The sequence below is a fragment of the Triticum aestivum genome, chromosome 1D (assembly GCF_018294505.1).
Source record: "Triticum aestivum cultivar Chinese Spring chromosome 1D, IWGSC CS RefSeq v2.1, whole genome shotgun sequence".
NCBI lineage: Eukaryota > Viridiplantae > Streptophyta > Magnoliopsida > Poales > Poaceae > Triticum > Triticum aestivum.
Window position 1 is genome coordinate 360,561,063 of NC_057796.1, and position 144,179 is coordinate 360,705,241.

The following is a 144,179-nucleotide window of genomic DNA, read 5'->3' on the forward strand; positions in this document are numbered from 1 at the left end:
CGTCGAACCCCAATCTCATATCATGCATCTGTCGGAAAGATATCCTAAGGCTACTTGAATTCCCACTTATAAACTCCCGAAACTTTCTGGTTATGCAATCTGGTGTAGGGGATACAGGGGACACAAAATATATCACCCAAACTAGCAATCCCTAGATCCAGCTGTATCCATCCGTCAACACATAACCAAGAAACCTTCGGAAATCGTTTACCTCAACCTTCGAAAAACATCCGTTATACAAGTTATGGCAATACTCCCGAACTCCCGCCCCAGTACTGGGTGGCGTCGAGGTGATCTCACCAACAACTGCATAAAAGAGATTTCGATGTCGGCGAAACTCAGGTATTCCAGAACTGCAACGATAAAATTGTGACGACAACACCTCGGAGCTCAACTCCCCGGGACACTGCCACAACCCCTAAATGACAGGAGGCACCAAGAACAATGTTCTCGTCACAAATCCATCGGAACGATTCCAAGATACCCGCGTGATCCTAAAATTTTTTTAGTGAAATTTGAGGAGAGAGTAGTCAAAACTTCTACGTCAGGAGACCTCACCAGAGCGACGAAGGGACTGAGGAGTAAAAAGAATCCTACTCTCCGATATATATAATCCTAAGACTCAAAACATTTTATTCTAGACTCAACAACGCCAGCGATTCGATCAAGCAGGGGGCTCCTAAGTCGGGGATGGCTCTGATTACCAACTTGTAACGCCCACGATGCGGCTATATCTCCCACGTGTCGAGGCACGACTTAGAGGCATAACCGCATAGTGGTTTTGTCGCAAGAAGGGTCATCTTCACACAATCCCATGTAATGAACAAGAATGGGATAAAGAGTTGGCTTACAATCGCCACTTCACACAATACATAAATATCATTCATACATCATCCAAAATACAATCATATAGACCGACTACGGTCAAAATCCAGATGAAAATAAGACAACCCCAAATGCTAGATCCCCGATCGTCCCAACTGGGCTCCACTACTGATCATCAGGAAAAGACACATAGTAACGACCACGTTCCTCGTCGAACTCCCACTTGAGATCGACGCCATCATCTGCACTGGCATCGTCGGCACCTGCAACTGTTTTGGTAGAATCTGTGAGTCACGGGGACTCAGCAATCTCACACCCGCGAGATCAAGACTATTTAAGCTTATAGGACAAGGAGGTGCAAAGAGGTGGAGCTGCAGCGGCAAAAGCATATATGGTGGCTAACTTGCGCAAATGAGAGCGAGAAGAGAAGCAATGGAACGGACGTCATCTAGCAATGACCAAGAAGAGGTCCTGAACACCTACTTACGTCATACATAACACAGACCGTGTTCACTTCCCGGACTCCGCCGAGAAGAGACCATCACGGCTACACACGCAGTTGATGTATTTTAATTGGGTCAAGTGACAAGTTATCTACAACCGGACATTAACAAATTCCCATCTGCCTCATAACCGCGGGCACGGCTTTCGAAAGATAATACCCTGCAGGGGTGTCCCAACTTAGCCCATCATAAGCTCTCACGGTCAACGAAGGATAAACCTTCTACCGGAAAGACCCGATCAGTCTCGGAATCCCGGTTTACAAGACATCTCGACAATGGTAAAACAAGACCAGCAAAGCCGCCCGAATGTGCCGACAAATCCCGATAGGAGCTGCACATATCTCGTTCTCAGGGCACACCGAATGAACACTACGTACAGCTAAAACCAATCCTCGAGTTTCCCCAAGGTGGCGCTGCAAGTGGCTCTAGTTTGGACCAGCACTCAGAGGAACACTGGCCCGGGGGTTTAAATAAAGATGACCCGCGGGCTCGCGAAAACCCGGGGGGAAAAGGCTTAGGCTGCAAATGGTAAAACCAAAGTTGGGCCTTGCTGGAGGAGTTTTATTCAAGGCGAACTGTCAAGGGGGTCCCATAAATCACCCGACCGCGTAAGGAACGCAAACTCAAGGAACATAATCCCGGTAAAACAGTAACTAGGGCGGCAAGAGTGGAACAAAACACCAGGCATAAGGCCGAGCCTTCCACCCTTTACCAAATATATATAGATGCATTAATTAAATAAGAGATATTGTGATATCCCAACATATCCATGTTCCAACATGGAACAAACTTCAACTTCACCTGCAACTAGCAACGCTATAAGAGGGGCTGAGCAAAAGCGGTAACATAGCCAAACAACGGTTTGCTAGGAAAGGATGGTTAGGGCTGACATGGCTAAAATGGGAGACATGATATAGCAAAAGATAGGTAGCGAGCATGGCAATAGAGCGAACAACTAGCATAGCAAAGATAGAAGTGATTTCGAGGGGTGGTCATCTTGCCTGCAAGATTCTCAGAGTTGTCGAAAGCTTGATCCTCGTAAGCGTACTCGACAGGTTCCTCGTTCACGAACTCGTCTCCCGGCTCTACCCAAGACAAGAACACAAACAAACGGAACCACAATCAACAACGAGAAATGCGCAAGCAACATGATGCAAAACATGTATGATATGCAAGATATGATATGCGATGCATATGCGTGCTCCGGAAGGAAAATGATGAACATGGCAGTAACTTGGCAAACCAAGCATGCCACTGGAAAGATGAGATAATTTCGGTCGAAATCGATATAGAGATCACCGGAATCGGATGCACGGTTTGCAAATGGCAAGCAAAACAAGAATGACACTAATATGCGATTAACAGCAAGATAGCACTTAAAATGCAACAAGTAACAATGCTACAGCACCCCAATATAGCAATAAAGCACATTACAGTAAACTACAGGAGATGCTTGACAAAAGATGAACACTGAGCTACGGCTAGTTCACAACATATCAAGCTCAAACAAGCATGGCAAAAGTGCAAAAGATTACAGGTTCACAGACTTGGTGAAAAACTGGACATGGCAGACCGAGCCGGCGAGGCCTTCCAGGCTTCGAAGCAGCCGACTGCCACCTCCAGCCAGTCGGCGGTCCGAGTGGGGGCGCGAGGAACCACTTGGCCGGGCCAGAGGGCGGCCAATACTTGCGCCCCGGCGCGCTGAAGACGACGGAGCAGTCGGTGAGCCGGCTGGAGACGGGCCTGGATCGCCAAGAGCTGCTCCTCCAGCGAACGGCCGGCGGTTGGCGAAATCTCGAAACCAGCCTGCCTTCGCGCTTGGCGGCGGGCCTCGATGATCTGGTTGGCGGCGGTAGAATAGCCAGGGAAGTACTTTGCGCAAGAAAGAAAAAGAAAGAAGAGAAAACACCAAGTCAGAAAACGAGCCAAAAGCGGCAAATGGCTAGAAAGGACGATGAAGTAGGTGGCTTACCATCAACCAGATCCTTGATCTGACCATAGCCAGTGATCAGAGTTTGCCTTGCTTCAGCCCAGCCAGCCGCCTCCGTCTCGTACTCGGCCTGGAGGGCGGCTTCGCGGTCCTGCACCGCCTTCAGAGCCGCCTTGTGGCCCTCCTCCTGGTCGGCCAACTTCTTGGCCAGGCGGTCGCGTTCCTGCACCAAGGCGGCGAGCTCGGCATCCTTGGCATGAAGGGCAGTCTGAGACTCTCCCAGCTGTGCCCTCAGACTGGCGTTGGCCGCTGCAGAGACGGCAGAAAAAGAAAGAACAGTAAGAGGAAGTCATCAAGGAAGATCCGACCCGACTGCTCAGCAGTCGGCCCGAATCTCGGGGACTACACCCAGTGGGTGCGCTGACGCGCCCCCACGTGAGATAAAGAACAAAGCACGTACCCTGGCTCTCAATAAGGTCGGCGGTCTTCTGGGTCAGCTCCCGAGCCTGGGAGTTGAAGGCGGCTGCACGAAGATTGTGGTAGTCCTGCAAGATAGACAGAAGATCAAAGTAAGAACAAGAATAGCAAAGCCAAATCCACTAAGAAGTTCCAAGCCGCCTGCTCAGCAGCCGACTCGGAACTCGAGGACTACACCCAGTGGGTGCGCTGACGCGCCCCCACGGAAGAAATCAAGATCAAGAAGAAGCAAGATAAGAAGACTAACCCGGATGGCCGCCCGCGTCGCAAGGAACTCGTCGGTATACTGCCTCAGCGCCGTAGCCTGGGCCTGGAGCCGGGTCCGGACGTCCTGCGCGGCCACGTTCATCACGACCGTCCCTCCGCCCGGCGTCCACCCCGAGGTAGCGCTGGCCACCTCCACATCCTGGGCCGACGAGCTAGAGCCCGCGGCCGGCTGCGGCTCCGACGCGGCCTTCTGTGGCTCTGACACAGCCTTCCCCGCGCGCCGGCTCGGCGGCATCCGGACCGACAGCTCAGTCCTCGCAGCCGGCTCGCCCCCCGCCGACTGCGCAGGCGGCAGATCAGGCCGGCCGCCTTGAGCCGCCCCAGTCGGCGGGGTCGGCACCGGCGCCATCTTCAGGATGACGACGTCGTCGTCCCTCTCCAGCCCTGGCTGGTCGCTGCCGGCTCCTTCTGGCGAGGGCTCCGGGGCCCCAGGCGCTGCGACGCGCAGTGGGGTGACCAACAAGGCCCCCTCCGCCATCGCCGCAGCTGCAGCCTCGGCTTGGGCCTTGGCTGCGGCGTCGGCGCGCGCCTTCGCCGCCTCCTCCTCCTGCGCCGCCTGGGCGGCGGCCGCCTTCCGTGCCTCCGCCTCCCGCGCCTCCCGCTCCTCCCGCGCCTCCCTCATGTTCCGTTCTGTCGCCTCCTGAAGGTCGGCACGGGGGTCCACACGGCGAGTGGTGCTCCCAGACCCCCTTGGCGACTCGACGACGGAGGCGGCAGCCGCCCGCTCAAGCGACAACGGAGCTCTGGTTGTTTGGAGAAAAAGACAAGGATTCAGGAACCACCAGAGAAAAGAAAGAAACAAGAGTACACAAAAGAGTTTGAACTTACGCCGACACCGTCTGTGGTTGCTTCACCATCTTGCGGAAGCGAGCCGCCTCCTCCCGCCTGGTCGCCGCCGCCCCGCCCCTGGGCTTCTTCGTCCGACTGCCGAACAAACCCTGGGCGGCGCGACGCTTTTGCCCGCCGCCCCGAGCAGGCGGTGCAGTGGAGGAACCCGCGCCGCGTCCAGATGCCGGCCGGCGGCGCGGGATGACTTCGGCCTCATCGTCGTCCGGCCAGTCGTCGAAGGTGACTCCAGGCCCGGAGTCGCCTGCTTCGCCGCCGGCTTGGCCACCACCCGGCTCGGTGTTGTCGTCCATAGCGGCCGCCCCCAAGTCGGGGTCCTCCAGGTCGTGCTGCGTCCGGTCGGGGACGAATCGGCGCTCCGCATCCGACCCGCTGGCAGGCCGAAGAAGAGGACTCTGTCGAAGACAAGCCGACTAGTCAGAGTCGGCCAAAGGAACTCGGCGACAAAGCTAAGAGAAAAAGAAGAGACAAGGAGAACATACCGTGGGCGGTGGATTGGTTCGGCTAGATGGCTCCTTGCTGAACTGCCACTCTTCGGAGAGTTTGCAGTTCGCGAGGTAGTTCACCATATAGGCAACCTCCTCGTGCGGCATGTCCTTGGTGCACATCCGGCTCGGATCAAGCTGGCTGCTCATCTGACAGATCAGATGAGGGCGGCTCTGGAGCGGAAGTACCCGGCGCGTGACGAAGGCGGCCAGCAGGTCGGGCCCCGTCAAGCCCTCCGACTGGGTCATCGCTCGCACTCGGGCGACGTCTGCGGATCCAGCCGGTGTCAGAGTCACGGCCCGGTAGGACCACTGGGGCCGCCTGCCCTCCGGTGGGCTGGCTACGTAAGCCGGCAGGTTGACGTAGTCGCCCTGCGGGGCGATGCTCCTGACGTAGAAATACGACTTTTGCCATAGCTTCACCGACTGGATCAACGTGATGATGGGGAAGGGGTTGTTGGCAACCACCCTCCGCCCCGCGATGAAGGCGCCAGTCTGAGCCGGCACGCCCCGCGAGCGCGTGCCCAGCTTGGACTGGAAGAACTCCCCCCAGAGCTCGAGGGTGGGGAGGACGCCGAGGTAGCCTTCGCACAGGGTGACGAAGGCAGACAGCAGCACGACCACGTTCGGGGTGAGGTGGTGCGGCTGGAGCTGGTAGAACTCGAGCCAAGAGCGGAAGAAGGCGCTCACGGGCAGGCCGATTCCGCGCAAGAAATGCGAGCGGAAGACCACCCGCTCGCCCTCCCGCGGCTCCGGCGTAAGCTCCTTCGCCGGCGCGAGACGGACCTCCTCCTTGTCCGCGCTGGGCAGCCGCCGCGTCTTGCGGAGGAATTCGACGTGATCCTAGTGGACGTTGGAGCCGACCCAATCCCCGCCATATTGCTCCGTGGCGGGAGGCATGGTGAAAACGAGCGCGGTGGCGGAGGAACGAGCAGTGGAAGAGCGCGGCGGCGAGGCGCTGTTGCAAGAAACGGCAAGAGGAAGAAGATGGTGGAAGGGGGAGGAGCGTGCGAGAGCCTGCCGCTCTCCCTCTCCCCCTACTTATAGCTTCGCGAGGTGAAGCCGGGGAGGCCGGACGTGGGGTGAGACGTGGGATTAACTGCACCCACTCCCCCACACCTCGCGATTATTACGCCCTAAAGGCATGCCGAAACTGCCGCAAGGAGACGTGCGGGCGGTTTCGGGCTGTAGAGAATCCGCGCCTGGGCCCGGGCGTGGACGTGGCGGGCCCCCGCCCTGCGGCGACGTCCCGTCGCGCGCGTGGGCTGGCAGGCTTCTTGGCCGAGAGAGGCCACGTGGTTCGCAGACGGCAAGTGGCCGGCCCGCGGCCCGGAGCACGCACTGGCGAGCTCCCGCCCTCCGACTCCGGAATTTTTGACCAAGGCGGCGCGTCTAACCAAAGCCGGCTCCCAGCTGCCGACTTGTCAAGATAGGAAGCTGATCGAGCTTCTCAACTCCTACCCAACCTCGAAGCCCAATCAGCTTCGGGGACTACCGTCGGAGTAAATGGCCACGGGTAGCCTGACCGACTGCCCCTGGCTCTTCCAAAAATTATCAGGCCTTTGGGCCTTCAAGCACTCCAAGCATTGGACACCTTCCCTGGCCGGCTACCTCTGAAGCCGACTCACGGAAGGCGACCCAGCCTCAGCAACCTCCCCCCAGGATAACCACGGGGTGGCCGACTCCAGGAAGCCGGCCGTAAAGGATGCCGACTTCCCAGAAGCCGGCCTCGAAGAGCGCCGACTCCAAGAAGCCGGCCAAGACCGCAACCACCAAAGCTACGCCACATAACGGTGACAAGACGGGGTGTGGCCACAGTGCGGCCCACTACCCCCGAAGCCCGAGGCAGGCATGGCCACAGGACGCCGTACGGGACGGCCATCTCCCGTCCGGCTCGGCACTGTAGCCATGCTAGCCTCGACGTCACCCACGGCAGACGCCAGTACGGCCCACGGGCGGCGGGCCCCTTCAGCCAGAGAGAGGCGCGAAGGCGGCCCGGCCTCCCCCAGTCGGCCAAGGGCGCAGCCGGCCCCCAGAAGCCGGCTACCCCCTCCCTCGAAGCATGTGCCACATTAAGGAGACAAGACGAGGTAAGGCTACAGTGAGAGCCCTCGAGGCGGCCCACTGTAGCCACGCTTACCTCAACGAAGCCCTCGTCATCAGGGGCGAGGCTACAGTAAGCAGCCGCCGACAAGACCCTAGGCGGTGGGGCCGGCCTGTCGACCAAGAGGCCGGCAGCCGGCGGGACCCACCAGTCGGCGGGCCCCAACAGCCGGCGGAGAAGCCGGCGAGCATAGACACTGACGGCTGGGACCAGTGCCCAGCCGGATTACAATTGTACCCCCGGGGGTAGGCCTATATAAACCCCCCGGGGTACCCATGCAAAGGGTTGGCTTCTGAGCACAGCACACACACCATAGAGAGAGAGAAGCAAGAGCTAGCCTTGTTCTTCTTCTCCCTTGAACCCAACAGCTCTAGGAGCGATTGTAGCTACTTTTCCTGATCTAGTGATCATGCGGAGACCCCGCAGAGCAGGACTAGGGGTGTTATCTCCTCGGAGAGCCCCGAACCTGGGTAAGATCCGCCGGCGTGCATGTCTTCGCCTCATCCCGTTTCCAGGCACCGGCGACGTCTTATTGGCACCCACAATGATAAGCCACCCGTTGGCATATGTCGCACCTACCACCCGACATGGTTGCTGCAGCAAGACCTCGTGGGCCGTGGTGGAGGTCTCCGCCACGGGCAACGTCACCCTGGCCCACGGCTGGCAGACGTTCACCCGCGCGCGCGGCCTGAGCAGTAGGTGCACCATCCACTTCAAGTATGATGGCGTCGCGACCCTCTACGTGAGGGTGTTCAGGGAGGATGGTCGTTGCGCAGGGTGCTGTCCCGAAGACAGCGGTGGCGATGACGAGCTTGGCCTTGACGACGGCCGTGACGATGCTGAAGGCGAGCTTGCCCTTGGCGACGGCCGCGACTCGTCCAACAGCGGTGGCTCCTCCTCCAGCGAGAGCACCAGCAGCGGCGGCTACGACCAGCCGCCACGTCGTCGGGCTCGCTTCGAGGACGACGGCGGGTCGTCCCGTCGCCACGCTCCGATGAAGCGCGAAGAAGGCTCGGGCTGAGTCCGGGAGGCCCTTGGAGCCAGGCCTCGTGAGCTGCCGTGGTCGCCCGAGCCACTTTTGTTTAACCTTTCCTTTCTTCCTGCATTTGGAAAAAGTAGTGGGGCCCTGCAGGGGCGTGTAATGAACCATGGTATTTATGCTACTATGCTATGTTTATTGTTCCAATGCTATGCTGCAGTGTTCATGCTCCAAATGGGTTCGGTAGGATAACTTAGCTTGATGCACCCGCGGTAGTTGCCGTCCTCGCGAGAGCGCACGCTTCATTACCTGGTGAGGCCCTCCTTGCTGGTGGCTCAGGGGTCATCGACCTCAGGAGGCATCATGAAGCTGCGGGGTTGTTAGAAAACTTTGTCGGGTGTCTTATTCTTCCTTGCGCGAGCCCTCAGGCACGAGCTAGCCGTGGCTTGGTGCACCGCGTCACCGTACCCGGGGGGCATGGACTTCAAGAGGGTGCATAGATCACGAGTTTCCTCGAGGGCGTCTCGCGAGGATAGAACAAGCCGAAGCTCTGCAGGAGTAGGGCTATGGCGAAGTGTGTTTGCGGCGCGGGGCGAGCCCGTCGCACGCACACACCTGCCCAGCCCCTGCGCGCAAGACGCGCGAGAAAGAGCGACGGGCAACTGCCGCTCCTCCTGAACTAAGACCAGAGTGCAAGAGAGAAGACGAAGGGGAAAGCCGGCTTGGTAACTGAAAACATGAGAACTCCAAATTTCATTAAAAGGTTGCAAATCAGCTACAGAAAGCAAACGAATAGCCGCGTCCGGCACCTAGTCTAGTCTTCTCACCAGCGCGGAGCTAAGTGCTGCCACTAGGACGTGGGAGGGAGCCCCCACTACTAGGGAAAACCTTATACATAGAATATTATTAGCAGCAGCGCGGTACAAAAAGAGGCGCTACTGCTAATTTTCAGTAGCGGGTGTTCAAAACAAGTGCTACGGCTACTCTGTTAGCAGTAGCGCGGCCTAGTGGAACCGCGCTGCTACTAAAATCGACCGACAGTGCCCACCAACCTAGGTTTAGCAGCAGCGCGCTGCTGCGAGCCGCGCTACTGCTAAAGTAATACTAGTAGCACGCTTTTTTTCTGGTCGCTACTGCTAATTTTGAAACTGGCCATATGGCGGGCCCCGCTTAGCAGTAGCGCATATCCAGGAAGCGCGCTGCTGCTATGTTCTTAGCAGTAGCGCGCTTTACCACCCGCTCTACTGCTAAGATGCAACATAATACCACCTTTTCCCTCCCCCTCCCCTCCCCCATGTAACGCCCCGGATCCGATGCGCCAGGTGTCTTCCAGTTATTCGTTATTGTTGCCATGTCATTTGCTTGCGTGTTGCATTTTGCCATGTCATCATTTGCATTTCATCTGCATGTTTTTTGAAACTTGCATCCGGCCCTTTTCCCTGTTGTCCGTTTCGCGATCTGACACTCCCACACACGCCGTCACCCCTCTCAGACCTTGTTTCATGAGCGTGAGAAAAACGTTCTCGGAATGGCCCGAGATTTGCCGAGTGGCCTTGGTATATCACCGGCAGACCGCCCGTCAAATTTCGTTTCGTTTGGAGGTCGTTTGATGCCCCAACGGTTAACCGCGTAGCCCGAAACCCCCTTCTCTTTGCAGCCCAGCACCTCTTCACACAGCCCACCTAGCCCATCTAAACTCCCTCCATGCTCTCGGTCGTTCGATCACGATCGTGTGGGCGAAAACCGCACCTCATTTGGACACTCCTAACTCCCTCTACCTATAAATTGATGCCTCCCCCCGAAATCCCGCAGCCCAAAACCCTAAAATTCCTCCCACGCCGCCACCGGACACGTCCGGCCTCACCGGACAGATCCGCCGCCGCCCGCGGCCAATCGGGGCACGCCACGTGGCCCTGCGCCCACATCCCCGCCGGGCCCGCCCGCCGGCCCGCCGTCGGGCCATGCCGGGCCGCGCCCACGCGCCGGCGCCCGAGATCTGCGCCGCTCCCTCCGCCGCCCGGGAGCTCGCCGGAGCACCTCGGCCCCGCCGTCCGCCCGCCGGCGCCTCCTCCGCCCGAAGCCGCCACCTCCGCGACGCGCCCGCACCTCCGCACCGCGCCGCCCCCGCACGCCTCCACTCCTCCCGCGAGGCTGCTTCACCGGGCAGCGCCCGCCGCTGCCGCCACCGCGCATCGCCGGCGCCGCCGCACCGCCCACTCACAGCCACCACGCCGCCCTCGTCGCTCCGCTTCGCCCCATCGCCGGATCCACTCCGTCCTCGACCTCCTTCGCCGGATCCCGCGTCCCCGCGCCTTCCCATCGTCGTCGGAGCTTGCCGGAGTTCCTATCCGGTCGGATCTGCGGAAGGTGGATGAGATCCACCCGCTCCACCAACCAAACGCGCGCCCTCATCCCCGGATAGTTCCGTCGCGGATCCCCTCGTCCCGTTTCCCCGAGGTCCAATTTTTCACTTAAGTCCCCGTAATCTTACATTCTGGTGCCCACTTTGACATGCCATAATTTGTTGCATACTGCTCCGTTTTGCGCATATGATATATAGAAATGTTCACTGTGAGATGCTCTTCATTTTGTTCCACTGTGCCATGCTTGTTTGAGTCCATATTGATGCCCGTAATCTTTGTTGAAAGAGTGCTATATGATGTTAACTACCGTCTGTTTACAGAACTTGCTGATTTGTTATTTTCGTTGCATTTTGTGTGTGCATCCTATGAGCATAAGATCTACATGTATTTTGAACTACATCATGCCATCTTTACAGGGGTGCTTGTATTGTATTTTTGCGATATGTGTGGTGACTGCAACAGGCATGCAAAGTAGCCTCCATGATTTTGCTGATTTCTGTGACTTGGTCATTTCTGCTAAGTCTGTAGCTGTAACATTGTGATGCTATGTAAACCTGCTGCTACCATGAGTTCTATGCATAATCTGGAGATATTCACTAAGGATGTTTTATTTTACATGTTATGCTCTATCCATCCATGCCCTTTTTTTCATTTATAGCCTACTGTAGCTTGTTGTTATCTTGCTCGCAACGTGCTAAATAATGTTGCTGTCAGCTTGTTAACAAGAAGTTCAGTTTTGCCATATGTTTTGCTAGTGATCCATGTACCCTATGAACTTTCTCTTGCCATGCTTAGCTTCATATTTATGTCATATTACTGTTGGATGCCTTCACATTCCATGAAATGCTTTGTGACGAGTGATTTGAGATCGCAAAGATGCCTTCATAATTCTGTTTATGCCATGCTCAGTTTTTCTGCTAAGTCTGAATCTGTTTATGAAACTTGCTATGTTTACATGGGTGCCATAATATCTTCTGTGCCTTTTTGGCTCGTGATCATTAAGGGACTTTTGTTCTATGCAATTAGTAGATTCATGCCATGCCTTTTTTTGCTATGATCTGTTCCTGTAGCCTGTTGTTTGCTAGCTCTAAACTTAGCAACCTGATGTTATTTCTGCCATGCCCAGTGATTTCTGCTAAGTCTGTGAAACTGTTATTATTTGCAATCTTGCCATGTCCTTTTGAGCATGTTCTAATGATTTATGGGGATAGCTCAGTGTTCATGTTTTGTCATGCTTTACCTGTACATCATGTCCATGCCTTTTTGTATCATGTTGAGGTGCTGTAGCATGTTGTTTTGATACTTGCAAGATTCCTAGGTGCTGTTTTGGACAGATCGTTGTTATATCTTGTTTGGAGTGTATGTGTTGCACCGTTGCTCCGTTTTGAGCATGCTCTATATGAAACTTGCTTAGTTTTGCATGTAGTTTCATATTACCTTGTTGCTCATATCTTCTAGGCCGTAGCTCCGAACTAAATGAACTTTATATGTAACTTGACTAGAATTTCGTGTAGATCATCTTGGTGCATTTTAACTTGCTGTTTAACAACTTGAACGTAAGGCCTTATTCAGATCTGGACCAATTTCGAAATTTGCATATGAGGACTTACCGGAATTGTTATATGTTGTTTCCGGCCTCATTTAAACTTGCTTTGATGTGTTGCTCTTGTATACATCATCTCTTGCCATGAGTAGCTTCATGTAGCCTTGTCATGCATCATACTTGGTGAGCATCATGCCTTGTTCATGTGTGGTGTGTTTACCATGTTGTGTGCTTCTTCTCGATAGTTCCCGTTTCGTTGCGATCGTGAGGATTCGTTCGTCTACGCTTGGTTCGTCTTCGTGTCTTCATCTTCTTCATGGATTCGTTCTTCTTCCTAGCGGGATTTCAGGCAAGATGACCATTACCCTGGATCTCACTACTATCATTGCTATGCTAGTTGCTTCGTTCTATCGCTATGCTGCGCTGCCTATCACTTGCTCTTCAAGCCTCCCAAATTGCCATGTCAGCCTCTAACCTTTTCACCCTTCCTAGCAAACCGTTGTTTGGCTATGTTACCGCTTGTGCTCAGCCCCTCTTATAGCGTTGCTAGTTGCAGGTGAAGATGAAGATTGCTCCATGTTGGATTATGTTTATGTTGGGATATCACAATATCTCTTATTTAATTAATGCATCTATATACTTGGTAAAGGGTGGAAGGCTCGGCCTTATGCCTGGTGTTTTGTTCCACTCTTGCCGCCCTAGTTTCCGTCATACCGGTGTTATGTTCCTTGATTTTGCATTCCTAACGCGGTTGGGTGTTATGGGGACCCCTTGATAGTTCGCTTTGAATAAAACTCCTCCAGCAAGGCCCAACCTTGGTTTTACCATTTGCCTATCACTTATTTCTTTTCCCTTGGGAGTCGCGCTCCCGAGGGTCATCTTTATTTTAACCCCCCCGGGCCAATGCTTCTCTAAGTGTTGGTCCGAACTAGAGCCACTTGCAGCGCCCCCTCGGGGAAACTTGAGGTCTGGTTTTAGTTGTACGTAGTGCTCATCCGATGTTGCCCTAAGAACGAGATATGTGCAGCTCCTATCGGGATTGTCGGCACATCGGGCGGCTTTGCTGGTCTTGTTTTACCATTGTCGAAATGTCTTGTAAACCGGGATTCCGAGACTGATCGGGTCCTCCCGGGAGAAGGAATATCCTTCGTTGACCATGAGAGCTTATAATGGGCTAAGTTGGGACACCCCTGCAGGGTATAAACTTTTGAAAGCCGTGCCCGCGGTTATGTGGCAGATGGGAGTTTGTTAATGTACGGTTGTAGAGAACTTGATACTTGACTTATTTGAAACGCATCACCGCGTGTGTAACCGTGATGGTCTCTTTTCGGCGGAGTCCGGGAAGTGAACACGGTTTTTGGGTTATGTTTGACGTAAGTAGGAGTTCAGGATCACTTCTTGATCATTCCTAGTTTCACGACCGTTCCGTTGCTTCTCTTCTCGCTCTTATTTGCGTATGTTAGCCACCATACTTGCTTAGTCGCTGCTGCAACCTCACCACTTTACCCCTTCCTTACCCCCATTAAGCTTTGCTAGTCTTGATACCCATGGTAATGGGATTGCTGAGTCCTCGTGGCTCACAGATTACTACAACACCAGTTGCAGGTACAGGTTTTGCGATGATCATGACGTGAGAGCGATGTTACTTGTTTTGGAGTTCTTCCTCTGCTTCTTCTTCGATCAGGGGATAGGTTCCAGGTCGGCCGCCTGGGCTAGCAGGGTGGATGTCGTTTGAGTTTCTGTTTGTGTTCCATCCGTAGTCGGATGTTGATCTTATGTATGATGTATCGGTGTATTCTTGGGGCGTTTGTGCATTTTGTATGTTCCCCCCTCTATATGTAATGTTGATGTAATGATATCGACCTTGCAAAAGCGTTTCAATATGCGGGTCTATCCTTGGTGGGACCTTCGAGTTCCTCTCGGATAGGGCCGCATATTGGGCGTGACACCCCATCTCCTCTCTTCCTCACTTTCCCCTACCCCCACCTCCTCTCTCCCTCACTTTGCTTCTTCCTCAATACTTCTCCCCCCATTAATCTCCCTCTTCTACCTACCTTTATCTCTCTTCATTACTCCTAGCTAACTACACCACCTCCATTAATGCATCTCCTTTCTCTTTTTCCTCCCCCCTCCACTAGTTGAAGTTGTCTCCTCCCAAATTAGCTAGATAGGTAGATGTAGCATTTAGTGAAGTGACCTATGTGCCCCCTAACTAGATCTAGCTTTGTCAAGAAGAGCTTTGTCCACTTTTGATCTCCCTACTACATCATCATCTCCACCGTGTGCTCGATCTCGAGATAGGTGTGATTAAAAATTCATGCTTTCGCAAGAATGGAAATATGTGTATGTGTGTGCGATATGCAAATTGGGCGGTATGATGGAAATTGTGTGTGTTGCATGAATTGATGCCGAATTGTGCTTGTGAGTTGCCTATGTTTTGCCAAAATGTCAATTTATTTTCGTTTCGGCGAATTCCGGACAAACTCTAGATCTATATGTCCTATTTTTAGGGAAGGTCATGTCGAATTTTTGTATGAATTTGATGCATGTGTGCATTTTTATAATCAATTTGTTTATTATTACCGTGCATGCGTTGATGATGGTCAGTGGACGATGGTGGACAGGTGGTTGCGGTCGGCAGTGCAGGACATGAAAGAAAATAACCTGACAGAGGTTTTATGTCCGTGTCGAAGATGCAAAGGAATAGTTTGGCTCGACCCCTATGATGAAGGTCGTGTCGAAGCGCACCTGCTCATGACTGGTTTCATGGATGGCTATACCCGGTGGATAATTGAAGATGAGGATGATGATGTTGAGGATGCCGACGGGGCAGGCAATGACGACACGGGGCAAGAAGAAGAGATGATCGATAATGGCGGCGGGGAAGAGGCCGGACATGGCGGCGGTGAAGGGGCCGAACATGGCGGCAGAGAGAACATGGACTCCACGCCACAGAGTTCGTCGGTACTAAGTTCAATCGTGTGGGGCCTCATGTTCAAGCACTGCTTCACAAGGAGACGAGTACTGAGAGAGCTGCTTCTAGAGAGGAGGCTAAGCTGCAGCAACTGGTGGTAGACATGAACACTCCATTGTATGATGGTTGCAATCCTGAGGTGACCCACTTGAGTTTCACGCTCCAACTCCTGAAGACGAAGGCTAAAAACAAATGGACTGACACTAGCCTCGATGAGCATCTCAAGTACATAAAGGATGTTCTTCCCGTGGGGAATCTATGTCCTACTAGTGTGGATGAGGCCAAGAAGATCATGTGCCCTCTTGATCTGCCGCACGTTAGATACCATGCATGCATCAACGATTGCATAATTTATCGGAAGGAGCACGCGGAAAAAACAAGCTGTTCGGTGTGCAATGCTTCTCGATACAAGAAGGCCGGGAAGAAATGTCCACGGAAAGTTGTATGGTACTTACTGATCACTCCCCGTCTCCAGCGGTATTTCGTAGATCCCAAGGAAGCAAAGCTCATGCGCTGGCACGCGGAGAGGAAGAAGCCCGACGATGGAGATGATCCGAAGCTGAGACACGCCAAGGATGGAAACCAGTGGAGAGCGTTGAACGGCTTCTATCGGTATTTCAAATGTGATGCAAGGAACATCATGCTCGGCGCGTGTACCGATGGCATGAATCCGTTTGGCAACTAGAGCACCAACCATAGCACATGGCCCGTGTTTGTATGGATGTACAACCTCCCCTCCTGGTTGTGCATGAAGTCGAAGTACATTCACATGAGCATGCTGATTCAAGGGCCGAAACAACCAGGAAATAATATTAATCTGTATCTGGGGCTACTTCAAGAGGAGTTAGACATGTTATGGAAAACACCGACCAAGACATGGGACACCAGCAAAGGCGAGTATTTCTACATGAGACCCGCGCTGATCATGACGGTGCACGACTATATTGGTTACGGATATTTCGCAGGCCAGGTGTGCCATAGATATTGCGGATGCACGCGGTGCATGGATGATACGACGTCTCAGCAGCTAACGTCAAGGAAAGATGGCGGGTCTGGGAAAATCGTGTACATGGGGCATCGAAGATGGCTCGATCCGGACGACCCGTGGAGAAACCATGGAGATCTATTCAATGGTCACGCTGAGCATCGAGGACCTCCACGTAAGCGGAGCGGCACCAAAATCGATGAGCTGTTGAAAAACTGGGAATAGTGCCCCGCGCCGGGAAAGACGATGAAAAAGGCGCCGGAGCTGCTGCTGAAGGTATGGAAGACGAGGTCTGTGTTCTGGGACTTGGAGTACTTGCACAAACTCGACACACCTCATTGCCTTGATCGAATGCATATCTGTAAGAATGTCCTTGAGAGCTTGCTCGCGACACTGATGAACATGCCGGATAAGACCAAGGATGGGCCAAAGGCAAGAAAAGACTTGCAAGATTTGAATATCAGGGAAGATCTGCACATGCCGCCCCGTAAAAAGTTAGACGAGACAGAGACGGAGACAGAGGCACGGGAGAAGAAGGGCAAGAAAGTAAAGGAAGAGGATTATTGCCCCCCTTCTTGCTTCACCTTAAGTCAGGCTGAGATCGATCAATTCTTTAAGTGCCTTACCGGAGTCAAAGTTAGTTCCAGTTACTGTGGCAAGATAAGTAGATATCTAGACACGGACAAGAAAAGGTTCAGCGGGATGAAGTCCCATGACTGTCATGTGATGATGATGCAGATACTACCTGTTGCCCTTAGAGGGATAATGGACAAGCACGTCTGTGACACGCTTATTGGTCTTTGCAACTTTTTCGACGTCATCTCTCGAAAGGTGATCAGTGTGAAGCAACTTCGAAGGCTACAGGAAGAGATCATTGTGATACTGAATGAGCTTGAGATGTACTTCCCGCCCGCGTTCTTTGACGTCATGGTGCATCTGTGTGTCTATATTATGGACGACATAATAGACCTGGGGCCGTCATTCCTGCACAACATGATGCCATTTGAGAGGATGAATGGGATCATCAAAGGATTCGTTCGTAACATGTCCCGTCCGAATGGAAGCATCGTCCAGGGCTATCTGACACAAGAGTGCATCTCTTTCTGCGATAATTTTCTATATGGCGCAGACCAACCGCCTGGTGATGGTGTTGGTTTGCCCTTTAACAAGCGCGATGGGAGGCTCGAAGGAGAAGGTCACTCCAACGGTCGCAGGGAACTGCACGTGGCATACTCAGATCAACGCAACGACTTTGACAGAGCAAACTTGGTAGTGCTAAAACACCTAGACCAGGTAGATCCTTTCGTGGCACCGCACAAAGAAATTATCGCAAAGAAGTATCGTGACCGGGGGGTATGCAGGACGGACGCCGAAGTTACTAGAGAGCACAACTCCACTTTCCTGCATTGGTTCAAAGAGCATATTATTGCTAATCCCCCGGAGGAGGTCTCTAAGGATGGATTGCTCATATACGCCTTAGCACATGGCCCCTCGCCCAAACTCATCACCTATCAGGCATATGATATCAATGGATACACGTTCTACACGGAGGCCAAAGATATGGACAGTGATGATTAGAACTCAGGGGTGACGATGGCATGCACGACCGGCAGTGACAACGACGCGACTGAGATATTTTACAGAAGGGTCGAGGAGATCTGGGAGCTTGACTACTCTGGACTGCACAACACGACGATGTTCTGTGTCAGATGGGCTAAGAATGTCGAAATAGAAAACCGGTATTTCACTACCATGACTATACCCGATGCCAAGAGCGCTACCGTGAATGCTATCGCAAAAAACGAGCCATGGGTACACGCTAAGCACATCACACAATGCTTCTTCATAACCGACCCGCGCAATCCCAGCCATGTTGTTGTGAGGAGAGGCAAAAGGAACATCATTGGAATGGATGGAGTCGCCAACGAGGAAGACTACGACCAGTACGGCAACCCAATGAGGGAAGATGACGATGATGATGAAGTATACGTCAAAAGAAGAATCAATACTACATTACCTAAGAAAAATCGTACTCCATGGAAAAGGAAAAGTCACAATGAGGGGCTCAATTATTCTTCAATGAACAAGAAGGGAAAGAAGCTCACTCAAAAACGAAAACGTCAACTCTGAGGAACTGTATGTTATCGGTCAAATGATGTAATATATATGTTCCTATTTTGTATACACACTTAGCCGTTATGCATGGGTCCAACGATGTAATATATATGTTCCTATTTTGTATACATACTTAACCGTCAAATGATGCAATATATATCTCCTTCCCTTCGTTCACTGCTCTCGGAAAAAAAGAAAAGAAAAGTGAGAGAAAATAAAGGAAAAGAAAATAGAAGAAAACAAACAGGAAAACTGCTATAGGTACTGGTTATAGCAGTAGCGCTTTTGTGAAAAAGAGCTACAACTAGTCAAGGTAGCAGCAGCGGTTTCCTTATAAAACTGCTATAGCTACCTGTAATAGCAGTAGCGTTGTCTGCATAAAACCTCTATAACTAACTTAGCTATAGTGCATTTGGTTTAAACGCTCTACTGCTATGTCCACTTAACCCCAAAATCCTTCTCTCTCTCTGCTTCATCCCGCCTCTTTTCCCGCCAAATCCCCACTCTCTCTTCCCCATCGCGCCGCCGGAGCCCTGCCCTTGCCGCGCCCCTGCGCTCGCCCCCGGTCCCGACCCAGACCGCGGCGCTCGAACCTGACTCCGACCCCGGCCCCGACCCCTCCCAACCTCGGCCGTCGTCGGACCTGCACCCTCTGTAAGCCCCCACCGCTCCTCCTCTCTCTGCTAGCTAGGGTTCTTTCGTTAATTTACTTAGGTTTTAGTGAGGGCAGTAGGTTAATTAGGTTATCTATTTAGTTATGAATTTAGCTAGGTTTTTTAGTTTAAGTAATTGTTGTTATTTAAATTTTATAGTGCTAGTTAGTTAATTAGAATTAGTATTTAAAAAAATAGAATTAGTTTAAGCAATTGTTCAAATCAACATCCCTTGTTAAAGCAAATTTAGGTAGGCTGAATTTTACTTTCAAATATTGTTATGCCTTCTTGCATTTTTCTTCAAGTTCTATATTTTTCTTCCTTTTATATGCAAATTTGAAGTGGACATGTGATATGTGGACATGTGATGTTTTGGACATGTCATATTTGGAATTTAGACATGTCATTTGGACATGTCATATCTGGAAAATGATGATTATGTGTAGGGTAAATGATCCGAGTGGCCTATGTTACGCCGGAATGTTGATTCATTTCCGTTCTGGTAAATTTCAGGCACTCGATATGTCCATTTTTTTAGCAAAGATCATGCCGAATTTTTCTGTGAATATTGGCATGACTTGTGCTAGATAGCAGGCATATCGAGTGCCGGGAGTTGCCGGGAGACGACATTCCGGCAAACATAGATCTTTTTTATGTCATTTCTCATTTTTCATAGTTTTAGAATTAAACGAGGAGACTTAATCATAGGAAGCATGTCGAACAACGATGAAACCAGGCCTTCTGACCAAGATGCAGACGAGATATATTATGAGGGTGAACAAGAGTACCGTGAATTTTTGTCTGCTAAGCAACACCAGGGTTTGCAGGTCGGCCTCGAAGATGGTACTGACACCGACATCGACACCAATGGCGCCGGCACCGATGGCGGTGCCGAGACCGGCGGGGAAGGTACCGGCGGGGAAGATACCGGTGGGGAAGGTCCCGGCGCCGATGCTGCTACCGAAAAGAAGCAGAAGAAGCAGAGGATACGAAAACCTAACAAACTAGGCATTGGACGACTGGTGATCACAAAGATGGCACCTAGCAAGTTTGAGCCATTAGAGCCGGAAGAACCTTGCAAGTGCTATGGGAACCAAGTAGGATGCATCCTACGGGAATGCGCGAGCAAGGAGTAAAGAACATTTGAGGCAGTTGCTCCTGACAAAGTTGCACAAGAGATTCAAGTTCCCCGACCGGGATGATAACATAGAACAACCGTGGGATGATCCGAAGATGAAAAAGATTAAAAATCACGCCATGGGCATGTTCAACAATAATTCGGCCTCCTGGAAAGGGAGGGTGAAACGAGCTATTGAGGCTGAGGAAACCCTGTCCAAGATTCTGGAGGAAAATCTGACACTTACGGAAGAGGAGTTCGAAAAGTTCAAGGACACTTGCGCTACCGAGGCAGCCAAGGCTAAGGCTGTGAAATTCAAGAGCCTTCAGCAAAGGAACATGGGGAAGCATCGCCTCGGAAGCCGTGGCTACCTCGGTAAAAGGCCCACATGGGATAAGGAGGATGCGAAACGTGAAGCCGCAGGTCTCCCAGACCCCTTCGCGAAGTTCACCAACCCTTAGGAGCGTGACTTCATCAGGGCCCGCTACAAGTGGGACAAGGAAAAGAAGGTTTTTTTCATGGACCAGATCACGAGGAGATTGATTAGACTACTGGTAATTATTCTTTTACCACCTTACATTTAGCTCCAGATCTAGTCGACTACACATTCCTAAACAGTTCACGTTCCTTCTGTAGGAGAAGCAACACCACCTTGCAGCCGAAAGCCCAACTTCTCTGATGAGGCCCAAGTGGGACACCCCTCTCAACCGGGCCTTGAACCAACTTAAGGGAGTCCCTTTGGGCCAGCGGCCGCAATATGGTCGTGTCTCCGGTGCCACGTGGAAGGTGTTTTACAAAGAGGGCCCAGAGGCCAAGAAGCAGAAAAATAAGTTTAGTCAGGCGGACATCAATGAGAAGGTGAAGCTTGCGTTCGAGAAAAAAGCAGCTGAGGACGCGAAAAAAACAGCCGAGGAGAAAAATGAGTTGCTACCGCAGGCAGTCAATGCAGCTGTAACTGCGTGCAGAAATGATTTTGCTACTAACTTGGTCCCGGCTATCATCAACTGGACGAAGGAAAATCCAGACAAGACGGTACATGATTTCCCGTTGCCGAGTTTCATCGCGAGCAACTCCGTGAACAACAACACCACCGCACCATCACTTGCTCATGCAATCGGGCCTCCTCTCGCACTCGCACCCGCTCATAGCATCCCGTCCTCAGTCTCTAGCGCGCTAGGCGGGCCTTCGTCTTTGCCTAAGCTCGACGCCCTCACGGTAATTACATGTCGCACAAACATATATATCTAGAATATTCCATTTCCGTTGCCTTTCGGATGTTTTACGCCGTAGACATGTGTTTGCAGGCCGACGAAACCCCATGCACCGTACTCTACTTGATCAAAGGCCAGAAGGTGGACGTGGGAAAGGGGGTGATAACGAAGCCTTTGGATCTCACGTTCCACAACCAGCCGATGCCCGCTGGGCACTTCAGGGTTACCTTGTCGAGTGTGACATCGGGGCACGAGGATTTGCCTCCTCCATTATGCCTAGGGGGAGAGGAGGACGAGACCCCGCCGCGGATTGGAAGCTGCAAGGGTTGGGTGCTGCTATGGTCGAAGAATCTTCTTCGTCTGGAGCCGGCCGAGAGCACACCAATAACCACACATCAACAAGCATGTTTGGAGACCACCACCCTGCCTATGCAATTACCAGCTCCTGTAGTGTCGGGTGAGAGCAGCGGACGACGTGATGAAGGGGGTGCAATAGTACTAGCTGATGTAATCAGTCCCGTAGAACAGAGAATGGATGATGAGACGGAGGAGATGGAGGACCCAATGGGTTTCCTCAATACAAACGCGTATGAGGGTGACTTAGATATGATGAGTCAACCATATGACGAATCGGGCTATCAGCATGCTAATGAGGATATGGATGATCTGACCGGGCAGGAACGTCGTAGCCGGGATTGCAAGAAGTCTCTCTTCATGAAATCCTCACAGCACACGCTTGAAGATGCCGCCTCAACACTGGCTCAACTAGCCGGGGATCATACAGTGCTTAGCCCGGCAACATTGGGGCAGGGGTTAAGGAAGGGTCTGGAAGGTGTGCCCAAGAAAAAGGAGAGCAAGAGACCGGGAAAGATAGCTGCCTCCAAACAAGCCAGAGCACATAGCAGCCAGAAGGTGGATTCTGAAGAGCGTGTACCCGTGAAAGGTGCGTCCATGTTGCATCTCACGGGCGAGCCGATGCTACCGCCAAAACCGCTGGAGGCACTATCAGGGGATCTCAGGAGACTGCACGACCATGTGTTGTCGACTGAGAAAAGCCTACTAGCCTCGAAGGATCCAGGAAATCCGACATATGCGACTCGTGTGCCTGAGGGGAAGTTCTACGTCGACACATGACCCATGGAGGTGTTCTTCCTGCGGTTTGACCATATCTTTGAGATGTTTCTGACAAGGCGGCTCGATTTTACAATCGTACGCCTTTTGCGCTACATATGAGCTCCGTCATGAAGAGAGAAGAAGTCTCGCAAATCTGTGTGTTGGATCCATACTACATGCACGCGTGTTTCTTGAGTCTCGGCGACTTTGAGCGTGAAACTGCTAGGGAGTACCTCCAAAACTTCATGGTACGGAATAAGGACCAAGAAATTGTCCTCGTGCCTTATCATCCAAAGTAAGTCAGTTCCGGACAACCCTCTCGTACACTTCAATCATTCCTTCTCGCTCATATGGAGAATAATTGGGGTGTCTTTTCCCTGCAGCAACGGGTGCGCCGTCCTTATCGTTCTTTACCCGCGAGTCTCCCACGCCGTGTATTTCGAACCTACCAGAGAGTACGAGAAGAAGGACTACACCCACATAATGAATATTCTAGATGATGCTCTCCAAGGCTTCAGCATTAGGGGTGGCCACTTGCAGATTAGGAAACAAAGGAACAAGAAGTTGGGTTTCTCGCACAAAACTAACTTCTGCTGCATCCATGTCCCAAAACGAAGCAAGAAAGATGGATTCTACCTCCTCCATCTCATGATTGAGTTCAACACGGATCACCAAAAGCTTCGTATGACAACCAGAAACGATGATCATATCCGCAAGTGGGTAGAATCTCATGGAGAAGCGGATTATAAACTTAGAGATGACTTCTTTCGCATCCAAAGAGACATTGCGACAATCATCATGAAAGAAGTCGTCGATGAGAAGGGGATGTTCCACCACGGCCCTATATCGCGAGCTGACGTCCGAACTCGCATAGGCATGCAACGCCATGACCTCACGCCGTTCAAGAAGCTAGGGTCCATCCTTGATGATATGGAAGGATGGAACATCTAGTGATTTACGATGCCGATGATGATGATATGTGTCGGTTGAACTTGTATACTTTCTATAGCGATTAAACTTTGTGATGTCCACAGTCCTTGTCGAACTTGCGTAATGCTACTTTGTTAGTTTGGGTACGATGACATGCGTACCTCAAGTTAATTATTTTGCATACTATATGTTGCATCTAGTTGCTAACCCTTTCTTTTCATTGTTGCTCTAGTATATTTTGTTGCATATGATCGTACATTCTCTTGATGAAGATGCATCTCTAACAGGTACCTAGATTCTTGATGGCGAAGGAGTGCTATGTCGTGTACGAAGGGAAGGTTCCGGGAGTGTACGATGAGTGGTATGAGTGTCAGGCGCAAGTGGAGGGGGTCTCGGGCGCCAGCCATAAATGCTTCAAAAGCAGACAAGAAGCACAAGCTAGTTACTTGAGGTTCACGCTAGCGCGAGAGAGGCCTCATAACCGCCGCCTCATGTAATGCATAGTTCCGCTATCACTCATAGTGATAGCACTTCTCGCGTATATCATTGTTTAGATGGATGACGTTGTAGTTGCAAGTTTTCGATACTTGCATGTATAATTATTTTCGAGATGATGACGAGAGACCACTTTGTGTTGGATGATGATTATGATGAGACTATTTGTATGTATATGCTATGATTACATTTGTGGTCTCGCAGCCGTTTGTATGTGTATCATGATGACATTTGTATGTGCTAAAGATTCTTGTATAAAGCCTGTTCAAATACAAAACAAGTATGTAGACAAAAAACAAAAACTAATAAAATTAGTATAGGATCGAAAGTATGTCTAGAGGGGGGTGATTAGACTACTTGACCAATAAAAATCTAGCCTTTTCCCAATTTTAGTTCTTGGCAGATTTTAGCAACTTAGCACAAGTCAAGCAATCAACCTATACATGCAATTCTAAGAGTATAGCAGCGGAATGTAAAACAATTGCACATGAAGGTAAAGGGATGAGATTGAGGGAGCAAACGCAATGTTGACACGGAGATTTTTCATCCGTGGTTCTGATAGGTGGTGCTATCGTACATCCATGTTGATGGAGACTTCAACCCACGAAGGGTAACGGCTGCGCGAGTCCACGGAGGGCTCCACCCACGAAGGGTCCACGAAGAAGCAACCTTGTCTATCCCACCATGGTCGTCGCCCACGAAGGACTTGCCTCACTAGGGTAGATCTTCACGAAGTAGGCGATCTCCTTGCCCTTACAAACTCATTGGTTCAACTCCACAATCTTGTCGGAGGCTCCCAAGTGACACCTAGCCAATCTAGGAGACACCACTCTCCAAGAAGTAACAAATGGTGTGTTGATGATGAACTCCTTGCTCTTGTGCTTCAAATGATAGTCTCCCCAACACTCAACTCTCTCTCGCAGGATTGGATTTGGTAGAAGGAAGATTTGAGTGGAAAGCAACTTGGGGAAGGCTAGAGATCAAGATTTATGTGGTTGGAATGGAATATCTTGACCTCAACACAAGTGTAGGTGGTTCTCTCTCAGAAAATATGTATTGGAAGTGTAGGCATGTTCTGATGGCTCTCTCCACGAATGAAGAGTGGGTGGAGGGGTATATATAGCCTCCACACAAAATCTAACTGTTACACACAAATCACTAAACTCTGTGGGACCGATTCAGAGAACTCGGTCGGACCGATTTAGTTCAAAATGTGAACGTTAGGATTCTCGGTGGGACCGACATGTCAACTCGGTGGGACCGATGTCATTAGGGTTAGGGCATAACGTAATCTCGGTGAGACCGATTACACAAACTCGGTGAGACCGATTTTGGCAATAGCCAAACAGAGAGTTGGTCAGGCAAACTCGGTGGGACCGATTCGCTCATCTCGGTTGGACCGAAACGTTACAAAAAGGAAACAGAGAGTTTGCATTGCAATCTCGGTGGGACCGATCGCTCATCTCGGTTTGACCGAAATGTTACGAAGGGAAACAGAGAGTTTGCAATCCCATCTCGGTGAGACCGAGATCCCTATCGGTGAGACCGAATTGATTAGGGTTTCTGGCAGTGGCTATGTCAACAGAACTTGGTGGCTGCCGATGGAAAGATTCGGTGGGGTCGAGTTGGACTTTTTGGTTTAGGACATATGTGGATATGAGAAAGTAGTGGAGGGTTTTGGAGCATATCACTAAGCATTTTGAGCAAGATCCTCATTAAGCAACACCTCATCCCTTCTTAATAGTATTGGCTTTTCCTATAGACTCAATGTGATCTTGGATCACTAAAATAGAAAATGTAGAGTCTTGTGCTTTGAGCTTGAGCCAATCCTTTGTCATTAGCATTTTGAAGGGTCCACTTTCTAATCCATGCCATGCCAAACATTGAGCTTTCCTGAAATAATTATCTTGGAATAGCATTAGCTCAATGAGCTATATGTTGTTAGGAATTACCAAAACCACCACCCAGGGATAGTTGCACTTTCAATCTCCCCTTTTTGGTAATTGATGACAACATATAGATCAAAGCTTCGACAAATGATAAATAAGATTGAAAAACATCGTCGCTTTGAGAAGTATGTGATAAGCAAGAGCTCCCCCTAAATTTGTGCATTATTTAAGATTTGCTTTTGAATGCAAATGCACAATCGATTAGGATCATGGGTTACTCTTCCATGTCACATATCATTTTGGTGGAGCACTCAAAATGATAGAGATTAAAAGCATGCAGTCATCACCAAGCAAAATGAATGATCATAATATGATATGAAAGATACCATTATCCAACAAGCATTAAGGGTAGCATATGATCAAACACTTGACCAAATAAGTATCTCACAAGGACATAAAGTAGTATCACACAAGCACGCAATAAAGTTTCAAACCAACCAAAAAGAGTGCAAACAGAGATAAAAACCAACACACTCTCTCTCGAAGCCTATGATCTATACATTTTTCTCCCCCTTTGGCAACAAGTTACCAAAAAGTTTGAAAATGCATAGTGCTAAACGACTCTCAGGCTTGATCTTCAGGAGGTGGTGTTGAGAGAACGCCAAGGAAGAAAGCTTCTGATGAAGTGGCTGGAGCTGGTGGAGTAGCTGCTGGAGTTGGAACTGGAGCTGTAGCTGCTGGTGCTGATGCTGTAGCTCTAGTGTCTGTCACTAGCACTGCAGCAGATCTCTGTCCTCTGGGCACTCTAGCAAATGCATCTGTGGTAGACTTGCCCTTCTTCTCCTCTGCTTCCTCCTGAAGTTGCTCAACTGCAGTTTGGATCTCTGTGATCTTGACATCAAGGTCATAGAATTTTGTCTCAACAATCCTTTCCAAGCTCTCCTGGTTCTTGGTCAGGGAGGCCAGGCCCTGTTCAATCCTCAGAGTGGATTGGATCAGATATCCAAGATGGTCTTGCTTGCTCTTCAACAAGACCTGAGATGCCTCTTCCACAGTTGGCATCTTTGCAGCCTTCTCAGCTTTAGCTTTGGCTTTCTTCTCTTGTGCTTGCACAGATGATGGTTCATTCTCAGTCATGACAACTGTGTTGTCCTCAAATTCAGGATAGATGGGAAGATGCTTTTTGTCCAAGATGTACTTGCCCTTGCCCATCTTTGAGTTGATGAGCTCCCAGTGTGGGGCATATCCACAACTTCTCATCTGATCAGCTGCAGTCCTCTTGATTGTTTCCACAATCATGCTCATAACCTTGAACTTCTATGGGACATCAAATATGTGCAGCAAGTTGATAGCATGTCCTCTGATCATCTTGTGATCACCTGACTTGGGTAGAAGTGTGTGCCTCATAATCCAATTGATTGTTGGCAGTCCAGACAACAAATAGTGTACAGATCCAAACTTATGTGTGTCCAAAGCATCATCAGGGATCTCTTTGTACATATTGGCCATAGAGTTGTGGTCTTTCTTCTTCTTGGCATAGACATCCAAGTCACCCTCATGTTCCTCAGGAGCATTTATGAGTTTTTCCCATTCTTCAACTGTGGACTGGTACCTAGTACCCTCAGACATCCACACAATCCTTCCATCTGGATAGAAGTGTGCAGTGGAGTAAAATTGCATAATGAGCTCATCATTCCACTTGGTGAACTTCTGAGCCACAAACTCATCAACTCCACATGCCTTGAAGCTGTCATATACACCAGGGAAGTGATCCTCATCCTCCTTGATGAATTTCCAATCAACCCATCTCATGTCACACACTATGGGCATCTTGTCAAGTAAAACAGTCTCATAGAAGTCCTGCTGTTCTTTAGTGTGGAATCTGTAGTCCACAGCAGTCCTTCTCCTGGTGGCATATGGATCAGACTCTCTCCATAGCCTCAATCCTGAATCCTTCCTGATTTTCATGTTCTCTGCAACTGGGTGTGCATCATTGTGATCAGGGATCTTGGGCTTCAGCTTCCTCAAAATAACAGAATCATCTTCCTCTTCTTCTTCAGCAGCCTGAGGCACTGGGGCCTTGTTCTTCTCTTCAGCAGGGATGTTCCTGGTGCTCCTCTTGGGTTTTGGCTTTGGAGCTGGAGCAGCAGTCTTAGGAGTAGTTTTGGGCTTAGATGGAGCAGCCCCTGATCTGATTGCATCTCCCATGAGCTTTTGAGCTTTGGGTGCTAGTGCTGCATCCTCTTCCTCTTCCTCTTCTTTAGAATCTTTCCTCATTGAGGGCTTGCCAAGAACTCTGGCAGTAGTGGTTGTGGCCCTCTTCTTCTTCTTATCTTCTCCAGCTGCCTCTTCTTCAGACTCAATAGTGAACTTCATAGTTTCACCTGTGGCAACTTTTCTTGGCTTAGACATGGGCTGTCTTCTTGCTGGCATCTTAGTTTTCAGACCAGGCTTTGTTGCAGCAGCTGTGCCACATTCTTTCTTCAGCACTTTCTTCTTAGAAGTGGCTTCATCTTCAACAGCCACATAGTCTTCATCCTCTGAATCAGAAGTTCTCTTCTTCCTTGTTCTGGTAGCAGCCTTTGGCAAGTTGCTTGGTGTGCTCCTGCTGCCATCATCATAGCTGCTAGAGGGACTAGTTGTAGCGACCAGACCTCAAATGGCCTGTGCTGCTGTGCACCAGTGTCATCCCTGGATCAGTAATGCTGACACGCACAGTACAAATGGAGGATTTATAACAGAGTAGCAATCACACACTTATTACATCGAATATCTCCGAAGAGATTAAGTATGATAAACATGGCTTAAGGCCATCTAATAACGATAACAGCGGAAGACTTGGAAGAATAGTGAGTCCATCAACTCTAGTGGCATCACTGAGTATAAGACCACGACCTAAGGCACCTTACTCGTCGTCTGAAAAGTCTGCAACATGAAACGTTGCAGCCCGAAAATGGGTCAGCACATAGAATATGCTGGCAAAGTAACACATAGAGAACAATGAACAATGATAAGGCTATACTATATGCATATATGGCTGGTGGAAAGGCTCTATGGTTACAGTTTTTGCGAAAAGCCAATTTTATCCTACTCCAAAGGAATAAATTTTATTTAACTATCATGGTGGTTGAAACATTGAGAAGGTACCTCCAACTCAATCCCAATTAAGTAACATCATTAACCCAACAAAATTAATTATAAGTATCACGATGATGAGATTCAAATGATAATCCAGGTACTAGATACTCAAGTTGTCCATAACCGGGGACACGGCTAATCATGATCAGTTTGTACACTCTGCAGAGGTTTGTGCACTTTTCCCCACAAGACTCGATCGCCTCCGCTTGATTCTCGCACTGCCTGATGTTTGAGAAACGGATGACCGAGACACAGTCTTTCAGAAACAGTCACTCTCTACTCTGGATGGACCGGTACACCTACTTTCCCCTACATCTGCTAGTCCACCTCTTCAAGAGATCCTGTAACCTACTCAGCTATGCTAGAGCCCATAATAGCTTGCGGCTGCACACGGAAGTTTCTAGCATGAATAATCTTATGATCCCTTTGAGCCTGGGTGGCGGACCTTATACATACAAACAACACTGGGTTCTCCAGGTGCCTCAATCCACCCAGATGTGAGTTTTAGTTGCCACCTTAAGTTGAACCATTATTAAACAATCTCACATCTGTCATGGATATCTCTCAAACCCAATCCACGTCTACGAGCATAGCATGGCATTGATAAAAGCAACGTAGAAGTAACTCCCAAGGGTTTGATAAAGAACAGGTAATAGGTACTACCTCAACTACTTCCCAATACCCACAGTTTAATTAGATCCTAATCATGCAATGTTTGAGGAAAACAGATCTAATGCAATAAAACTGGGTATGAAGTGGGTATGATCAAAGTGTTACTTGCCTTGCTGATGATCCGCAAAACCTAGCGAGTCGAAGTAACAAGCGGCACACTCCGGGTACTCTATCACAAACAAACAAGCATACAATCAGTACTCATCTAATGCACAGGTAAAAACTCGAAAGAAAGATCCAACCAGAAAGTTCAACTTAAGAACTCCGGTTTGCAAAAAGAATCAACTCGAAAGAAGCAACGAAAGTCAAACGGCGAAAGAAAGAAACTTTGTTTGCTAATCTGGATCTAGGTCAAATTTTACTGTAGCAAAAACTTGTTTGAGTAGGTTAAACGGAAAGAGAATTTCGAGACGAAACTCTAGGCGCTTGAATCACCTGATTCCGATAAACGAGCGAAAAGTTAAACAGATTCAAAAATTCGATCAGAAATCGAATCTGAGAAAATAACGAGAAAAATCCGACGAAAAAGAAAACGGATGAACGGTTAAATAACGGACGTTCGTTACCAGAGAAAAACTGATGAACGCGTTCGTTAAAACGAACAGTTCGGTGAACGCTCGTGAAATAAGAAAACCGAAAAAAACCGATCTAGAGTTTTTTTTTAAACAAAAGATTTTTTTTTCAGAAAACCGGTCAACGTTGAAGACGGCCGGCGGCAGTACCTCGTGGCGGGGCTCGCTCCGGCGAGGGGTTCCGGTGGCGGGGCTCGGGGCGGGGGTGCGGGGCTCGGGGGCGGCGGCTCCGGCGGCGAGGGGGCGGGGCTCCGGCGACGGGCGGCGAGGCAACGGCGGGCGGCGGCGGCTAGAGGTGGCGGCGGCGGCGGCGTGCTCCTCCGGCGGCGGTGGTGGCGAAAACGGAGGGGGGGGGGTATATATGGAGGGGGGGGGCTAGGGAAGCTCGGGGAAGGGGGCACCGAGGCGGCGGCGGCTCCTGTGGCGAGCTCGGACTCCAGCGGCGGCGTGCTCCCGTGCGGGGAGAGGAGAGCATGGGTGGGCCGTCGGCTGGGCTCGGCCCAGTCGGCGCGGGCGGTTTTATTTTTTATTTTATTTTTTTAAATAAGTTCCGCGGAAAATATTACGTAGAAAAATAAATACAAATCAGAAAAATATGAAATAAATTTTCCCCGTCTAGTTAGAAAATCTAGAATAGGGTGAACATTTTTAAAATCAAAAATAAATAATTTGAAAACATGCATATTTTTAAATGCAATAAAAATTGCAAATAAATTCCGATAAATTCCAAATAATGATTTTTAACATTTTTCCTCCAGTATTTCAATATTTTAGAGAAGTCATATTTTCTCCTCTCGTTTATTTAAAATGAAATATTTTTCCGGAGAGAAAAATAACTAAAAATCCCAATCCTCGTTTGAAAAATCAAATAAGAACATTCAAGAAACTCCCCAACTCTCTCCGAGGGTCCTTGAGTTGCTTAGGATTTATCGAGGATTTGTCAAAATGCAACAAAACATGATATGCAAATGATGATCTATGTATAACATTCCAAATTGAAAATTTGGGATGTTACACTAGTGCCCTCACTTAATTGAACATGTTCCTCTGACTTGTTCTAGCTGTCACTTTGGTCAGACATCTTGCAAGCAAACTGTCAGCAGACCCTGTGAATAGGTCATAGATGAGGTAGAGTAGATGAGCATCACAAAGTACATGAGTTTTTGCAAAACAGATGACTTAAAAACTTAGTTTTAGTTCTTCACAGAAAGCATTTCGGATCTACCGATTTGTAAACTCGGTGATACCGAAGCAGCTTTTGGAACCTGAACTAGTGAACTTCGTCACACCGAGTCACAGTTCGGTGGTACCGAGACTGCTAGGGTTTCACAGAGAATCGAACTCGGTCACTCCGATTTGCAATTTTCGGTCAGACTGAAAATGTGTGTGCTCTGGCCTAAGCCAAAATCGGTGAGACCGATTTCTACAACTCGGTCGGTCCGAGATGAATTCGGCAGAGACCTAACCCTAAAATTTCAAATCAAAACTAATCTACGGGACTTTTTCGCTGGACAGGATGATTTCAATTATGGCAAGAAACATGGCAGAGCAATGTGCTAGGAATCGGAGTTAAGATTAGCACAATGATCAAGTCCGTACCCTAGTGCAGCGACGAACTTGCTACGGCGGCAACGGTGGAGAAGATTTCCGTTGTCAGCGGCGGAGACAAGCGGCGGGAGGTCGCTGGCGACAAGAGGACAATCCAGAGAACAGAGGAGGCAGAGTAGGTTACGCGCGGGTGAAGGGGTTCGGAGAAATTTCCAAATTTTGACCCAGCGGTATATATAAGTGTGACCGAGTGGAATGACTCGGTGGCACCGAGATGCAAAACTGCAAGCAGTTACTGCAACTCGGTGTGACCGAAAAGTTCTAATCGGTTGCACCGAGATTGAAAACCCTAGATCAACTTGGTGACTCGGTAGAACTGAAGAGGATGAATCGGTCAGACCGAGATGCACAAAGAGGTTTTGGAGGTTTAAGTCTATGACGAATCGGGATCTCCGAGTGCTCCTCACACAGAGTGGTTTGAATCTGACTTGATCAAACTTTGTGATGTAGCATGAATAGAGTTTGAGACGAGACAAGTATAGATAGCTAGAGGGTGTTCTTAGGCATTCTTGTCCATCCATTTGGCAAAAGAGAAAGAGCCAAACAATCATAGCAACAAATGGATGTCCTCGAATGAGTAAAATATGCATCCAACATGCTCACACAATAAAATAGCAAATGAAATATGTGTCAAAGCATGCACAAACATTCTAGCATCTATCAAGCAATTGGCGATGACTAGGTCATCTATATATGAGTACATTGACTTAGGAGTCAAATGAGAACATTTGATCATAGGTCATACTCATCGTTTAAGCACAAGTGGGGTTACCACTTTTACATAAAGCATTGTTGTGTTCGCACCATTAGAGTTGCTTGAGCTCATTGATTTGAGTAAAGCTCCCCCTAGATGTGATATTCCCCCTAAAGGGAATGAACTAACCTTGGGTTTTGTCGATGATGACTTCATGTAGGTGTTGAAGATGTAGATGCTCAATGTTGATGTAGATCATTTGGAGCAATCCTTTGGCGTGAGTTGCACTTTCAATACCTACACGGGTTAGTCCCACAAGGAACAAACAAGGATATCCATAGACATAGAGTGATGCATACACAAAATGATGTCTATGAAGTCATTAGGTTACCTTGTCCCTTGTCTTACCAACAAGAGGGTTTGTGACTCCTTGAACTAGTGCAAGATATGGAAGTTGTTTGCACTTGTCCTTGGCAAAATGAAAGGAGTGAAGTATGTTGGCAGAGTCACCCTCAAGAACTCTCTAGTTCTTCTTCTTCTGGACCCACACCATCTTGATGGGAATCCTTGGAGTCGTAGTTGTACTTGATGAAGTGGAACTTGATGTAGTCTTGGGAACCCACTTGACCAAGGCCTTAGGTGCTTCTTCAAATGCATCAATTTCCTTACGAAGCTTATCCTTGCCTTTTTGCTTGTGGTCTTGTGGTGGAAGATCATCTTGAGCTTGTGTTCCTTTGAAGGAAGTAGGATCATACTTCTCTTGTTGAGGAACAAACTTTGTCTTGGGGTATTGATCTTCTTCCCACTCAACTCCATTGGCATTGCACTTTCGTTCAAAACCAACACCTTGATTCTTCCGGTGTCTTCCTTGCTTGCGCACAATTTCCTCAAATTGCTTACTTCCGGCAAGACTCTTGTAAACACCTTTCTCTATGATTCCCTTCAATAAGCTATTTTATTGCTCAAGTGTAACTTGGCTAAGAGAATCATTAGTGGAATCAAGAGAACTACTAGAAGCATCAACATTGGATTTAGCATGATTGTTGTTACTACTAGATGAAGAATCTTCTTGTTGCTAGATTTAACTTGCGGCATGTAAGTAGACAAGAGTAAATGCTTGGCAATGTAAGAAGAACTTTTCTTGCGAAGATCATCATTGATTGCCTTTAAAAACTCATGCTCTTGCTCAAGGTTGAGCTTTTCAAAGCGTAGCTTATCATGAGTCTTTAAAAGTTCTCGATGATTTTCCAAGGTAGTTTCATGAGCTAACTTAAGAGTGTTTAGTTCTTTGGTTAGACGCTCAATCTCCTTCTTATCATCATCATTCGTTTTATCTTGATTAGCATGATTAATTGACGTTTCATCATAGTTTTCATCACTAGAGTTGTCAACGAGTAAATCATCATCACCTAGCAAATCATCTTCATCACTATTGAAATCAACATGCTCGGGATGTGTTACCTTTGGACCTTTGGTCATGAAGCATCTTCCAATTCCTTCATTTGGTGAGTCAAATATGTCATAGGAGTTGGTTGACACAAGTGCTAGACCAGCAACACCTTCATCTTGAGTATATTCGGAGTCGGAGTGATAACTTCTTTCGGAGTGATTGTCGGAGTCGGAGCCGGATACCCACTCACCAACATGAGCTTGATGTCTTCTTTTTGTGTAGATCCTTGATGACTTTTCCTTTCTTTCCGAATCCTTGCTTCTCCGAGAGGGTCTTCATTCATAACGATCATCTCTACTCCTCCTTTCTCTTGGTGGTGATTCTTCTCTTCTACTTCTTCTTTTGGGAGAATCTTCTCGTCTTTTGTAGGGGGCCGTACACTCATTGGAGTAGTGCCCGGGTCTTCCACAATTGTAGCAATTATGCTCACGACTTGAAGATCTTTTGTCATTGTAGGACCTTGACTTGGAACTTCTTTCTTTGCTTCTACTCTTGTAGAACTTGTTGAAGTTCTTTACCATTAGGCTCAATTCTTCATTGAAGTTTTGTTTCTCACTTGAAGATGTGGGAGTATCACATGAGGCTTTGTAAGCACCACTTGACTTGTTGTGAAGCTCTTCCTTATCCTTGAGTGACATCTCATGAGCAACAATTCTTCCAATGACTTCCGTTGGCTTGAGATCTTTGTAATTGGGCATCATTTGGAACAATGTGCACACGGTATCATATTTTCCATCCAAGGCTCTTAGGATCTTCTTGATGATGAATTTGTCAGTCATCTCTTCACTTCCTAAGCCGGCAATCTCATTTCTGATGAGAGCAAGCCTAGAGTACATTTCAGCGACACCTTCACCATTCTTCGTTTTGAACTTGTCAAGTTGACTTTGAAGCACATCCAATTTGGATTCCTTGACGGAGTCGGTACCTTCGTGCATATCAATCAAAGTATCCCAAATTTCCTTTGCATTCTCAAGACGGCTGATTTTTTTAATTGTTCGGGGCACAATCCATTGAAGAGAATATCACAAGCTTGAGCATTGTATTGTAGCATCTTCAACTCTTCCGCGGTAGCATCACGGTTCGGTTCTCTCCCATCAAAGAATTTACCTTGCAAGCCAATACACACAATAGCCCAAACGGCGGGCTTATGTCCAAGAATATGCATTTTCATCTTATGCTTCCAACTAGCAAAATTAGTGCCATCAAAGTAAGGACCTCTACGGTGGTAATTTCCCTCGCTAGACGCCATACTCTCCTAGGTTGTGAAACCAAGGCTATGACCACCAAAAGCTATGGAAATCAAAGCAAATGGAGACCAAAACTCTGATACCACTTGTAGGATCGAAAGTATGTCTAGAGGGGGGTGATTAGACTACTTGACCAAATAAAAATCTAGCCTTTTCCCAATTTTAGTTCTTGGCAGATTTTAGCAACTTAGCACAAGTCAAGCAATCAACCTATACATGCAATTCTAAGAGTATAGCAGCGGAATGTAAAACAATTGCACATGAAGGTAAAGGGATGAGATTGAGGGAGCAAACGCAATGTTGACACAGAGATTTTTTATCCGTCGTTCCGATAGGTGGTGCTATCGTACATCCACGTTGATGGAGACTTCAACCCACGAAGGGCAACGGTTGCGCGAGTCCACGGAGGGCTCCACCCACGAAGGGTCCACGAAGAAGCAACCTTGTCTATCCCACCGTGGTCGTTGCCCACGAAGGACTTGCCTCACTAGGGTAGATCTTCACGAAGTAGGCGATCTCCTTGCCCTTACAAACTCATTGGTTCAACTCCACAATCTTGTCGGAGGCTCCCAAGTGACACCTAGCCAATCTAGGAGACACCACTCTCCAAGAAGTAACAAATGGTATGTTGATGATGAACTCCTTGCTCTTGTGCTTCAAATGATAGTCTCCCCAACACTCAACTCTCTCTCATAGGATTGGATTTGGTAGAAGGAAGATTTGAGTGGAAAGCAACTTGGGGAAGGCTAGAGATCAATATTTATGTGGTTGGAATGGAATATCTTGACCTCAACACAAGTGTAGGTGGTTCTCTCTCAGAAAATATGTATTGGAAGTGTAGGCATGTTCTGATGGCTCTCTCCACAAATGAAGAGTGGGTGGAGGGGTATATATAGCCTCCACACAAAATCTAACCGTTACACACAAATCACTAAACTCGGTGGACCGATTCAGAGAACTCGGTCAGACCGATTTAGTTCAAAATGTGAACGTTAGGATTCTCGGTGGGACCGACATGTCAACTCGGTGGGACCGATGTCATTAGGGTTAGGGCATAACGTAATCTCGGTGAGACCGATTACACAAACTCGGTGAGACCGATTTTGGTAATAGCCAAATAGAGAGTTGGTCAGACAAACTCGGTGTGACCGATTCGCTCATCTCGGTTGGACCGAAACATTACAAAAAGGAAACAGAGAGTTTGCATTGCAATCTCGGTGGGACCGATCGCTCATCTCGGTTTGACTGAGACATTACGAAGGGAAACAGAGAGTTTGCAATCCCATCTCGGTGAGGCCGAGATCTCTATCGGTGAGACCGAATTGATTAGGGTTTCTGGCAGTGGCTATGTCAACTGAACTCGGTGGCTCCGGATGGAAAGATTCGGTGCGGCCGAGTTGGACTTTTTGGTTTAGGACATATGTGGATATGAGAAAGTAGTGGAGGGTTTTGGAGCATATCACTAAGCATTTTGAGCAAGATCCTCATTAAGCAACACCTCATCCCTTCTTAATAGTATTGGCTTTTCCTATAGACTCAATGTGATCTTGGATTACTAAAATAGAAAATGTAGAGTCTTGTGCTTTGAGCTTGAGCCAATCCTTTGTCATTAGCATTTTGAAGGGTCCACTTTCTAATCCATGCCATGCCAAACATTGAGCTTTCCTGAAATATTTATCTTGGAATAGCATTAGCTGAATGAGCTATATGTTGTTAGGAATTACCAAAACCACCCAGGGATAGTTGCACTTTCAATTAGCAGTAGCGAGTAGAGAAAAGTTAGCAGCAGCCTGCCATTAGCAGTAGCGCGGCCCAATAAAGTGGGCTAGAGCTATGAGCAGTAGTGCGCTTTCATACTGCTCGCTGCTGCTACGCTTGTATAGCAGTAGCGCAGGCAGACACGCGTTGCTGCTACTGGTTAGCTGTAGCGCCGTATCAGTAGCGCGGGACCCCGCGCTACTGCTATAACTAAAACCCGCGCTGCTGCTAGGCTTTTCCCTGGTAGTGCCCCGAGGCCGGAGGGCGGCACTCTGGAGACTCCGGGGCATGTACAGCCCCACTCATTATTACGTGAGAGTGTCACGAGTGGAGACCTTCACAGGCACTGGGCCTTGCTTCATGGGTAGAACTTCCGGAGGTGCTGGATGTTCCAGGCGTTTTTGATGGGGACCCCGTCCTGCGTCCCCAGGCGCGCGGCGCCAAGCCTGGAGACGCGGGCGGCCCTAAATGGGCCCTCCCACATGGGTGAAAGCTTATGCAGCCCTTCCTCGGAGAGCACCCACCGTAGGACAAGATCACCCACCTCAAGCGTCCTGGAGCGTACGCTGCGGTAGTGATACCGCCGCAGTACCTGCTGGTACCTTGCAGCTCAGAGCGAGGATTGACGGTGGCGTTCCTCTCCCAGCACGAGATCCATCCCCCGCGTGGCATCCTGGCGTGCCTCGTCAAACGCCAAGACCCGCGCGGAGCGATGCCTGACCTCATGTGGGAGAACCGCTTCAGCTCCGTAAAAGAGGAAGAATGGAGTTTTGCCGGTCGGCTTGGTCGCGGTGGTGCGGATGGACCACAGCACAGACTAGAGCTCGTCCAGCCAGCCCCTGCCGCAGGCTTCGAGCTTCTTCTTGAAAGTCCTTGCTTTGAGGCCCCTCAGAACCTCTGCGTTTGCGTGCTCGGCTTGTCCATTGCTCCTGGGGTGTGCCACTGAGGCGTAGCATATCTGTGTTCCAAGATTAGCACAATATGTTTTGAAAAGGTTGCTGGTGAACTGTGAGCCGTTGTCGGTGATGATGCGATTAGGGACTCCAAACCGGCTCACGAGGCCCTTGATGAGCTTGACCGCCGAGCCAGCCGGGATGGTAAGGACTGGCTCCACCTCCGCCCACTTGGTGAATTTGTCGATGGCGACATAGAGGTAGCGGTAGCCCCTGGGTGCTCGAGGGGACAGTCCCAAGATGTCCAACCCCTAGACTGCAAACGTCCACGAGAGTGGGATAGTCTGGAGGCCCTGAGTAGGCTGGTGGATTTTCTTGGCATGGAACTAGCAGGCTTCACAAGATCTCACCAGCTCGGTTGCGTTGTTGAGTGTCGTGGGCCAGTAGAATCCGCTGCGGAATGCCTTGCCCACCAAGGTGCGCGATGACGAGTGATGTCCGCAGTCCCCACCCTGTATGTCGGTTAACAGCTCGCACCCCTGCTCCCTGGAGATGCATCGCAAGGAAACATCGTTTGGTCGTTTTCGGTATAGCTCATCATCCTGCATGCAGTAGGTTGTGGCCTGCCGAGTCCCGCGCTCCGCGTCTTCCTCCTTCTCCGGCAGGGTTCCTTGTAGCAGGTACACCTTGAATTCTTCGGTCCAGCACCCTTCCTGAGGCTCGAGCACGAGGAGCAGGCGTGCTCCTGAGGTCGGGCCGCAGGCGGGGGCTCCCGAGGTTGGTGGCGGGGGAAGCTCCTCCTGAGGCGGTGTTGGCACCCCAGCCGGAGGGGCTGCTGAAGGCTTGAAGAGTCGCTCCTCGAAGACGCCGAGCTCCTGCAGCTGGCGTTTGGACGCCCTCTTAGCGATATCGTCGGCTTCCTTGTTCGTGCCGCGAGGTACGTGCTGCAGCTCTAGGCCCAAGAATTGTTTCTCCATCTTGCGTACCTCTGCTAGGTATGCCTCCATGTGTTCATCCTTCGGCTCGTACACTTGGTTGGAGAAGTTGACGAGGAGCTGGGAGTCGCCCTTGATGGTAAGGCACTTCACTCCTAAGGCGGCCGCGGCCCTGAGGCCGGTGATCAAGCCTTCGTACTCCGCGATGTTGTTGGAGACCTTCTCGCAACGTTGGAAACAGAGCTGCATGGCATAGTAGAGCTTGTCTTGGGTGGCCGAGATGAGCACGGCTCTAGCCCCTGCTGAGGGAGTCCCGGATTAAGGGGTCCTCGGGCGTCCGGCCTAATATCCATGGGTCGGACTGATGGGCCGTGAAGATACGAAGACCGAAGACTATATCCGTGTCCGGATTGGGCTTTCCTTGGCGTGGAAGGCAAAATAGGCGACCAACTATGAAGATTCCTTCTTATGTAACTGACCCCATGTAACCCTAGATCTCTCCGGTGTCTATATAAACCGGAGAGCATAGTCCGGATAGGACACATTCATTACCATATATTCACATAGGCTAGACTTCTAGGGTTTAGCCATTACGATCTCGTGGTAGATCAACTCTTGTAATACTCATATTCATCAAGATCAATCAAGCAGGAAGTAGGGTATTACCTCCGTAGAGAGGGCTGGAACCTGGGTAAACATCGTGTCCCCCGCCTCGTGTTACCATCGATCCTAGACGCACAGTTCGGGACCCCCTACCTGAGATCCGCTGGTTTTGACACCGACATTGGTGCTTTCATTGAGAGTTCCACTGTGCCGTCGACGGAAGGCTCGATGGCTCACCTTGTCATTAAAGACAACATTACTGCCGAGGTAGTTCTGGCCCCGGGCCGAACCCTCCGGCTGGGCGACTTCACCATGATCGCCCGTTCGGCCGCGGAGCCGACGGTGACCTCTCGGGCCATCGAAAATCCCCTTCACATCAACTTCGAGCACTCCAAGAAGATGGATCCAGTTGAGTTCTCATCCTTAAATGAGCTCCTAGATCGCATCGCTGCTTTGGGAATCGCCACCGACTATGATCAGATCGGGCCTAAAACCGATCAGGGAGAAACCGAAACTCCGGCGGTGACCCACCAGATTGCGGTAGTCGTTGAGCAGGAGGGCGAGTCCTCTTCTATATTGAAGACGGACTATGTTCGGATCGCCATTCATGAAGAGCCGGATACTCACCCGTGAAAGGATGCAACCAGCCCTCCGAACATAGCATCAGACGGCGGTCCCAAACGATCAGAAGATATTCCGGAACCCGGACTGTCCAGTCCGAAAGATCGTCAGATTCCGGCCAATCAGTTAGGTCGAGGTTCAGATTTAATTCCACCCACCCACCCGGATATAGAGGCTCTCACGAGAATAAACAGCAGTCTCAGGAAAAGATCCACCACTTCTGGGCCAGATTCCTCCATGTCAAGGACAAGGTAAAAGATTGCCGTGATGAGGACGCAATATCGGTGTTCTGCAAAAATTGCGCGGACGAAGGAATCCTCAACGCCATCAATCGCCGCCGCATACCGAAATTTGCTGACTTAGCAACCATCGTACAAAAGTACTGTGCGATGGAAAGCGCCTGGGAAACTCGGGCAGCTCGCTGGGAACCACCAGCCCCAACCCAACTCCCCCTACAGGTGAAAAGGGCGTACCCTCGTGGCACGCCCAGTCCCACAGTCAAAAAACACAAAGCTGCCATACAGCACGGCACCGTTGTGGAGGGGTGGCTCGATGGCCCATGCAAAATACATGCAACAACAGATACTGTGGCAACCCACAGCCTTAGAGCATGTTGGATACTACGACAGGTAGCCAAGAGTGGCAAGGACATCCTTATAAAGGACGCCCCAGAACAGTACCCCCCAGAAGATGACGACCCAAGAGTATTGACAGTCTTTGAGACATTCACTTCAAATAACAAACGCAAACGGGCACTTCGCGAGCTCAACGAAGTCTGCCAAATTGCTGTAATAAACCCATGGAACGACACGGCTATAACATTCAACGCCGGTGACGAACCAAAGTACAGAACAGTACGAGCACCAGCCGCATTAGTCCTCAGCCCCATCGTGGATGGGTTTCGACTCACCATGGTCCTCATGGACGGTGGTAGCGGACTAAATCTCATTTATGAGGACACACTCCATAAAATGGAAATAGACAGGAGCCGCATCAAACAAAGTAACACAACCTTCCGGAGAATTATTCCTAGTCGGGAGGCGCGATGCGCGGGCAAAATCACACTTGACGTGGTATTCGGCACGCCGGAGAACTATCGGTACGAAGAAATAACCTTCCAAGTGTCCCCTTTCAGCAGCGCATATCACGCCTTATTGGGGCGGGATGCTTTCACACGCTTCCAAGCTATACCTCACTACGGATATATGAAGCTCAAAATGCCCGGACCAAACGGTATAATCACTCTCGTTAGTGATCAGGACATAGCACTCCGCGCTGAAAACAAAACCGCATCCCTGGCCCTGGAAGCGCTATCCGAAGCCCTCGCGGCCGAAGAATTAGCTGCACTACACTCCACAGTGGACAGGGACGATGTGATCCTCGACAAACGCCCCAAATCCACCTCATTCAAACTAGCAGAAGAAATAGTCAAATTCCAGGTCCACCCAACGGACCCCAAGAAGACAGCATCTATCTGAGCTCAACTGACACCAACAGTTGACGCCGCACTACGAGAGTTCCTGCGCGAAAACTGGGACATATTTGCCTGGCACCCTCCAGATATGCCAGGGATCCCACGCAAGTTGGCCGAACATAGCCTCACCATATTAAAAGGATTTAAACCAGTCAAGCAAACACTGCGACACTTTTCCGAACCCAAGCGACAAGCCATGGGGGAGGAGCTAGCCAAGCTCATTGAGGCCGGATTCATTAGAGAAATCAAGCATCCGGACTGGCTGGCAAACCTAGTGATGGTACCAAAGAAAGATAAATCCTGGCGCATGTGTGTCGATTTCAAGGATCTCAACAAGGCTTGCCCTAAGGATCCTTTTCCCCTTCCCCGCATTGATCAAATCATTGACGCCACCGCAGGACACGACTCACTGTGTTTCCTCGATGCATATTACGGATACCATCAAATGAAAATGAAGGAATCTGATCAAGCTGCAATAACATTTATTACCCCATACGGGCCATTCTACTACAATACTATGCCCTTCGGGCTCAAGAACGCCGGCGCGACATACGAACGCATGATTCAAACATGCATGGAGAAACAGATCGGCAAAACGGTAGAAGCTTATGTTGATGACGTCGTCATTAAGACTAGGCATGTCGAAACACTAATAGACGACTTACGCCTCACATTTGACAACCTCCGAGCATATGACATTAAGCTCAACCCGGAGAAGTGCGTCATCGGCGTCCCCGCTGGAAAACTGTTGGGCTTCATAGTTTCCAATAGAGGAATCGAAGCAAATCCGGCTAAAATCCGAGCTCTGTCACAGCTAGCTACACCAACAGACCTCAAACAGGTCCAAAAACTGGCAGGGTGCGTGGCAGCACTAAGCCGCTTTATCTCCAGATTAAGAGAAAAGGCACTCCCACTCTATCGCCTCTTGCGGCGCATGGATAACTTTGAATGGACAGACGCGACGACTGCCGGACTGGAGGAAATAAAGACCCTCCTAGCAAGCAATCCAATCCTGGCTGCACCAAACGCAGGCGAACCCATGTTGCTATACATACCGGCAACACATCAAGTGGTGAACGCCGTGCTCGTCGTCGAACGAGAACAGGACGGACACAAATTTCCGCTCCAAAAGCCGGTATACTACGTATCCACCATCCTCACACCATGCAAATCCCGGTACCCTCACTATGAAAAGATAGCATATGCAGTCTTCATGGCATCTTGAAAATTGCGACACTACTTTCAGGAGTGCTCGATCACGGTGGCTTCCGAAGTGCCCCTCAATGATATAATCAACAACCGGGATGCAATAGGCCAGATTGCCAAATGGGCCATTGAGCTCCTGCCATTCGACATCACGTACAAACCACGTCGAGACATCAAATCCCAGGTACTGGCTGACTTCGTCGCCGAATGGACAGAGGCCGAACTCCCTAAAGAGTACGGCGCATATTCCAACTGGGTGATGCATTTTGACGGCTCCAAAATGTTGGCAGGGCTGGGGGCGGGCGTCGTATTAACGTCCCCCACAGGAGATATCGTCCAGTACGTACTCCAAATATTATACACAGACTCCAACAACGCAGCCGAATACGAGGCCTTGCTACATGGCCTTCGGATGGCCGTATCAATGGGCATACAACGCCTGGAGGTGCACGGGGACTCAAACCTCGCAATATCCCAAATTAATGGATACTTTGATGCCAAAGATCCAAAGATGGCAGCTTATCGCAATGCCGTCTTGAAGATGTCGGCTCGATTCGAGGGACTCGAATTTCATCACGTCGCCCGCGAAAGTAATCAGGCGGCAGACGTCCTTGCTCACATCGGCGCTAAGCGCGACCCCATCCTACCTAACATCTTCCTCGAAAGGCTCTTTAAGCCATCCGTGGTGTGGCAAGGGGGAGACAGCAACGACAGTCCCATTCCGAACACAAACACAGATAGAGAACACGCCGACGTCATCGGAGGCTCAGCCACTGAAATAACACCATCGGCCCACCTCATCATGGCAGTAATTGCCCCATGGACCGAAGCATTCCTGGCCTACCTTAATAGGAAGGAGCTCCCAGAAGATCAGAACGAGGCTCGCCGCATCGTCTGGCCTTCGAAGGCCTATAAAGTTCACGAGGGAGAGCTCTACAAGAAAAGCACCACCGGAGTCCTTCAAAGGTGTATCTCTGAGGAGGAGGGGCGGAAACTCTTGGCAGAAATTCACACCGGTCTCGGTGGGCACCACGCCGCAGCCCGGGCACTTGTTAGCAAGGCCTTCCGGACAGGATTCTATTGGCCTACGGCCCGGGCTGACGCACAGGACCTCGTCAAGCGATGCGTTGGATGCCAACTCTTCGCCAACCAAAGCCATATGCCCCCAACTGCCCTACAAACAATCCCCATTACATGGCCCTTTGCGGTCTGGGGCTTGGACATGGTTGGACCCCTTAAAGGGGGAAGCCATAAGAAAAAATATCTGCTGGTCATGGTGGACAAATTCACCAAGTGGATAGAGGCTAGACCAGTTAAAACGGCCGAGTCCGGACCGGTGATCACATTTATATCTGATGTGGTGCACCGTTATGGTGTACGACACAACAACATCACTGATAACAGTTCCAATTTCATAGCTGATGAGGTGAAAACCTGGTGTGCTAATCTGGGCATTAAGCTCGATTACGCCTCTGTCTACCACCCGCAAACAAACGGTCAAGTCGAGCGAGCTAATGGTCTTATTATGAGCGGCATCAAACCCAGGCTAGTGCGTTCTTTGAAAGAATCAGACAAACACTGGGTCGAGGAGCTTGACTCCGTACTTTGGGGGCTGTGGACCATACCCAACCGTACTACCGGATACACACCTTTCTTCATGGTGTACGGTGCAGAGGCTGTATTGCCCTGCGATATTATACTTGACTCACCTCGAGTGCGTATGTACAAAGAGAAAGAGGCCAAGTTGGATCGGCAGGACAGCCTAGACGCCCTGGAGGAGGAGCGCGACCTTGCCAAAGCCCGTTCAGCATTTTATCAGCAGCAAGCTCGAAGATATCAAAGCAGAGAAGTACGGGCCAAGACTTACAATGTTGGCGAACTCATTCTATGCTTGCCGGAGAAGAAAAAGAACAAACTCAAGCCCAAATGGGAGGGTCCCTTCATAATTGACGAAGTTCTTACCGGAGGAGCGTATCGTCTTCGTAACGCATCAGACAATCGCCTAGAGCCGAACCACTGGAACGCGGCCAGGCTCCGAAGGTTCTATGCCTAGCGCCGAACTCTTTGTTAGTCTCCTTCTCCCCTATAGTTTCCATTACTTTTTCTCCCTTTTACACAATTCCTTTTTTTCGCTTTAAAGCTCTCATTCGGCTTGACCGAACACTGCTGACGTACGAATTTTTACATATGTACGCCCATCATACCTAGGGCCTTCTTTAACAGAAGCTTAGTAATACTATTTTCTGAGCATCAAGCTCATCATACATACGCGTTCTTCCCGTATGCCTTTTCTTCACCATTATATGCATCGATATGACTTAAGTTTTGGCCAAGCTGGGTTGCCTGGCTCCTGTGCTTACCCCTACGTTCCCGATTGTTCGGCTATGCAGTAAAGGGAGAACCTCTGTGATTGTTACTGCCGGGTTATCCAGATATGTACCTCAGACTGGGTGAAGCCGAAAGCTAGCGTTCTTAAGGGAATATTCGGTCGGTGGATGAAAAATACTCTTTGCACTCACTCTATTGTGAACCCCCAGAAGCTATACACACTGTGATTTTTACATCACAATTCGGACATGTCTACTAATGCATGCACACCCAGGGAAAGGAACCCTTAACGGAACTATTCTCCCTGGAAGATGTTTCTTACAATCTCAATGTAATATAACATAACTAGCCGGATACAACTTGTCTGTTCAAGCAACTATGACCCCTATGCCTAGTTTTCCAAGCATACCCCGGTCTATTCGGCCGCGAGGGTATTCGGAAACACTCCGCACCATAGAGTCTGGAGGTTGAAGCGAAAAGGTCTACCATGACAAATGATATACAATTCAGCAAGAATTACATAGGGTAAGGAAAGTACATAGTCATTGGGACTCAAACACTTCCTTCTCTATACCGTCCAACAGGCGGTCTAACTTACAATCCTTTTGGGAATATTTGGCGGCCACCTCTACTTGGTCATACACTAAACTAACGGGAATTTCTTCCCCATTCGACCCTAGCGGTCCGACCCGAGCCATGTGATTAGGATCAAGCTTGGTATACCGAGTTTTCACCATGGCCCAAGCTTCTCGCGCACCCTCTCGACAGGCCGATATCTTCCATAATCGGATACGCCGCCGCGCTCCTTTGAACAGCTCTACAAGCTCCTCCATACTTCCTGGAGGGGAGGCGGATGGCCATAAGGCCTTGGCAACGCTCCGCATGGCCAGCCGAGCATGCTCGTGCACCTGCGACAGTCTTTGCAGCAGATCATCAGCTGATCCAGACACCTCCTCTTCAGGACGGCCCGTCAATATACCTGCAATCATAATTATATCAGTTCTATCTATCTCCGAACTACTTTAACAATAGTTCGGACACATACTGAATATGCCGCCCCGCAGCTTCTTGTTCTCCTTCACGGAATCGGCTAGCTGGGCCCGCACATCCTTCAACTCTTCGCCTAGCTGGGTTTTGCAATCCTGGAGCTGGTTTTTCTCAACAATGGCCTGCTTCAGCACACATTCGCCCGCACCATGTAGCCTCTTGGCTTCTTGTTCATTCGCTTGCGCGACTTCCAGTGCCTCTTTGAGTTCCTCTAACAATCATGTCATTATATAGGCAGGACCGTTAGCATTAATGGCATATGATTATATTTTCTCGATGGAGGGGAAATTACCAGGCGACGCCTTTTTGGACTTTTCCAGTTCGGCGGTAGCAGCATTTAGCTGCGCCTGACATTGTTCCAGCTATTGGGTCAGCAGGTTGTTCTTCTCTATAAGAACCTGGTCATACAATGGTCCTTAAATCAGTTGTACCAACTGCTTTCACTCCTGGGGGCTACGGGTATATGGCTATCCTTTTTTGACAAAGAAAACTTACCTGCACATCTGTCAGATATTGCCTCGTGGCTTTTCTAAGCCCGTCTCGAGCAGCTCGGATGTATGCATCGCCCGAGCTAAAGGCATTAAATGCCTTGTCTGAGAACTTCGAGTCTCGTAAAACAGCTCTGCAGCGCCGATGATTCATGGCGCTCTCTACTTCCGAGTTGGTAACAGACATATTGTCCGAACCCTCGGCCGAAGGGCAGTCCGGCTTCGTTCTTACATTGGCTCCCATCTCCCCGACTGGATCTAAATCTTGGTTGTCGGGAGCGCGCCGGCCGGACCCCCGGACACAGTTCGGCGAACCTTTTTCCTGCAATCAAACAGGCGCATAGGTCACAGTTGGACACGGCCACTGAAAAATATATTTATCTGTACCTCCTCGGCGAGGGCGCGGTGGTGCCTTCGCTGGCCCTCCTCTTCGAAGGCCTGCCCGGCGCAGGAACCGATTTCCTCGGTATCGTCAAACGCCTCCCCTATAGAATGCGTGACAATGCAGTGGGTGAGGCAGTTTACGAGCACCCTTTCAAAGGAGGTGTCTCTTGATTACTTACCTGTGAAGCAGGAAGAAGACCGGGGTAGTCGGCGATGATGGCCACTTCTGTGCCATCATAGCTCGTCTGGTAAAACACCCCCTCCGCGAGCACCACAAATATATCCAGATCCTCTTCAAACCCGGGATCAAGCTCCCGGTTGTGGTCCTCCGGCTGTGGGGCGGGACTATAACATCCCTCGGTGACCTTTCGCCAGTGCTGTCATAAGCAAACAAACCAGAAATTTATCAAAGGCAATTCGGAGATGGAAGGAGTAAAAACAGAGGGGTCAAGCCTTACCCAACTGGGAGGGTTATACATAGAGTACCCGTGTCTGAGTTTGATGCGAAGAAATTCCTTTTCCTCCCCTTTGAACAGTTCGGCTAATATCTTAGCCAAAGCGGCAGGGGTATCCGGACCTTTCCAGCCACAGCGAGAGGCGTCATCCTCCCCATTGTAGTGCCACATGGGAAGCCCTCTGTATTGGAGCGGCTGAACCCCTCGCGCTATGGAGATCGCCATAACCTCGATTACTGTGAGCCCGGACTGAGCGAGCTCTTTTATCTTGCTCATCAGCTGACGAACCTCCGCGCCGTCGTCTTCTTCAAGACTCCGGGGACGCCAACTGTGGCGTTTCTTCAGCGGGACGCCCGCAAATTCGGGAAGACCCTTTCAAACTGGGTCGGGAAGCGGGACGTCCTCAATATAGAACCATTCGGAGGGCCATCCATCTGGTGCCTTCCTTGGTGTGCCGGATGGATATCTGGTATCAGCGACGCGCCACACTTCGGCTCCGCCCACCTCAAATATTGACCCTTCGTGATTGCGCGGGACGAGACAGAACAACTTCCTCCACAACTCGAAATGAGCCTCGACGCCCAGGAATAGTTCACACAAAGCAACGTAACCCGCGATGTGCAGAATAGAGGCCGGAGTGAAGTTGTGCAGCTGGAGGCCGTAGTACTCCAGAAGTCCTTGGAGGAACAGATGGATTGGAAATCCAACGCCTCTTAGCAGGTAGGGGACAAAACACACTCGCTCTGCCCCAGACGGATTGGGGAAATCCTCTGCCTGAGTCCCCTCATTGAAGGAAGCTAGCCCCGTCCGAACAGGGACTAGATCTGTAGAGGGAAGGAATCCCTGCGTTTGCAACTTCTTCAATTGGCTATGAGACACAGAACACCTCTCCCACTCGCCTTTCTCTGGGCCGGGACGAGCGGAGGAGCTGGGAACGCTGGCCATGCTGGAATGGTCTCTCCTAAGCAGTCTCTGGGGATTTCTTCTGCGTAGCGCTGAATGGATCTAGGATCCAATCTCTTTAAATAGGCGCTCTTCCTTGCGTAGACGGGGTGCTATTCACAAAAATACCCATACTTTCCACATTCGCTCGACAGGACAAAGATTATTTAAAATGCGCAGAAGCCAAGGAGACGACATTGGATCAACGGCCGAATACATTACTTGGAGATCATCGAAGGAGGAACCCGCCTTGCAATGCCGAAGATAATATGTGTGCCGAACACCTCACTATTGAAGACTGGTTCAGGGGCTACTGAGGGAGTCCCAGATTAAGGGGTCCTCGGGTGTCCGGCCTGATATCCATGGGACGGACTGATGGGCCGTGAAGATACGAAGACCAAAGACTATATCCGTGTCCGGATTGGGCTTTCCTTGGCGTGGAAGGCAAGCTAGGCGACCAACTATGAAGATTCCTTCTTATGTAACCGACCCCATGTAACCCTAGATCTCTCCGGTGTCTATATAAACCGGAGAGCACAGTCCAGATAGGACACATTCATTACCATATATTCACATAGGCTAGACTTCTAGGGTTTAGCCATTACGATCTCGTGGTAGATCAACTCTTGTAATACTCATATTCATCAAGATCAATCAAGCAGGAAGTAGGGTATTACCTCCGTAGAGAGGGCCCGAACCTGGGTAAACATCGTGTCCCCCGCCTCCTGTTACCATCGATCCTAGACGCACAGTTCGGGACCCCCTACCCGAGATCCGCCGGTTTTGACACCGACACCTGCGCCCTGACGTACGGAGGCGCCGTCCAAGTACATGACCCAACCATCTGGTGCTTCGCTCCCTGGCGAAAGGGAACAGTCCTCGCCTGCCTCGGGCCCTGGAGCGTTGGTCCACTCCGCCACGAAGTCGGCGAGCGCGGCACCCTTGATGACCCTGGTGGTGCTGAACTCTAGCTGGAATGCCTGTAGTTCTATGTTCCATTCGGCGACCCTTCCCGCAGCATTGGGGCTCCGGAGCACCCTCTCCAATGGGTAAGCTGAGACGACCTTAATGGGGTGGCCTTGGAAGTAGTGACGCAGCTTGCGCGAGGCAACGAGGAGCGCGAGCAATAGCTTCTGTGGCATGGGGTAGCGTGTCCGTGCGTCACATAGCACCGTGATGACGAAGTACACCGGGTGCTCGACGAGGGCGGAAGTGTTGGTGGAGTCCGAGACCTCCTGAGGCAGGGGCGCTTCCTGAGGCTGGAGGGGCCTCAGGAGCCCTGTCGCCTGTCGGGGCAACCGCAGCCTCAGGAGCACCGGCTTGTGGAGCCTGGTCATCTGCTTGCGCTGTCGTGGCTTCAGGGGCGTAGTTTTGGTGTTGCATCATCCCGACCGGATGCATGGCGTCGTGTGGCAGGCTCTTGGCCCGGTGCTCCTCCCGGACGGCCACCAACGCTGTGCTAGCAGAATGAGGCGTGGTGGCCAGGTAAATCACCAGGGGCTCGAGAGGACGCGGTGCCACCATCACTAGTGGACTAGTGAGGTATCTCTAGAGGTCTTGAAACGCCGCGTTAGCCTGCGGAGTCCACTCGAACGGGCCCTTCTTTTTCATCAGCTTGAAGAACAGGAGGGCTTGCTCCCCCAGCTTGGAGATAATGCGCCCTAATGAAGTCACGCAGCCCGCCAGCTTTTGCATTTCCGTGAGAGTCTGCGGTGGGCTCATCTCTTCTATTGCATTGACCTTCTCTGGGTTCGCCTCGATCCCCCTGTGTGACACAAGGAAACCCAACAACTTACCGGAAGGAACACCGAACATGCATTTCTCCGGGTTGAGCCTCGGGTCCACCCTGCGCAGGCTGGCGAATGTTTCCTCCAGATCCTGGATGAGGGTCTTTGCCTCCCGAGATTTCACCATGATTTCGTCGACGTAGGCCTCAGCGTTCCTCCCGAGCTACTGGCCTAGAGCGATGTGCATCAGCCGCTGGAAGGTTGCCCCAACGTTGCGCAGCCCGAACGGCATGCAGGTGTAGCAGTACACCCCACATGGGGTCAAGAAGGCCGTCTTCTTGACGTCCTGTACCGCCATCTTGATCTGATGGTAGCCCGAGAAGGCATCTAGGAAGCACAGCAGGTTGCACTCGGCGGTGGAGTCGATGATCTGATCAATGCGTGGAAACGGGAACGGGTCTTGAGGGCAAGCCTTGCTGAGGTTGGTGAAGTCGACACACATGCGTTCCTTCCCGCCTTTCTTGGGCACGACGACCAGGTTTGCCAACCACTCTGGGTAGCGCACCTCGCGGATGACACCAGCTTCTTGCAGTTTGCGGGTCTCCTGGACGATGAAGGACTGCTTCTCGGTGGACTGCCGCCGCGCCTTCTGCTTCACCGGGCATACATTAGGGCACACCCTCAGGTGGTGATCGATTATCCCCCTCGGAACCCCGACTAGCTGTTTGGGCTCCCAGGCGAACACCTCCTTGTTCGCGCACAGGAAGTTCACCAATGCCTCTTCTTGGTCTGGGGCGAGGTCAGCACCTATGGTGAAGGTGGCTCCCGAGGCCCTGTCCTCGTCGACCGGTACCTGCTTCGTCTTAGCCCAATCTTGAGAGAACAACTGCTTCTTTTTGGCCGGCGCAGCCCCCGAGACCTCAGGTGCCCCTGCCGCTTTTGGCCGTGCGGCAGTTGCGGCCCTGAAGGCGAGCTTGAGAGCCGCCAGCGCCTCCTTGGTGTCTCCAGCCACGGTGAGGACGCCGCTGCTTCCCACATTCTTCATGAGGTTGTAGGCAGGGTGAGTTGCCGCCATGAACTTGGCCAAGGTTGGGTACCCGAGGATGGCGTTGTACGAGAGACCGATGCGGGCGATGTCGAAGTGGATGAGCTCGGTGCGGTAGTTGTCGCGGGTGCCGAAGGTGAAGGGAAGGCGGATTTGCCCCAGGGGGCAGGTGGAGCCATCGACGACTCCGAAGAAAGGCTTGGTGGGGCGGAGCCGGCCGAGCGGTACGTGAAGCAGGCCAAAAGCTTCCACGGAGAGCACGTTGAGGCCGGCTCCGCTGTCGATGAGGGTATTGGTTACTGCCACGTTGCAGATGGTGGGGGTGCAAAGCATCGGGAGCGCGCCCGTGCCCGCGGTGGTCGCGGGGTGGTCCCTCGAGTCAAAGGTGAGGTCGGCTCTGGGTGCCGACCACCCTGGTGTAGCTCCCTGCTGTACGCGGGCGGCACCCACTTGGCGGAAGAACTGCTTGACGTGGTGGTCCGAGGGCTGTGCCTGTGAACCGCCGAGGAGGGCTGTGACAACGGGGGGCGCCGACACTGCGAAGTTTGTGCCAAAGAGACCACGCAGCTCCTCCAAGGAGGCCACAGATGACCCTGACAGGCTGAGAAGCCAGGCGCGCGGCACGCTAGTAGGGCCATGGGGAGCCAGTTGGCCATGACCTTGTCGTCGCTACCGGACGCCCAAACGGCCTTCTCGTAGGCCTGGAGAAAACCTGCGGGATCCGTCGCGCCGTCATAGCGAGGCGGCATCTCCGGCCTGAAAATGGGCGGCCATTGTACCCACCGCAAGGCGGGGGTGAAAGCCCGGAGGCCCGCAGCGCCACCGTGCACGCTCGTCAGTCCGGTCGAAGAAGCGGTGCTCGGCATGGGAGTAGGTTGGCAAGGCGAAGCGGAGGGAGAGGTGAGGCTTCGACGCACCCCTACCCGGCGTGCCAAATGTCGGATTTCATGTTCCGCAGACCCTTGAGAGGTTCAAACTCTGGGGTGCGTGCGAAGAACTCTCCCTTCCCAGTCTGCCTGCTCGATGATTCCACGGCCTAGCTCGACGAACCCAGGAAGTAAGAGACACAGCAGTTTATCCTGGTTCGGGCCACCTTGCGGTGTAATACCCTACCCCAGCTTTCTGGTGGATTGCCTCGAGGGAATGAGGATGAACTAGTACAGTGGGGGAACGGCCTCAGGAGGTGAGGTGTTCTTGAGCTCGATGAGCTGGTGAGGTGGTTTGGGTGGAATGGATCCCCCCTATGATGGTGGCTAAGTCCTATTTTTAGTGTCCTTGGTCCTCTTCCCAAATGTAGGCGGGAAGGGATCCCACAACGGCCAAATTGAAGGGAGACAACTAGTACAAGCTATCCTCACAAAAGTAGTCGTGGCCTGCAAAAGGCCCTAGTGGTGACGCCGCGGCGGGCTCCGCGATTACCTCCGTTCTGCCGTCCTGGCGGTCTTGGTCATGTTGCACCGATATGGAAACCTTTGATTGATTCCTCGGGGCCCTGCGCCTGCGCTTGCCTCCCTAGCACCAAAGAGGAAACTGCTACACTGCGCCCGCTGGCGCCCGCCTGGCCTTGGTCGTCATGGCTCATGTCATATGAACCTCGTGAGGTGCCCCTTGCATAGATATCTCCGCTCCTCGGGAGCTAGCCAAGTGAGGCCGCCCCCAGGGAGGTCTTGGTGTCGTCCCCCTCGTGAGGCTTGGCCCCTCACGAGGGTCTTGAGTTGTGGTTGCTGAAGCTGGGCCGTACCGGGCCGTTGACAGAGCCACGCTGTGGGCCGCAGGCAGGCAAGTCTGGGTACCCCTGTTCCCAGGATGCAGATAGCAAAGACTACTTTTGTCAGGATAGCATGTACTAGTTGCCCCCCTTCGAATTTGGCCATTGTGGGATCCCTTCCCGCCTTCATTTGGGAAGAGGTCCAAGGCCACTATAAATAGGACCTAGCCACCACCATAGAGGGGATCAGATCGTTTCCACCCTGACCAGCTCACCAGCTCACTCGAGCTCAAGAACACTCCTCCTGAGTTTGTTCTCTCACTGTACTAGTTCATCCTCAGCCCTTCGAGGCAAATCCACCACAAAGCAGGAGTAGGGTTTTACACCACAAGGTAGCCCGAACGAGGGTAAACTGCTGTGTCCCCTTTTTCTTTGAGTTCGTCGAGCTAGGCTGTGAGATTGGCGAGTAGGCAGACTGGGGAGGTTGAGTTCTTCGCACGCACCCTAGAGTTCGAACTTCTCAAGGGTCTGCGGAACCCGAAATCCGACATTTGGCGCGCCAGGTAGGGGTGTGCCGGAGCTTCTCTTCCTCTGGTCGATCCGCCTCCACCCCGCGGTGCTCATGGCTAACGCTCCGAGGGCTCACACTGAGCACTGGGTTGTTCAGCCCGCCTGAGCAGTCTCGTCCGCGCAAGAAGATCTCCACTCCACGCTTCTCGCAGCCCACAACGCCCAGTGCCGTTGGGCGCGGGCGGCGTGGGCCGCCGTGATACGTCTTGTCACGACCGGATTTTGGGATATAAATTCCCAGAAAAACGGCCTGTGTGCTCACCAGCCCCAGGATTACTGTTAGCTGATGAGGTACCAACTTGATACAAGAATTCCAAGCAAGGAACAAAAATATGTAGTACAAGACCATTTAGGCCTGGGAGTACAACACTTGGTTTCTAATAGTTGAGGGCGGAAGCGGTTGGAAACATCTGCGCCTATGGGACTCCATTTCCCACAAGAACAGCTGACCAGGATAACTCCTATCTTCGCGAGGCTGCAAATGTCAACACGTAGGCTCCGAGGTTGTCACCGCGATGCATACCTCCACGCAAGGCAATCTGGCCAAGACAATAGCCAGGGACAAGCCAGTGAGTACGTTTGAATGTACTCGCAAACATTAAGAACACGGGTATAATATATCCAACATACTCCAGATTTAATAGACGATCATACATCCGTCACGAAAATATACGAGAAACCATGATGCACACATATGGATAAAAATATACCAAAATAAAATACTGGGTGCCAAACGAGTGTCTGAATGACTCCTCGAGCGGAAAATGCAGAATAGTAATGCTGGTGCCAAACGAGTGTCTGAATGACTCCTCGAGCGGAAAATGCAGAATAGTAAACGAGTGTCTGAATGACTCCTCGAGCGGACAATGCAGAAATAATAATACTGGTGCCAAACGAGTGTCTGAATGACTCCTCGAGCGGAAAATGCAGAAATAATAATACTGGTGCCAAACGAGTGTCTGAATGACTCCTCGAGCGGAAAATGCAGAAATAATAATGCCGCAGTTGGGTGTCGGGGCGACACCACCTAAAGGGCTTATAAGAGAATAATCACAGTGAATATCCAGGAGGTCGAACCGTCCCAGGGATACTCAATAATATACATAAATAAATGGTTAGTCCATAATAATAAAGATCATAATCCAAAGGTGCCATAATCATAAACAATATTTAGTACAGTCGTTTCTCCATCCGAAAACCGATAATTCAGTCAAGTCGTATCTCCATCCGAATACCGTTACTGAGCTCTAGTTAAACCGTTCTCCATCCGAATACCGTTACAGAGTTCTAGTTAAATCGTTCTCCATCCGAATACCGTTATCAAGATTTAACCCAGACTGTGGTCCTATACTCAAGAACATGACTATCCAACAGGATGTATCCTCTGCAGAGGGAGTACCATTTTCCACGAGTAACGGGATTACTCAGTCCCTCGGGACTAATTCCGTCTACGGTCTTTTGATTGAAAACACGCCTGACCTGCACACACCAGCTTAACTCACCAGTGCCTGGAATCACCCACGACACCTGCCAAGCAAAACTCTAAGTGGGGAGGCTACAACCTCGACGTAGCATGGGATCACAAAATTTATACCGCGCGCAAACTGGGGAAGCTATCCCCTTCGGCTACAACCGAAAACACCCATGCCCCCGGACCGAATGACAGGCTTTAATCCGTGGCCACGGGACCTTCATCACGGCCTCTCTGTACGGTGTGTGCTTTGGAAAGGGGTTGACAACCTACTGAACCATACCCTGTCCCCTGCAGGGACAAGTGGTGGTACCGACAAAAGGAAGCTACTGAACAAGACTCGGTCTACAACCGACTCAGGTGATCCAAGTATCCACCAACAATATTACCACTAGTGAAATAAATCACCACTCCTCGAGCCTCACCATGCTATGCCGGGCATACTCGTCACAACGAGGGATTAGGGACAAGCTCGTGTCTACCCAAGACCACGACTTTCCCGCTTCCTACCGGTGTGCAAGAGAAGCTCACGAGGGCGATCCAAATCCTCAGGGTATCCATTGCTGGCCACAAACAACTCCAAAGTGCACTCATGCACGAGACTACATCGATACATAAACTGTCACTTATACTCCAAGACAAAAGGTGCTGTGATCGTATCCAAACACCACAACAAATATTATGCCAGAGTTCAGAAATGCTTGCCTTCAAGAGTATGCAAAGGATGCACTTATTGGAAGCTTTCCTTTTCCTCCAAAAATCCTATTTTGCAAAATACACAAATACAAATATTTCAAACACAGTACCAAAACCTGTCTCAAATATTTTTGAAATAAATCTTAAAATAAACTAGATGAAATTTGAGAGAGGTAGGAAAAAGAATCAACTCATTTGGAGTTTTATTTTAAAAGTTATAGCCAGTCAAAGTTTGGTCAAATCTGTTTTTAAATAAAACCAGAAAAAAGGAAAACGCTTCAGCAGAAATACGCTTACGCAGCAGGGAAAACGCACTCGGGGGTTTTGCGCCTCCACTTAAACAGAGAGAGGGCGCTGCGCGGGTCGCTGACAGTGGGTCCAGAGGGCCCACTGGTCAGGTTTGACCGTCTCCCTCCTCTCCTTTTCTGCCCGACGGGAGCGGGGCTCCGGCGATCGCCGGCGACGGACGGCGGCTCCTCGAGGGCATCTGCGGGCGGGGATGGAACGGCTAGACCGAGGCGGTCCTTTGGGTGGTTGAAGGGTCGTCGGAGGTGGAAGGAATCGCCGGCGGCGAGCTCCTCGGCGGGTGAAGGCTACGGTGGTGAAGTGACTATTGTGCTCCGGTGGTCTCCGATCGAGTTTGGGCAGCTGGGCAGCTCCGCAAGACTACGGGGAAGCTTCTGGTGGTGCTGGTTGGGCGAGAGGGTGGCCGGTTGCGACGAATCGCACCGGGGCTTGGCGGCGGCCGAGCTGGCCGGAGTTGAGGGAGACGGCCACCACAGGTCGATTCACTACGCGGGAAGCTCTACGAGGAGTGCCTGAAGTCGTGTGAGTGCTCGGAGGGGCTCGGGGACCCTTTATATAGCGCTCGAGGCAGGTTCCCGCGGTGGCAGAGGATAGGATCGCCGGCGACAGCCGTTGCTGTAGGTGCAGGGCATCTTGGCGGCGACGAACGCGTTCCGACAGGCAGGAGGATAGGCCCGAGCGATTCCTAGGGGCAGCTGGCGTGCTGGCGCGGTCTGGGCGGTGCCGAACATGGCAGAGGCTGCTGCCGACGCCGGCGTGCCGCCAAGGGCGCGGCCAGCGGCGCAGCCGGGCGCCAGAGGAATCGTGGAGCAGGGGGCGGCTAGTGCGCGGCTCGGCGATGCAGAGGGAGCCAGGGTTGGGTCGCGTCGCGTGCGGCAGTGCGGCGTGTCGGCGTAGTGCGCGCGCGTGCAAAACGTGCGCTCTGGGCGCGCCCAGAGCACGCACGGCAGGTGCTCGACGGAATGCCAGTGTGGTCTAGAGCGCGAGGGTGGAGCTGGCAAAGCACAGATCAAGGGTAGGGGTGGCTAGGAGCTCAGTGGACAAGGTTGTTGGGGCTGGGGTACAAGTCCACAATGCAAACCAGGGAGCTTGCCAAAAATGACTGTGCACACCAGGTGTTCGACAGAATGCCAGATGCACATAGGCAATTCTTGGAGTGGCCAAACTCTCCAGACCAGTGTCTCTTTAGACACAGGAGATGGTGGTGAGATTAGTTTGGCAAAAACAGAAAGTTGATAGTGCAAGTTTTGCAAAACTCCAGTTTTGGGCAGAAAGAAAAGGGGTTTAGAACATGCACTTCAAAACCTCCAATGAGCCCAATCTCCTGGACTTAAGAGTTTGGTAGGGAGGGCTACAAGTAGGAGAAAGCTCAGGGTTACTAGAGCAAAGAAAAATATGGTTGTAGTACAAATCACCAAATTGGACCAGAATGCAAAAGAGGTTGATCTACTCAAATTTTCCAAAGAACATCATTGGGTTTTTGCTTGAAGATGAATTTTATGCATCCACTGTCATCTCCAAACACTTGGAAGAATTTTTGAAGAAATATTTAAATGGGTTGCAGTGCAAAAGTGCCTACTGGACCAGATTGGAAAAATTGGTGTAGAGCTCAAAATCTCCAATGGCCAGAAGGTATCTTTGCATAAAAGTGATGTGGAAACATCACATGACATCCCCAAATTTTGGTGGAATTTTTAAAAGCATTTATCAAATGGTTGTAGTGCAAATAGGCCCCAAATGCAAAAGGAATCATTTTAAAGAAAGAAAGCTTTTTGAATAAATAAATCTTGCAACATTTAAATCCACTGATAAATAATGGTTTTATTATAGAGAGAAATCAAGTCCAACAATACCTTTGAAGGTTTCTCCCACTAGAGGCAAAAATCCAAAATCACAAAAGGTAAAACTTGACAATTGGAAAAGTTTTATTTCCTGGCAATATTTTAATAAACAAAACAAGGCCAAAATTTTGGGTGTCACAACACTACCCCCCTTAAGAAAAAATCTCGTCCTCGAGATTTGTTAAAAGTTGTTTTGGACAAGAATTGTTTTTGAAATAAAATTGCTTTTATCAATGAAATCCTCTAGTTGCACAAAAACCAAAAGGCTACAGTGAGAGGGCAATAAGTGGTGTAAAACCACAGTGTGCTACACTGGCGTAGCGTGGAAAAATCCACGGTTAGGAAAACGAGATATTTCTACTGGATACAGTAATTTAGAATAAATTCTATATTACTAAAATACGCTGGTCGCACCCGGGAGCACCGTGCTCTCTCTGGCTGACAGGTGGGCCCAGGGCCCACTGTCGGCCTCTTCTCCTTCCTCTGGCTCTCTCTTCTCCCTCGCGCGTTCTCCCGCGCTTCCTCCACCGGCGATGCCTAGCTCGTAGGGCATCAAGGCCGTACCGGGGTAGTGCGCGGCGTGCGTGCTGCCGGTGCAGCGTGCACTCACCTCGCGGGCCAGGGGCTGTCGGCACTGCTCGCGGGCTCGCCTCCGAACACCGGCGGTCGAGCGATGAGTGTCGCTGGTGGACCTCGCCCACCGTACACCGATCTCGGGCTATAAAACGATCGCGGTGCTCCTCTCTTCTTCCTCACACCCGGCCTCGCTCCTACTCCTCCTTCCTTCTTCTCCATAGCTGCTGTCAGGAGCTCGAGCCGAGGCTCCAATGGTGGAGGCAATGCCGGACTGGTATGTGGTCCTGGTGTGTGGAGGTTTGGCGGTTCTGCTGGGGTTCTCCGTGCTCCTGTGCGCGATGATCCTGGATGATCGTCGTGATGCTGCCGCACGAGTGTTAGCTCTTCGCGGTGGCGGCGATCATGTGGATTAGACGCGGCACCGGGGCTGACTGCTGTCGGAGTGCTGGGGCAGCTCGCGCTCGAATGAACACTCACAAGTCTTTCTCACTGAGACTGTGGTGTCCTCGAGTGTAGTTAGATAGGCGCAAAAATGTGCTCAGGGATTTGTAACAGTGCTCGAGGTCGAGTAGTGGCTGCTGAGAGTCTGCTGTAATGGTGCTGCGCGAATAATAAAAAAATTCTATGCCGGGAAAAATGCATATATCCGCAGTAATAACTCGGGGAAAAGAAATCTCCTCGAAGACACGTTGCGAGAGAAGAAATAATTAAAACAACACTAACAGCAGTAACACTGCTCACAAAACAGGAACTAAAGAAAGTCGGATCCGTTGCACAAAGATTTTACGAACATGCTGCAACACACAAATACAAGTACTGGGACAATAAATATATCGGAGACGTTTACATGGAAAACGGTAAAGCGACAGGGTCCTGAGAAAACGCCTCTGGCACTGGGGCACACTCCTCTTCTATCGGGGGAAGCGGGTTGACCAGACGATGAATGCGCCCTTCTTGGTCAGGCCTCAGTGGTCTGCCAATAGCGATCCGAGGATTTAAATCAGCGAGGCTCTGGAGATAACCCATTACCCGCTGAGTTAAACGCTCTTGGGCGATGACGTACTGGGCAAGGTTGGCCAGTACTGGATCTCTCTCAATGCGCCCACCGGGGAAAGATGCAACTTCTCCGGGTGCTGCACGGCTCGGAAAATAATAGTACCCTCGCTCACTGGCGTAGGGCACCGCGAATCGAAGGCGGGTGAGCGCCTCGTACGCAGCAGCTTCTATGGCCATCTGCGGAGTCGGCATGGATTTCCCCACGAAGGAGACTTCCGTGGGATCTTGGTTTGGGTAGGCGGGAGGGATGTGCACCACTGCCCAATATTTCGAGGTGGATGGAGTGATCCTCGATTTGAGCAACTCGTACTGGGGTGGACGGGTGGCACTCATAGTACTGCAGGTAAAGTCCCACAGTAATTTGACAAAGCTGCCGGGGGTTGCGTCTGGGGTTCTCAGATAAATGCTGGGGGTCGACATGGCAAGGAATGGCTGTGGGTGCTGCGCACAAAGGTGAGGGGTGCTCGGCAAGGTCACGGAGTGGCCTTTATATAGCACCGGGGCTGGGATATCTACCAGGGTAAAAGGCGACTGGCTGACGATCCTGTACTCGGGTCAAAGCCACAGATATACATATCACATAAAGGTGACGCATTACTGTGGGCGTTGACGGGGTTGGTCTAGGTGGCTGCGCCCGAGAAAATAAAAAAAATGCAATTGTACGCCAACGTACACATGCATAGCTACTACTCCAAAAATAAGAGCGCTCAAACAGACAGCATGCAACAAAAGCGATACAAGGCCACACATTACAAAGCGTAGGGAAACTAAGGCTCGATATAACTTTGAGCGACTTAGTCTACTTCGTTAATGTCCAAGTGGGCTGGCCTTGCGGACGCCGATGCTTCTCCACGGTTCTCACCGTCGGGATTTGCTGGTTGAGGCTGAGGTGCTGCAGGGTCGGGGAGATGGTGATGACCATCCCGGGGGTTGTTGGCCCAAATCCCGTTGGAATGAGTTTCCAAAAGGCGACGAAGCGCTTCTGGGGTCACCAAAGTGCTCTGGTGGATGGCTGGAGCAGACCTCAGGGGATCGATCGGGTGTCCGAACAGCACGACTGGGTTGTCGGTGTCGGGCTCCGCTTCTCTCCTCGCCGGGGCTCGGCGAACCAGCTCTCCACGAGCTGCGATCAGATCCAGAGTGACCTGGTCGAACAGTTGCTCTAGTGCGCTTACATAGCGCACCAGATGCAACAGCGCAGGATCCGTCTCGTGGTCTCCGTCGGCAACTTGGGGCGGCCTACCATACCCGTCACGACTGGGGTAGTAGTAGAACGAGCGACAGTTAACTCTGGGCGACAAGTGCCGGAGTTGAACTATAGCTTCTCGGGCTGCCAGTTGGATGGCTTGTGGCTCAAAGGAAGTTGTCCTTCCAGTGAACCTGTAGGGGCGTTCTGGCGACAGACCCCTACCGTAGATGTGCACAGTGGCCCAGTACTGACGGCTTTCACCGTACATGGGTCCTTGGTACACAACATACTCAGGAGGTTCTTCTAACGCGTAGGCACGGCGGGTGAGGTTTGCGAGCACGGTCACAAAACCTCCAAGGTTGGTCGCTGTGGTCTCATTGTGAACAATGGGGCCAGGCATCGTGGCTGGGTTTGGGGGAAAGAGGCTGTGCTGTGCCGTGGCTAGCGTGCCCTTTTTATAGGAAAAGGGGACGGAGTCTTCCTCCGCACGCTTGCGATAGAGACGGGTTGGACGTCGGTCACTGGCGCGTGATCGACGGGCTAGGTTGATAGGTTGGGCACCGTCCGCCGAAAAGGCGTCGGGTCACTGTGGAGCTACCTTACGCGGGAAGCTTGACCGGGGTCAGGCTAAGGTCTGATGGTTTGGGATAACCTGGGTTTATTGACCTGGCTAAGATAGGATTAGCCAATGGTCAGCCTGGCTCTGATACCAAGTCTGTCACGACCGGATTTTGGGATATAAATTCCCAGAAAAACGGCCTGTGTGCTCACCAGCCCCAGGATTACTGTTAGCTGATGAGGTACCAACTTGATACAAGAATTCCAAGCAAGGAACAAAAATATGTAGTACAAGACCATTTAGGCCTGGGAGTACAACACTTGGTTTCTAATAGTTGAGGGCGGAAGCGGTTGGAAACATCTGCGTCTATGGGACTCCATTTCCCACAAGAACAGCTGACCAGGATAACTCCTATCTTCGCGAGGCTGCAAACGTCAACAGCGTAGGTTCCGAGGTTGTCACCGCGATGCATACCTCCACGCAAGGCAATCTGGCCAAGACAATAGCCAGGGACAAGCCAGTGAGTACGTTTGAATGTACTCGCAAACATTAAGAACACGGGTATAATATATCCAACATACTCCAGATTTAATAGACGATCATACATCCGTCACGAAAATATACGAGAAACCATGATGCACACATATGGATAAAATATACCAAAATAAAATACTGGGTGCCAAACGAGTGTCTGAATGACTCCTCGAGCGGAAAATGCAGAATAGTAATGCTGGTGCCAAACGAGTGTCTGAATGACTCCTCGAGCGGAAAATGCAGAATAGTAAACGAGTGTCTGAATGACTCCTCGAGCGGACAATGCAGAAATAATAATACTGGTGCCAAACGAGTGTCTGAATGACTCCTCGAGCGGAAAATGCAGAAATAATAATACTGGTGCCAAACGAGTGTCTGAATGACTCCTCGAGCGGAAAATGCAGAAATAATAATGCCGCAGTCGGGCGTCGGGGCGACACCACATAAAGGGCTTATAAGAGAATAATCACAGTGAATATCCAGGAGGTAGAACCATCCCAGGGATACTCAATAATATACATAAAATAAATGGTTAGTCCAAAACAATAAAGATCATAATCCAAAGGTGCCATAATCATAAACAATATTTAGTACAGTCGTTTCTCCATCCGAAAACCGATAATTCAGTCAAGTCGTATCTCCATCCGAATACCGTTACTGAGCTCTAGTTAAACCGTTCTCCATCCGAATACCGTTACAGAGTTCTAGTTAAATCGTTCTCCATCCGAATACCGTTATCAAGATTTAACCCAGACTGTGGTCCTATACTCAAGAACATGACTATCCAACAGGATGTATCCTCTGCAGAGGGAGTACCATTTTCCACGAGTAACGGGATTACTCAGTCCCTCGGGACTAATTCCGTCTACGGTCTTTTGATTGAAAACACGCCTGACCTGCACACACCAGCTTAACTCACCAGTGCCTGGAATCACCCACGACACCTGCCAAGCAAAACTCTAAGTGGGGAGGCTACAACCTCGACGTAGCATGGGATCACAAAATTTATACCGCGCGCAAACTGGGGAAGCTATCCCCTTCGGCTACAACCGAAAACACCCATGCCCCCGGACCGAATGACAGGCTTTAATCCGTGGCCACGGGACCTTCATCACGGCCTCTCTGTACGGTGTGTGCTTTGGAAAGGGGTTGACAACCTACTGAACCATACCCTGTCCCCTGCAGGGACAAGTGGTGGTACCGACAAAAGGAAGCTACTGAACAAGACTCGGTCTACAACCGACTCAGGTGATCCAAGTATCCACCAACAATATTACCACTAGTGAAATAAATCACCACTCCTCGAGCCTCACCATGCTATGCCGGGCATACTCGTCACAACGAGGGATTAGGGACAAGCTCGTGTCTACCCAAGACCACGACTTTCCCGCTTCCTACCGGTGTGCAAGAGAAGCTCACGAGGGCGATCCAAATCCTCAGGGTATCCATTGCTGGCCACAAACAACTCCAAAGTGCACTCATGCACGAGACTACATCGATACATAAACTGTCACTTATACTCCAAGACAAAAGGTGCTGTGATCGTATCCAAACACCACAACAAATATTATGCCAGAGTTCAGAAATGCTTGCCTTCAAGAGTATGCAAAGGATGCACTTATTGGAAGCTTTCCTTTTCCTCCAAAAATCCTATTTTGCAAAATACACAAATACAAATATTTCAAACACAGTACCAAAACCTGTCTCAAATATTTTTGAAATAAATCTTAAAATAAACTAGATGAAATTTGAGAGAGGTAGGAAAAAGAATCAAATCATTTGGAGTTTTATTTTAAAAGTTATAGCCAGTCAAAGTTTGGTCAAATCTGTTTTTAAATAAAACCAGAAAAAAGGAAAACGCTTCAGCACTAATACGCTTACGCAGCAGGGAAAACGCACTCGGGGTTTTGCGCCTCCACTTAAACAGAGAGAGGGCGCTGCGCGGGTCGCTGACAGTGGGTCCAGAGGGCCCACTGGTCAGGTTTGACCGTTCCTTCCCTCCTCTTCTCTTCTGCCCGACGGGAGCGGGGCTCCGGCGATCGCCGGCGACGGACGATGGCTCCTCGAGGGCATCTGCGGGCGGGGATGTAACGGCTAGACCGAGGCGGTCCTTTGGGTGGTTGAAGGGTCGTCGGAGGTGGAAGGAATCGCCGACGGCGAGCTCCTCGGCGGGTGAAGGCTACGGTGGTGAAGTGACTATTGTGCTCCGGTGGTCTTCGATCGAGTTTGGGCAGCTGGGCAGCTCCGCAAGACTACGGGGAAGCTTCTGGTGGTGCTGGTTGGGCGAGAGGGTGGCCGGTTGCGACGAATCGCACCGGGGCTTGGCGGCGGCCGAGCTGGCCGGAGTTGAGGGAGACGGCCACCACAGGTCGATTCACTACGCGGGAAGCTCTACGAGGAGTGCCTGAAGTCGTGTGAGTGCTCGGAGGGGCTCGGGGACCCTTTATATAGCGCTCGAGGCAGGTTCCCGCGGTGGCAGAGGATAGGATCGCCGGCGACAGCCGTTGCTGTAGGTGCAGGGCATCTTGGCGGCGACGAACGCGTTCCGACAGGCAGGAGGATAGGCACGAGCGATTCCTAGGGGCAGCTGGCGTGCTGGCGCGGTCTGGGCGGTGCCGAACATGGCAGAGGCTGCTGCCGACGCCGGCGTGCCGCCAAGGGGGCGGCTAGTGCGCGGCTCGGCGATGCAGAGGGAGCCAGGGTTGGGTCGCGTCGCGTGCGGCAGTGCGGCGTGTCGGCGTAGTGCGCGCGCGTGCAAAACGTGCGCTCTGGGCGCGCCCAGAGCACGCACGGCAGGTGCTCGACGGAATGCCAGTGTGGTCTAGAGCGCGAGGGTGGAGCTGGCAAAGCACAGATCAAGGGTAGGGGTGGCTAGGAGCTCAGTGGACAAGGTTGTTGGGGCTGGGGTACAAGTCCACAATGCAAACCAGGGAGCTTGCCAAAACTGACTGTGCACACCAGGTGTTCGACAGAATGCCAAGTGCACTTAGGCAACTCTTGGAGTGGCCAAACTCTCCAGATCAGTGTCTCTTTAGATACAGGAGATGGTGGTGAGATTAGTTTGGCAAAAACAGAAAGTTGATAGTGCAAGTTTTGCAAAACTCCAGTTTTGGGCAGAAAGAAAAGGGGTTTAGAACATGCACTTCAAAACCTCCAATGAGCCCAATCTCCTGGACTTAAGAGTTTGGTAGGGAGGGCTACAAGTAGGAAAAAGCTCAGGGTCACTAGAGCAAGGAAAATATGGTTGCAGTACAAATCACCAAATTGGACCAGAATGCAAAAGAGGTTGATCCACTCAAATTTTCCAAAGAACATCATTGGGTTTTTGCTTGAAGATGAATTGTATGCATCCACTGTCATCTCCAAACACTTGGAAGAATTTTTGAAGAAATATTTAAATGGGTTGCAGTGCAAAAGTGCCTACTGGACCAGATTGGAAAAATTGGTGTAGAGCTCAAAGTCTCCAATGGCCAGAAGGTATCTTTGCATAAAAGTGATGTGGAAACATCACATGACATCCCCAAATTTTGGTGGAATTTTTAGAAGCATTTGTCAAGTGGTTGTAGTGCAAATAGGCCCCAAATGCAAAAGGAATCATTTTAAAGAAAGAAAGCTTTTTGAATAAATAAATCTTGCAACATTTAAATCCACTGATAAATAATGGTTTTATTATAGAGAGAAATCAAGTCCAACAATACCTTTGAAGGTTTCTCCCACTAGAGGCAAAAATCCAAATCACAAAAGGTAAAACTTGACAATTGGAAAAGTTTTATTTCCTCGCAATATTTTAATAAATAAAACAAGGCCAAAATTTTGGGGTGTCACACGTCTCCAATGTATCCATAATTTTTTATGTATTCATTCCATGTTTATAATATTTTTACATTATTTTGGTATGATTTGGTTAGAACTAACCCGGACTGACGCTGTTTTTAGCAGAACTACCGTGGTGTTGTTTTTGTGCAGAAATAAAAGTTCTCGGAATGCGCTGAAAATCAACGGAGATTTTTTCTGGAAAATATAAAAAATACTGGAACGAAGAGTTACCAGAGGGGAGTCCCGTGGGCCCCACGAGGGTGGAGGGCGCCCCCACCCTCCTGGGGCATGCCCCTGTGCCTTGTGGACTCTCCGTGGAGCCCCCTGACTTGTTCTCGACGCCAACCTCTCCTATGAATCCCCAAACCGCTAGAAAATAACCTAGATCGGTAGTTCCGCTGCCGCAAGCCTCTATAGCCACCAAAAACCAATCAGGACCCTGTTCCGGCACCCTGTCGGAGGGGGGAATCATCACCGGTGGCCATCTTCATCATCCCGGCGCTCTCCATGACAAGGAGGGAGTAGTTCACCCTCGGGGCTGAGGGTTTGTACCAGTAGCTATGTGTTTGATCTCTCTCGCTCTCTCGTGTTCTTGATATGGCACGATCTTGATGTATCGCGAGCTTTGCTATTATAGTTGGATCTTATGATGCTTCTCCCCCTCTATCTTCTTGTAATGGATTGAGTTTTCCCTTTGAAGTTATCTTATCGGATTGAGTCTTTAAGGATTTGAGAACACTTGATGTATGTCTTGCATGGGATACTCGTGGTGACAATGGGGTATTCTATTGATTCACTTGATGTATTTTTTGGTGATCAACTTGCGGGTTCCATGACCTTGGGAATCTATGGATTGGGGTTGGCACACGTTTTCGTCTTGACTCTCCGGTAGAAAACTTGGGGCACTCTTTGAAGTTCTTTGTGTTGGTTGAATAGATGAATTTGAGATTGTGTGATGCATATCGTATAATCATACCCACGGATACTTGAGGTGACATTGGAGTATCTAGGTGACATTAGGGTTTTGGTTGATTTGTGTCTTAAGGTGTTATTTTACTACGAACTCTAGGGCTGTTTGTGACACTTATAGGAATAGCCCAATGGATTGATCGGAAAGAATAACTTTGAGGTGGTTTCGTACCCTACAATAATCTCTTCGTTTGTTCTCCACTATTAGTGACTTTTGAGTGACTCTTTGTTGCACGTTGAGGGATTGTTATATGATCCAATTATGTTATTATTATTGAGAGAACTTGCACTAGTGAAAGTATGAACCCTAGGCCTTGTTTCGAAGCATTGCAATACCGTTTGTGCTCACTTTTATCATTAGTTACCTTGCTGTTTTATATTTTCAGATTACAAAAACCTATATCTACCATCCATATTGCACTTGTATCACCATCTCTTCGCCGAACTAGTGCACCTATACAATTTACCATTGTATTGGGTGTGTTGGGGACACAAGATACTCTTTGTTTTCTGGTTGCAGGGTTGTTTGAGAGAGACCATCTTCATCCTACGCCTCCCACGGATTGATAAACCTTAGGTCATCCACTTGAGGGAAATTTGCTACTGTCCTACAAACCTCTGCACTTGGAGGCCCAACAACGTCTACAAGAAGAAGGTTGTGTAGTAGACATCAAGCTCTTTTCTGGCGCCGTTGCCGGGGAGGTTAGTGCTTGAAGGTATATCTTTAGATCTTGCAATCGAATCTTTTTGTTTCTTGTTTTATCACTAGTTTAGTCTATAAAAGAAAACTACAAAAAAATGGAATTGATGTTACCTCATATGCTTCATCTTTTTAACGTCTTCCATGAAAATAAGGATTCCGATAATTGTGCCAAAGTGTTAGAAGAAGAATGCAATAAAATGTTTGGCATACAATCTTTGAATGATGAGCATGATTGCAATGTTGTTAGTATGAACTCTTTGAATATCCATAGTACTAATGATGATTGCACTTGTAATGATAAAAATGTCTCTTATAAGCATGTCAATTTTTGTGGAGTGCATATAGCTTTCAAGCACACACCAAATAGGGAAGATAGATTTTGCAAGAGGCATAAGTATTTAGAAACGAAATGGTTGCAAGAGATGCTAGATGCTTGTGCTGAAAATTTAAAATTTCTTTGCCATCCTTGTGAACTTTGTGTCGGATTACGGGTTCCGGCAAAACCCTTGAGGTTCGAACACTGGGGTGCGCACGAAGATCTCTCTCCCCCTTGCTCACACTCTCGCCACGATCTCAACACCTAGCTCGCCGAACCCAAGGAACAAGGCACACAAGAGTTTATACTGGTTCGGGCCACCGATGTTGTGAATACCCTACTCAAGTGTGGTGTGGTGGATTGCCTTGTAGGCTAGGGATGAACAAGTACAAGGGAAGAACAACCTCCTGAGGAGAGGCGCTCTCGAGCTCGATGAGCTTGTGTGGTTGGGACTGATCTCTCTCCCTCTCTTCTATGGTGGTGGCTAGTCCTATTTATAGAGGCCCTGGTCGTCTTCCCAAATGTTTAGGTGAGAAGGGATCCCACAACGGTCAATTTGAAGGGGGACAACTAGTACAAGCTATCCTGACAAAAGGTGGTCTTCGCCTGCCAAAAGTTCTGGTGGTGAAGACGTCCTGGGCTCCGCAATGACCTCCGTCCTGCCGTCCTGCTGGTCTTGGTCTCATTGCACCGATATGGAAACCTTTGCCTGATGCCTCGGGACTCCTCGCCTGCACCTGCCCCTTTAGCACCAAAGAGGCTACTGGTACTCTGCGCCAACTGGAGCCCGCCTGGCGCCTGCCTGGCCTTGGTCGTCATGGCATACGCCACGGAAACCTCACAAGGTGCCCCTCGCCTTGATCTCTTCGCTCCTCGCGAGCCAGCCTAGTGAGGCTGCCCCTGAGGAGGTCTTGTGTCGTCCGCCTCGCGAGGCTTGGCCCCTCGCAAGGGTCTTGAGTGTTTGGTGATGAAGATGGGCCATACCAAGCCGCTAGTGGAGCCACGCCGTGGGACGTAGGCAGGCAAGTCTGGGGACCCCCGTTCCCAGAACGCCGATAGTAGCCCCCGGGCCCAAGGCGCGCTGGGACTTGGCTTCGAGGCAAAGCCAAGGGGCAAGTGCGGAGCGCCGCGGGCCCCAACCGCCTGCGGCCTTGATTGACGCGTGGTGATTGACAGGACGTGGGCGTCTCCACTTCCCCACGCAGCCTCGATTTCCACCTGGCTAAGCAGCCACCGTTGCCTACACAACACCACCCCCATTGCAGGCGAGCGCTCCATAGTTCCCTCGTCTTCCAGCAACTAGCGGATCCTTTCCCCCGTTCAATCTGACGCCAACTCCTCCCGCCGCCATGGCGCCAAGCCGGAAGAAGGAGGGTAAGAAGGATTCCCGTACCTTGTTTCCTATGCCGTCGGCCTTCGAACCTGCTGTCGAGCGAACGGTGGTGCTCAACCAGGAGGCGATGGGCAAGGTGCGCCCAGCGCTCGCCGCCGATTCCAATGAATGGGGGGCAACGGTGGCCCCCGCTTCCCATGCTGAAATTGACATGACGGCCACCGAGATCCCCCTCCATCTTCAGGCCCTCTGGGCCGGTCTGATCCCTCCTTTCTCCGATTTCTTCAATGCGGTGCTTTCGCATTATCAGATCAATGCGCTGCACCTTGATCCCCAATCCATCATCCTCCTTGTCGTCTTTGCCTTTATCTGCGAGGCCATGGTGGGCATTGCCCCTTCCGTGGCCTTGCTCCGCCACTTCTTCTCTCTGCATCTGACATACGCTCACCAACGCTCGGGGTGGGTATCTTTCCAGGCTGTGGCCGGTACGGCCGGCTCAGGGATCGACTTCGAGCTTTCGCCAGTAATCGGAGGCTTCCGGAAGCGATGGGTGTACGTGGAGTCGGCGTGCGTAACCCCTTGCTGCTGCTTCCGCGGATTCCGGCCGCCCCAAGCTCCGGCTGGGAGCACGCAAGGCTCGCCGACCAGTGGCTCCCTCATGTCTGGCACCGGCTAGCCAAGCTGGAGGGCCTTGGGGTGACAGCTCCCATGGTGGTGAAGGAGTTCATCTGGTGCCACATTGCTCTGCTTCAGTGTCACTCTCGGCTGATGTGGACCTTCTCCGGTTACGAGGATCGCATGAGGCTTCAAGTGCCGGCTCTTGCGCCTGAGGCGCGGCGCACGGTGCTCGAGCTCCTGACTGCCGACCCAACACCAACCAGCCTGCCAGAAGAAGGTTGACTTCTATACTACTGCTCGAAGAAGGTGGAGTTCATGAAGCAGATGCCCTCCTTTGATGAATGGGGGCCACGCCCGTGTCACAGCCCTAGAAATCTTCTTGTAATTAGTGGCATTGCATCCATGCATCTTTATCAATTTCAATTTAATTTCGAAATGGGGATTAACAAAACCCTAGCACCCCCTCTGGTAATAATAGTTTCAACTGAAAATTGTCTGAATGAACCCAAAATGGCCTTCACAAAATGTTCATCATTTTTGGATTGGTCTTGAACCTCTGCCAAAAATATTGCGCATTTTTCTAGGACAACTTGGATCACTGAATTAAATCATATGGTATTTTCATTTGGGCATTTAAAATGCTATAAAATATTTTAAATGTCCAAATATTCATGAACTGAAATGTTTGCTGTTGGAAATAATCCAAACAGTGGCCTCAAGCAGTTTCGTGATTTTTGAGGTTGTTCTGGTATTATTATTAAAGCCACAAAGTTACAGAATAATAGAAAGATATAAACAGAAGAGAGAGAGAGAGAGAGAGAGAGGGTTTTACCTGGCACTCACCTGGCCTGGCCTAGCACGGCCCAGCCCACTGGCCTGTGCCAGTCGTCGTCGTCCTCCCGCCAGTCGGACAGGGCGCGTGCCCGACGCGCGCGTGCGCTCCGCGCGCCACACGAGCTCCCTGCCTGCCTGCGTCCCCGCCACCCAGGATGCCTCCGCGCACGCCACGCAGCCTCCCCGACCGCCCCTCACTCTCTGTCGAGCTCTTCCCTCTCCTCTGCTCTCTCTCCCTCTCATGCCCGAGCGAAGCCGTCGCCACCGCTTGTCGTTGTCGCGGCCACCGCCTCCCCCTCGCCCCTCTGACGTGCCCGAGAGCTTCGCCTTGACGTCCCCGTCTTCTGCACCGAGCCAGGCGATGCCGAAAGCTCTGGAACGCCGCCATCACCGTCTCCTTCAACCTAGGTCCGCCGAGATCGCCGGCGACCGTGCACCCGCTCTATTGCCTCCCCGAGCTCGCCAAGGCCACCACTGCACCCATTGTGAGCTCCGTCATCTTTTCCCCCTTCTCCCCGAGCTCGTTCTGTCCCCTAGCCGCCTTCTCCTTCGGAGCCTAGATGCTCCGCCGCAGGAGCTCGTCGCCGACGCAATTCCGGCGACCATTCGCTCGCGCCAGTGCGTCCAAACGCTTCGCAGCCACACGTAGAGCCTCGCGGTCGCTTCGGTTCATCCTTCTGCATGCCGTAGCGCCGAACCCAACCCCACCCGAACTCCGACCGCCGCGGATGACCTCGCCGCGGTCGTCTCCAGCCACCCCAGCTCCCACAGTCTGCTCCATCAGCTGCGCGCGAGCAGCAGCTCTTCGTAGAGCATCCCCACGCCCAAAACCATCGCCTGTGGGCGATTTCCGAAGCCCTCCGCCGTCTCTGTCCTCGCCGGTGACGAGCCGTGGATCGGGTCCGGCGGGTTTGACCCCACTTGACTGGGGTTTGACTTCCCCCCTGACCCACTGATGTGTGGGCCGCCCATGTTAATTATTAGTTAGGTTTAGTTTAGTCCTAATTAACCTAGATTAGTGCCTAACCTAACACTAACTAACTCTGTTAGTTAGTTGTGTCACTGACGTGCGGGCCCCACTGGTCAGGTTTGACCTGGACCTGCCCCTGTTGACTTGCTGACATCACCCTGATGCAATGCTGACGCAATAAATCATTTACTGGATTTATTCTTATACAGGAAATTCTAGAAAATGTTATAAACTTGAAAAATTCATAGAAATTAATCTGTAACTCCTAATGCAAAGATTTATCTATGAAAATTGATCAGAAAAATCTAATCTTTCCATCTGTAATGGTTTCATGCATGTCAAAACACTTTAACCTTGCTGTTTAAGTGAAACAAGCTAATGCATTAATATGACCTCATATCATGGGCTTTCATTTGAATCTTTGATTCAAATGGACTCAAACCAACCTGTTTTAGAATGCATTAGCCAAAACACACCCATATTGCCATGTCATAGCATGCGTCATATTGTTGCATATTGCTATGTGATGATTGTGTTCCGATGTGTCTTTCGTGGTAGGTTCTGCCTCCGAGGATACCCACGAATATCCGACTGAAGGGTAGTATCCTGAAGGAAATATGCCCTAGAGGCAATAATAAAGTATTATATATTTCCTTATATCATGATAAATGTTTATTATTCATGCTAGAATTGTATTAACCGGAAACATAATACATGTGTGAATACATAGACAAACAGAGTGTCACTAGTATGCCCTTACTTGACTAGCTCGTTAATCAAACATGGTTATGTTTCCTAGCCATAGACATGAGTTGTCATTTGATTAACGGGATCACCTCATTAGGAGAATGACGTGATTGACATGACCCATTATGTTAGCTTAGCACCCGATCGTTTAGTATGCTGTTATTGCTTTCTTCATGACTTATACATGTTCCTATGACTATGAGATTATGCAACTCCCGTTTACCGGAGGAACACTTTGTGTGCTACCAAACGTCACAACGTAACTGGGTGATTATAAAGGTGCTCTACAGGTGTCTCCAAAGGTACTTGTTGGGTTGGCGTATTTCGAGATTAGGATTTGTCACTCCGATTGTCGGAGAGGTATCTCTGGGCCCACTCGGCAATGCACATCACTATAAGCCTTGCAAGCATTGTGACTATTAAGTTAGTTGCGGGATGATGTATTACGGAACGATTAAAGAGACTTGCCGGTAACGAGATTGAACTAGGTATCGAGATACCGACGATCGAATCTCGGGCAAGTAACATACCGATGACGAAGGGAACAACGTATGTTGTTATGCGGTCTGACCGATAAAGATCTTCGTAGAATATGTGGGAGCCAATATGGGCATCTAGTTCCCGCTATTGGTTATTGACCGGAGAGGTGTCTCGGTCATGTCTACATAGTTCTCGAACCCAAAGGGTCCGCACGCTTAACGTTACGATGACAGTTTTATTGAGTTTTGATGTACCGAAGGAGTTCGGAGTCCCGGATGGGATCGGGGATATGACGAGGAGTCTCGAAATGGTCGAGACGTAAAAATCGATATATTGGACGACTATATTCGGACTTCGGAAAGGTTCCGAGTGATTCGGGTATTTTTCGGAGTACCGGAGAGTTACGGGAATTCGTATTGGGCCTTAATGGGCCATACGGGAAAGGAGAGAAAGGAGTCAAAAGGTGGCCGCACCCCTCCCCATGGTCTGGTCCGAATTGGACTAGGGAAAGGGGGCGCACCCTTCCTTCTTTCTCCTTCCCCCTTCCCTTCTCCTACTCCCACAAGGAAAGGAGGAGTCCTACTCCCGGTGGGAGTAGGACTCCCCCCTATGGCGCGCCTCTCCCCTTGGCCGGCTGCCTCCCCCTTGCTCCTTTATATACGGGGGCAGGGGGCACCCCAGAGACACAACAATTGATCCTTGAGATCTCTTAGCCGTGTGCGGTGCCCCCCTCCACCATATTACACCTCGATAATACCGTTGCGGAGCTTAGGCGAAGCCCTGTGTCGGTGGAACATCATCATCGTCACCACGCCGTCGTGCTGACAAAACTCTCCCTCAACACTCAGCTGGATCGGAGTTCGAGGGACGTCATCGAGCTGAACGTGTGTAGAACTCGGAGGTGTCGTGCGTTCGGTACTTGATCGGTCAGATCGTGAAGACGTACGACTACATCAACCGCGTTGTGATAACGCTTCCGCTGTCGGTCTACGAGGGTACGTGGACAACACTCTCCCCTCTCGTTGCTATGCATCACCATGATCTTGCGTGTGCGTAGGAATTTTTTGAAATTACTACGTTCCCCAACATATCCTACTACCACTCCACCAGGCAAGCAAACCCCCCCCCCCGCCTTGTTCATTCCGATACAATCCCACTCTCTCGCTCCTGCTCTCTTTTACTGCATTAGGACAACAACGATTCAACTGTTACATGTTGTGGTAGTTGAACCCCTTTCCTTTGCATGACCTGTCATTGCCACAGTAAATAGATGAAACCCACTAGCATGAGTAGGAGTTGTTTGAGCCCTGATGTGCCTACTCATTCATGCTTGTCTGTCATGCCTGCTATTGCTTAGAGTTGAGTCAGGTCTGATTCATCGGGAATGAATTGGAATGGTGATGAACATGTCCTACTATGTGTGAGCTAAGTGTGTGAACACGATTTGGCAAAGGTAGCGGTGAGAGGCCATGTAGGAGTACATGGTGGGTTGTCTCATTGAAACCGTCCTCAGGAACTGAGTTCTGTGTTTGTGATCCATGAACAACTACTACCACACATTGGGATCCTTAATTGACTCTCTCGGCTTCTTAACCACCCTTGTCCTCTGTCCAAGAGTTGCAAGTAGTTTCTGGTGTTTGTAGTATTTTGGAGGCCGTGCGCAGCGCTGACCCGCGGGGTGGGCTGTGATGCGGTAGGCACGTGGCACGGTGTACCGGGCGCCCGTTTGGTGTCTCGGGAACCCTGCTCACATCGTTTGGGGCCATATGTGGAAACTTCGGCCGGACTCCCTGTGGATGGAACCTGAATAGGTGATAAACCTGGACTAGAGACTTGAGTGTTTAGGTAGGCCATGGCCGACTCCCTCGCCAGGCTTCTGCTTGAAGGTTGCCGAGATACACGACGTGTACATGGTGGTAAGTGGCGAGAGCGTGTGTGAAGAAGTACACCCCTGCAGGGTTATAACTGATATATTCGAATAGCCGCGTCCGCGGTAAAGGACTTCTGGGTTGCCTATAACAGTTCATAGATAACTTGAAGTGGATACCCTAAAATGCGCAAGATAACCGTGAGTGCTATGGATGGCCTTCTCGTAGGGAGACGGGAGCGGATCCATAGTGGTGTATTGATATGGTGAATATGTGGACTCGTGTGCGCCACCTCAAATGACTTACTTGCAGTCGTAGTTCAGGTTAGCCACTGAGTCAAAGCTGTCTTGCTGCAGTTAATGTCCACCACCACCCCTTGTTGATACCGATGCATATGTAGTTAGTTCTGATGTAAGTCTTGCTGGGTACATTTGTACTCACGTTTGCCTATTTTATGTTTTGCAGAGAGACTTCAGTCTCACTTGTAGTTCCGCGTGGACTTCGACGTTTAGCTTGATACCTCAGCTACGATCTTGTGCCCTTGGCAGGATCTGGTAGATAGTCAGGCTTCTCAGCCTTTTTCATTTGTAGATGTCTGTACTCAGACATGTTAAGCTTCCGTATGTGCTTGTTGCTTGTATGCTCTGTATGCTGGGTCATGAGACCCATGTTTGTAATACTTGGCTCCTCGGAGCCTAATGAATAAATACTCTGAGTCGTAGAGTCTTGTTGTGATGCCATGTTGTATTTGCACATATCGAGCATATTGTGTGTATGATTGAAATGCTTGGTATGTGTGGGATCCGACAATCTAGTTGTTTATCCTTGGTAGCCTCTCTTATGGGGAAATGTAGTCTGGTGCTTCCACTGAGCCTTGGTAGTCCGCTACAGCCCGGTTTACCAGAGTCCTGCTAGCCCAGCACTACTGCTCCGGAACACCTAGACTGGCCGGCATGTGATACACTTCGTTCCTGTGTCTGTCCCTTCGGAGAAATGTCACGCGGTGACATCCGGAGTCCTGCTAGCCTGCTACAGCCCGGGTTCCCGGAGTCCTGTTGGCCCAGTTGCTACAGCCCGGATTCACACGCTGCTGACCGACATGCTCGATGTTGTTTCATGTATGCCTGTCCCCGTAAGTTAGTGCAACTTTGGGTTCATGACTAGTCATGTCGGTCTGGGTTATCTGTCATATGGATGCTAGCGGCACTATCATGTACGTGAGCCAAAAGGCGCAAACGGTCCCGGGCCAGGTAAGGCGACACCCGTGCGAATACCATGCGTGAGGCCGCAAAGTGATATGAGGTGTTACATGCTAGATCGGTGTGACTTAGAATTTGGGTCCTGACAGCTTTGGTATCAGAGCCTGACTGCCTGTAGGATTACCAAGCCAAACTGGTCGAAGTTGAGTCTAGAAATTCTTTAGTTATATGTAGGGGAATTGATTGTGGGATGGAACGTAAGGCTCTTTTTACTCCTTATACCTCATACCCTCTGATCCGAGTCATCTTACACTACCAAAAAATACACTTCCGTGATGATACGTGTTTGTCACAGTAGGTCGCGTTTTTTGTCATGCATGTACATCCATGACAAATTTATGACAGAATCAAGATAGTCATACCTGTGCTATTGTAGAAGTGTTCCATGACATTACCAAAATTATCATCACGGAAGTGTCCATTTCCATGACGATAAATCGCGCGTCATAGAAGTGCTTTCGTCAAGGGTGACCGACACGTGGCATCCACCGTAACGGAACGCCGTTAAGCTATCGGGTCGGGTTTTGGATCCGATAACCCGTTAACAGCCCCGACCAATGGGGATTTTCCACGTGTAAAATCATCATTGGCTAAAGGAAACACGGGTCGGCTCATCGTTGGGACAGATGTCATCCACTCACCGGACAGAAGGCGCCTATGATACGTCGACACGTGGCACGGCCCAATAGTGGCCCATTCCTGTGAAAAGGCCGGCCCGTTTGACTTGGTCAAAAACTGGCGGGCCGGCCCATGGAAAGGCGGTTAACGGCCTGTTCGCATATAGCCCATTTACAGCCCGCTAACCCAAGGCCCGTTACGCCCTATCTGAATTAGGCCCAGTAGCGTCATCTGGGCCATCCAATATGATTCCAGCCCATTTTCACTTCTGGCCCATGTATAGCCCATGACGTCTTTCGGCCCATATGAGGCCCTTTGTAACTCTTCGCCCATTAGCGGCCCGTGCTGAAACTGGCCCGTAATGAATAGTGTATTACTGTACACCCATTAACGGCCGATGGTGAAACTGGCCCATAATGAACAGTGTATCACTTTATACCAATTAACGGCCCGTGGTGAAACTGGCCCATAATGAACAGTGTATCACTTTATACCAATTAACGGCCCGTTATTCCGTTGGGCCGTTTCCAGCCCAAGTTAACTTTCGGCCTTCTGAGGGCCCATTTATTCTTGGGCTCATTTGCAGCATTCGGTTACTTATGGCCCGTTACTGTCATTTTCTGCTTATGGGCCAAATTCAGCCCGTCGTTACAGTCGGCCCGTTTGTGGACCGTTAGTCTGTTGGGCCATTTTCGTAGCATCACCAAATACGTCCTATTAACGATGGCCCGTTATGGTCGGCCCATGAACAGACGATTCCAACTCTAGCCCATTTACGGCCATAATGCGGTCTGTTTGGCCCATGTTTGGCCAATCGATCATACGGCCCGTATAAGGCCCATTGATGATACGGCCCGCAGAAGGCCCATTGTTTCTACGGCCCGTAGAAGGTCCATTGTTTCTATGGCCCGTAGAAGGCCCACTGTTTCTACGGCCAGTAGGAGGCCCAGTGTCACTACAGTAAATATTAGCCCATGGTTATTGTGGCCTAGTTTTAAAAAATAGGTTATTGCAGCCACTAGCTAACCGCGGAAAAAGAACTGCAATGACTACAAGCAAACAAATAAACAAGACAACAAGGAAATAAATAAGCAAGCAACTAACGCTAGGCTATCACGGCTATTACACATATTACATCCACTGGGCATCAAAGTTCGCCACCAGTGCAAATATAGGGAACAAAGCAGCATATCATATACACTGGTTGTCAAAGTTGGCGACCAGCGCAAATAAACGCCGCAGCAAAACAAATCCAGAACTGAAACCACTTCAGAAGATCTCAAGAAACAATATCCTGGGTACCCATAATGCTGGCAAGATGCTTAGCAAGCTTATTAACTTTCTCTTGTTTGGCGCTTAAATCCTCCAGCGCTTGCTGTTGCACCAGAAAATATGCATCTGAATTCTGCAGGGACTTCCTCAGTCCTTCAGCTTCCTGTCGCAGCACATCTGATCGATGTCTTTCAACTTGAAGTTGAGACTCAAGAAGACGAACTGATTCAGGCAGCGAGTTCGAAGAGCTTGTGCCAGCAGTAGTGGCCAGTAACTCGAACACTACATCAAGACAGGACTTTTGGGTTCCCTCACTGTCGTCAAGATAGTTTTTATCAGCTTTCTTGGAGACCAACAGGGATGTCTCACTATCTTGAACCTTATCTGCATTACTTCCTTTACCATTGGATAACGCGGTACTGTTCTCCAATATTTTGTCCGCATTCTAAAAGAGAAACAAGCAGACACATCACATGTTTACCATGTTGTATATGAAACTCATTTTGGTAAATGAGTTCAGTAGTAAAGTGGACAGGATAACAGCATGAAACAAACATATATCTATGTACCATGGTCACTTTATGGTCTATATCATTCTAGTTTTTGTTGCCAAATCAAGATAGAGACACAGTTCAAATAATATTTGTTCAAGACAAAGCAGAATAGACAGAATATAAGTGTGGGTAACTATAGAGCAATAACAACACTTGTAATGTGCATGACATGAGAACATAACTGTTTATTCAATTGAAACTGAAATCAACATAGAGCAGGTTACAACAGCAAACCAGTTAAAGAAACAGGTTTAAAACATACCTGTTGCGCCATTGGAGTTTCAATTCCATCCTTCAAATTTGAAAATAGTTGGTATGAGTAAATACAGTAATGCAAGAGCAAAGGAGTATGAACCATAGCTACAGAACCTGACCTGAGAACAAATCTTCTTCTCCTGTAAGCGTTGAGTTGGGATTCGGAGTGGTGGTCCTCGTGCTTTGGGCACTGCAGTTCCCTTACTAACTGCTCGTGTTTGGGTGCTCTGTGGTGGAGACGGTGCTGTGTCAACTGGAACTGGGTTACTATCTGCCGGGGTTGGGGTTAGAAGGGGTGTAGCTGGTTCTCTGTCCAACTGGGTAGGGGTACAATCTGCGAGAGTCTGGGTTATGTGTGGTGGATCTGGTCCTTGGGCAAGTACAACCGTGGTTCTATCTGCATCAACTGGTAGCACTATCTTTTCTGAAGACCGTGTTGTTACTCCCTTAGATACTGCCATCACGCTCTCCAATTCAAATGGCTGATAAACAAGAAAAGTAATTGAAAGTATAGACATTGTATGATAGACAGGTGCAATGGATAGTGGGGAATAAAAGAGGGCATGAAATAATTCATATTTATGTTGTCTAACCAAACAGGATAGCATGACACAATTTCACATATATGATGGCTAACTAAACAGGATAGCATGACACAATTTCACATTATGATGGCTAACTAAAAAAGATGGAAAGACATAGTTCAAAATATGAGACTATGTAAACAGGATGACATGACATAACTATATAATGTGTTTATTAAATAGGTTGGCATGCCATAATTCACATACATTCACGGATAGAATGCCATAATTCAAAATATGATGACTGTAAACACTAAACAGGATGAGATGATATAACTATATGATGTCTTTATTAAATGGGTTGCCATGCCATAATTCAGATAGATGATGTGTATGTACTATGTAAACATGATGGCATGATATAATTCAAATATATGATTTATATAGTAAGCAAGTAAGCAGATGGCAATCCATATATGATGTAAAAACTAAGCAATGCAAGACAACATGCATGACATGGGTAATATAACCCTGCCAAGTTTGAGCATAGACCTCAGGGGGGAAATAGGACTGGTCATCAGTCTCTGAATCCTCCTCTGAGGAGCTCTCTGTAACCAGCAAGATGTCTGCTTCAGCAGGTAGCATTGTCTGCTCTGAATACCTTGTTTTCACTCCAGATACTTCCATCACCGCTTCAAATGGCTGATGCACAGGAAGAGTAGTTGAATATACAAACGTTGTCGACAAATGGAACACGTAATACAAAAAATGATAGCATGATATAATTCACATACATGATGATTGGCTAAACAGCATGGCATTGCATAATTCACATATATAATGCCTTTGCAACAAGATAGCATTGTATAATTCACATATATAATGTCTTGCAACAAGATGGCAATGCATAATTCACATATATGGTAATTAGACACTGAACAGGTGGCATTCACACAAAGCATGTCTAAACTAATCAAATGACATAGCAATGCGAGACACCATACGCACGATATGAGCAACATAACCCTGCCAAGTTAGAGCATACACCTCGGGGGGGGGAATAGGACTGGTCATCTGTCTCTGAATCCTCCTCTGAGGAGCTATCCGTAACCAGCGAGATATGCGCTTCGTCAGATAGCATAGTCTGCTCTGAAGACCTTGTTTTCACTCCAGAATTTGCCATCACCGTGTCAAATGGCTGATGCACACGAAGAGCAGTTGAATGTACTAACATTGTTGACAAATGTAATATGTAACGAAAAAAAGGATGGCCTGATATAATTTACATATAAGATGACTGGCTAAGCAGGATGGCATTGCAAAATTCACATATATGATGCCTGGCTAAACAAGATGGCGTTGCATAATTCACATAAACGATGAATAAACTAAACAGATGGCATTCGCACAAAGGATGTCTAAACTAAGCAGATGACATATTTGATGTATAAAGTAAGCAATGCAAGACACCATATGCATGATATAACCAACATCAGCATGCCAAGTTAGAGCGAAGACCTCAGGGGGTAAATAGGAGTTGTCTTCTCCTTCTGAATCCCCCTCAGAACAGATATCTTCCTCTCGATTACAATCCGAAATGCGTGGAGGGGGGCTGCCTTTGCGCCTACCATGGAGCGACGTCTGCATGAAATTTTATTGCCACGCAAGGCTCGTCTCTTTTGCTCTACATGTTCAGTTCCATTGTTTACAATAACTGTCATGCATAGGAATAAAACATAGTGAGATTATGTAAGGAGTGCATGCAGAAATCCAGAGTGATGGTAGCAACCTGTGGATAGACCCAAAACCAATAATAGCAGGCAGATAATGGCTTCAGTTAAAAAATACAGATAATGGCTTCTTTACTGTTTGTTTCCCACCCAACATGAAACTCATAGTAGACACCGGAGATTAACCAGATAGTAGATAGATACTATTGATAGCGGCCCCGATATGTACCCCACAACCATTTAAAAACTCAAGTTTGACCATTAGTTTGGAGCTGACTCAGAGTCTAATCGGTGAACAGGACGATAAAGTAGCATGTAATATTAAGCGATGCATAACGTAAGCAGACACGAAAGAGTGCGACCTCTCTTGCGGACCCGTGTAGTCCTCGAGGTCATCTGCTCGGTTGATGATGGTAATGCAGTTTTCATGGCTGCCAGCGGCGGGGAAGAAGATCTGAGGCGGCGAAAGACAGTCTGGAGGCCGGATCCCTGCTGTGCTGGACCCTTCTGTCGTTGGAGCAGCTGAGCTGGGGTGGACGACGGCGCAGCAGGAGCGGGACAAACCACGCAAGGTTTTCTTTGACAACTATCTGTAAGAGAAGTAATTCTGTAAGGGCTCGTTTGAATTGGAGGATTCCAACAATGCAGGGATAGGAAATAGACAGGAATAGGATAGGAATGCACGTGCAAAACAGAGAATTTAAAAACACAGGATTTCTGCCAATCTGGGTGTTTGATTCACAACAATTGGAAGATCACAGGATGCAAAGAAGCATGGTGAGATTAAGTCAAACCACAAGAAAATGTACGGTTATAATGCTATTATGCTACTATCTCTTAGTCTTGTGCTTCATGAATAGGAATTTGAAAAGGAGGACAAGTGAAAATTAAAATTCCTACGTTTTTTCTTTCAAGGAGACACTAAAGGAACAAATCCGTGTGCTCAGTGGACAATATATATAACATGTAGAGTAAAAAAGAGATGCAACAAGTGTACAACCTCTTTGGCGAAGCCATGTCGATCTCAGCGTGATTGGGTTGGCCGGTGAGGATGCTCCGGCTGACTTTGCTGTCGGAGGAGGGGAAGAAGATCTTAGGCGTCTGGAGATGGAGCCCGAGGTACTGCTCCGCTGTGATGGAGGGTTTCGTCGTTGGAGCAGCTCCGGTGAGTTGTACGACGCCGAGGCTGAAGCAGGACAAGAGAGACAACGAACAACGTTAACCTGAGTGGAATTCTAATAGCATCTCCAATACATGACGTAAAATACATAACCACAAAGTGCTAGATGTAAAATACATCAGCCGCTCATCTCTGAACTTAACTGTCGAAACTGAACTTAACTGTCGAAACTGAATTTTGCTGTCGAAACTGAATTTTGCTGTCGAAACTGAACGCACTAGCAAGGTGAGGCTACACGTCGGTCGACTGACTTTTTCATCTCTGGTCAGTCGATTTTGCAGCCGTTGGATACGAAATCAAGGGCCTGCGGTTCATCTTCAACCTCCACCCCCTGAGCCGCCAGCCACCACCGGCCAAACAGCAGCCCCCCGCCGCCCGCGGCCGGCGGTGCGCCGCCCCGCCCGCCCCGAAAACACTCCCCACCGCCGGTCCGCCGCCGCCCCGGCCATCCCTCTAGGCCCCCCCCGTGCCGAGCTTTTTCTCCGGCGATCCCCACGCCACCGCCCGCCAACGCCCCGCCACCGCCGGCGACCACCGCCCCCATCCTGAACCCTAAGATAGATAGTGGGGTACCTCTCCGGCGAGCCCCCCTCCCCGCTGCGGCTGGTTCTTCCTTCACCCCGGCGAGCCCCCCCACCCCCTGAAAATCGACTGACCCAAAAGTCGATTCAGTCGACTGAAGTGTAGCTAAATCGGAGCAGCATCGCAAGCAAGAGCAAGAGCGAGAGCAGCAGCGCGAGCAAGAGCAATAGCAAGAGCAGACCAGGCAGGGGACCGAGAGCAAGAGCAGAGCAGCAGCGCGAGCGAGAGCTAAAGCAGCAGCAGCTCCTACTGATGTGGACGTCGCCGCCGAGGGAGCGACGCCGTGGAGGAAGTGGCCGGCGACGCCGCCGTGGATGGAGCCGCGCCGTGTCGGCTCGGGACCGAGCGCCGGCAGCACCGTGAGATCGAATCAAGAAGAAAATGCGGCGATTAGTGTACAACCTCTTTGGTGGCGCCGATTAGGCCGCAGCTTCATCCGAGGAAACGGTGATGATGATGCTCTTCCGGTGGTGCAGGTGAAGACGGCGGTGTGGGAATGGAGGTGGCGCGAAAGACGAGGGGAACGTCGGGGCAGCTCCTTGGAGGTGGAGGACGGGGTGGCTGAACCGGCGGGACGATGAGATCGACGACGGATCCTCATCCGGTACGGTGGATGAGGGACGTCGAGGTGTTGCTGTGGACGACGTCGTCGGGGAAGAGGCTCCGGCTGGGTGGCGGACGGAGCAGGGTGTGGGGTTTCGTCGCGGGTTTTCGCGGCCTCGGTGTACGAATGGGTGGGCGGATGGGATGGCAGTGGGGAACCATGGCTTAGAGACGCGCTTGTCCGAAATGTGGGGTAAGTTACGAAAGTACCCCCACCGATTTGAGGCGGTTCTTTCGGTTCAGGGGTACCACGGGCATTTCGCGTGTCGGGATTTCACAGGAGGTGGGAGTTTTCGCGCGCGTTGTAATTTCGGAATAGCAAGGCGCGGGTTGAGATGGAGGGAGTTGTCGGAGCACAACGAGACAAAGATATATCTTAAATATTTCGGGCTAACAAGGCGCGGGTTGAAATTTCCGGACAAGCCTAACGTGTACTGTACCAAATCAATGCGCACTACAAATGTCATTCAAAACTTTGAATTCATGTTATGTTCAATTAAAATATTTCGCTACGTGTATAATGCATGCAACCTACTACTCAAATGAACGTTTTAGTGCATTCCAAACGTATATACTACCGCTTCAATATGAACTAAATTTGAATTCGTTTCTCTATTTGAATAAGATCTACAGTAATGATTGTTGTGAAGTCAAAGCATTTGAATTCGTTTCTCTGTTTTAATAAGATCTACAATCATCATTATTGTCAAGTTAAACCATCGTTTGTGTATTATCTTCACAGCACACCACATGATTAGTCTCGAGTTACATATGAACTATGTGTACTATATGAACTCGAACTAGATTTTTTGAATCCACTTTATTTTGATTTCAAATCACATTACATTTCTAGCTCTAGCTAGATCTTCATAATCTAAACCATGTCTCATATGTATAATGTGTTTATCACATTATGTATGGTGCCCCGCCCCCTACGCCTACAAGTATTTAGATGTGAGTTGCAAACACCACACATTACCACAAATTCAAATAAAATGTGAGAATGTTCGATATATAGTATTGTTTAGATTGTTCGATATTTAGTTGTAAGCTGCAAACGCCACACATTATCACAAATTCAAATAAAATGTGAGATTGTTTGATGTATAGTATGGTTTAGATTGTTCGGCATTTAGCTGTGAGTTGCAAACGCCATGCATTATCACATTATGGTATAACATGTGCACAGCACGTGTATCACCGCTATATTCATGCATGCAATGTTTAAAACACTATGATCTCCTATTCAAATATATGAATCCGCTTTCATATCAAATTATGATCTTTGTTAGTCTCTTACACCCACACAATCCTCTAACCTTTGTAGCTACCACTAACTTTCTCTCGTGCATGCACACGCCCTCCTCGCCCTCCCCCTCCCTCGGCATTCTATCCACCGGGCACATTCATTTTTTTCTTTAGGTCGTTCTCCCAGAGTCTCCACAACTCCTTTCCGACACACACCGATCGATAAACCTCTCCAGCGATGCCTGCCTACAACATACACACACACCTTCAATCTCCTCCTTTATGTGTCCTTGCCTCGTGTCTCTCATACGGTCAGACACACGTGTAAACTCTCGCCCCTCTTTTCATCGATCTCACAACCGCACACTCCTCCCCCTATCTAGCTAGTAGTTGGGCCTCTCGCACCACCTCCTAGCTCCATTCTCTCTGTCTATCCGTCTCGCTGGGCCTTATTTGCCTCTAACAAATGGACGTACACCGACCGATCTCTCGCTATACATATAGCTAGCTAGGTCCTTATAACTCGTTTTTACCCACACGTCAATCGATCTACCTCATTAGTTGTGTCTCTCCCTTCCTCCGACAAACAACAATTGATCTACCGATCTAGTTAGGTTTGCTTACCAAACACATGGTTCCCCTTCATCATCCATGGATGCGTCCCGACAGATCTATCACGCACAGGCACACACAGAAACACATCCCCACTCTTATTGATAACATTGCAGTTCCACCCTCAGTTTGTCTAGTAGGCCTCTCCCACCATCTTCGAGAAGCAACTCCATCACCCATCCAGCACTCTACCCCTCTCCCTCCCTCTCCCTCCCTCTCTCTCTCCTCTCTCTCTCTGTCCCATCATATTTCCCGTCCTTCAGTTATGTATGGATGTCGACCGATCTCCCTCAAGACATAGCTGGGTCTCTCCTTCTCAACACATATACGAGTCGTTCTACCTCTATAGTTAGGCCTCTGCCTACCCCTCCCCCACCCCCTCCCCCCACACACACCGATACATCGAGCGCTCTAGTCATGTCTCCCTGCCACACACAAACTTGACATGTGCCCTCTAACGTTCCGGTAGGCCAGTCGCCCTATATCTTTGACTTGCACACACACACAATTTCGATGGCTCTCTTCATCGATCTCGCACCCACCCACTTGATCCTCTCTTCGACTCTATCGATAGCTATGACCCCTCCCTCTCTTCTCGTGGATTGCCCGACCCTCTATGTATGATATGGATAGGCCTCCATTTCACACACATTGCATGCAAAATTTTGTTTGAGATGTCATCGACACATATTCCCACAAATAATTCACGAAATCAACCCCCACCCACCCCCACCCAAAACAAAAAACACTCACGAACGCGGTTTGTATCTCTCACACACACCCACGTAGGTGGGGGACGTGCACGAAGAGAAGAGGTGCATGCACGGCGCACGTACTCCCGTCTCTTTCCCAACCACACCCGCGCGGGTACACGGTGGAGCTCATTTCTGTACGAAAAAGGCAGCCCACGTGGTAATTTGGCACGTGTACTGGTTGTCCACTTGGTGGAGGGAGGATCGTCTACCACGGGTGAACAAACAAATTGCGACTTGACGTGTTATGTTAAAAAAAGAGGCAAACCATGTGGGGCCTACCTTAGAGGCAAGGCTCTATACACTGGAGTACTTTTGATGTGTCCCGTCAACTCGCAGAACGAGGAGAAGCTTGCTTAGTACGCCGTCTCCCCCGCCCACGGGCGCGGTGGCTCGCAGGATGAGGTGAAGCTTGCTCCGCCTTACGCCCGCTCCCTCGCCCATGCGCGCGGTGGCTCGCAGGACGAGGAGAAAAATTTACTACTCCCTCCGTTTACTCCTCGTCCCTACTACCTTGGTTATAGAGATTATATCATATTGTTTGGAATATATATGTCCTTTAGTAGATTTCAATATGAACTACTAGTACATACTCCAAACACTGATGTATATAGACGTATTTTAGAGTGTAGATTCACTCATTTTGCTCCGTATGTAGCACTCTCCCTCGCCCCTCGACCCTCGCCCACGTGGTGGACGTGCAGCAATTCATTCGGTCTCATATAGCCAGAACGATATATACTGCACTACCATTATTGCTCGACTTCCCGAAGAGGCGAAGAGCCAATCGCAAGGTTAATATTTTGGAGATGCCAAGCGCAAGGTTATAGGAGAACGAGTAGTAGGTGCCGCGTCATTTATAAATAAAGTTTTTTTTCTTCAGTGGCACGTACGCAATATGATAGGTTCATATGGAGAGAAAAGGAAACCGCTCCACTATATACATAGTCAGGACGGGCCAGCCTACACGGTTGCTTGCTGGGGTTGCTCTCTTCACACTCTCTCGCACAAAACGACTGTGGCCACATCTCTAACATCCCGGCGGATCACGTCCGCTTGGGGAAGGGGTGGATGCTTAGTGTAGATGCGGTGGCCGTCGCCGACGGCGAAAACCCACTGTCGGCACGTCCCGATCAGGGGTCCCCGCCGTTCTCTCTCACAAAGCCGGTGAGGTTGCCTTCGTCCCTTGCTCACTGCCGCGACGTGGGCAGTTGCCGCCTCCCGCCGCCCTCCTCAAGGTTGAGCTACGTCCCTCAGGTACAACTCCCTTTACAGCCGGCTTGCACCACTGCTCCAGCTGCCCACATCACTCCCTGTGGATATTTCTCTACTTCTTTGCCCCGCACATACCTCTACTGGCTTCTACGTACTGTATTTGTGATGAGTTTATGTCTCATCAACTAGTCCCAGTAATCTTATTCTAATCACGCTTCTTCAATTTCTTTGCCACAGGGATGCTCATCTCGATTTTGGTGAAACTGCACAAAATGATCCGATGGTCAAAAGGTTGCAAACTTCATTTATTAGGAAGCTCGAACGTTGCCAGCAAATTGAAGCCTGGTCAGGGTTCACGGTTCAAGGGCTAGGGACTGCATGGATCGTTTTTTTCTTTAGCTGCCTCTGTTCCAAAATAAGTGTCAACTTTAGTAGTAGTACAACTTTGTACTAAAGTTTGCACAAAGTTGAGACACTTATTTTGGAACGGAGGGAGTACATATTTGCTATGATCTGTCAATCATTGAGATGCAATAGCATGCATGTTAGTCTCCTTTGTATTTGATGAAATGTTGCAACGGGCAACCTTGGACGCAAGATACATGTAACAGAAGCTGGAAGCTTCATAGCATTGTACAAATTTATCTCGCTGATAAATTACAGTACGTACTATACTAGTACTTCCTCCGTTCCTAAATATAAGTCTTTGTAGAGATTTCACCATGAACCACATGCGGATGTATATAGATGCATTTTAAGTGTAGATTCATTCATTTTGTTCCGTATGTAGTGGAATCTCTACAAAGACTTATCTACTAGTAATAGCTAGCCCCCACTACTAGGAATTCTCTATCCTCTCCTTGAGCCACATCATCAAAATTGATGTAGCCGTTAGATGAAGTAAATCAGTCCATAATAGCCGTCTGATCTAGACGTTGAGAGGCTCCGCACTAAGCCACATGCAAGCATGCAGAAATACCGTGGCACATGCATGTGAGTGGGTTTTAAATCACATCAACATGTCTGCATGCAAGCATGCACCGGTAGCATGCATGTAAGTGAGCTTTTAAGTCCCATTAACATGTCAAAAAGAAAAATATAATCCCATTATGCAGTAGGAGTTGGCTGATCTTTTTTCCTTACGTGGGATGATCTAAATGATGATGGGAGTTTATTTAGTTTGGCTACCACATTTGTCATGCGGTTATAGAGTTTTTTTAGTTCTATGAAATCGATAATTTTGCGCAGAGAGATATACCGCTGTTCCGCGGCAACGCGCGGGGACTCATCTAGTAATATTTAGGAACGGAGGGAGTACTATGTAAAGAGTTAGGTGTCGCACGGTGATAGTGTGAGGTGGGCCATGTAATCACTGAGCCTGCGTGTTTTCACTGCTCTTGCACGCCTCCGCTGTAAGAATGGAGAAAATTGTAATCTAGTAGTAGTACCTCCTTTCGCCGAAAGCGTGGGACATCCAGCAGTCCTACCACCTCAGTAATAAAGACCAATGAGCCGTCAAATCACATAGACCCAGCAGTAAGTTGGACGGACGAAGCAACCATCACTCTTGCGCCAGTGAGAGGTCGCGTCCGCTCTGCCCGGGCATGAATGCGGCACCGATTCTTTGGAGCGGCGCTGACCGTTTCGGGCGGGAAGCGCGCGCGGGCGATGGAGGGGCTTTGGGTGGGCCAGGCTGGTCAGGAGCGGGCGTGGCAGCTGTCCGCATGTCCCTACCGGACACGCCCGGAAACGAGAGGATGCACCGACTCTCGCGGCTAAAATCGTACACTACACAACATCTCTCTGTAGGAGTAGGTCGATCTGTCGCTCTCTCTAACACACACATGCTGTTAAACACACACACACACACGCACACGCACGCACCTTGGTCCCGTTGCACCTTCTAACGTGACTTATTACACCTAGACGGAGGGAGTAGTAAGTATACGAGATACGGTGGCACACTGACTTAAGTCGAATACAAGTGCCCAAAATTTGTGTGCATGTTATAATAAGGATTCACTTAAAATAGTACGTGAGCGAACAGAGGGATCAATTGGACAGTGTTCCCGAGCAGTAGCGAGATGTGTGAGGTAAGATACACCGCTGGCGCTTTTAATTTTTCTTATTAATTTGTTTGTTTCACCCTCTGACTGGTGGGACCCAACGTACTACGTGGAGAGAGGTAAGGTGACTAAGGCTGCATTATTTCTGCACCACTGTGGATAGTCTTACCACCAAAGCCACATGACACGATTATGATTGAAATCCCAATGACTCCCACACACACAAAAAAACACGGCATGCTTGTCACACGAATGCAGGAATGTATAAAAGGTTATTTCCCTCTCGTTGAACATAACGGGAGGGTTGTGTAGCTGGTTAGCCTGTTCGCTCATCAAACTTGAGGTCTCGGGTTCGATAACTACACTTGAGCATAATTTGTGCCAGGAGGATTCTTTGACTGGTCAAAATGTTTTCTAGGGTTTGCACGCTTCACACTCTCTCTCCAGTATATATATACACGCTGGAGCCTCAGCGCTTGTAGTTGCTCTCTTCACACTCTCTCGCCCTCTCCCGCTGGAGCCTCAGCGCTTGTAGTTGCTCTCTTCACACTCTCTCGCCCTCTCCAGATCTAAACAAGACTTCGTTGGCCTCTCTCTCCCCTCACTGCTGCTCAAAGAGCCGGCAGGATCCGTCCGCCGGGAAGGGAAGGAGGCTTAACGCTGTCGCCGTCGGCGAGGGACTACCGGCGCAGCTGTTCACTTTCCACCCAGCGGCGGCGCGGGAGGGCCTCCGACCCCTTCTTCTTCGCCGCCGTCCCGTCGCCCACCGAACCACGCCCCAAGAACCTTAAGGTATAATTTACTTACTCCACATGCATTGCTCTAGCTGCATGTATACCATGAATCTAGGACGTGGTTCAAAGAGGAAAGGAGTGGGGGAAAGTAGTGGGAAAAGTTGTATATAGCATGAATCTAGGACGTGGTTCAAAGAGGAAATGAAGGGGGAAAGTTGTATAGCATGAATCTAGGACGTGGTTCAAAGAGGAAAGGAATGGGGGAAAGTAGTGGGAAAGTTGTATCGCATAAATCTAGGACGTGGTTCAAAGAGGAAAGGAAGGGGCGAAAGTACTAGTTCAAAAGGAAAGGAAGGGACAAGGCTGTAGAGTTTGAGCAGGACTAGATTTGCTGCGCTCACATAGGGAAAGGTGTCTAAAGATAACAAAACTGGGACCAACACAAATATGCTCCTTGGTTGTTTGTTCTTTGTTGCAACAGACTGTGCATGACCACAGTACATCGGTAGATGCACATGGTGCTGGTGCGTCCACTGTCCCGTGCAACTCATTAGCTGTTGTTAATCTAAGGCCCTGTTGGTTAAAAAACTCCCTAGTCCCTACCTGCTTGGTTCCAGGGACTAAACATGGACTAGAGGTTATTAAATGACATGCTAAAGACCATGTTACCCCTAGTAATGAACTAATAGAGACAAGGTGCGATGCGTGGCAGGGGCAACTGTTGGAAAAGTCCCAAAAAGACTCCCTCGGGGTCTTCTTTCTTTAGTCCCAAATGCCCACTTTTAGTCCCTAAAAGTCCCTCCTGTTTGGTTTAGATGGGACTGACACGGAGTTTTTTAGTCCCTACACCAAAATGTCCCTGTAAACAAACACCCTCTAATAATGCCGCTGGAAAATTGATGCAATGCCACAGTTAAAAGCAAATTACATGTTAACGAATTTTATTGTTAATATAATCTCTATGTTAATATTAATCAATGCCACCGTTTGAGAAATGCTACTGTCTTGCTTTCTTTCCCATTTAGATAAGGTAGATGCTTCTTTTTGTTGGCTTCTGTGTCATCCACCGTTATTGACCACTAATTGTTTCCTTTGCACCTCTGTGTAAACAGGGTTATCTACTTCACCTCGTTGCCATTGTGACCTTTTGTTGCACTGCACAAAACACTTTTGTTTTAAGAGTGTTTTGTGCAGTTCAACCAAAATGTCACACCGACAACGTTGCTTGATTGCTTGATCTTAGTGGAACTGCACAAGAGGAGATCTTACTTCCTATCCGTTAAGGCGAATTTGGTTCAAATCTTCTTCTTGTGAGTTGTTTGAATTCCGCATCATGAGAGGTCAGTACTAGCCTTCTTTCACATGATTCTGCAGTGTGCTTTCATATGTTGTGCTACTTGTACGATAATGTTGCTTGATTTTAGTGAACTGCACAAATGGAGACAAGACTTCCAATCTGTATGTGCCACCGTAATATCCCATTGAGGTAAGATAAGGATATTTCACAACTGTTGGCCTGTATTTTGCCACTTTCATCAGAAAATTAAGTTTAGTACTATACTTGTGCTCCCTAATTGACATGCCAAATCTTACATTGAAGGCGAAGCTTGTCTGTTATTGAACCAAGTGATGAAGGGGAAGAACAAGCGGAAGAAAAACAAAAATCAACTCCCGGTGCTATAATGAAGCACTGGAACTGTGATGACACAAGTAATGATATAGTTTTGCATCTTAATTTATTGCTATGGCTGGAACGAGCAATTGTTTTGCCACTGATTTGATGCCACTCTTAATGTAATATGTAATTATCTCTACTTGTGCAAACAGGGATCTTCTTTGAAGATACCATATATTTTAGTGGAACTGCACAAGAAGATGTTGGAAACATTAAACTAATCGAGGAGTATATAGTAAGCATGGCCACCACCGTAGATAGCAACAGATGGTTCCGGAGAAGTGCTTCATCTGTATGCTCTACACAATAAGCCTCCTGACAAAGGTTGGTACTCGCCCACTGATTTCATCCATATGATTGAGCTTTGTCATCTCTATTGGTGTTGTGCTACTGTTTAGATACTGTCATGAAAAAGTGGTATTGTCCTTGAGAAGTGCTTCATCTGTGCTGTTTTAAATATTTCCTTTCCTTTTTTCGAGCAAACAGGGATGCTAGCATTTAGTAGTCCTCTTGTCTTTGCACAACAGGATCATCTTCCTCTGAAGAAGAATATGGAGTACGTGAAGTGACTAGTTCCGATTATGCCAGGATGAAGAAGCCCTGTCTATCTTCTCATCAGAAGGAGCAGTTGAAGGATGGTTACATTACTCCCCACAAGACCAAACTAACTTCAGCTCAGAAGGACTGACAAATCTCCATTTTTTTGCTGTGATGCGCGAGTACAATGTTGTTCTAGGATTCTTTCTGGTGAGTTCCATTTTTCTAAAAGTGTGCTCTACATGGACCATGTATGTGCCTGTTGAAACTGTCAATTCATAGTACAGTTTGCTTTATACTAATCACTTTTTTGTATTTGTGCAAACAGGGGTGCTCAGCTTGATTTCAATGGGAACTGCACAAAATGTTCATGAATACATCGAATCATTCATTTCCACCACAAGAAAGGAGGTGCCGATAAGTTCAAGGCGTTGCAACATATAAGGGCGAAATCATACAAGCTACGCGCGAATTTGGTTGATTTTGGTGGAACTGCACAAAAAGAACAGCTGGTTTATTTAGCACGAGGTGCCATGTCAATGTCCGAACTGATGGCAAACCCTGCCCATTCCACAATCGTAGGCATTTGATATTTTGGAATGGGACAACCTTGTCAAATTTTGCTCATTGATTTTAGCAAGACATGCGTTTGATATTTTCGAATGGGACGCCCTTTGCTGTCAGCAGCGTCGATCAATTTTTTCTTTATTCTTTAGTTGTGAAGTAAATATTGCCTCTGACATGTGAGTCGCTGAGATGCATAATCATCGATTGTTTTGAATGTTCTCTATGAATTGCCAGGCCTGTGTGTTTGATTGCAATGTACAGAAACGCTAAAAAGCTGCTCAAACTCTTTGTACTCCTTCTGTTCCTTTTTACTTCGCACATTGTGAAAGTGCATACTTTTTTGTATAAGATTGGTCAAAGTAGAGATACTTTGACTGCAGACAAAACTTGTATGCACGACTAGAAAGGACCGGAGGGAGTACATGTGAAACTGCTGCAAACGAGGTGATCACCCTGGGAATAATGCTAGTACGTATTGTTTTGCATGTTCATCCAATGCCAGTGATACAGGAATTCGAACTAATCGAAATAAATTCATTCATACACGGTCGGATTTCATATAAACATGCCGGATTTCATTACATTTCATACATTCTTCAACTAAAAAGGGGTGCGCTGGAGGTATAATTAATTAACCGAAGCTACCCACCTGTGTCCCGCTGAGCCGAACAGAAGCTTCAGTGACTTAACTGCAGGTGCAGTTGCGTAACTGACATGTGGCCTGTTGGGCCCACGTGTCAGTCAGCCAACAGCACTAGCAGTTAAGTAGAAGCAGCGTTCTTCTCCAGCGCAGCTCTCTGACTCCACGTCGCCGCCAAGAAGCTAACCGTCCGTCAATGGTCAACCCGCCTAGCTTGGCTTCAACAGGAGGATAGCAGCGGTGGCCTTACTTGGACCCGAGCGGCGGCGACCTACCGTGTTCTACTCTTCCTTGTTTTCTATGTGGCGCGACCTCGTTGGCAGCGGGGCGGGGCCTCGGCGGAGCCGGCGATGTCCTCTGTCTCGTTGCCGGCGGGCGGCGCCTCAGCGGAGCGGTGGAAATCCTCCCCCGCGTTGCTGGCAGGGTGGGGCCTCGGCTGAGCCGGCGATGTCCTCTGCCTCATTGCTGGCGGGGCGGGGCCTCGACGGAGCCGGCGGTGTCCTTTGCCTCGTTGTTGGCGCCACGGGGCCTCGGCGGAGCAAGGCCTCGTCGACGCCAGCGGAGCGGGGACTCGTCGGAGCCGGCATTGTCCTCTGCCTCGTCCTCGGTCTCGCCAAACAATGCCTCGCCCGCTTCATCGCCCTCTTTGCTAGCCTCTTTGTAGGTGGCCGCAGCCTCTGCCACCCGCTTGCGGTACCGCCAGCGCTCGAGGCGGCCCTTGCGGGCGGAGCGGTACGAGTCGAGCAGCGCCTCCTGCTCCACCCGCTCCGCGGCGATCTGCTCCTCCGCCTGCAGGTGCTCCTGGAGGAGATGGTGGTTGTAGGCGGCGTCGGCCTGCGCCTCCCGGAACTGCTCCTCACGCATCTGCCTCACCCTGTCCATATATTGGGCACGGGCCTCGCTGATGGTCATGGTGCAATGCACCGGCGAGGATGGCGCGGAGGAGGGGGTTGGCGCCGGATCGTTGACTACCATGTTCTCCGTTGGGACGTCGTCGTCCTCCGGCTGCCTGCCGGCCAGCCGGTCGGCAGCAATGGCTGCCATCTCCTTGTGGTCCGTCGTCCGCCCGTCCCGAAGAGTGCTGGAGCACGAGGAAGCCATGGTGGGCATTAGTGTTGTGGACAGGAGAAAGGGAACGGATGCGGATGACTGCGGCTATGGCCGGCGCAGCAGTTTATATAGCAATGGTGGGCGGGCGGAGGGACGGACGTGTGGCGCCGGAGTAGCTGCCTCGGCAACCGCGTATCACTAATGTGGGCGCCAATTGGACGGACGGACGACACTTGTGTCGTTTGAAGGCGGAGCAATCGCCTGCACCGGGAAGCGGGGCGGGCGGCGCTGACTGTTTCGGGCGGAAAGCGCGCGCGGGCGAGGAGATGACTTTACTCGGAGAGGATGACAATGGGGACCCACCAGGTCCATAGCCTCACGTACGCAAGTGCCTCCTTATTTTATATATATATATATATAACTATAATTTATTTTGCTTCCTCCTGGTTTCCTGACATCACGGTCCCACACCATTGTCAACCTATGTAGTAGTCCCGGGCCAGGTAAGGCGACACCCGTGGGAATACCGTGCGTGAGGCCGCAAAGTGATATGAGGTGTTACATGCTAGATCGGTGTGACCTAGAATTGGGGTCCTGATAGCCTGGCTAGCCTTGAAGGGCCTCGCGAGATCCCTGTCTTCGTGGCTCCCTTGCCTGCCGCCGGCGCAGTGATCTCCCCGGAAGTGGGCGCAGGGGGCGACCACCGTGGGCCGCTGGCGACGCGGCTGCTGAGGAACCGGCGCCGCTCGGGGCTCCTGAAGGGTCGTCCCACGGGCCCCTGGAGAGCTGTCCCGAGGAAGCAACGGAGGGGCGATGCAGCTTGACACTCTTGAGGCTGAAACCCCCGAGGCCCCGGCGGGTCGCTACGAGGCGGAGGCTGAGGTCTCCACGCATTCATGCACCCCTGAGGTCTCCTCCTCAAGAGCCACTCCAGCCGCGCTCGGCGCTGGTGACCGCGCCCAGGGCTTCGGCCGGCTCCGACCAAACTTCGACGCGCTCTGGAAGATGAAGGGATCTCCAAGCTGCAGCGATTGTCGGAGTAATTGGCCACGGGTATCCCGAAGACGGCAAGACAATATTTCAAGACATCGGAGCTAGCAAAGCCCCTCAGTCCGACTGCCCGGCTGCTCCTGCCGGCTCCCCGTCCGACTGCTCTGCCTGGCTGGCTGCCGGCTGCCGACTGCACCAACAAGCCGGCTGCCGACTGCAGCCCGACCCAACATCGACAAGACCCCGACGTGGCAGCCATACTGCGGACGAGACGGCTGTACCTCGACGCCATCATGTATAGTGTCACTTCTCCCCTGGCACTATTTATGAAGTGACCCAGGGGACAAGCATGACATGCACCATGCCTTGCTCCCATACCACCACATAGCTTAGATAGTAAGCTAGCTCCACACTATATATAGCCATCCATCCATCCATCCAAGAGGATGGACTCACTCTCACTCACTCTCAACGTGAGCACCCACATGCTACGGCCATGAGCTTGGCCGGCCACTAGCCTGCCACATACGAGGCACATATGAGGCCAGATGCCAGATGCCTATGGCACTGACCTCAGATACAGCTCCAGGAGCATCCTGTACCAGATATACTACAGATACTCAGACATGCAGGAGTAGGGGTGTTATCTCTCCGGAGAGCCCCGAACCTGGGTAAACTAGCGCGTGCTACCCGCATACCCGCTCCCGGGCCTATCAGCAGCAGTCTTACCCTCACACTAAGCCCTTGTGGCATCTGTCGCCTCACACCCCCCATGAGAATACCACGACAGTTGGCGCCCACCGTGGGGCGGTACTACTACTATGCTACCACGCTGCTGCTGGTTTCGCAGTCCGGGCGGGACCATTTTCGTCTTTGCCGCCGCGGCGTCGCGCCGTCTCTCTAGTAGTGGTCGGGGGCTCGACATCGACACACCCCCGGAATGGCCGCGAGGGGCGGCGCGTCCTCGCCGTCGGTCTCGCCATCTTTATCATCTCTATCGTGACGACCGTCGTCTGTCCGGTCGTGCTCGGGGGTTCGACACCAACTCGCCCCCGGGCCAACCGTGCGGAGCGACGCATCCTCGTCGTCGGCGTCGGCCTCTTCGTCACCACCGTTGCGACGCCGGCCATCCAACCGCACGCGCGCCGCGCGCGGGGCGTCGCTTCGGTCGGCCGTGTCCATCCATGCGCCGCTCGCGCCTGCTCCCCTCCGTGTTGCGCCTTGCTCCGGCCGAAACACGCATTCGCTCCTCCATACACCATCTAGGCAAGCTAGCTAGATGCAAGTCAATAGCCAAACCATTCCACGTACGCATCCCAGACACAAGCCAGACAATTGCGAGATATTACTCAGATAGTGGTCAGATATTGGTCGTACATTAGTCAGACCATGGCAATGTAGCATACGTACAATTCCCAGATAATGGAGATACACCAGCTCGACTGTGCCCTTCTCCGCCGGCGCGGTCATGCTGCCGTCCCGCTTGCCTCCACTCTGCTCCGCCCACGCGTGCGCGCAGCCGTCTCGGCTCGCCTTCGCTCGCTCTGGTCACTAGCAGTTCGCCGCCGCCATCCACAACCAGCGGATGGCCCTGCCACCTGCACCTCCGCGCTGGGCCTTCTCCGCCCCAAGCGCCTACACCATCGCCTAGCTCCTTGGCGGCCGCGCTGGCGCCCGGCGTTCGCAGCTCTCGCGCACCCGCAGCTGGCCGTCCCGCTCAAGCGGCTCCGTCCGCGCCGCTCCGCCACACCAACGCATGCCCGCGGTTTCGGCCCCGCTCCTCCGCGCCTGCCGGGTCCCCGCGGCCGCCTCGCCCCCGCCTCCGACCTCCTCCCGCGAGGCCGACTCCCTCATGCCGCCTCCTCGCAGTCTCGCAGCCGGCGACCTCGATAGCCGTGGCAAATTCAGTGCCACGCGCGTCCTCCGCCGGGTCCCTGTGGCCCTCGTCCACGCCCGCCTCCTGCGCGCCGACTGTGACCACCCGGCCGGCCTGGCGGACTGGTCTCCTGCGTCGCCCCGCGGCCGCCTCCGACCGCGGCCGGCTGCGCCCCGGCGTCGGCACCGCCGCCTGGTCCGGCCGCTCCCGGCCCGCGCATGCACCAGGCTCCGGCTCTTCCCCATGCCGGCTTTCGCTCCGCCTCGCGGGCGCGCCCCGCGCCGACTCTGAGCCTGGCCTGCCGGCTGTGCGGCCCGACCGCCTGCTGGCTCGCGCCGGCTCCGAGCCCCGACCTGCCGGCTGCGTGGCCCCGGCCGCCTGCTGGCTCCGCGCGCCGACGCCGCTGCCGCTGCGCGACCCCGGCCGCCCTGCTGGCTCCGCGGCGGCTTGTGCCTCTCGCCGGCCGGCCCTGTCGCCGGCTCCGCGCCTTGCCGCTGCTGCTCCGCTCCGCACGCCCGCACGACGGTCCTGCCGGCTCTCTGTTCCATTTGTTCGTGAAGAAAAGAGGTCGGCTGCTCGGGCTAGAAAAGTCAAGGGCTGTGCCCAGCTGGCTGCTAAAAAAGAAAAAATAAAAAGAGAAAAAAAGCGGGGGCCGGCTGCCCGCGCGGAGCCTGTGAGAAAAGTCAGTGGCCGGGTGTTTAAACAGAAAGAAGAAGAAAAATAGTCCGGCTGCTCGCGTGATCCATCCGGCTGTTAAAAACAAAATCGTCTGGCTGCAGATGAGAAATGAAGCAGAAGAAGAAGTGTCCGTCCGGCTGCTCACAGCCGGGCAAAGAGAAGAAGAAAAATGTCCGTCTGCCCGTCCGTCTGCTTCGCCACTCAGACGACAAGACGCAACCCGGCCTGCCTGCCCGCTTCAACGCCTCGCCGGCAGGAGCGCCGGCCCGGGCGCCTGCCCGCCTTGCCGCCCGTTCGGTCGGAGCCGACCGGCCGGGACCCCCTTTCGAGCACCCGGAGGCTCGAAGACCATACCCAGCGGGTGCGCCGGCGCGCTCCGCTAACGCTGCGCAGCGCCGGCTGTCTTCGTCAACATCCGCCTCATCTGCGTCAAAGCAATGTGAGCTCCTCACCCGCATATTTTTGCACCGTGCAAACACGGATAACCCCGAGCGATGATCGGGGGCTATCTCCGCATTTTATTAAGTTGCACTACTGTTCGCCACGGCGCCAGCCAGAGTTGGCCCGGAGGCTGGCCGCTTGGCTTGAGACGTTTGTTCCCGTAGACGGCTTAATAGCGTGCGCGGTACAAAAGGCTCACTCTTAGTCACAGACCGCAGAGCGGCTGTCCGTCTAGCAAGGGTGAACGCTGGAGGCCACCCACACGAAAAACATCTAGGCAGAAAAATGGTTCAGGCGACCCGGCTGTTTCCTTTATGAGTATCTGCTCAGTTAAATCCACTCCCAGAGTCTGAGTACTGTACACTCCACTCCGCGGCCCACTCTCAGCCACAGACCGCAGAGCGGCTATCCGGCAAGTGAGAGCACAAGCCAAAGAGTGGAGGGAACATGAAAAAGATTGAAGGGGGCTCGGACCAAACCGAGTCGGCACCCTCCGCATAAAACTTGCAATGCTAAAAGCAAACATTTGATATATCTGCGCGGACTGACTTTGTCTTTTGCATGATCATTTTCGTGGGGAACCCCTCTCCTCGCTCGGAGGCTCGGAGGTACACCCAGTGGGCGAGCTGGCGCGCCCCCACTGGAAGCAAGCCGCACCGGCTACAGCCCGCAGCCGGCTGTCAGCAACAGCATCAGTCGGCGGACCCCCGCGTACGCGCCCGACACCATCAGTCGGCGGGTCCCGCGTCCATGCCCGACAGCCTCAGTCGGCGGGTGTCGCGTCCACGCCCGACAGCCTCAGTCGGCGGACCCCGCGTCCGTGCCCGACAGCACCAGCCGGCGGATTTCGTGTCCGCGCCCGGCACCCTCGACGCCATCGTCTGCACCAACAAACGCGAAAAGCCTCCGCCCAACTTTTCCAAGTTGCCCAGAGGCTCAGAGGCTACACCCAGCGGGTGCGCTGACGCGCCCCCGCGAGGAAGAAGACAAAGTAGTCGCCGGGAGATCCGGCCCGACTGCTCAGCAGTCGGCCCGAATCTCGGGGGCTACACCCAGCGGGTGCGCTGACGCGTCCCCGCGAGGAAGAAGGCAAAGTAGTCGCCGGGAGATCCGGCCCGACTGCTCAGCAGTCGGCCCGAATCTCGGGGCTACACCCAGCGGGTGCGCCGACGCGCCCCCACGAGGAAGAAGACAAAGTAGTCGCCGGGAGATCCGGCCCGACTGCTCAGCAGTCGGCCCGAATCTCGGGGGCTACACCCAGCGGGTGCGCTGACGCGCCCCCGCGAGGAAAGAAGACAAAGTAGCTGCCGGAAGATCCGGCCCGACTGCTCAGCAGTCGGCCCGAATCTCGGGGGCTACACCCAGTGGGTGCGCTGGCGCGCCCCCACGGAAGATTGCAGACAAGAGAAGAGTTTTGTCCGGCTGCCAGCAGCCGGCAGAAGAAGAAAAAGGGCGTTGCAAGACGCCTGGCCGCCTGGCCGGTCGAGCCTGACCGGCCGAGACCCTCCTTCGAGCGCCCGGGGGCTCGAAGGCTACACCCAGCGGGTGCGCCGGCTCTCTTCGGCAAACTCCGCCTCGGTTACACGAAAATCAATGTGAGCTCCTCACCCGCATATTTTTTCACCGCGAGAGCATAGATAACCCCGAGCGATGCTCGGGAGCTATCTCCGCATTTTATTATAGTTGCAGCACTGTTCGCCCCGGCGCCAGCCAGAGTTGGCCCGGGGGCTGGCCGCTTGGCCTGAGACGTTTGTTCCCGTAGATGGCTTACTAGCGTGCGCGGTACCAAAGGCCCACTCTTAGTCACAGACCGCGGAGCGGCTGTCCGGCTAGCAAGAGTGAATGCTGGAGGCCACCCACGCGAAAAATGTCCGGGAAGAAAAGCGGTTCGGGCGACCCGGCCGTTTTCTTTATGAGTATCTGCTTGGTTAAATTCGCTCCCAGAATCTGAGTATTGTACACTCCACTCCGCATCCCACTCTCAGCCACAGACCGCAAAGCGTCTGTCCGGCAAGCGAGAGCAAACCAAAGAGTGGAGGGAACATGAAAAAGATTCAAGGGGGCTCGGACAAAACCGAGTCGGCACCCTCTGCATAAAACTTGCAACGCTAAAAGCAATCATTTGATATATCTACGTGTGCTAACTTAGTCTTTTGCATGATCATTTCCATGAACACCCGCCAAAAAACCTCCGCCCAACTTTGCCAAGTTGCCCGGAGGCTTGGGGGCTACTGTCGGAGTAATTGGCCACGGGTATCCCGAAGACGGAAAGACAATATTTCAAGACATCGGGGCTAGCAAAGCCCCTCAGTCCGACTGCCCGGCTGCTCCTGGCGGCTCCCCGTCCGACTGCTCTGCCTGGCGGCTGCCGGCTGCCGACTGCACCAACTAGCTGGCTGCCGACTGCAGCCCGACCCGACATCGACAAGACCCCGACGTGGCGGCCATACCGCGGACGAGACGGCTGTACCTCGACGCCATCATGTATAGTGTCACTTGTCCACTGGCACTATTTATGAAGTGACCCAGGGGACAAGCATGACATGCACCATGCCTTGCTCCCATACCACCACATAGCTTAGATAGTAAGCTAGCTCCACACTATATATAGCCATCCATCCATCCATCAAAGAGGATGGACTCACTCTCACTCACTCTCACACGTGAGCACCCACATGCTACGGCCATGAGCTTGGCCGGCCACTAGCCTGCCACATACGAGGCACATATGAGGCCAGATGCCAGATGCCTATGGCACTGACCTCAGATACAGCTCCAGGAGCATCCTGTACCAGATATACTACAGATACTCAGACATGCAGGAGTAGGGGTGTTATATCTCCGGAGAGCCCCGAACCTGGGTAAACTAGCGCGTGCTACCCGCATACCCGCTCCCGGGCCTATCAGCAGCAGTCTTACCCTCACACTAAGCCCTTGTGGCATCTGTCGCCTCACACCCCCCCCCGTGAGAATACCACGACAGCGATGGTGCCTTCCGGCCATTGAAACAGAGGAAGTATATCGCCATAGATGAGTGAGTACCTTATCTTTGTAATTCCTCGAGTGTTGCTTCCCCTCCTGACTGTGATTCCTCAGGGGCCCTTCTACTAAGGTGGAGAAATCTCCCGAGAAGCAACCTTCTCCTGCCTCGAGTCCTCCGCTGATCCTGAGCACCTCTAGACGGCCTGCCGTACTTGGTGCGAGGTCGGTCGGGGAGGCGCACGCGCCGGCCTGGCGTCTTGACCCGCGTTCTTGTCGTTCCTCCTTCACAGTCCTACCTGGGGTGCTGAAGGTGTGCCAAGGGCTCCTCCTCTGGTTATGGACCGCGGCTGGGTGACCTCAGCCCTGGCATCTTCTTCGCGCAACGAGCCTCCGCCCCTCCGGGCCCCTGCCGAAACCCGAAGGACGACTAGAATGGGGCCGGCCTCCGGCCACCTGCTGGGAGGAGGCATGCCTCTTCGGACTTCTTCAGAGACTTCCGGCGCGGAGGACGGACCTGGTCGTTCATTTGAGCGGGCGCGCAAGAGGGGCGCTGTCCGTCATGAGCTTTTCCGGGAGGCGATGGGTGCACTCGGCCGGCTTGGGGAGGAGCTTGTGGATGTAGACGCCCGCCTCGAAACCGAGGGGCTTCGGCTGGTGGACGAGTGGCATCAACTGAAGGTGGCCATCAACCTCGGGCTCCTCCAGTGCGAGAATGCCAACGCGAAGGCCGAGGCATCCCTCGCAACGTCGCACGAGGCCAGTGCCCGAGCCTTGGAGGAGGCCAGGGAGGCAGACCACCACTGCGAGGTCACCGAGAAGCGCAGGCATGAGCTCCAGGCCCTAAATGCCTCCCTGGAGCAGCAAGTGGAGGCGCATAGGGCTGCCTTGGCATCGATGAAGGGGGCACCGTTCGACGAGGAGGAGATCTTGAGGTGCGAGGAAGCGCTGATGCTGTAGGCCACAGAGCGTAGTCTCGAGCTTGAGCGGTTGGAGACGAGGGAGCGTCAGGTTGCCCAAGCGGAAGATGCTGCCAGCGCGCGCGAGGCCAGGACCCAGGAGGAAGTTGATCGCAGGGTAGCCGAGGCTTGCGCTGGTCTTGCCAATAGGTACGACCTGAAGCTGAAGTTCGTGGAAGCCAAAGCTGAATGCCGGACCGCCGCCCTTAGGTCAAGGTTGGCTGAGGCGGAGCGGCGCCAGAAGGCCGCCGCAGCTGCCTTCATCTCCGTGCAGGCCGAGTTGCCCTCCGCCCGTGCTGAGCTGCTCCCGCTTCAGCAGCGGGTTACCACTGCTGAGTCCATCGCGCAGCAGAGCAGGGAGGAGGTAATCGCCGATAGACGTTGCAGCGCGAGCACACCCCCATGCTTTGGGACCTCAGGACGAGGGCCAACCAGGCGCTGGGCGCCATTTGTGATGAACACGCCCCTCATCCCCACGCGGAAGACTATGCCAGCCACCTCCGCTTCTTTACTGATGTCGTGACGCGCCTGGAGAACTGGGCTGAGAGGGCTCGCGAGCTTGTCGAGGAGAAGAGCCGTGGCCTCCTCGGGCGCGCGTTTTCCTGCGTTTTCAGCCATCTCCAGAACATCAATCCTGATTTTGACTTTGACGCCGCCATTGCCCTGGTGCCCGAGGTCATCCGGGACAACCTAGCATGCTGGGTGGACGACAATGTGGATGCTCTGGTCAGGGCCTTCGCTTCTGATGATGACGTGGTGGTGGTCGTGGCAGATGAGGGTGGCGCGGTTGATGATGGTGAAGATAGAGCAAGCGACAGCGCCAGCAGCATGTCTGGGAGTGATTCGGAAGGCGCAGCGAGCGACCTGTCCAACTGAGCCCGCGCTCCTTTATTTCGAACCTGCATGCAAAAGCTTGGGGACGGCCCCTCATGATGTAAGAGAATTTTGGGGAGGGGGAGCCCCTCATGTAAACGTACTACCATTTTACTTCTTAGGCTAGGCTTGAAACATGCTTTTGTGAGCTCATGAGCCCCTTGCGGGCTTGCTGCCATAACTTACCTTAGTCCAGGCGGGCTTCAAACTGATTTGGCAGCTGCGGATGTGCATTTCTCCCGAGGGGAGTCCTTTGCGGGCTCTCGAGGTTTTTGTCTCCTGAGGGGCCTGCTAGTCCGCCCGAGAGGGCCTCGCGAGAAGCGAGTGCCAGTCATGGCGGGGTGCGCGCGTAGTGCGTGCATGCCATGCCCAGCCTCCGCTTGCGAGGTGCTCGGAAGGGGGGAGGTAGCAGACGCAAACCTCAAAACAAGGCACGAATCCAAAAACTCACGAAATCAACATGAACGAGAAAAGGCACCCCCCATGCGATTGCCAATGAAAATACGACATCAAATTCAAAATCAAAGGTTGCAAATTTGGGCTACAAAAAAGAGGTCAAAGCAAATGGCAATGTCCGGCACCTAGCTAGTCTTCTTGTCTTCCACCAGCGCGGAGCTAAGTGCTATCACTGGTTGTGAGCATAGTCATTGGGGGACAGCGTCGACGGCCAGCGCGGAGCATGGTGCTTCCACTAGGACGTGGGCGGGATCCCCCGAGGCCCGAGGGCGGCACTCCGGAGACTCCAGGGCGTGTACAGCCCCACTCATTATTACGTGAGAGTGTCACGAGCGGAGACCTTCACAGGCGTGAGCCTTACTTCATATCGCCAGACGAGGGCCCCGCCGTGCGCTACCCCTGGCCACCATTGGGGCGTCCAGAAACCAGGACGAGGCCAAGGGGCAAGGGGGACGCTAGTGGCGCCCCCGGTGACCACGGGCCCTCTGCCGGGAGGGAAGGGCTCACCAGCGCTTCCCTCGGCAGAGGACCTACCTTCGCATGATGCCTTGCTCCCTGCGGCGCGGGGGAGGCCGTGGCTCCGAGCCCCCCGCGCGCAGCCCCCAGCGTTTTGCTCCGGCCAGGGGCAGAACCACCACCCTTGGGTCTCCGACTACCATCGCGGTCTGGTCCACCTGTAGCCCATGGTTAGTGCACGCCTGCTCCCACGATACCTGCTGTACCCCTTCGGGCGACTCGTGGAAAGCTCCTGCTTCAAGTGTTCTGCCATCCCATCCTAGCCCGAGGAACGTGTCGGGGCCCTCCCCGAGCACGTACTCAAGGTGCACCATGCGGGGCACATAGGCATCGACGATCGCCCCACCAGGGCCACCACCTGAGTGCCCCGCGCCTGGAGCTTCCAGCCGTGGCACCCGGCCTTGGCGGCTGCCGGGTTGCACTCCAGCTCGCCCTTGCAGGGGGCCGCCAGCGCTTGCTCCTGCCTGTGATGAAGTTGCAGTGGTTGGAAGGGCGGCGTCAGTGCCCATGTTGGTGTCGTCAGGTTCCTCCATTGCCCCAGGGGGTGCCCGAGCTCGCCGGGGCCTCGCGCGCGCCTCGGCTACAACCTGAGGCGTGGACAAGGAGCAGAAAAGCGGCGCGCCCCTATAGGCACAGTCCAACAGTTCGGCGACGCGTTCCAGCAACGCGTCGCGGCCGCTCTCGGCCAACCTGCACCGTAACAACTCCCGTGCCATGATGAGTGCGGCCCACATGTTCGCCTGCTCCCGTCGGGTGTGCGGTGCCATCGCCGCGGCGTAGCTTGAAGATCGTGCGTCTGCGCGCGTGCGCCTTGTTGCGAGGGCGGAAGTTGCGGGTCCACGCCGCCCGCGGCCGGTGGCGTTAGGTGGTGTGCGGGCCGCCTGGAGCGCGGAGTTGAGGTCTTCTGGAGCGGACGGCAGTGCTCGAGCGGGCCAGGCCGCCCAATGGTCGGCCTGGGTCCTCAAATCATCAGTCATCGGAGCTACGGAACGACAGCGAGTTGGTCCGATGAAGAAGAAGCTTCGGCGCACCCCCTACCTAGCACGCCAAATGTTGGAGTACGGGTCAAGAAAAACCCTTGAGGTTCGAACACTGGGGTGCGCACGAAGATCTCTCTCCCCCTCGCTCACACTCTCGCCACGATCTCAAGGCCTAGCTCGCTGAACCCAAGGAACAAGGGACATAAGAGTTTATGCTGATTCGGGCCACCGATGTGGTGTAATACCCTACTCTAGTGTGGTGTGGTGGATTGCCTTGTAGGCTGGGGATGAACAAGTACAAGGGAAGAACAACCTCCTGAGGAGAGGCGCTCTCGAGCTCGATGAGCTTGTGTGGTTGGGAATGATCTCTCTCCCTCTCTTGTATGGTGATGGCTAGTCCTATTTATAGAGGCCCTGGTCCTCTTCCCAAATGTTTAGGCGGGAAGGGACCCACAACGGCCAATTTGAAGGGCGACAGCTAGTACAAGCTGTCCTGACAAAAGGTGGTCTTTGCCTGCCAAAGGCTCTGGTGGTGACGACGCCGTGGGCTCCGCAATGACCATCGTCCTGTCGTCCTGCTGGTCTTGGTCTCGTTGCACCCACATGGAAACATTTGCCTGATGCCTCGGGACTCCTCGCCTGCACCTGCCCCTTTAGCACCAAAGAGGCAACTGGTACTCTGCGCCCACTGGCGCCCGCCTGGCCTTGGTCGTCATGGCTTACATCACGGAAACCTCACGAGGTGCCCCTCACCTTGATCTCTCCACTCCTCGCGAGCCAGCCTAGTGAGGCTGCCCCTGAGGAGGTCTTGTGTCATCCGCCTCGCGAGGCTTGGCCCCTCGCGAGGGTCTTGAGTGTTTGCTGATGAAGATGGGTCGTACCAGGCCGCTAGTGGAGCCACGTCGTGGGCCGCAGGCAGGCAAGTTTGGGGACCCCCGTTCCCAGAATGCCGACACTTTGCAATGAACGTGATCATTTAAATCTCCAATGCAAATTCTTTCATGATCAAATCGTGTCCAAAAATTGTGATGACTTGATTTCCCTTGTGCATCATAATGAACTTAGTTTGCTTATGGGTTATGAAATGAAACGTATAACTAATGATCTTCCAGAATTTTTCCTGGATAAAGTTCTTGATTTTGATCTAGAAGAAATTTTTATGTATTGTGCGGTGAATTGCATTGAAAATCCTTATATTGCCAATTATATAAAGACAAGAAAACAAATAGAAGATGAAGAGACTTCCCAATATCCTCCTATTATTTCTTATGGTGAATCAGGTAACGAGCAGGAGCCTTCTGTTCAACCAATCTGATTAATAAGGAGCTCCAAAAAGCGGATTAAACCCACACATAATGTGAAGAAGAAAAAGAAAAGACGGAGAAGAAAAGGTAAAAAGGTATCCCTCCCAAATGATGTTGCTCCTATTACTCAATGTGCTGATGATAATTGCTATACTATTGGTGCTATCCATACTATTTAATGACGAGAGTGATTATGCTTATGATATGCAGAGGCCCAAGCTTGGGGTCACTATGTTTGATGAAGATGATATTTTTAGTCCCCCAAGTTTTGATGAGAAAATTTATTATGATGATAGCATGCCTCCTATTTATGATGATTATATTTATGAAAGTGGATTTGGAGAGGTCATGACTTTATTTAGTAATGATTCCACTATCTTGGAAGAGGTTCCAATTGATTATGATGAGAACAAAGTTGCTACTTATGATGATTATTGTGATGATACTTATGTTATAAAAAGTAGTGATGATTATATTTACAAAACTTGTCATGATTTTGATTACCCATTTTTCTGAATATTATTCTTTTAATGTGGAAACAATTTATAGTATTTGAGTTTTTATGATATTCCCACTATTCCGAATAAGAAATTTGATTATGTGGAGAGTAATAAAATTTCTATGCTTGTAGATCATGAAAAGAATGCTTTATGTGATAGTTATACTGTTGAATTCATTCATGATGCTACTGAAATTTATTATGAGGGAGGAATATATGCTTGTAGGAATTGCAATAATATCAAGTTTCCTCTCTATGTGTTGAAAATCTTGAAAATTTGCTTGTTTTACCTTCCTATGTTAGTTGTTTCTTTTCCCATAAGTTGTTTGCTCACAAAATCCCTATGCATAGGAAGTGGGTTAGACTTAAATGTGCTAGTCATATTCTTCATGATGCTCACTTTGTGTTTCAATTCTTATCTTTTATGTGAACATCATTGAAATCATCATGCCTAGCTAAAAAGGCATTAAAGAAAAGCGCTTGTTGGGAGACAACCCAATATTTACCCCTACTGTTTTTGTGTTTTCACATGATTAAGCTACTTTAGTAATCATGCTTTACAACTTTTGTTTCAATAAAGTGCGAAGTAAGAACTTTAGGATAGCTTACGGTGATAGTTGTGTTGATCCTGCTGAAAATCAGAAACTTCTGCGCTCAGTAAATTAGTTTTGATAATTCACAGAAACGTGCTTTTGATCTGATTCTTTTTGCTATGGATTGGTACACAGACTTCTCAGGTTTTCCTAATTTGGATGGATTTTTGGAGTTACAAAAGTATTCAAGAGTTACAGATTACTACAGACTGTTTAATTTTTGACAGATTCTGTTTTCTATGTGTTGTTTGCTTATTTTGATGAATCTATGAGTAGTATCAGAGGGTATGAACCATAGAGAAGTTGGAATACAGTAGATATTACACCAATATAAAAAAGGAATGAGTTCACAACAGAACCAAAAGTGGTGATTTATTTTCTTATACTAACGGAGCTTACGAGTTTTCTGTTGAGTTTTGTGTTGTGAAGTTTTCAAGTTTTGGGTAAAGATTCGATGGACTATGGAATAAGGAGTGGCAAGAGCCTAAGCTTGGTGATGCCCAAGGCACCCCAAGGTAATATTCAAGGACAACTAAGAGCCTAAGCTTGGGGATGCCCCGGATGGCATCCCCTCTTTTGTCTTCGTTCATCGGTAACTTTACTTGGAGCTATATTTTTATTCACCACATGATATGTGTTTTGCTTAGAGAGTCATTTTGTTTTTTGTTTTTGCTTGCTGTTTGAATAATATCCCAATATCTGAAATTCTTAAATGTTAGAGAGTCTTCACATAGTTGCATAATTATTCGACTACTCATTGATCTTCACTTATATCTTTCGGAGTAGTTTGTCATTTGATCTAGTGCTTCACTTATATCCTTTTAGAGCACGGCGGTGGTTTTATTTTGAAGAAATAGATGAACTCTCATGCTTCACTTATATTATTTTGAGAGTCTTAAACAACATGGTAATTTGCTTTGGTTATGAATCTAGTCCTAATATGATGGGCATCCAAGAGGGATATAATAAAAACTTTCATATAAAGTGCATTGAATACTATGAGAAGTTTGATTCCTTATGATTGTTTAGAGATATGAAGATGGTGATATTAGAGTCATGCTAGTGGAGTAGTTGTGAATTTGAGAGATACTTGTGTTAAAGTTGTGATTCCCGTAGCATGCACGTATGGTGAACCGTTATGTGATGAAGTCGGAGCATGTTTTATTTTTTTGATTGTGTTCCTTTGTGTGGAGGTTGGGATCGCGCGATGGTTAACTCCTACCAACCCTTCCCCTAGGAGCATGCGTGTAGTACTTTGTTTCGATGACTAATAGATTTTTGCAATAAGTATGTGAGTTCTTTATGACTAATACTGAGTCCATGGATTATACGCACTCTCACCCTTCCACCATTGCTAGCCTCTCTTGTGTCACGCAACTTTCGCCGGTACCATACACCCACCATACCTTCCTCAAAACAGCCACCATACCTACCTATTATGGCTTATTCTATAGCCATTCCGAGATATATTGCCATGCAACTTTCCATCGTTCCGTTTATTATGACACGCTTCATCATTGTCATATTGTTTTGCATGATCATGTAGTTGACATCGTATTCGTGGCAAATCCACCTTTCATAATTCTTTCATACATGTCACTCTTGATTCATTACACATCCCGGTACACCGCCAGAGGCATTCATATAGAGTCATATTTTGTTCTAAGTATCGAGTTGTAATTCTTGAGTTGTAAGTAAAAAAAGTGTGATGATCTTCATTATTATAGCATTGTCCCACTGAGGAAAGGATGATGGAGACTATGATTCCCCCACAAGTCGGGATGAGACTTCGGACGAAAAATAAAAAAAGAAAAGAAAAAAAGAGGCCATAGGAAAAGAGAAAAGGCCCAAATAAAAAAATGAGAGAAAAAGAGAGAAGGGGCAATGCTACTATCCTTTTACCACACTTGTGCTTCAAAGTAGCACCATGATCTTCACGATAGAGAGTCTCCTATTTTGTCACTTTCATATACTAGTGGGAATATTTCATTACAGAACTTGGCTTGTATATTCCAATGATGGGCTTCCTCAGATGCCCTAGGTCTTCGTGAGCGAGCAAGTTGGATGCACACCCACTTAGTTTCTTTTTGAGCTTTCATACATTTATAGCTCTAGTACATCCATTGCTTGGCAATCCCTACTCACTCACATTGATATCTATTGATGGGCATCTCCATAGCCCATTAATATGCCTGGTTAATGTGAGACCATGTTCCTCCTTTTTGTCTTCTCCACAACCACCATTCTATTCCACCTATAGTGCTATGTCCATGGCTCACGCTCATGTATCGCGGAAAGTTGAAAAAGTTTGAGAATACTAAAGTATGAAACAATTGCTTGGGTGAAACCAGGGTTGTGCATGATTTAAATATTTTGTGTGAGGAAGATAGAGCACAGCCAGACTATATGATTTTGTACGGATAGCTTTCTTTGGCCATGTTATTTTGGGAAGACATGATTGCTTTGTTAGTATGCTTGAAGTGTTATTGTTTTCATGTCAATATTAAACTTTTGTTTTGAATCTTATGGATCTGAATATTCTTGGCACAATAGAGAAGATTACATTGATAAATATGTTAAGTAGCATTCCACATCAAAAATTCTGTTTTTATCATTTACCTACTCGAGGACGAGCAGGAATTAAGCTTGGGTATGCTGATACGTCTGCACCGTATCTATAATTTTTTATGTATTCATGCCATGTTTATAATATTATTACATGATTTTGGTATGATTCGGTTAGAACTAACCCGGACTGACGCTGTTTTCAGCAGAACTACCGTGGTGTTGTTTTTGTGCAGAAATAAAAGTTCTCGGAATGCGCTGAAAATCAACAGAGATTTTTTCTGGAAAATATAAAAAATACTGGAACGAAGAGTTACTAGAGGGGAGTCCCGTGGGCCCCACGAGGGTGGAGGGCGCGCCCACCCCCCAGGGGCGCGCCCTATGCCTCGTGGACTCTCCGTGGGGCCCACTGACTTGTTCTCGACGCCAACCTCTCCTATACATCCCCAAACCTCCAGAAAATAACCTAGATTGGGAGTTCCGCTGCTGCAAGCCTCTGTAGCCACCAAAAACCAATCGGGACCCTGTTCCGGCACCCTGCCGGAGGGGGGAATCATCACTGGTGGTCATCTTCATCATCCTGACGTTCTACATGACGAGGAGGGAGTAGTTCACAGTCGGGGCTGAGGGTATGTACCAGTAGCTATGTGTTTGATCTCTCTCTCTCTCTTGTGTTCTTGATATGGCACGATCTTGATGTATCGCGAGCTTTGCTATTATAGTTGGATCTTATGATGCTTCTCCCCCTCTATCTTCTTTTAATGGATTGAGTTTTCCCTTTGAAGTTATCTTATCGGATTGAGTCTTTAAGGATTGGAGAACACTTGATGTATGTCTTGCGTGGGATACCCGTGGTGACAATGGGGTATTCTATTGATTCACTTGATGTATGTTTTGGTGATCAACTTGCGGGTTCCGTGACCTTGGGAATCTATGCATAGGGGTTGGCACATGTTTTCTTCTTGACTCTCCGGTAGAAACTTTGGGGCACTCTTTGAAGTTCTTTGTGTTGGTTGAATAGATGAATCTGAGATTGTGTGATGCATATCGTATAATCATACCCACGGATACTTGAGGTGACATTGGAGTATCTAGGTGACATTAGGGTTTTGGTTGATTTGTGTCTTAAGGTGTTATTTTACTACGAACTCTAGGGTTGTTTGTGACACTTACAGGAATAGCCCAATGGATTGAATGGAAAGAATAACTTTGAGGTGGTTTCGTACCCTACAATAATCTCTTCGTTTGTTCTCCGCTATTAGTGACTTTGGAGTGACCCTTTGTTGCACGTTGAGGGGTTGTTATATGATCCAATTATGTTATTATTTTTTAGAGAACTTCCACTAGTGAAAGTATGAACCCTAGGCCTTGTTTCGAAGCATTGCAATACCGTTTGTGCTCACTTTTATCATTAGTTACCTTGCTGTTTTTATATTTTCAGATTACAAAAACCTATATCTACCATCCATATTGTACTTGTATCACCATCTCCTCGCCGAACTAGTGCACCTATACAATTTACTATTGTATTGGGTGTGTTGGGGACACAAGAGACTCTTTGTTATCTGGTTGCAGGGTTGTTTGAGAGAAACCATCTTCATCCTACGCCTCCCACGGATTGATAAACCTTACTCATCCACTTGAGGGAAATTTGCTATTGTCCTACAAACCTCTGCACTTGGAGGCCCAACAACGTCTACAAGAAGAAGGTTGTGTAGTAGACATCACGCCGCCAGCCGCCCTCGCCCCGCACCATAACCACGCCACCACGCGGTCCTCGAGCTATGCCGTGGCAACGGTGCTGCACACTCACCGGGAGCAGGCGAACATGCGAGCCGCGCTCATCGTAGCGCGGGAGCTGCTGTGTTGCCGGTTGGCGGAGGGCGGCTGCGACGCCCCGCTGGAGCGCGTCGCGGAGCTACTTGATGCCGCCTGTAGGGGCGCGGCACCCTTCTGCACCCTGCCTTCATCACAGGCTGTGGCGGGGCACATGCTGGCACTCGCCGCGCCCGCACTTCTCTTCCTGAACCACCTAGGGGACCCAACGGCGCCAACCCGGCACGCGGCGCCGCTCATCCTACCCCGATTGTGCTACCTCCAGGCGAGAGAAGCTCGGGTGGCCCCTCTTGGGGCCGCGCTGGGACACTACCTTGCGGCCATCAGAACCCTGCACCGAGCCTGGTGGCCGACGACACGGGGCACCCAAGCCGCGACCTTTGTGCAGCGACTTCAGACGCTTATGTACCCTCCATGATGGACCTGCTGTACACGTCAAGCGAAGGCCCCGGCACGTTTCCTTCACCCGGCTATGTATTGGGGGCACGTGAACCCGAGGTTCTTCGCGAGCCGTTCCAGAGCTTCACCGACGCCTTCAACGACAACAGCCGCTGGGTATAGCCGATATCTCAGGAGCACCATTACGCTAACCATGGACCGCAGGTAAACTAGGCCGCACCGGCAACCAGGGACCCCAGGATAATGGCCCCGCCACAGGCAGACGGAGGACACTGGGGGCTGCGTGGGCGGAGCCCGGAGCCAGGGCCTCCCCTGCACCGCATGGAGCAAGGCACTGCACAGAGGTAGGTCCTCTGCCGGGGAAGGCGCCGGCGAGCCCTTCCCCCCGACGAAGGGCCTGCGGTCGCCGAGGGCACCGCTAGCGCCCCCCTTGCCCCTTGGTCCCGTCCTGGTTTCTGGACGCCCCAACGGTGGTTGGAGGAGGCCCAGGGCGGGGCCCTCATCAGGCGACATGAAGCAAGGCCCCGTGCCTGTGAAGGTGTCCGCTCGTGACACTCTCACGTAATAACGAGTGGGGCTGTACACGCCCCGGAGTCTCCTGAGTGCCGCCCCCGGGCCTCACGGGGGCTCCCACCCACATCCAATTGGAAGCACCATGCTCTGCTGGCCGTCGACACTGTCCCCCAATGACTATGCCCACGCCCAGTGGAAGCACTTAGCTCCGCACTGGTGAGAAAAGAAGAAGACTAGCTAGGTGCCGGACGCGGCCATTTGACTCCGCCTTTCTTTCTGTAACCTGTCTGCCACTTTTTGGAATGAGATTTGGAGTTTTGTGTGTTTATGAAAAGAAAAACGGGGGGAGTTTTTCTTGTCTCGTCGCGGTTTCTTGCTTTCTAGCTTCGTGTTTTGGGTGTGAGGCTCGCGCCTGCTACCTCCCCCCCCCCCCCGCGAGTGCCCCGCAAGCGGGGGCTGGGCCTGGTATACGCGCACCAAGACACACTCGGGCTGGCTCCGGAAACGCCAAGGCCCCAAGGGGGCTGGGGGCTGGAGTGCAACCTCTACAGGACTATCGCGCGCACACCTTGTCGTAATCCAACAATCAGCCCCTCGCGAGGCCCTCTTGGGCGGGGCAGCTAGCCCCTCCGGAGACTTAAAGCCTTGACTTGGTAAGGAGGATGATGGATTGGGGATCCTGATGCAGCGCCTGGACTTGGTAATGCAAGAGTATGGCATTGAAGAAATCAGACAAAGGGGGATCAGGCCAGCCAAGAGGGCATGAAGATGGATGGGGATCTCAGTGGCTTCCATGTTGATCATGGCCCGGGAAGCGGGCCAAGCAATCTCGCCTTCCACTCGTTGGAATTAGCGGGGAGGGCTGGACGGACCTTGGCCAACCCCTCTTGATTGACCACCGACGACCGCTCAAGAGCAGGCTCCAAGACCGGCTGGGATTCGGCCGAAGCGCAGGTTTTCCCCTTCCTCTTCGACCGCGGGGCCATGGCGGCAAGAGAGGGCCGGCGCCGGCGTCGAATCTGGGAGAAGAGACACGTCTTCTCAGGAAAGTGGAGGGGTCAAGGGCGAGCACGCCAAGCAATGTAGGCGGAGCTGCGGAAGCAATGGGCAGCCACCGGGCCTGGCGGATATCAATGCTGCGTGGGGAAGTGGGGGCGCCCACGTCCCATCAAGCGCCACGCATCAACCAAGGCCGCATGCGGTTGGGGCCCGCGGCGCTTTGCACTTGCCCTTTGGCTTTGCCCCGAAGCCAAGTTCGAGCGCGCCTTGGGCCCGGGGGCTATTGTTGGCGTTCTGGGAATGGGGGAACCCAGACTTGCCTGCCTACGGCCCACGGCGTGGCTCACCGATGGCCTGGTATGGCCCAGCTTCGGCATCAATAACCCAAGACCCTTGCAAGGGGCCAAGCCTCGCGAGGCGGACGCCACCAAGACCTCCACAAGGAGCGGCCACCTCAGGCTGGCTCCCGAGGAGCGGAGATTTCTATGCAAGCCTCACCTCGCGAGGTTCGGATGACGTGAGCCATGACGACCAAGGCCAGGCGGGCGCTAGCGGGTGCAGTGTACCAGTTTCCTCTTTGGTGCTAAGGAGGCAAGCGCAGATGTGTCGTCCCGAGGAATCAGCCAAAGGTTTACATTCCGGTGCAACACGACCAAGACCGCCAGGATGGCAGGACGGAGGTCATCGTCGAGCCCACCATGGCATCACGACCATAGGCTTTTGCAGGCGAAGACTACTTTTGTCAGGATAGCATGTACTAGTTGTCCCCCTTCGAATTTGGCCGTTGTGGGATCCCTTCCGGCCTTCATTTTGGAAGAGGACCAAGGCCACTATAAATAGGACCTAGCCACCACCATAGAGGGGATAGGATCCTTTCCACCCTGACCAGCTCACCAGCTCACTTGAGCTCAAGAACACTCCTCCTCCTGAGGTTGTTCTCTCACTATACTAGTTCATCCTCAGCCCTTCGAGGCCAATCCACCACAAAGCAGGAGTAGGGTTTTACACCGCAAGGTGGCCCGAACCTGGGTAAATTGCCGTGTTCCATTTTTCTTTGAGTTCGTCGAGCTAGGCTGTGAGATTGGCGAGTAGGCAGACTGGGGAGGGTGAGTTCTTCCCATGCACCCAAGAGTTCAAACCTCTCAAGGGTCTGCGGAACCCAGAATCCGACAGCTTTGGACCTTTGTATCTCTCTTTGTGTGATTGGATCAAGTCAGTTTGAGTGTTCCTCTTGTTTTCCCCCTTTGTGTTCTTCTTGTTCTTGGGGATTTCCCCTCCAATTCATGAAAGATCTCCATCTAGGTTTCCACCCTACAAGAGCACTCCTTATTCCTTCATCTATCGTGATCTCACCCAAAACTTGAAAACTGCAATCACACAAAACTTAGCAAAACCTTCGTGAGATCCGTTAGAATAATAAAGCAAAATCACTACTTTAAGTATTGTTGCAAACCCATTTGTATTTTGTTTTTGCATTATACCTACTATATTCTAACTTCTTCATGTCTTATACTAACGATAAAATCCAAAGTTCCATCAAAACAAGCGAAACAATGCATCAAAAACAGAATTTGTCAAAACAAGACAGTCTGTAGCAATCTGAACATTGACCATACTTCTGCAACTCCAAAAATTCTGAAAAAATTGGACAAAATAAAAAAAATTAATAGTAGTACTATGTAAAAATTTCAGAAACTTTTGGTGTTCCAGTAAAAAAAATGAAAAATCAAGCACTACAGCCAAAGTTTCTGTTTTTGCACTGCACAAACCAAACAAGCAATCTAATCATCCTAAAGGTGAATTTTGGCACATTATTTTTATAATACAATGGATTTGTACAAGGTGATAATTATTTTTGTTGAAATTTTTTTGTAATTCAAGATTTGCAAAGTTTCCATGGGCATGAACAAAATTCAAGGAGCCCCCCACTTCAATGGTGCTCGTATTTCATACTTTCACTTTTCTTTTTGAAAAGTTTTAGGTTCCCCTCCATATTTTTTATTTTTAAACTTTTTAAGAGCACACAACAGAATAAAATGACTCTCTAACACTTCCGGGTTGTCTCCCTGGCAGCGCATTCTTTAAAGCCATTAAGCTAGGCATAAAGTGCTATGGATCCACCCGGATCCCAAGGTATATCAAAGCCAATATTAATTAGCAATGATTTGTAATTTAGTAGTGAGCACAAAGTAACATATATCATGCAATGATGAAGTCTAACTCTCTTCCTATGCATTAGCATGTCATAAAAGAACAATTCATGCACATCAAGTAAAGGCCAATACATAGCATAAGTAGTTTATTGCACTTTTATCGTATTGGAAACATAGAGAGGCGGAGATGTAGTTCCTCTCGCATAATAAATGCAAGTAGGAGCAGCAAGCACACACATATTATATTCATCATAATCATCACGTGTAGTGGTAAAACGCAACCCATCAATATAAGCCTTAATAAGCGCAAACTTCTCCAATATAGTGTAGTTGGGAGAATTAAAAAAGATAATAGGACTATTATGTGTGGGTGCAATAGCAACAATTTCATTCTTAACATAAGGAACTATAGCAAGTTCATCTCCATAAGCATAATTCATATTGGCATCATGGCCACAAGCATAGCAAGCATCAATTTCATCAAAAAGGGATATTTCAAACGAATCCAAGGGATCATAGCATTCATCCTTCGGTAAGCACGAAGGGAAATTAAACAATGTATGAGTTGAAGAGTTACTCTCATTAGAAGGTGGCAACGGGTAGCTAATCCGGTCTTCCTCATTTTGTTCTTCACTCTCCTCGTCATCTTTTTCATCTAATGAGCTCACATTGTCATCAATTTCTTCGTCCATACTTCCCTGTAGAATATTAGTGTCTTCTTGGATAGCAGAGACTTTCTCAATAAAATCATTAATATCGGCATTATATTCATAATTCTCATAGCAAAATTTAAGTATAGCATGATTTTCAGGTCTGTAAACAACATCGTCATAATTTACACACTTTTCAAACAAAGATACAATTTTGTAAGCACCCTTAAAAGCAACAAATTCTTCTATTCGTTCCACATCATAGTAATCATATATACCACTAGCATAAGAAGCCAAGGTTTTATTATCATTAAACTCATAAGAAAAGGGAAGTGTTTAGCCTTCATCCTAGAGCAACAAGTATAATCATATCTCAAGCCTAAATTCCAAGCATACCATTACAACATTTTAATTTGATCCCATAATAGTTTCCGTTTTTGAGTCAAGCGATAATCCCTAAAGTATTCATGTTGATCCGACGTGTCTCCCATTATCAACTTGAATGGGGTTTTCTCAGGATTATCAAAGTAGTGTTTAATATTTTTCACATAACGAGCATTGAGGGTTTTAGGAGGTTCCTCATCTCCATGAGTAGCAAGTACACCTAATTTATTTTTGTATTTTGTGTTCCATATCCATAACTAAAGATAGAGAACAACTTAGAATAGAAAATAAAATCTAGTTAGTGATAAAGCAAACAAGCACATACAAGAATATTCACCCCACGCTATATTGCTCCCCGGCAACGGCGCCAGAAAAAGGTCTTGATAACCCACAAGTATCGGGGATCAATTGTAGACTTTCTCGACAAGTAAGAGTGTCGAGACCAACGAGGAGCTAAAGGTAGAATTTATATTCCCTTCAAGTTCTACTGACCACTGATACAACTCTACGCACGCTTGACGTTCACTTTACCTAGAACAAGTATGAAACTAGAAGTACTTTGTAGGTGTAAAGGGATAGGTTTGCAAGATAATAAAGAACACGTACGTAAAAGATAGGGGGTGTTTAGATAATTTAACAATTAAGTTAGTTTTGGTAGAGATGTTTTTGTCACAAGAAAGTTCTTTGTTGCTAGGCAATAAGTAGACCGGTAATCATTATTGCAATTTTATATGAGGGAGAGGTATGAGCTTACATACTTTCTCTACATGGATCATATGCACTTATGATTGGAACTCTAGCAAGCATCCGCAACTACCAAAGATCATTAAGGTAAAATCCAACCATAGCATTATAAGGTATCAAGTCCTCTTTACACCCATACGCAACAACCCACTTACTCGGGTCTGTGCTTCTATCACTGACGCCACCCACCATAAGCGAATCATGAACATATTGCAACACCCTACATTGGGGATCCCTCACACTTGCGCGGAACGGAGAGCACCATAGGACAGCACCAATAATAAAACATACAACTCAAACCAATCACGATCATCAATCAACCAATAGGACAAAACAGATCTACTCAAACATCATAGGATAGCCATACATCATTTGGAAATAGTATATAGCATTGAGCACCATGTGTAAGTAGAGATTACAACGGGGAAAAGAGGTGTTACACCGCTGCATAGAGGGGGAGAGTTGATGATGATGGCGGTGAAGTTGTTGGTGTAGATCGTCATCACGATGATGGCGCCAGCGGCGATCCGGCGCCATCGGGAGAGAGGGGGAGAGAGAGCCCCCCTCCTTCTTCTTCTTCCTTGGCCTCCCCATAGATGGGAGGAGGGCTTCCCCTCTGGTCCATGGCCTCCATGGCAGGGGAGGGGCGAGAGCCCCTCCGAGATTGGATCTCTCTCTCTGTTTCTCTTCTGTTCCGCGTTCCCTATTTCTGGCCTTTCACCATTTCTTAAATCACCAGAGATCCGTAGCTCCGATTGGGCTGAAATTTTAATACAATTTTTATCCGGATATTAGCTTCCTTGCGGCCGAAGGACACCTCCAACCAACCTACGGGGTAGCCACAAGCCTGCCTGCCGCGTCCTGGGTAGGGGGGCGCGCCCCTAGGGCTTGTGGGCCCCTCTGGCATCGTCTTGCGTTGATCCAACTTCCCAAAAATCACATGTATTCCAAAATAATTCTCCGTAAATTTTTATCGCATTTGGACTTCGTCTGGTATGGATATTCTGCGAAACAGAAAACATGAAACAAACAGGAACTGGCACTGGATCAATATGTTAGTCCCAAAAATAATACAAAAATTTGCCAAAAGTATATTAAAGTTGTAGAATATTGGCATGAAACAATAAAAAATTATAGATACTGTCGGATTTCGGGTTCCGGCAAAACCCTTAAGGTTCGAACTCTGGGGTGCGCACGCAGATCTCTCCCTTGCCCTATCTCACTCCCTCACCACGATCTCAAAGCTCAGCTCGTCGAACTCGAAGAACAAGGGACACAAGAGTTTATACTGGTTCGGGCCACCGATGTGGTGTAATACCCTACTCCAGTGTGGTGTGGTGGATTGCCTTGTAGGCTGAGGATGAACAAGTACAAGGGAAGAACAGCCTCCTGAGGAGATGTGTTCTTGAGCTCGGTGAGCTTGTGTGGTGGCAATGGATGGATGGGCTCCGATCCAAGATGAGTTGCCCCTATGGTGGTGGCTAGTCCTATTTATAGCGGCCCTAGTCCTCTTCCCAAATACTAGGCGGGAAGGGATCCCACAACGGCCAATTTGAAGGGGGACTGCTAGTACAAGTTATCCTAACAAAAGGTGGTCTTCGCCTGCCAAAGGCTCTGGTGGTGACGCCGTCGTGGGCTCCGTGATGACCTCCGTCCTACCGTCCTGCTGGTCTTGGTCTCGTTGCACCGATATGAAAACCCTTGCCTGAGGCCTCAGGACTCCTCGCCTACGCCTGCTCCTTTAGAACCGAAGAGGAAACCAGTCCTCTACGCCCGCTGGCGCCCGCCTGGCCTCGGTCGTCATGGCTCACGTCACGGGAACCTCGCGAGGTTCCCTTCTTTACCACGCTCTTCCGTGTGCTCTACGTCCTCGGGTCCCGGCCCTCGAGCGAGCTCAGCTGCCGCTGGTATGCCGGGTCGCGATGCCGTGGTCAAGGCCAGGGGGTGAGGGCTGGAGAGCCAGTAAGAGCTCCTGAGTCGCGATGCTCAGGAGCCCCCCTTTTAACGCGCAAGCGAATTGCATGGGAAAAGAAGGAGCCCGTGGTACCGCCCGCTGTCATCCTCGAGGGGTTCCTGCAGGTTAGCTGGAGAGATAGGATAGCCCGTGATCGTGCTGGTTACCCGGCCACCGATTGTTCCACAAGAAAACGAAGGCACTAAGGATCTAATGAGGTGACGTGTGCGGAGCGGGCCTGTAACACCCCGCATGTAACTTGCCATATTTGTAACTCCGACTCTTGCCATTTTCGGCTATGTGTTATGTTTTTTCCTCCGTTGTCGGGTTTTGTCTTTCGTTTTGTATTTTGTCATGTCATGCATTTTCATATCATGTCATCATGTGCATTGCATTCGCATACGTGTTCGTCTCATGCATCCGAGCATTTTCCCCGTTGTCCGTTTTCCAATCCGGCGCTCCTATCTCCTCCGGTGCACCCCTCTAGTTTTCTTTCGTGTGCGTGTGTCAAACTTTCTCGGAATGGACCGAGGCTTGTCAAGTGGTCTTAATATACCACCCGGAGTCTACCGGTCAAGTTTCGTTCCATTCGGAGGTCGTTTGGTACTCCAATGGTTAACCGGGCATCCGCAAAGTCCATTTGAGTGTCCAGCAAAAACCGCCTCCAAAACCAGCCCAAAACCCACCAAACTCTCTTCCATGCTCTAGGTCGTTCAATCACGATCGTGTGGGCAAAAACCGCACCTCATTTGGAGCATGCTCTACCTATTTATATGTGGGCATCCCAAAAACGAAACTGCAGACGAACCCTAACCCTCTCCCTCCGCGCCGCGCCGGACGCGTCCGCTCCGGCCGGACAACGTCCGCCGCGCGCCCGGCCAATCGCAGGCCGCCATGTCGCTCCGCCGCCGCCGGACCGCGCCGGCCCGCCGGGCCCGTGACCGGCCCCCTCGGCCCACTCCACCGCGCGCGCGCCTCCCGCCGGCCCGCGCCGCCGCCCTCGCCTTCGGCCGCCGCCGGCGTGCTGCGCCCCGCCGCCGGCGACCGCCTCCGTCCTCTCCTCCTCCGGCCTCGCGCCGCCCTCCTTCCACCCGCCGGCGAGCAGCTCACCGGAGCCATCGGCGAGGCCGAGCTCGAGCTCCTGTAGCCCTCGCGAGATCTCGATCTGTACGTGCCCGTTGACTTCCTCGCGAACCGTTTTTTTTCCTCAGATTTTTCTCAGCAAGTGCTCCTGTTCCCGATGCGATAACTTCTTGCATGTAGCTCCGATTCGCGCGTATAATATGTCAAATTGTTCTTCTCGTGATTATCCTCATTTTGTTCAATTGCACCATGTTCATTAGAGGTTATCTTGATGCCCAAATCTTCGTTAGAAGAGGGCTAGTTGCTGTTATTCTCTAGTTCTTATCAGAACTTGGAGATTTGTCATTTTTGTATCATTTATTCTGTGCATCTTTTGAGCATGAGCTCTACATGTGTTTTGAAGTATGCCATGCCATCTTTCCAGTGTTATAGTAAGGGACTTTTGTCATGTGCATTTAGTAGAACACTACCATGCCTTGTTTTGCTATGTTAAGTTCCTGTAGCATGTTGATTTCGTGCTCTGAACATTTCTACCTGATGCTGATTTCTGCCATGTCCAGTTTTTCACCAAGTCTGTGTACCTGTAATCTTTTGCACTTTTGCCATGCTTGTTTGAGCTTGATATGTTGTGAACTAGCCGTAGCTCAGTGTTCATATTTTGTCAAGCATCTCCTGTAGTTTACCGTCATGTGCTTTGTGGCTATGTTGGAGTGCTGCAGCTTTGTTACTTGTTGCATTTTAGGTGCTATCTTGCTGTTTATCGCAGATTAGTGTCATTCTTGTTTTGCTTGCCATTTGCAAACCGTGCATCCGATTCCGGTGATCTTTATATCGATTTTGACCGAAATCACCTCATCTTTCCAGTGGCATGCTTGGTTTGCCAAGTTACTGCCATGTTCATCTTTTTCCTTCCGGAGCACGCATATGCATCGCATATCATATCTTGCATATCATACATGTTTTGCATCATGTTGCTTGCGCATTTCTCGTTGTTGATTGTGGTTCCGTTTGTTTGTGTTCTTGTCTTGGGTAGAGCCGGGAGACGAGTTCGTGAACGAGGAACCCGTCGAGTACGCTTACGAGGATCAAGCTTTCGACAACTCTGAGAATCTTGCAGGCAAGATGACCACCCCTCGAAATCACTTCTATCTTTGCGATGTTAGTTGTTCGCTCTATTGCCATGCTCCATACCTATCTTTTGCTATATCATGTCTCCCATTTTAGCCATGTCAGCCTCTAACCATCCTGTCCTAGCAAACCGTTGTTTGGCTAAGTTACCACTTTTGCTCAGCCCCTCTTATAGCGTTGCTAGTTGCAGGTGAAGTTGAAGTTTGTTCCATGTCGGAACATGGATATGTTGGGATATCACAATATCTCTTATTTAATTAATGCATCTATATATATTTGGTAAAGGGTGGAAGGCTCGGCCTTATGCCTGGTGTTTTGTTCCACTCTTGCCGCCCTAGTTACTGTTATACCGGATTATGTTCCTTGAGTTTGCGTTCCTTACGCGGTCGGGTGATTTATGGGACCCCCTTGACAGTTCGCCTTGAATAAAACTCCTCCAGCAAGGCCCAACTTTGGTTTTACCATTTGCCGCCTAAGCCTTTTCCCCCGGGTTTTCGCGAGCCCGAGGGTCATCTTATTTTAACCCCCGGGCCAGTGTTCCTCTGAGTGCTGGTCCAAACTAGAGCACCGTGCGGGACCGTCCCTTGGCAACTTGGGTTATGTTGGTACCTGTACGCTTCGCTTATCCGGTGTGCCCTGAGAACGAGATATGTGCAGCTCCTATCGGGATTTGTCGGCACATTCGGGCGGCTTTGCTGGTCTTGTTTTACCATTGTCGAGATGTCTTGTAAACCGGGATTCCGAGACTGATCGGGTCTTTCCGGGAGAAGGTTTATCCTTCGTTGACCGTGAGAGCTTATGATGGGCTAAGTTGGGACACCCCTGCAGGGTATTATCTTTCGAAAGCCGTGCCCGCGGTTATGAGGCAGATGGGAATTTGTTAATGTCTGGTTGTAGATAACTTGTCACTTGACCCAAGTAAAATACATCAATTGCGTGTGTAGCCGTGATGGTCTCTTCTCGGCGGAGTCCGGAAAGTGAACACGGTCTGAGTTATGTATGACGTAAGTAGGTGTTCAGGATCACTTCTTGGTCATTGCTAGTTGACGTCCGTTCCATTGCTTCTCTTCTCGCTCTCATTTGCGCAAGTTAGCCACCATATATGATTTTGCCGCTGCAGCTCCACCTCTTTGCACCATTCCCCCCTTTAAGCTTAAATAGTCTTGATCTCCCGGGTGTGAGATTGCTGAGTCCCCGTGACTCACAGATTCTACCAAAACAGTTGCAGGTGCCGACGATGCCAGTGTAGATGATGGCGTCGATCTCAAGTGGGAGTTCGACGAGGAACGTGGTCGTTACTATGTGTCTTTTCCTGATGATCAGTAGTGGAGCCCAGTTGGGACGATCGGGGATCTAGCATTTGGGGTTGTCTTATTTTCATCTGGTTTTGACCGTAGTCGGTCTATATGCTTGTATTTTGGATGATGTATGATATTTTTTTATGTATTGTGTGAAGTGGCGATTGTAAGCCAACTCTTTATCCCATTCTTGTTCATTACATGGGATTGTGTGAAGATGACCCTTCTTGCGACAAAACCACTATGCGGTTATGCCTCTAAGTCATGCCTCGACACGTGGGAGATATAGCCGCATCGTGGGCGTTACAATTTGGTAATCAGAGCCATCCCCGACTTAGGAGCCCCCTGCTTGATCGAATCGCTGACGTTGTTGAGTCTAGAACAAAAATGTTTTGAGTCTTAGGATTATATATATCGGAGAGTAGGATTCTTTTTACTCCCCAGCCCCTTCGTCGCTCTAGTGAGGTCTCCTGACGTAGAAGTTTTGACTACTCTCCCCTTAAATTTCATTAAAAAAAATTTAGGATCACGCGGGTATCTTGGAATCGTTCCGATGGATTTGTGACGAGAACATTGTTCTTGGTGCCTCCTGTCATTTAGGGGTTGTAGCAGTGTCCCGGGGAGTTGAGCTCCGAGGTGTTGTCGTCACAATTTTATCGTTGCAGTTCTGGAATACCCGAGTTTCGCCGACATCGAAATCTCTTTTATGCAGTTGTTGGTGAGATCACCTCGACGCCACCCAGTACTGGGGCGGGAGTTCGGGAGTATTGCCATAACTTGTATAACGGATGTTTTTCGAAGGTTGAGGTAAACGATTTCCGAAGGTTTCTTGGTTATGTGTTGACGGATGGATACAGCTGGATCTAGGGATTGTTAGTTTGGGTGATATATTTTGTGTCCCCTGTATCCCCTACACCAGATTGCATAACCAGAAAGTTTCGGGAGTTTATAAGTGGGAATTCAAGTAGCCTTAGGATATCTTTCCGACAGACGCATGATATGAGATTGGGGTTCGACGTCTAGTGGTCCGCCTGTATACGGTTGATTTTACAGTGGTCTCGTTGTGTCTTAAAGAGTCCATGGCTTTGCCGACTCGGGGACGCTTCGTATGTCATGTGCACAGCCTTGTACATGATGGTGCTGTACGATTGAGCCCGTGTGGGCCCCACCACGAAAACTTCGGACGAAATATCTATCATATGTTTGTTCCGGCTTATTTTGCAAGCCAATACTTTGTTTTATTTTCTATTGTGGTATTCGAGTTGCTTCGAATTCATATGATCATTCCATATCTTTTTCAAGTGGCTTCTCAACTTATGGAAGTGTGATGATTTACTACGGAATTCATTCGTTCATCTTCGTTCGAATGTTTATTGTGAAGACTATATGTTGCAATTTCTATCCGTTGATTCTACTTATCTATTTGTCTATCAAGATGCTAACGGATGTCACCCTCTTCAGGATGGCTCCGCCAACGCGTCAGAATCCGGATCGCAATGAAGGGAGTCAAGCGAACCCTCCGCCACCACCTCCACCTCCGGAGGCATGGCAAGCAATCATGGCAGCCACCAACGCCAATGCTCAGATGATTCTGCAACTCTTGCAAGAACGTACTCAAGGGCAAGGCAATCAAGGCAATCAAGGTCAAGGCAACAATCAGTTTCACTTTGCCACTCTCAACCAGTTTCTCGCAAATCAGCCCAAGTCTTTCAGCTACTGTGCCGAGGCCACGGATGCCGATGATTGGCTCGTGGACATCAACAAGCATTTTGAATGTAGCAATGTCAGGCCTGAGGACTTTGTCAAGTTCGCTTCTTTCCAGCTCAAGGACCAAGCTGCTGATTGGTTTCAGCAATACAAAGATTCCAGAGGAGGTCGTGTGATCACTTGGACTGACTTCTGTCGGGACTTCAAAGCGCACCACATTCCACAAAGTGTTGTTGAGAGCAAGCGTGAGGAGTTCCGCAATCTCAAGCAAGGCAACATGTCTGTGTATCAATACAACATTCAGTTTCAGAAACTTGCTCGCTTCGCTAAACAAGACGTTCCTGATGAGAAGAGTATGATCTATCACTTCAGAGGTGGCCTTAAAGAGGATCTGCAGTTAGCTCTCGTTCTTGTTGAGCCTACTCACTTTGATCAATTCTACAATATGGCACTGAAGCAAGAGGCTGCTCAGCTCAAGTGTGAGGCTTCTAAGAAAAGAGTCAGAGACGCAGTTCAGTCTTCTTCTTCCTCACTTGTGTCAGCTAAGCAACAGAAGTTCTGGTTGCCTCCTCCTCCTCCGTTTCGTCAGCCTTACCAGCAGAAGAACAAAGGTGGCCATAGTTCTTCCAACTCTGGCTATCAGAACAAGTCTCAGAATCAAGCTCCAAAGTCCAATGCTCCTTATCACCGTCCACTCTCAGAGGTGACTTGCAACAAATGTCAGCAGAAAGGTCACTATGCTAACAAGTGCTTCAACCAAAGGCGTCTTCCTCCTCCTCCTGTCAGATCTTCCAGCAATGCAGTGGTCAAGCATAATCCAAAGTATGCTAAGGTGAACATGATGAATGCAGCACAAGCGTAGGAATCTACTGATGTGATAATGGGTAATCTCTCAGTTAATGATATTCCTGCAAAAGTTCTTTTTGATACTGGTGCATCGCTTTGTTTCATGTCAAGACCGTTTTTTGCCAAGCATGAGTTTTCCTGGTCTTATCTGGATAAACCATTGGGTGTTATTTCTCCGGAGAAGGCAATGAGAGCTAACTCGATGGTTCCGAATGTTTCCATCAAGATAGGCGACTATAAATTTCAGTCTTCTCCAATTGTTCTTGGTGACTCGGATATTGATCTTATTCTCGGGATGGACTGGCTTTCTAAGCACAAGGCTCAACTTGATTGTGCTGCCAGGGAAATTCAATTGACACACTCGTCTGAGGATGTGATTATTTATGCCGCTCGTGATGAAACCATTCGGTTTTTATCTCTCAATGAGAAGGGCGAATTGAATGCCATCTCTCAGATTCCAGTCGTTTGCGAGTATCAAGATGTCTTTCCAGAAGAGCTTCCGGGTATGCCTCCTCATCGGCCAGTTGAGTTCGTTATCGAACTGGAGCCTGGCACTGAACCCGTTTGCAAGCGTCCATACAAGCTTGGACCCAACGAGCTGAAGGAATTGAAGAAACAGCTCGATGAACAAGAACGTCTGGGTTTGATCAGACCGAGTTCTTCTCCATGGGGTTGTGGTGTTCTTTTTGTCAAGAAGAAGGATGGCACGGACCGACTTTGTGTCGACTACCGGCCATTGAACAAGAAGACAATCAAGAACAAGTATCCACTTCCCAACATCAATGAGCTTTTTGAGCAACTCAAAGGTGCTTAAGTATTCTCGAAGCTTGACCTTCGTATGGGTTATCATCAGATTCGCATTCGTGAAGAAGATATTCCCAAGACAGCATTCAGAACAAGCTTTGGTTCTTATGAATATACTGTCGTGTCTTTCGGCCTTGTCAATGCTCCTCCGGTGTTCTCTCGGATGATGAATTTCACCTTCAACCCCTATACCAATGAATTTGTTCTGGTGTATCTCGATGATATCTTGGTCTTCTCCAAGAATAAGCAGGATCATGCCAAACATTTGCGATTGGTGCTCGACAAGCTCAGAGAGTATCAATTCTATGCGAAGTTCTCGAAATGTGAGTTTTGGCTCGATGAAGTTCTTTTCCTTGGTCACATCATCTCTGCCAAGGGCATCGCTGTTAACCCCGAGAAGGTGTCCGCAGTTGTGGATTGGGAACCTCCTAAAAATGTCAAGTAGCTTCAAAGTTTTCTGGGTCTTGCAAGCTATTGCCGAAGATTCGTTGAGAATTTCTCCAAGATTGCAAAGCCTCTTTCCAACCTCCTACAGAAGCATGTGAAGTATGTCTGGTCTCCTGAGTGTGACGTTGCTTTCAACACTCTCAAAGAGAAACTAGTCACAGCTCCTGTCTTGACTCCTCCTGAGGAATCCAAGCCGTATGAAGTTTTCTGTGATGCTTCTCTCCAAGGTCTCGGTGCTGTGTTAATGCAAGAGAAGAAAGTTTTGGCCTATACCTCTCAGCAGTTGAAGCCCAACGAGAAGAACTACCCCACTCACGATCTTGAGTTGGCGGCAGTTGTCCATGCATTGATTACGTGGAGACATCTCTTGTTGGGAAGACAAGTGGACATTTTCACCGATCACAAGAGTCTCAAGTATATCTTCACTCAGCCCAACCTCAACCTCAGGCAGACTCGATGGGTCGAAATGATTCAAGAGTACAATCCGAGTATTGAATATACTCCAGGCAAAGCAAATGTCATTGCAGATGCTTTAAGCAGGAAAGCTTATTGCAACAGCTTAATTCTCAAGCCTTTCCAACCGGATCTTTGTGAAGCTTTCCGCAAGCTGAATCTCCAAGTTGTTCCTCAAGGCGTTCTTGCCAACCTCATAGTCTCTCCTACTTTGGAAGATCAAATACGTGAGGCACAACTCCTTGATGCCATGGTGAAGAAGGTGAAACGTGGTATCGACAAGGGTCTTTCCAAATACAAGTGCTATCGCATTGATGACAGAGACACTTTGTTCTTCGAGGACCGGATTGTGGTTCCGAAAGGTGATCTAAGGAAAGTCATAATGAACGAAGCGCACAATTCTCTCCTTTCCATTCATCCTGGAAGTACGAAGATGTATCATGACCTCAAGCAGTCGTATTGGTGGACTCGAATGAAGCGAGAAATTGCTCAATTCGTGAATGAATGTGATGTCTGTCGAAGAGTGAAAGCAGAACACCAACGACCAGCTGGTCTCCTCCAACCTCTTGCTATCCCAGAATGGAAGTTTGATCATATCGAAATGGACTTCGTGACTGGTTTTCCCAAGTCCAAGCGCGGAAATGATGCTATCTTCGTTGTCATTGACAAGCTCTCTAAAGTGGCTCATTTCCTTCCAATCAAAGAATCCATCACAACAGCTCAGCTGGCAGAGCTTTACACCTCCAGAATTGTCTCTTTGCACGGCATTCCACAATTGATTTCTTCAGATCGTGGAAGCATCTTCACCTCTAAGTTCTGGGACTCCTTCCAGAAGGCCATGGGCACTAATATTCGCTTCAGCACAGCTTTCCATCCTCAAACTACTGGCCAAGTCGAGCGAGTCATTCAAATTCTTGAAGATATGCTTAGGGCTTGTGTCATTTCCTTTGGCATGAAATGGGAAGATTGTCTTCCTTATGCTGAATTCTCCTACAACAAAAGTTTCCAAGCGAGTTCGGGCAAGGCCCCATTCGAGATTCTCTATGGCAGAAAGTGCCGTACCCCTCTCAATTGGTCAGAGACTGGTGAACGCCAACTTCTTGGCAATGACTTAATCACTGAAGCTGAAGAAATGTGTAAAGTCATCCGTGACAATCTCAAAGCCGCGCAATCGTGCCAGAAGAGTTACTATGATAGTAAGCATCGTGACTTGGCTTTCGAGATCGGAGACCATGTCTACCTCCGCGTCTCTCCAATGAAAGGCACTCATCGCTTCGGTATCAAAGGGAAGCTTGCCCCTAGATACGTGGGTCCTTTCAAGATCATTGGCAAAAGAGGCGACCTCGCCTATCAACTTGAGCTTCCTTCCAACTTTGCGGACGTGCACGATGTGTTCCACGTGTCACAGCTCCGCAAGTGCTTCAAGACGCCTGAGCGCACTATCAACTTCGAAGAGATTGACCTCCAAGAAGATTTGTCTTATCATGAGCACCCAGTTGCTATTCTTGAAAAAACTGAGCGCAAGACTCGCAACAAGTCTATCAAATTCATGAAAGTGAAGTGGTCGCACCATTCCGACCGGGAAGCCACCTGGGAACGCGAGGACCATCTCCGTTCCGAATATCCGGAGTTCTTTCAGTCCTAGATCTCGGGACGAGATCCTCTCGTAGTGGTGGAGTGTTGTAACACCCCGCATGTAACTTTCCATATTTGTAACTCCGACTCTTGCCATTTTCGGCTCTGTGTTATGTTTTTTCCTCCGTTGTCGGGTTTTGTCTTTCGTTTTGTATTTTGTCATGTCATGCATTTTCATATCATGTCATCATGTGCATTGCATTCGCATACATGTTCGTCTCATGCATCCGAGCATTTTCCCCGTTGTCCGTTTTCCAATCCGGCGCTCCTATGTCCTCCGGTGCACCCCTCTAGTTTTCTTTCGTGTGCGTGTGTCAAAATTTCTCGGAATGGACCGAGGCTTGTCAAGTGGTCTTAATATACCACCCGGAGTCTACCGGTCAAGTTTCGTTCCATTCGGAGGTCGTTTGGTACTCCAACGGTTAACCGGGCATCCGCAAAGTCCATTTGAGTGTCCAGCAAAACCCCCTCCAAAACCAGCCCAAAACCCACTAAACTCTCTTCCATGCTCCAGGTCGTTCGATCACGATCGTGTGGGCGAAAACCGCACCTCATTTGGATCCTCCTAGCTCCCTCTACCTATTTATATGTGGGCATCCCGAAAAACAAAACTGCAGACGAACCCTAACCCTCTCCCTCCGCGCCGCGCTGGCCGCGTCCGCTCCGGCCGGACAACGTCCGCCGCGCGCCCGGCCAATCGCAGGCCGCCACGTCGCTCCGCCGCCGCCGGACCGCGCCGGCCCCGTGACCGGCCCCCTCGGCCCGCTCCACCGCGCGCGCGCCTCCCGCCGGCCCGCGCCGCCGCCCTCGCCTTCGGCCGCCGCTGCCGCCATCACCGCCGCCGGCGTGCTGCGCCCCGCCGCCGCGGTCGCGCCGCCCCGCCGCCGGCGACCTCGCCCCCGCCGCCGGCGACCGCCTCCGTCCTCTCCTCCTCTGGCCTCGCGCCGCCCTCCTTCCTCCCGCCGGCGAGCAGCTCACCGGAGCCATCGGCGAGGCCGAGCTCGAGCTCCTGTAGCCCTCGCGAGATCTCGATCTGTACGTGCCCGTTAACTTCCTCGCGAACCGTTTTTTTCCTCAGATTTTTCTCAGCAAGTGCTCCTGTTCCCGATGCGATAACTTCTTGCATGTAGCTCCGATTCGCGCGTATAATATGTCAAATTGTTCGTCTCGTGATTATCCTCATTTTGTTCAATTGCACCATGTTCATTAGAGGTCATATTGATGCCCAAATCTTCGTTGGAAGAGGGCTAGTTGCTGTTATTCTCTGGTTCTTATCAGAACTTGGAGATTTGTCATTTTTGTATCATTTATTCTGTGCATCTTTTGAGCATGAGCTCTACATGTGTTTTGAAGTATGCCATGCCATCTTTCCAGTTCTTGTCTGCTGTAATTTTGTTGCCATGTAAACTTGATGCTAGAGAGAGATCCATGCATATTTTGGAGATGTTCAGTAAGGATGTTTTGTAGCTATAGTTGTAATTGATCCATTCCTGCAATTGTTTGCAATTATGGAGTGCCATGGCATGACTCAATCTTGCTCTACTTTTGCTATAAAATATTTCTGGCAGATTCTTAGCATGATATGCATTTTTGCCAAGCTTATTGTAGTTGATCCATACATGCTATGTAATTGTTCTTGCCATGGATAGCTTCATAAACATGCCATCTTGCTGTAGGTATGCTTGGTTTGTCATGCATTGCTCTGTAGTGAGTGCATCAAGCTCACAAAGAGGCCTACTATTAATATTTCTGACATGCTCTGTTTTCTGCAAAGTCTGAAACCTGATAACGAAACTTGCTATGTTTACATGCTTGCCATCATATCTTCTGGTCCTTTTTGGCTTATGGTCAGTAAGGGACTTTTGTCATGTGCATTTAGTAGAACACTACCATGCCTTGTTTTGCTATGTTAAGTTCCTGTAGCATGTTGATTTCGTGCTCTGAACATTTCTACCTGATGCTGATTTCTGCCATGTCCAGTTTTTCACCAAGTCTGTGTACCTGTAATCTTTTGCACTTTTGCGATGCTTGTTTGAGCTTGATATGTTGTGAACTAGCCGTAGCTCAGTGTTCATATTTTGTCAAGCATCTCCTGTAGTTTACTGTCATGTGCTTTGTGGATATGTTGGAGTGCTGCAGCTTTGTTACTTGTTGCATTTTAGGTGATATCTTGCTGTTTATCGCAGATTAGTGTCATTCTTGTTTTGCTTGCCATTTGCAAACCGTGCATCCGATTCCGGTGATCTTTATATCGATTTTGACCGAAATCACCTCATCTTTCCAGTGGCATGCTTGGTTTGCCAAGTTACTGCCATGTTCATCTTTTTCCTTCCGGAGCACGCATATGCATCGCATATCATATCTTGCATATCATACATGTTTTGCATCATGTTGCTTGCGCATTTCTCGTTGTTGATTGTGGTTCCGTTTGTTTGTATTCTTGTCTTGGGTAGAGCCGGGAGACGAGTTCGTGAACGAGGAACCCGTCGAGTACGCTTACGAGGATCAAGCTTTCGACAACTCTGAGAATCTTGCAGGCAAGATGACCACCCCTCGAAATCACTTCTATCTTTGCGATGTTAGTTGTTCGCTCTATTGCCATGCTCGCTACCTATCTTTTGCTATATCATGTCTCCCATTTTAGCCATGTCAGCCTCTAACCATCCTGTCCTAGCAAACCGCTGTTTGGCTAAGTTACCACTTTTGCTCAGCCCCTCTTATAGCGTTGCTAGTTGCAGGTGAAGTTGAAGTTTGTTCCATGTCGGAACATGGATATGTTGGGATATCACAATATCTCTTATTTAATTAATGCATCTATATATATTTGGTAAAGGGTGGAAGGCTCGGCCTTATGCCTGGTGTTTTGTTCCACTCTTGCCGCCCTAGTTACTGTTATACCGGGATTATGTTCCTTGAGTTTGCGTTCCTTACGCGGTCGGGTGATTTATGGGACCCCCTTGACAGTTCGCCTTGAATAAAACTCCTCCAGCAAGGCCCAACTTTGGTTTTACCATTTGCCGCCTAAGCCTTTTCCCCCGGGTTTTCGCGAGCCCGAGGGTCATCTTATTTTAACCCCCGGGCCAGTGTTCCTCTGAGTGCCGGTCCAAACTAGAGCACCGTGCGGGACCGTCCCTTGGCAACTTGGGTTATGTTGGTACCTGTACGCTTCGCTTATCCGGTGTGCCCTGAGAACGAGATATGTGCAGCTCCTATCGGGATTTGTCGGCACATTCGGGCGGCTTTGCTGGTCTTGTTTTACCATTGTCGAGATGTCTTGTAAACCGGGATTCCGAGACTGATCGGGTCTTTCCGGGAGAAGGTTTATCCTTCGTTGACCGTGAGAGCTTATGATGGGCTAAGTTGGGACACCCCTGCAGGGTATTATCTTTCGAAAGCCGTGCCCGCGGTTATGAGGCAGATGGGAATTTGTTAATGTCCGGTTGTAGATAACTTGTCACTTGACCCAAGTAAAATACATCAATTGCGTGTGTAGCCGTGATGGTCTCTTCTCGGCGGAGTCCGGAAAATGAACACGGTCTGAGTTATGTATGACGTAAGTAGGTGTTCAGGATCACTTCTTGGTCATTGCTAGTTGACGTCCGTTCCATTGCTTCTCTTCTCGCTCTCATTTGCGCAAGTTAGCCACCATATATGCTTTTGCCGCTGCAGCTCCACCTCTTTGCACCATTCCCCCCTTTAAGCTTAAATAGTCTTGATCTCGCGGGTGTGAGATTGCTGAGTCCCCGTGACTCACAAATTCTACCAAAACAGTTGCAGGTGCCGACGATGCCAGTGCAGATGATGGCGTCGATCTCAAGTGGGAGTTCGACGAGGAACGTGGTCGTTACTATGTGTCTTTTCCTGATGATCAGTAGTGGAACTCAGTTGGGACGATCGGGGATCTAGCATTTGGGGTTGTCTTATTTTCATCTGGTTTTGACCGTAGTCGGTCTATATGCTTGTATTTTGTATGATGTATGATGATATTTATGTATTGTGTGAAGTGGCGATTGTAAGCCAACTCTTTATCCCATTCTTGTTCATTACATGGGATTGTGTGAAGATGACCCTTCTTGCGACAAACCACTATGCGGTTATGCCTCTAAGTCGTGCCTCGACACGTGGGAGATATAGCCGCATCGTGGGCGTTACAGGGCCGCGAGCCAGAGCTCGATCTCTCAGATTTATCAGCATTGCAGGGACGGACCCGAGCGCAAGCGCCGTGCCTGTATGCGGAGTTTTCGCCACGGGGTAAACAGGAGATCGGTTAGCAACGCGGGATGCCGCGAGATGTAATCAAACAAGCGATAGCCGTAAGAAAACCATGCACGGAGATAAGATAGTTCAGATAGATGTAAGAACGATACATGCCACTGGGACGGACCCGAGCGGCCTGGGGATGATGCAGCCCGAGGGGCGCCCCCAACAGAGTAAGCTAAATATGCAAAAAGGATGCATGCCGCGGGGACAGGCTCGTGCAACCTAGGAATCATGTATCCCGAGGGGCGCTTCCAGCTGAGTAAACTTGGAAAATGTCACCTGGTACCGTTGTCGAAGGAGGGTTGAGGCAGTCGCTCCTCATGAGCCACCAGGACCCCGAGCCTCGGGAGGCTCTGGGGGCTCGGGTGGTTCCTTGAGGACCGTCGCCATCTCTGCCAGGACTTCGTGATGCCTAGCCTCCTGAGCCGCTAGGATGCTCCGCAGGTGGCTCTGGAAGGCGGCTGCCATGTTCAGCATGCCAAATGGCATGCGAAGATAGCTGTGAGGTGGACCCTCGCACCGCCCAACGCACGAAGGCCAAAAGCGCTCCAGAGATGCGGCCCTGTTAAGCCCTGGAATGTCGATGCAGACACGCAGCCCACCGTCCTCGCCAGGATGGGGGGCTGCGCCAGGTGGTGGGCGGCGGTCGTCGCGCATGGTCCTTGCTTCTTGAAGCTCCTGGGTGGCCTTGATGATGAACTCCTGAGCACCGGGCGCTCCTTGCCCAGTGCCCTCTTGAGGAAACGTGCAGCAAAGCACGCCTCCACGTGGTGCCCGAGCGCCTCCCTCGTGGTGTTGGCTAGGTCTGAGGCCCTCCAGCAGAGAGCCCCCGAGCCTCGCCCGAGGAGGGCGCCGGGCGCGCCTTCCTATGCGAGGGAGGGAGGCGCCCTAGGTGCGGGCGCTGATCCTGAGGCGGCGACGCTGGAGACGCCACCCTCCTGAGGCCCTGTGCGGAGTAGTCGCTTCTTCTTCTTGGGGATGGCCTCAGGAGGGTACAGGGTGCCCTCCCTGTCGGGGTCTTTGATTGCTGCGGCTTGGAAGGCGCACTCCAAGGAGCACACCGCATCTCTTTCTTCGCAGGGGACTGTGATGATTCCGCCGCTCCCTGGAATTTTGAGGATGTTGTAGCCGTGGTGGGTCACTTCCATGAACTTGACCAATGCTGGATACCCAAGGATGGCATTGTAGGGCAGACGGATGTGGGCGACGTCGAAGTCGATGAGCTCGGTGCGGTAGTTGTTGCACTGGCCGAAGGTGACAGGGAGACAGACCTGCCCTATCGGGGTGGTAGAGCCGTCGGTCACTCCTGAGAAGGGTTTGATAGGCTGCAGCTGATCGTATGGCACTTGGAGGCTATCGAACGACTCGACGGACAGGACATTGAGCCCCGCGCCATCGTTGATGAGGGTCTTGGTGACTTGGACGTTGCTGATGACGGGCGAGAAAAGCATCGGGAGGGCGTTGGCAGTCGCCGCGCATTTGAGCTGGTCCGATGAGCTGAAGGTGATGGCGCACTTGGACCACCTGAGCGGGCGCGTGACCTCGAGCCTGGGAAGGGTTGCGTTCACCACTCGAGCAAACTGCTTGAAGATGTGTTGGGAAGCTGGGGCCTGAGCGCCGCCCAAGAGGCAAGCGATAGCGTGCGGCTCCTGGAAGCCCCCAGCCCCCTCGTCCTGATGGTGGTCGTCGTTCCCTCTTGGTGGTGATGACAGTGGAGGGAGACCGGCATTGCCCTGAGGGCGGTCCTCACACGGCTGGTCCCTCCAGGCGCCCTCACGAGGCTGGTCCTGCCAGCGGTCCTCACGAGGCCGGTCGCGCCACTCTTGGCGGGGGCCGCGGTCGTCCCAGCGTCCCCCACTTCGTCCTCCTCCTCGGCCATAGCCCCGGTCATTGCGCTCGGGGCGTCGACCGAAGCGTCCATCTCGAATGGCCCTGAGCTCTTGGCAGCCATTGGTGTTGTGGATGTGTATGTTGTGGAAAGGCACGGAATGGACGGCTGCCCTTGGACGACTCGGGGTGGTCCCGGCCGCGCTTCGTGTCCGGCTCCGCCGCGAGCACGGCCACCCCCTTGCACTTCACGTCCTTGGCCTTGGCTTTTTTCTCCTCCGGGTCGGCAGCAGGGAGCTCGAGGAGGGAAAGGCGCCCTTCCTCAGCTCTTGCGCACTTGGTCACCATGTTGAACATCTCCAGAGCTGTACATAGCTCCTCGTGGATGGCGAGCTCCTCCTTCATATTGACGTTGCGGACGCCATCGGAAAACACTGAGATGATGGCCTCGTCCGTCACCTTGGGGATCTTGAGGCGAACGTTGTTGAAGCGCTGGATGTAGTTCTGCAGGGTCTCTCCATGCTGCTGCTTGATGCGGCGCAGGGCACCCGCGGCCGGAGGGTGTAGGTGCATCTAGTGCCCCTTAGTGATTTTGGCGTATTGAAGACTTATAGGTTAAGGGACTAATGTGTTAATGAGTGTACACAGGTCTATAAGTCCATGAGGAGTTTGATATTTACAGAGAAAGTCGACACCTAAAAATGAAGTTCTTCGACTGAAGACTTTGGATTTCTGAAGACTTTCTGAAGACTTTGAAAGTGAAGAAATTGGTGTGACCTTGAAGACTTAGTATTCATTTGAGGAACATGAAGCGTGAAGACTTTTGTTTTCGTAGTTTCATTTTCTCTTTCTTGAGTCATAGGAAAGACCGTACTGTTAAAGGGGGTCGAGGAAATACTAACGAAAAATTTCCATGTGATGCTCAACTCAAAATCCTACACCTACCAATCCCTTCGAGTGAAGCCATTGGAAATCTCATACAGTTCAGTCAATTTCTTCAGTGACAGAGACGAAGTTCTTCTGGTCTTTGAGGAATTTGTTCTGACTGAGGAGTTAGGAATTCGCCAGTGCGGATTGCCTACACAGTGAGGAACATGATAGCCCTGAGGAATTTGAACCTCAAATTTGCGACCGTTGCTGTGCTGCGCGCCAGCTGTCCCAAAATATCTTATCCACCTAACGGTCATATCATTGAAGGCCATTTATGTCCTATCATGTCGGGTTGCTCCCTAGGCTATAAATAGCCACCCCCTACAACCACTAGCTGGTTGGCTGCTCCGAGAGAAACTGACACTTGTCATTTGAGAGCATCCCATCCTCCGAGGACTTTGAGCGAAAATCATCAAGTGAGGAAAACCCAAACCCAAACACCCACAAAACCAAAGTGATTGAGCATCACTGAAAAGATTGATCCTGTGTGGATCCGATGCTTGTTACCTTTGAAGACTGCTTCTTCCAGACGGTTAGGCGTCATGGTCTAGAGCATCCAAGAGGAAATTGTGGATCGCCGAGTGACCAAGTCTGTGAAGGTTTGGAAGTCACCTGAAGACTTACCATGAGTGATTGGGCGAGGTCTGTGTGACCTTAGCTCAAGGAGAATACGGTGAGGACTGTGTGTCCTCAGGTTTAAATACCTAGCCGCTCCAACCAGACGTACAACTGAGACAGCAGTTGGAACTGGTCTAGCAAATCATTATCTTCACCAAGCCTACTGGTTCTATTTCCTCAATTCTTTCATTTCCTCATAACTGTGTTGTGCACTTGTTCATATCTGTGTTTGAAGACTTTGACTGAAGACTTTCTCAATTTCCTCAGTTCAATTTCTTCAGTCTATTTGTCATCATCCTGTGCTATCCTGTGTTTACGCTTTCTGTACTCTGTGCTTGTCCTCATTTCATCATGATGACTATGCTTGTGTTCTGCTATGCATACTTTTGAGTACTTATTCCGCTGCAAGTAGTTCTTCGCTAAGGAATTTCCTCAGCCACAAATTCCTCAGTGAAGAATTCATAAAAATCGCCTATTCACCCCCCTCTAGTCGATATAACGCACTTTCAATTGGTATCAGAGCAAGGTACTCCCTTGTTCTGTGTGATTTTGGTTTAACCGCCTGGAGTTTAGTTATGTCGACCGCAAGTATGAAGAAAGTGACATCCCCATCTTTGACGGTCATGAGTATCCCAAGTGGAAGGCCATGATGAAGAAGCGCCTCATGGCGATGAACAGTGAACTGTGGACCGTCACTGAGATTGGTCTTACCGATATGTGCAAGACGGCGGAAGCTGATGACATTCGCAAGTACACTCTTCTCAACCTCACGGCGAAGGACGTCATCTGCTCCTGTCTGTCTCAAAATCAGTTCAGGAACATTATGCATCTCGATCAGGCGAAGCTTATCTGGGACCGTCTCTCTAAGGTCTATGAAGGTCTTCGAACCTGTCATGATCCTTGGTTTGAGGACTTCAAGGAATCTCTCAAATCAATGACTTTCGAACCAGAATCATCATCCTCCTCACCTTGCCTTATGGCAGATGGTGAAAAGGTAACAGAATGCTATCTGTCTAAATCGAGTGATGATGAATCTGATGATGAATTTGGACCCAGTTATGTCAAACTTGCTTCCCTTGCCGCTAAATAACAAAGAGCTTTGGAAAAGGTTCAAAACATGCTTAGTAAGAGCGATGATATGTTGAGTGAAGAAATGGATTAGTCAAAAGCTTTGGCTGAAAGTCTTCAGAGACTTCATACTAAGTATGACACCCTTCAAGATCAACATAACACTCTCTTGTGTGATCATGAGAAGCTTTCTTATGAATTTCTTCAAAGAAAGCAAGATCTTGAGAAGCTAAGAGTGAGTTATGAAGATCTTCAGAAGGAGCGCGATTCATTACTTGCTCAACAAATCAGCGCTGCTCAGGAAGAATTTGTTCCTCCATGTTTGAAATGCATTGAACATGAATCTGCTAATTCTTCACCTGAATGTTCAAATGCTTCTAATGCTACAAATTCTTCAACTGTCTCTGCTATCACTAATTCCTCATCTGAGGACATTGCTAGTATCACTGACGATGCAGGGCTGAAGGAATTGTACATGACAGGCATGTACAAAAGCCTCAAAGGGCATCAGACTCTTTGTGATGTGCTTAAAAAGCATATCCTCAACAGGAACCCGAGGAAAGAGGGTATTGCCTTTGAGAGGAAACTCAATGCTGATGGTACATATTAGAAGCCAGAGCAGTACCCCAAAACCTCATCGGTTGCTGCAAAGGGACCTCCAGTTGATCCATCTAACTTGTCACGCCCAAGATGCGACCCTATCCTAAAGGAACTCGACGGTCCCACCAAGGATAGAAGCGCATCTTGAAGACGTTTTTGTAAAGTGGATATCATTACATCAACATTACATAATATTTGGGGATACATACAAAGCATACAAATGCCGCAAGAATACAACAATACAACATACATGAGATCAACATCCGACTACGGATGAAACATAAACAGAAACTCAAACGACATCCACCCTGCTAGCCCAGGCTGCCGACCTGGAACCTATCCCCTGATCGAAGAAGAAGTAGAAGAAGAACTCCAAACATGTAAACATCTCTCTCGCGTCATGATCATCGCAAAACCTGTACCTGCAACTGGTGTTGTAGTAATCTGTGAGCCACGAGGACTCAGCAATCCCATTACCATGGGTATCAAGACTAGCAAAGCTTAATGGGAAAGGAAAGGATAAGGTGGTGAGGTTGCAGCAGCGACTAAGCATGTATGGTGGCTAACTTATGCAAATGAGAGCGAGAAGAGAAGCAAAGGAACGGTCGTGAACTAGCAATGATCAAGAAGTGATCCTGAACTCCTACTTACGTCAAACATAACCCAGAAACCGTGTTCACTTCCCGGACTCCGCCGAGAAGAGACCATCACGGCTACACATGCGGTTGATGCGTTTTAATTAAGGTCAAGTGTCAAGTTCTCTACAACCGGATATTAACAAATTCCCATCTGCCACATAACCGCGGGCACGACTTTTGAAAGATAATACCCTGCAGGGGTGTCCCAACTTAGCCCATTATAAGCTCTCACGGCCAACGAAGGATATTCCTTCTCCCGGGAAGACCCGATCAGTCTCGGAATCCCGGTTACAAGACATTTCGACAATGGTAAAACAAAACCAGCAAAGCCGCCCGGATGTGCCGGCAAATCCCGATAGGAGCTGCACATATCTCATTCTCAGGGCACACCGGATGAGCCAGACGTCGGGTTGGCATAGACCCTGGTTGCCCAGGGGGCGCCGGACATCGCTCGGTTTGGACCAGCACTTGGAGAAGCACTGGCCCGGGGGGGTAAAATAAGATGACCCTCGAGAGAGTGACTCCCTAGGGAAAAGAAATAGGCTAGGCAAATGGTAAAACCAAGGTTGGGCCTTGCTGGAAGAGTTTTATTCAAGGCGAACTGTCAAGGGGGTCCCATAAATCACCCAACCGTGTAAGGAACGCAAAATCCGGGAACATAACACCGGTATGACGGAAACTAGGGCGGCAAGAGTGGAACAAAACACCAGGCATAAGGCCGAGCCTTCCACCCTTTACCAAATATATAGATGCATTAAAAATAATATATAAGAGATATTGTGATATCCCAACATAAACATAATCCAACATGGAGCAATCTTCATCTTCACCTGAAGCTAGCAACGCTATAAGAGGGGCCGAGCAAGCGGTAACATAGCCAAACAACGGTTTGCTAGGAAGGGTGACAAAGGTTAGAGGTTCATGGCAAAATGGGAGGCTTGAGGAACAAGTGAATAGGTAGCGCAGCAAAGCGATAGAACGAAGCAACTAGCATAGCAATGATAGTAATGAGATCCAAGGTGACGGTCATCTTGCCTGAAATCCCGCTAGGAAGAAGAACGAATCCATGAAGAAGATGAAGCCACGAAGACGAACGAATCCTCACGATCGCAACGACACGGGAACTATCGAGAAGAAGCACACAACAAGGTAAACACACCACACATGAACACGACATGATGCTCAATCAAGAATTATGCATGCCGAGGCTATATGAAGCTACTCATGGCAAGAGAGGAAGCATACAAGAGCAACACATCAAGGCAAGTTTAAATGAGGCCGGAATCAACATATAACAAATCCGGTAGGTCCTCATATGCAAATTTCGAAATTGGTCCAGAACTGAATAAGCTTTATATTCAAGTTGTTAAACAGCAAGTTAAAGAGCACCATGATGATCTACACGAAATTCTAGTCAAGTTACATATAAAATTCATTAGATTCGGAGCTACGGCCTAGAAGATATGAGCAAAACAAGTTAAACATGGCATTGATGCAAAATGCATACCAACATCAAGCAAACACCTCCAAACAAGGATGCATCATGATAATATGATACTACATGAAAAACTAAGCAAGTTTTATAAGGAGCACGCTCAAAACGGAGCAACGGTGCAACACATACACTCCAAACAAGGCATAGCAACAATCTGCCAAAACAGCAACTAGGCATAATGCAAGCATCAAAACAATATGCTACAACAACTCAACATGAAAACAAAAGGCATGGGCATGATGTACAGGTAAAGGACAACAAAACATGAACACTGAGCTATCTCCAGAAATCACTAGAACATGCTCAAAATGACATGGCAAGATTGCAAAATAATAACAGGTTCACAGACTTGGAGAAATTACTGGACATGGCAGAAATAACATCAGGTTGCAATGTTCAGAGCACAATATCAACATGCTACAGGAACTTAACATGGCAAAACAAGGCATGGCATGAATCTACTCAAAGCATATGACACAAGTCCCTTACTGACGATAAGCCAAAAAGGACCAGAAGATATGATGGCAAGCATGTAAACATAGCAAGTTCCGTTATCAGGTTTCAGACTTAGCAGAAAACAGAGCATGGCAGAAATATTAATGTGTAGGCCTCTTTGTGAGCTTGATGCACTCACTACAGAGCAATGCATGACAAACCAAGCATACCTACAGCAAGATGGCATGTTTATGAAGCTAACCATGGCAAGAACAAAAGAATAGCATGTATGGATCAACTACAATAAGCTTGGCAAAAATGAATATCATATTAAGAATCTGCCAGAAATATTTTATAGCAAAGGTAGAGCAAGATTGAGTCATGCTATGGCACCCTATAATTGCAAACAATTTCAAGAATGGATCAATTACAACAATAGCTACAAAACATCCTTACTGAACATCTCCAAAATATGCATAGATCTCTCTGTAGCATCAAGTTTACATGGCAACAAAATTACAGCAGACAAGGACTTAGAGAAATCACCAAGTCTCTGAAATCAGAAATATTACGGAGCCTACTTTGCATGCTTGTGCTAGTCACCACAGAGATCACAAAAATACATGGACTCCATCACTGGGAAGATGGCATGGCATACTTCAAAACACATGTAGAGCTCATGCTCAAACGATGTACAGATTAAATTATACAAAAATGACAAATCTCCAAGTTCTGTTAAGAACCAGAGAATAACAGCAACTAGCCCTCTTCCAACAGATATTTGGGCATCAATATGACCTCTAATGAACATAGTGCAATTGAACAAAATGAAGAGCATCACGAGGCGAACAATTTGACATATTACACGCGCGAATCAGAACTACATGCAAGAAGTTACACCCAGTTGAACATGCACACATATTATAAAAAATCTGGGACTTGGCAATATTTTCGGGGCTAAGGGAAAAAGTCAACCTCGGCGGGCTCGTTCTGGATCGGGCGCCGGCTCGCCGGATCCGAAGCGGCGGCGGCCGGAGTGGAGGGGAGGCGAGGCCAGGCGGCGGCGGGGCGATGACCGGCGGCGGGGACGGGCTCCGCGGCGGCGGCGGCCGAGGAGGCGAAGGCGGCGGGGCGGGCGGCGAGCCGCGGGCTCGGGCGCTGGCGGTGAGCTCGGAGCATGGCGGCGGCGGCAGAGGGACGGCGCGCCGGCGGGGCGGCGGCGGAGCGCGCCGGGCGGCGGCGGCGCTGGGAGGCCGGAGGCGGCGCGTGGCATCTCGGGCGGCGGCGGGGCGACTCTGGCCCGCGCGGGCCCCGGATGGGCTCCGCGGGCCGCGGCGGCGGGAGGAGAGAGAGAGGGCCGGCGGGCTGACGTGGCGCGATGCCACTGGCTGGGAGCGGCGGCGGGATCTCGTCCGGTCCGGGACGAACATGTCCGGCGGGCGAGAGGGGAAAACTAGGGTTTGGACTGCGGGATTTCGGGGAAGAGGCATATTTATAGGTAGAGGGAGCTAGGAGAGTCCAAACGAGGTGCGGTTTTTGCCCACGCGATCGTGATCGAACGACCGAGAGCATGGCGGAGACTTAGAGGGGTTTTGGGGCTGTTGGAAGGGGGGTTTAGCTGCAATACCAAAACGGACTTCGCGGTTACCCGGTTAACCGTTGGAGTACCAAACGACCTCCAAATGGAACGAAACATGACCGGTGGTCTAACGGCAGTATACCAAGGCCACTTGACAAGCCTCGGCCCATTCCGAGAAGGTTTGACACCCGCACACGAGAAGAAGACAAAAGGGGCCGCCGGGTGACAACGGAGTGCCGGATTGCAAAACGGACAACGGGGAAAATGCTCGGATGCAAGAGACGAACACGTATGCAAATGCAATGCACATGATGACATGATATGAAATGCAGATGATGACATGGCAAAATGCAACACGCAAGCAAATGACATGGCAACGACAACGAATAACTGGCAGACACCTGGCGCATCGGATCCGGGGCGTCACAGCGAGGCCCTGCGTCAGTAACTTCATCATCACCATCAACACGCCGTTGTTCTGACGAAGCTCTCCCTCGACCTCAGCTGGATCTAGAAGTTCTAGGGACGTCACCGAGTTGAACGTGTGCAGATCGCAGACGTGCCGTGCGTTCGGTACTTCGATCGGTTGGATCGCGAAGACGTTCGACTACACCAACCGCGTTACTAAACGCTTCCGCTTTCGGTCTACGAGGGTACATAGATACACTCTCCCTGCTCGTTGCTATGCATATCCTAGTTAGATCTTGCGTGATCGTAGGTAAAAATTTTGAAATAATGCATTCCCCAACATGAATATGGTACGCTCGGACTGACCATCAGTCAGAGGTGAAAAGTTGTGTTGAACCGAATCTCAGTACCCAAGGCATTTTGTAAGCCCTCCCAGAATTTGGAGGTGAACTTTGCATCACGATCAGAGATGATCGTTTTAGGCACACCATGGAGACGAATGATCTCACGTGTATATATTGGAGCTAATTGACTAGCTGAGTTTGTGGTACGAATTGGAATGAAGTGTGTCGACTTGCTGAGACGATCCACCACAACCCAAATGGCATCCTTACCTCTTGGGGTGCGTGGAAAGCCAATGATAAAGTCCATGGTGATATCTTCACATGGCCATTGCAGGACCTCCAAAGGTTGAAGCTTCCCACCAGGGCTTTTGTGTTCGGCTTTGACTCGTTGGCAAACGCAACATGAAGCCACATACTTAGACACGTCTACTTTCATCCGCTTCCACCAGAAGTTTTGCTTTAGATCATGGTACATCTTGGTCTCACCAGGATGAACTGTGTAAGGGGTGCGATGAGCATCATCTTTCACCCGAGACCTCTGCGGAATGCAAAGGCGACCTTGAAATCGCACAACTCCAGTTCCATCAATGGTGAATGGACCTACCCTTCCTTCACGGACGTGCTTAGCGGCTTGCATTAGTAAATGATCTTGTTCTTGTGCTCGTCTAATGCGCTCCACAATGTCAGACTCAATGGATAATTGGATTTCCATTTGTTCCGCCCGCATAACAAAAAGAAATATCCATTCTCTCCAGCTTGGATGAGAGGGTCGCCACAGTAGGAGCAACTACCTTGCAGCATAGGGCATCAGCCACCACATTAGCTCGGCTAGGTTTGTAGTGGATGGTGAGATCATAATCCTTTATCAGTTCCGACCACCTTCTCTGTCTTAGATTCAAGTCTTTCTGAGTAAAGATGTACTTCAGACTTTTGTGATCCGTATACATGTCACAACCCTCTCCATAGAGAAGATTTCTCCAGATTTTGAGAGCATGAACGATTGCTGCCAATTCGACATCATGGGTTGGGTAATTCTGCTCATGTGGCTTCAACTGCCGCGATGCATGGGCAATAACCTTGCTGTCCTGCATGAGCACACATCCGAGTCCAAGTTGGGATGCATCTGAATATACCGCAAAACACTTACCTGGTTCAGGTAGAGACAAGATCGAGGCAGTCACCAATTGCTCCTTGAGATGACAGAAACTCTTCTCGCAATCCTCATCCCAATGGAATTTGGAGTTGACTTGTGTCAGCTTGGTCATTGGCTTGGCAATGGCAGAAAAGTTCTTTACAAACCGCCAATAATAC